We start from the raw sequence: 134,014 nt of genomic DNA, 5'->3' as shown, positions 1-134,014 counted from the left end.
GTGCGCACATTTGTAGGGATGAGCTGTAGGCTCACAGAAGCATTAGGTGCTTGTGGAGGCACTCCTGATTCCTTTCAGGTGAGTATTAAATCAAAGGAGACCTACTGGGGAGACAGCCCTTCGACTTCTACAACAGGAGGAGGACAATCAGCCTCCGAGGTCAGCTGGCCCTTTTGCCCTGTTAAAACATTCTGGCTTGAAACAAGCCCAGCTCGCATCGGCCTGTTAGCCAAGCACTAGTGTCCTGATACCGTGAGAAACACAGGTTCTTTTTTCTCCCCTCACTAGTTTCTTCCTCCTCAAGTGTTTGCTTATCTCTCGTTTGGCAGAAGACACAGTTATCAGTCCAGCTCATCGCCTCCTTCACCAACACCGGCACCACCGGCAAGGAGAGATTTCAGGCGACTTTTGCCCAGAGCCAGAGGGGTGATCCCGCAGCGCCTGGGGCCAGCGGCTGTGCGGAGGGGTGGGCTGAGCCCACCCGCAGCGCTGAGCCGCAGCGGGGCCGTCCTCCCACGCGGGGACTCGTGGCGAGGCTAAAGCCGCTCTTCATTAAAGCACACCCACCTCGTTCCTGCCACTGAGAGGCAATTGCGTCAAGAAGCACCGCGCTGCAGCAACACCCCGTGGGGAGATACGATGCCCTGGATCTGGGTCATCCCTCCCAGCCTTTGAGGGACATCCGTGCCGCGCTGGGATGTGGGAGCCTCCTAAAGCAGGTGTCGACATCTCTTCCCAGCAGCGCCTCTTCCAGCGGCTGCGAAACCCCGCCGACCCGAAGGTGCTCCCAGGGCTGCAGGTGCGGCGTGGGCATGGTTTATGGCCGCGCAGCGCTGAAGGAGGCGGCCTCCAAAGGGCGCTCGGCAGCGGAGCAGCCCGGAGGGAGGACGGGTCCTGCGGTGCACGGGTTTCCTTACGCTGGGCACCCTCGCCGTTCCCTCTGCCACGAGGGAGGAGAGCTGCACGAAGCCATCATCTCCCTACGGGGGTGTTGATGGGCTGAGATAATCTCCCCTCTAAACAGGAAAGAGGCACACGGCGTGGGTGTACCTGGGGAAGGATCCCGGAGCACGATAAACTGGTATTCACGGCTCAGCAGTCACGCCGCTGCGCTCCCAGGCGCGAGCACCCGTGTCTGCAGGCGGGCGGCAGACGCTCTCCTCTGTCTGCCGGGGGGCATGGGCAGGCGGGCGCTGGGTCACGTGCGGCTTCTTTTTTTATTTTGGCTGGTTTGGATGAGGATTAAACACAGGGGCATTATAGAAAGCTTCTGTCGTGCACGCCAGCGCAGTGGGCACGGAGGAACTGTCATCCTGTTCTGTCTATGAAGGGCTCAAATTCACGCACATCCCACCAACTACATCAGCCTTTCTGGGCTCCCGAGGAGATGAATTAAGGATTACGCTTTATGGGACCCTCCTCAGATGCTGTCAGCCACGAACATACCCGGGGGCATGCATCACCCTCTGCTCCCAGCCAGCGCTGGCGACGGTGGGGTTCTGGCACGGCCGCATCTCATCGCCCCGCTCCGCAGCCCCGGGAGAGCAGGCTCCGTCCTCCGTCTGGGCAGCATCCTCTGGGGTGCGATTCCTTGTCTTCTCCCAGCAAAGAGAGCAAGCGTCCTCTGGAAATGATGCATTTCGGTGCCGTAGTTTTATGGCCCTTATAATCAGCATGAAGCAAACACTGAGTTGGAGGAATAGGTAAATCATCGCGGACCAGAAAGAAGAATAAATCTTTGTAAAGCATTTTCACAGGAGGTTATTGAAACACTGAACAAACATAGCTGGAGAGACTTCTTAAGCTTCAAAATATTTCTGTGAAGTATGCAAAAAAAGATAAATATATGCTGGAGCTCTCTGTTCGTGTCTGGGGTGGGAAAGCGTAGCTTCTTGGCCGTGTATAGCAACCATAGCACCAGCAGTTAGGCACAGGAAGTTGAGAAGAATACCACAGACATTTTACGTGCGAAGAGATAAGTTAGCTAGTCTGAACATATTTTACCTGAGTAAGGGTGGGACTAGTCTATAGGGGTTATCATCTTTTTAGGGTGTAACAAGCTACAGCATTCCTTCTTTCTCTGGGATAAATGTCCCCAGTCCTCCCGTGGAAATTTCACCCAGGATGGAAAAGCCATTTATCGGGACATTGGCCCAAGGGAAAACCTTGCAACGCGCTGGGTGAGAGGGGGGGTGACAGACACGATGTCTGGCTGGGACCAAGAACCGCAGTGCCATTTGCATGCAATTTCTCATTCATTAATGCAACTCCAGGAGAGATGTCAGAGCTTTAATCACTCCGATTGATTGTGATTAGTAATGATTTGTTGCAGTGGTTTGCAGTGTATTTCCTTGTAATCCAGTTCAAGTATAAATCTGCCTTGGCAGTTTCTGGATAATTCAGATAGCCTGTAAGAATTGTTCCTGTGGGAGCAAAAATCTGGATATTGTATCACCAATTTCCATCATAAGATGCTTTTAAATACATCAAAACAATTGTTTTCACTCAGGTCTTCGAACTGAAGCGGGAAATGTCTCTTGCCCAGCTGCTGCAAAACTCTCGCCCCATTTTTTTGAAAGCCTATTGTGACAACAAAATTGCTACATAAGCTTTAAAGGAATGAGTGTCAACCAGCTTGTCATACCACAACATTCATAACACCTTCAGGGAGCAGAACAAACGGTTAAAAGGAAAGTTAGCTGACTCATTTCATGAGTAGCTGGTGTTAGCCGTAGCAGCTTGGAAGTTAACAGATAAAAATGTTATCACAGCCAGCAGCAATATAGCCCTAACGACGACAGACAGACTTATGTATAAAATAAGTCCAATTAACTGTCTTAAACATGGGCAATTTGGGTTTGTTATTAATATTCCAGTAGTGTACTGGAGACCGATTGACTGCTGCAGTATGCTTTAGAGGAAAAGTCTTGCATTTCCACATCTTCCACTGAAGAATAATTTTATTTAAAGACATACAGAGACTTCAAAGTGCTGCTCCTTTCGGGTAACTAGGCCAAATTTTGTATTCAGTCACACTGGTATAACTTGAGTTTACAGTAACTCCATTGACTTCATCAGCATAATTAACCACTGCAACAACTTACCCAGCGATGCTGTGGACTCTCCATTGCTGGAAATTATTCAGTCCCAAATGTTCAGTTATTTGCTTGTTTCTTCTGAAAAAAAAAGATGCTTTAGTTCAAATTAATAAGCCACCTGGCTTGTGCTGCACGTATTGGATTAGGGGGTTATGTTGCCTCACTTTGCCTTCATGATCCACAAGCGATGGGTCCTATTCACATGGGGGCTTCGGGAGCTCTGGGGTGGCGTGGACAGCCGTACCCCCCCACACAGAAAGAGCACCTTGGCACAGCATCGCCACCTCCACGTAGGACCGTTTTAATGGGGAGCGAAGCACATTCCTCCCCGAGACAAACCCTCCTCGGGGACCTTTGAACTGACTTAGCCCTAGATGTCCTGGACTCAAATCTTTATCTCCATTCCTGCAAAAAGCCAAAGCATGCAACCTGATACTCACAGTTCATTTGTCACCATCAAAAAAAACCCAGCATTCGAGTGTCTTCCTGTAAGTTTCTAGGCAATTATTCACCTACGTCACCTGGATTATCAGATACCACGAGTTATTTGTTGATTTGTTATGTTTGGCTTCTGTGCAGTAAAATCATGTGTCATCGTTTGTGGGGGTGAGCAGGTCTAGCAAACGGTTCAGAAAAGGGTAATATCTTTCCATAGCCCAATTAAAATCAGGGACTGCTGCTGCAAAGGCTGTCTGAGGGGAGCCGCAGAAACTATTCAAATTAGTAGCTGCTCTATCTGGCCTAATTATGAGAATTGGAGTGAGGAGAGGTGTGTTAACAGCAACACTTAATTCTTATTGTAGTTACTTGACAGCCGCTGCAGTCATTTACTCCTGGGCAGGGTCACGCTGCGGGGGCAGAGGAGGCACTGCTCATCCCACACGTCTCTGTTACACCAGACCGCAGCCAAGTACGGAGTTCATGCTCAAAATAGGGTAGGTTTGGAGCCGACAGCCCAAGGTAAATACTTGTGGAAGGCCCCAGGCCCCTCAGCTTCTCTGATTTAAGTATAGGGAGAGCAAAAACAGTAGGGGAAGCTTGCCACGGGATTTTAATTTCTTCCCATGTTTCACATTTTACGCTTGATTCTGCCTCCTCTTGCAGCAGTAACAACTCCTCCTGACTCGGGTACGTGACACCGGCAACCTCAGCCCACACGTGTCGGACGCGTGGGCTGCCGCCTCCGGTGCCCGTGACCGTCCCCGCGGGCGGCCGAGGCAAAGCCACGGCCACGACCCTGGGGCTGCTTCCAGACCCGCCGCCACCAGCGACCTTCCCCAGGACCAGCGTGCCCAGTCTGGCGCCCAGACCCATCCCTGGGTCTGGGTGGAAGGGCTGATTTTTCTTCTCCAAGAGGCTCTCACCCCCGCTCCAGGCATCACACAGACATGGGCACCTCGGCCAGCCTCCCCCTCGCCCGGCTGCCTGCCCCCTCCCGCAGCCCCAGCGCCCACCACCCTGGCACATGCCACCGGTGCTCGTCGGCAAGAAATTGTTTTAATTTTTTTATTTTTTATTTGGCAAGCATTAACCCAGACTCACCTCCATACCTCTGTACCGCTGTGCCCTTCCCCATCTTTTTAACTGCCACTCTCCGCTCTCGTTCAGGTGAGGTGTGTAGGAAATCTCAGCGCCCACCAAAGTGAGAATGGCAAAATTATGAAAAAAAAACCAAACCCAAACACCACAGGAATTTCACTCTTTTTTACCAGCTTAACGCCATTTTCTTTCCTAAGCAATGGCTTAAGTGACCTTCTCTGGCTGGGAAGAACTGGGACAAGTAAAAATAATAGTAATTAAATGTTAGAAATAACATCCAGCAACACCCCTGACACAACCACAGATGGGACAGATTTTTCTCTGGGTCATCTTCCCCGTTTGCCCTGCACGGTTACCGGACAACTCAGTAAATATTTTCTCTGCAAGTGGGGATGTCACACCGCAGACTGCTCACCTTGTGTGCCCATTTCAGGTTTCGGCAGACCCCAGTATGGTCATCGATGGGGATCCCCCTGCCCCGAGCCTCCCCTTTCTCCCTTTCCACATCCTCTTTTCTCCTCCTCCCAGCTACAAGGCAGTGGAAAGTAAATATACCTTCTCTTTCCCATCCTGGCCAGGAGAGGAGGGGAGCAGGTTTTTCCTTCCCCATTTCCCCGTGGTGGGAGGAGGGAGAAGATCTGATGAACAGGTCTCAGCGCTTTTCCCAGGGCTGCGCCAGAAGGAAAAACTGCAGCACTCACCCCTCGGCTCCAGCTGACAGCCCGAGGTGATGCTGCTGGGTCTCAAGGCAGTGGAGATCCTGGAGAGGAGCAGGGACAGCCCCTGTAGCCCCCTGACCGGGCACTAGCTCCAGCGTTGGCCTCCTCGGCCATGCCCAAGCCTGCTCCTGCTCCCAACGCAGCGCTTCGGCAGCTGAAGGAGAGCCGGGGACGGCTCAGGGAGGGATGCAGAATCACCCCCGCACCGCAGCATGGTTGATGGAAGCGGTAAGACGGGTGAAAGCTGTCTATTTCCTACACTGGCACCTGATTAAACGCCCATTTGGGGGACGTGCTGCAGAAGAAGACACACAGAGTAAGTTCTTGCCAACGGCCGCAGAGAACTGGGATCAAGCCCCGCGCAGCCCCTTCCAACCTCCAAATAATACCGCTGCCAAGACAGAAACCCAGGTTTCTTTTCAAATTTTGTGAAATCCAGGGCTTGAGGAGCCCTGTGCTGGTGGGCATGCAGCCGGGTATGCCGTGGCTTGGGGACCGGGGGGCTGCGGGTCAGGCATCAGCCCACCCAAGCCCACCTCACTTGCTGCCCGGTGCCGAACGGAAACACGTCCCTTCGAAAGCACAAGGCCCGCTCCCCTCCCCTCTTTGCTATCGTTTTTCCATGGAGAAAATGAACCACCACGCAACCCAGCGCAGATGAGGCTTTGGAAAGGTGGCCATTCCCAGCCCCGTGGTTCACAGCGGCAAAACGTTGGGGTTGGGTGTTTTAGCTACAGTTTTGGTCAGTCCCATTATCATCACACTGCAGAAGAACCGCCTCGGGTGGCTGTTAGGCTCAAACCAAACCTACATGTTATACGGTACGCACGTACCGGGGGAGTTGATGCAGGCTGGAAGAAGGCTCATCCCCTCCAACATCTCTCCTTGGCAGACGCACAGCCACGAAGTCTCCTCCAGCAGGAACCCGACAGCGGGGGGGCCCCAGCCTCACATCCCAAACGAGGGTACCGGGTCTCATCTCGCGTGGGGATCGATGCTGGGAGCAATAACGTTAATGGCAAAGCTCCCGTGGATGTCAATGCACAGGGTCAGGCCTCCACGGCTTCTCTAAGTGAGCGACAACCAGCAGCATCGGGCTCGGGGGAAGCAGGAGGGGCACGGCAGGCACTTGGAAAGACCGCCGAGCCTGATTCACCAAATCTGTAAAAATTAGGAGATAGGGAAAGGAGCCTTAGCGCCATTTTTCACACTTGCAAACGCCCCTCAGGTGAGGGTCTTTCCTCTGTGGAGGGGGAGGATAGAAGCTGAGCAGCCCCTGCAGCGAGGAAGCTTGCCAGTCGCTCCTAAAACATCTGCAGAAGGCGCTGACAAAGGAGCAGGAGATGGTTCAGGTCTGGGAGAGGAGGAAGTGGAAAATTAACAGCGGGTGGGATGGCTGGCGTCTGCGGAGTGCCGCGAAGCTCCTCTCCTCCCGGCTGCATCCCGGCGGGACCCACGGCAGCCCCACCAGCCGTGGGGGTGCCTTGAGTGGCTTTAGGCAGCCTTCATCCCTCTCCGCCGCTCTGGTCAGTAAATCAGGCGGCTTGCAATGACAGAGGAACCAATTTGACTGCAGCCCTGCATTGAGGCAAGCAACCTTTCACGCACCTGGCAGCTGCTTCTGATCTTGGAGCAATTGGAAAGTCGAATTTACACCCCCACGATACCAGCACAGTCTGGGCCTGGATATTGTCGCTCAGCATCGCTGCCAGTCTGGTATAGCACTGCCACACTCAGGCCTGTGTACCTTGTGACTGTCCTAAAACAACCCTTTTAAAAAAATTGCAGTATTAAGTTGCTGTCAGGAGAGATGGGGGAAAAAAATAACTTCCAATAATTTTATTAGAGCAATGTTTCCCAGGGTTTTAAACTCAATGATCACAGGGCCTTTTTGAGTAAAACACAGCTGCTGATCACATTGAGAGCAACACTGCTGAAAACGTTCATTTTCAGCTTAGAAGTGGGCTAAACTCAAAGTGTTCCTTATATTTTATTTTCCCCCTTTTGCTTTTATTTCCGCCCTTTTTGTCTTATAGCTTTGTGGGTTTATAAATCCAGCTTTATAAAATCCAGTTTTATATAACAATTTTGCATTTGCTGCCATGTTACGGCTATCATATCTTTTTTATATATGTATATAATGGAATAAACCCTGGTCTGAGGGACTGGGAGGTTTTTAGGCGCAGCTGTTGGTATGTGCCTCCAGTTCCATTTTCCCCTCGGTAAGCACTAAGCAAACATCCCCTCACCAGGGAGGCTTAGGATGAGTTCACAGTAAAGCCTTCTTATATCCAAAATGGCAATTTGCTTGAGCAATCCCATTGATTTCAGGGGGTAATCGCTAACCTGAGGAACAAGCTCACAGCATTGCCCTTAAATCCAGGCGGCTGTTTTGTTTGCACCTTCTCCCTTATCCAATGTGGCTGTAGTGTGCTGAGCATCAGGATTCATTCTATTTAAAAATCAGCTCTAAAGATAAGATTAACCCTTATCTTTGAAAACTGCCCAGCTTTGCAGAGCATCCCCTGTGCCGGGCAGCCCAGGAGCACATCCCAGCCGCTGGCGCGCACCAGTGGCAAGCGTGCGGGCAGAGTCTGGCCCTGGAACAGGCAAAACCCCTTTGCCAGCAGAAAACCCAGAGTAACCCTCCAGCGTGGCCGCCGGTCAAGTGGAGCCCAGCGGCTGCCGTGGGGCGGAGGGCAGGAAAACACGAGTGCCTCCCTGGGAACCCCCTGACGCTGGAAAGCCGTCTCGGCTGTCCGCAGGGTGAGCTGGTACAGAACGCACCGAGGGGAGAAAGAGTTTGCACCCCTGGCTCGAGCCGATCTGCACAATCGCCTCCACAATGCGAACGCTGGGGAGCGGCTGGGAGCCTCTCAGGCAAATTTAGGTGGGCAAATGCTTGCCCGTAAGGAAAACGGGGCGCTGCTTTTCCTTCCCGGCGGCGAGGCAGGCCTGGGAACGGGGCTGAGCACCGCATCGGTCTCGATCTCCCTCCCTGCCTCCCCACTTCCCCAGTGAAATCTGAAACGTGGCTATTTCTGCCACCGCTGACAAATACCGTCACCTTTCGCTCCCTCCCCTCCCTCGTGGGTGACAGGGTGCAGCGTCAAGGACCATAAATGAATCATCGCTCGGCGGCTCCTGTGGCTTTCGAGCCCAGCGGTGGGAGCGGGGCCACCCACGCCAGCCCAGCGCTGCGGGGGGACCGCAGCCCCAGGTGCAAGGAGAGGCCGTGGGGGGGTCTGCATGGCGTTGGGCTTTTGTTGGGAAGATGGGAATAAACACCAGGGGCTGCGAGGGAGAAGAGAGGGAAGCTGGCTCTGAAACATCCCCAGAGCAGCTGGCCGCGCCGCCTCTGCTCCTCGCCGCGGCCGCAGCAGCCGGGAGCTGGCAGCCCAGGGGAACCGCCGCTGGACCGGCGGTGCCCAGGGCAGGGCAGACCCAGGAGAGGCTGGGCAACACAGGGGCACGGAGAAGCCCAGCCTGGCTGGGGAAGCTTCGTCCCGCACGGGGACGGACCTAAGCTTGGGTCAGCATCTCCACCATCACTGCCCACTGCCAGCGCTTCAGAGAATCTTCTTCCGTGGAAAAACGCCTCTGTTGCTGACATCCACCTGAACTCGCCTCCACAGGCATTAAGAAGTTTCTCTGACAGGCAGGGACTGCTATGCAAAAGAGCTAAAAGGTGAAGGGGAACTCTCCTGGGTTGGACGCTATGTCCTGGTTTCTTTGCAGGGTCACAGCTCGTTGCTCAACGTTGCAAGACCACTTTTTGTATGTAAAGAAACAAAGCAAGCTTTGGATACCACATGCCAGCAGTTAAGCTTCTCCAGGACATTACTTGACCCATTCGCCCTCAGATCCTTCCTGCCACCCAGGCTGGCCCTTCTAGTTTTGATTCAGGCTTCCAGCTTTTCTTTGAGTAAAAAATAGAGCGCTTTATTGCACAAGTGCAATATCGCATATTACACATATGCAACTCGTCCCCGAGGGGGCAAAGGCACCTTGATATGAGCAGAGCGTTGCCCTTTTGTGCCAGGAGCTCTGCTCCCATTTCGGGGTGTCACTCACACCCCTCCCTGGACGCCAGCGCTCGCCATGTCACTCCTCCAGGGCGACACATTCCAGAGCACAATCAAACCTATTGTGCAGCTCTGAAACAGTTTTTGCTTTAATCAGCCGGGGGAACAGCGCAAAGATTTTATATCTGATCCAATAAATCTACACTGACATCTTGTGGAGATCATGAGACCAGAATGCCGCAGCCACTCGGCAGGGTGGGATTTACGCCCTCCCCGTGTCCTGCTCGACACCCTCGCAGCGGCAGCCGGACCTCCCAAAGCACCCGCAGGGGTGTCCGCGGTGAAAACCAGGCCCTGCAATCCCAGAAGTCATCGTTCTCTGTCCACAAACATCATTTTGCTAAGCAATCCTCACAAACCCCACTAAAATGAGACTATTTACTTTTAAATCCTCACTGAAAGTAATACCATGCCCCCTCTTGCATAAATGCTGCGATGCTTCAGGCTTCCCATCAAAGCACAAGCTTCTGATGAGGAGCTATTTTCATGCTGGAATTTTATTATCTCTGTAAGCACTGGAAGAAAATGGACCCGTGTACCACTCCAGCACTCCTTTAATGCTCCTCTTCATCTAAAAATACATGGCTTAAGCAAAAACTGCCTGCAGTTTGGGAACATGCACAAGATTTTCCTCCCCATTCACACTATTCATTTCAGCTCCTCTGCCGGGTCCAAAGGATTAATTTAAGCCACTACCATCTTTCTTCCAGCACTTGGGTAAGTGTTCAAGGAGTACAAACCCGTTAGGCACAGGCCACATCAACGCCGCGGCATAATTGCTTGGTAGGGGTTAACACCAAGAGCTGAAATCCCAGCACAGATAATCTTGCAGCCAAACCATACAATCATTCCTCCAGCTGCTTCCTAACACCACGCTGAGGAGCAAACACTCAGGCTTGCTCCATAGCGGGGGGAAAAAGTGCTTCATCAAGTCTGATTGCTAGCAAACCATTCATATCAAATGGGTCTGAGAAGACCAGAGACAAAGTCTGGGCTGGTGTACAACCCAAGGGGCTGGCATTATTCACGCCTCACTGAGACCCCCTGCATTAACACAATAAATTATTCAACCCTTCATAAGGTATTCACCCTACTCACTCCTAGCCTTCCCTTTGGGCAGGGGACCATCCCGGAGATGTTTGGGGTTTTTTCAGCCAAATTTCTGACCTGTCTGTTTTGGGGGAGACACAGAGCTGGGTTCAAACCAGGTTGTAAGCGAGTGCTTTGGATTTAACTTAACTTTGATAATCAGTTCGACCACTGGCAGGGCAGGGCAAGAAGGGCCCTTGGGAAGCAGAAATAAAGAAGTTAAAGGGACAGAGACAGGCAGGTAATAAGTGTTATGCCTTGAACTTCTCCATTACACCTTTACAAACCGTATGGGCCCCTTCATTCCCCACTTTCTTCCCTCGCTCTGCCAACCCAGAGTCGCTGCCCTCTGCCAGGTCTTCTGCCCACACCAGTGCCTCTGTCTCCTCCGAGATGGCCAGAGACTCTCTGGTAGCACCAGATGGGTGGAAAACGGAGACTATCCGAGTGTGATGGAAAGGGGGGGAAAGGAGCTTGGACTTCTTCACAGTGTAGCAGCCAACCTGGGGAAGCCACGACCATCATTTACAGTGCTATCAACAGCTGCCACCATTGCCAACAGCGAGTCCCTATGCCTTTGCATGCGACTTTGCAGTAGCTCAGCCATCTCCACTCAACAAGACATTCTCCTTCTGCTACATACCCCTTGTAGCCCCCCCCAGAGGAAAAACCATCATCTAAAAATCGCACAGGGACAATGTTCCCCACAATTACGGCTCCAGGTCAGTCTGCTCCATCTTCTTGCTCTCCTCAGGGCAGCATCAAGTGCCCCAGCCCCCCCAAAGCCAGACAACTTTCCAAGGTGGGTGCCATGGAAGTGTAGCATTAGCAGCACGTTAACAAGACCTCAGCCTCATGCATAAATAAGGAAATGTAAGACTGCAGAACATAAACACTATTTTGCCTTGGACAGATCCTAATGCTGAGTCCATTAAGTTACACATAATGCCACCTAACCAGTTACAAAAGGGGGAAAACTAACCATCTTAAGAAAAGCCCAAACAACTCCAGTGTAGGAATCGCTAGCTGCAGCACTGGCTCCACTCTGAACAACAGCAGACAGCTTTTATCCTTTGGGCTGCAAAGAGAAGGGGTGATTTTTATGTTTCTAAGTGACTAATCTGTAAGCAATGCTTTAAATTCCTGCAAGCCTACTCCTTTGGGACTACCAAGAAGTGTACACCCCAAAAAACCCACACACATAAAAGCACAGCTACTTGGGCTCTCTTAATGTGCCTTGAGCAGTCCCAGTAAGCATCTGCACGTATGTGCAGCTAGGTCTGATTATTCAAATCCTGTTGCCTAGTATTAACTCTCAAATCTATATTTAAGCACCTAAGTAGGAATTACTACAGCTTTCCAAAGATCCTAAGCACCAAGAGCTCTTGTTAAGAGCTTGTCGAAGTACTGACCTCCTAGTGAATCTGTTTAAATGATAACATTCACCTCGCTCACAGTGCTGTGAAACTCAGTACTTTCATACACAGCTAATGCTTCTGAACCTCTCAGAGTTAAGACCCAAGCTTGTCAGTGTCCTGTCTTTCATATCAAAATACAGGTTAGATGCAAATACATGGAGGAGCTATTTCTAAAAGCCCACAGTGAATTCAAAGTCTGTACCTTGTTTTAAAAAAGGCTTGAAATACAGCAGAACGCAGGTTGTGCATCACAGTTTGGCAGAAATTTGGGAAGAACGATATTTTTGAAGTAAAACGTATCTGGGCATTGAACAGAAAATCAAAACTATCCTAGTACTAAATGGAGATACATTGATGTAATTCTCTCTCTCTCTCCATTCCAAAGCCAAGAAGCCTCTGAAAATTTCTGCAGAATTTGAACCTTGCTGTTCTCACAGCTAGAAAGTCAAAAAGCTGCTTTTCCTTTCCACAGCCCAAGCCTGGCCCTTTGCCAGACAGGCAAACTCACATCCTGCAGATGATCAGAACACAGCAACAATATTTCAACTCACAGAAAAAGGCCAACTCTTTATTTTTAATTTGCTTTCTTGTAATTCTGATTTAAAAATCAGTTTGCATATGAAGCCAGTGTTTTACCTTCATTCCGTAACTTCCTCCTTCCTGCCTGAGTTCCAAGGAAATGTGAGAAAGACAGGAGCATATTTATAGGGCCAATAGCTGCTAAGTGGTTGGAGAGAACAAGGAAGAACACGATATGTGAGGCTGGAAATGCTCTGGAAAGTTAAGCAACGAGGCGTTAATGCAGGATTCTGAATGACCAAGTGAGTAATTCTGGATGAAAATTTAACAAAAGATAACTGAAGTAAAATACACTGCAGCTGCTTAATAGATATGAAGGACCATACACATTTAATTAGAACAAAGGATGATCTAGAAAATATGAAGTTACTTCACCAACATAGAGGACTAGACAGAAAACAGCAGTGGCATCATGCGACAGCAATCTGTAGGCAACAATTCTCCTTGCGGCAAGGTCAAGTCCTCTTTCTAGCCCTGCAGAGGAGATAAGGCCTCGGCTCCAAACATGGTAGTAATGGTAAAACTGCTTGCTCTAATGAAACAGAACTTCATGGATTATTTGACAACCAGACCCATTTTTAAAAAACAAATACTGACGGGAAGTTGGTCAAAAGCTTCAGGATGGACATATCGATGGTAGGAGAGACTTCCTGTATTATTTTATACAACTGACCAGTATTATGCTGTGCATACATCTCAGGAATACAATAGCCTTTCATTGAGCAGATGAACTAACAAGCATTCAATCCAAATGACTTGGTCACTACCAAAAATTTTTAAATCAACCACTAAAGATAATTAGTGAAAGGAGAATAGAAAGGATTAATACCATGCAAATACCAGTGTATTTAATGAAATAGCAAGATGAACTGTTGCTATCTCAGTAACAGCTTTTCAAAATTAGAGCTGTATCAGGAATTTTTAAAAATGAAAGCATTGCAAGTTTTCCAGAACAGGAAAGATGATCAAACCTGTCAAGATACACACCAAGTGTGAAGGGTCTAGGAAGTGGAATTAGACCTAATATTATGTATGGTCAAAAGATTAGTTTCAAATTTTAAAGACAACAATTTTGATAAACTAAATTTTAAATGCATATTCTACAAAAGCTGTACTTTGCAGTTCCTTCTTTTGTTGTCAAAAATTATCTTACATATACATGGACTTACACACCTGAGGTACAGCCTTTCAGTTTATTATTTAAAATACAACCTTCAGGTCACATGATTACTATGCACTGACAGTATTTCCATTATAAGAAATCATCAATTTTGACTTAATGATTCTTCGTTTCAAGGTTAAGCACTTTCCCAAGTCTCAAATCTCTTGAAGAAATTCCTTCTTTTCCTCAAAATACTTCTGAAACCACTCAATATGTTCAATCTTCTGTTTAACACTGAGGTATGGGTTTTTCGAAAGCCCGCAGATGACTAGTTCCATGAAGTGGCGAATAGGTCCTTGCTTGGGAAAGTCTTCGAGGTGTTTCTCCAGAAAGATATGTTCATGAAATTCAGCATCATCCTCCATCCCTAACAGATAGGACAAAAAAATGACAAAGTTATCATAGCATAACAGCAAATGTAACAAAGTAAAAAGATATAGTTTGCAAATAATCTTAAATTAGTAAAATTAATGGTTCTGTGCCTTTTAATTCTTTTGCACAGTTAAGCCAACCACACAGAAGTGGAAGAAACTGCAGAATTTCAAGAGATTAATTTCTCCCTCCACACAAAAAATGTCAGCATATATCATCATACCATATCACCTCCATTTTGTGCTCTCATTTATAAGAATATCTAATATTCAAATCAACTTTCTAGCTGGTAATCTCACTGAAAGCTGATGCCAGGCTGGGAGTGGTGGAAATAATTTAAAAAAAATAAATCAATCTTCTTGCTAAAAACCTGTTTGTTCAACACATGAAAATTTTGATTCATCATGGGTACCACCTTTTAGACTGGGGACACTTTCTTAATAAATTCTATAAGAAAACACTGATTGCCTAAATTCTGCAGAGGATTAAAGAATACAAGCTAGTCTTGAACAAATGATGCACCCTCATAAAGTACCTAATATTGAACAGCTAACACACACTTGCATGTTCATTCCAAGTCATGGTTTTAACACCCTATTGCTATCAAATGGACACAGATTTCTAACACTTTCTGAATCTGTGAGTGTATGCCAATGTAAAAATTTTGTGTATCTCACCAGCTGCTACTCCTAAGTAGTAACCAGTGCAAAAGATGGCACATTCAAAAGCATCCAGAGGAACACAGGACAAGGGATTATTGTAGATCTCTAATCAAGCACAGCTCAGATCCTATGGTAAATTTTTGTTCTCTGTCCTGTGGATTTCCTTTGCTGTTGTTCATACTATGATGCTAGCATACACAAGGCAAAGACTTAGAACACAAATTCCAACATAACAGAAAAAAGGCTGCTTTCACAGTTCCCAATTCTGAGATTAAAAACTGGGATTTGCAACTGAAAGATTTTTCTTCAGTTAGGGATACATGAAAATTTTTATTTGATCCCAATTTGCTATTGATTTGTAAATGACATTTGCACCTTTAAATAAAAATCTGTTATTAGAAAAAAAATATTTCATATGAACATTTCCAGATGACAAAAACGGGAAGTCTACACCACAGACGTTAAGTGTACATGTTTTTCTATACTACCTAGGATATGATATATTATTTGACAACATTAAATCAGGAGTATTAAAATTGAGGTAATTAAGCCATGTCAGTCCTAGGCTTCCTCCTGTGTTCTACAGTTTCAGAAGAAATGATTCACATCTCTGGGATGGAGAAGTCTCTCAGTTTATATTTGTTAAGTTTGCATTCTTTCTTTCCTGTTTTAAACTTTAGGTACTGCAATATCTGAAGGAGCTGGGAAATACCTCTGTTTTCCCACAGATTTTTCCCAGAAATATGTGAGTGTATCAATACCAGCTACATGCCACATTTATCTCCCTTGTCCTTGAAAAGGAAAGCATGTTTCCTTCTTCAGAAGCTCTCTTCTTTTTCCTTTATGTTAAAAGGAAAAAAAAAAAAAAAAAAAAAGTATGTCAGCTTTAAAAGGTGTATTTCTGCTGTGCTTGGAAACCTATGTCCACCTACAGAAGCACAGAGATGACCCTTTTACCATGCCACCCACACTGACTTTCCCCCACCAAGGGAAGGTGGAATCTCACTGCACCTGGATGCTGCTGGTTGCTTTCACAAGCTAACATTCTTTCCAGAATTCCATGCTTTCACTGGTCACAAAAATTCAAGAGAACTAAACCAACAAACCCACTACTGAAAGAGTCTGAGTAACGCTGACAGTAAAAATCAGCCTTCTGGATGCTCTTCTTTTGGGGACGGACCCAGGGTATCAGGAGAGATTCCGTCTAATTAATAGTTTCACCAATTTTCATCTCTTACCCAAAATAAATTAAACCATTTTTAGTCTCACAAAAATGCAGGTCAGAAGGAAATATTACATCATGTACTTTGATATCCCATTTGTCAAAGACATGATACATGGTTTGGGGATGAAGTGGCAAGTCCAAACATTTCGGTTAGACCACATATTTCAGTCCTCAAAAAAGTAAGGTGTGCATCACAAAAAGAGACCACAATTGCCCAAAGCATCAGAGGCTGAGACCTCTGGTGGGAACTGATTAGATGAGATATGTTCGCAGGACTCCCTCCACCCCCAGCAAGCCGTAACTCCTGCTGCATGGGAAGAACAAGCCTGTCCCTCAGCCTCTCTTGCACAGTCCTCAGAAACCTAATTTGGAAGACATGCACTGAGGGAGTCTAAAGCAGAGGATTATCTTTAACAACCTCAAAGCAAGAAGTCACCCACTCTTAATATCCTATTTCCAATTCCCTACGTACTACAAAACAGAAAGTCTGGGGAATTTCTCTAGCTAAAACACTAACCCTTCCAAGACATGATCAACCTTGCCTTAAAGATGACATCTCAAATGCAGATATCCATCCTTATAGGGAGTGTTGCTGACATGCTATGAAGATGACCAAGTATCCTGATCTAGTGAAAGATGTCCCTGCCCATGGCAGGGGCTTTGGACTAGATGATCTTTAAAGGTCCCTTCCAACACAAACAATTCTATGATTCTAGGATTTTTAGAATGAGATAAATCATGCTCTGACAGTAGATCACTAGAATAGACCCAGAATTAGTAAAGCAAGCCCCCCTAAAATGCTTGTGTAATATTTGCCACCTCACTTGGCAAACTGATCCAATGCTTCTCTGCTGGAACAGCATCTCAGCAAACCAGCCAGAACAGGACTTGGTGAACTTTTGCCTACAGAAGCCATCAGGGGCAACTGAGGCATTAATTTCCCAAGACTTCCATTAAGCCTATCATTTCTGCCATAAGAATCTCTGGCCCACCAGAAGCATTTGCTCCTCAGAATGAGGTGCTAAAGCAAAGTAGCACCAATAATCTGCACTGTCCTTTTTAACAAATGCACTCAGGATCTGAGTCATCAAGGCACAAATGCACAGAAATAATTTTTAAAAGGGGCAGAAATCAACATTTTTCCCAACTTTTTGCCATAGCAAGTCACAGAGCAGAACTAAAGCTACTAGAAGCAGAAGAGGCAAGCAGAAAGGAGGAGGAGTGAGAACAATGTTACGCAAGCTATACTAATGGTTTGCTAATCTGGTAAAAATTAATCAGAGGTCAGAGAGATGGAGAGAAAAAAAGGTAGTTTTCTGACTAACAGTGATTTCAACCGCATCAGATAAGGGAAAGGACATGCAGGCAGGAGCAGACAACAGGGGAGCAGCAGGGCGGGGAAAGACTGCTACTGGTCACTGCAGCAAGCCAGTACGCCTAGCCACATCTTCAGGTGTTCGTACCAACGCCAGAGAAGTTTTTAAAATCATGACCTTGCCCTGATGCCTCAAAGCGCAGCACAGTGCCTTGGTAAAGCACCCCAACGAGAACACCGGAGATGCTCGGGAGCCAAGAAAAACAGTTATAAGCTGTCTTCTTTCTTTTTTACATTTCATTTAAAGCTTTAAAGGCTTTCAGAATGCTAAAAGTTGAGTATATGTGCTTCCTTGATAGAAAATTTGATTACACTTGTGTTTTTAAAGCCATGTGCTTGTGGCATAAAAGAAAAATCTTGATATAGAACGAGCTGAGGTAACGTCCTCCTATTGAGGGAGATGACTGTTACAAAACTGCAAAATTAACAGCAGGAAGGGGCATCTTTCTTTTGCAGAGCCACTGAAATTACAGTATGTTGATATAATTGGAGTGAGGTTCTCAAGCTTTTAACTGTGCTTTGGCGTACCTGATCTGATTAACAGCCTGTGGCTGGCAGTTTGATAGGACAGAATTTACTGACTTGATTATTTCAACCTGAGAGGTGATAGATTTTGCAACACTCCACTGGAATTTTCCACATGACTAGTCTTTGTGGACAAATCAATAAAGATTCTTGTTCAAGTATATGTAAAGACTCTTTGTCCGTTCACCACCCCATCCCAGACAGCACGGTTCCGGCCGCATTGCTGCAACAGAAAAACCATTGGCCGCTAAAGACGCCTGGTCCACTTACGGCCCCAGACAGCAGGGTTCCAGCCACATTACAACAACAGAAAAACCATTGGCCACAGTGGTTTTAAGCTTGCAAAAACATGACTAGAGTATACTCGGATTTCTACATGATGGAACAGATCAATTCTGGGAGCAGTGATTAAATTCTGTGAAGAAACTGCCAAAATAGGATAAGAATAAACATTAAGAAACAATGAACCACATTATGCAATTTGCAACACAGTATAGGACAGATTTTCAAAGACTCCCAGCTTCAGATACTAACCTGTTTTGCTTTCAGTGACTGAATCATTCTAAAGTAGTTCTGTTTGATGTCTTTAAAGTTTTTCAAAAAAACCCAAAAAACCAAAAAAACCCAACCCACAGCCAACCTCTCCCTGAAGTTATGAAGTCCCCTTTCCTAAAGCATACACTTGCTTTGTGTAGTTGTTCTTCCCTTCCTTAACATTCGCTCTCTCTCTGCTGGCTTAACTTCACACAGAGGTTTTCTTTTTTTTTTTTTTTTTTTTTTTTTACTTTAAATGGTAATAAAAGTAAATACCATGCATAAAGATGTCTAGTTAAGATAGATGCCCAGAGTGAGTGAATATTGTGACTGTTTATTCTTATGAAACAGATAGAACAAAGGGAGCAAACAACTGTTTAACACTCGGCCGGCGCAGATATGGAACTAGCAGATAGCTGACTGCGATCTGGCTAGCCACTTTGTCTGAGAGCCACAGCAAAGAACAGAATCAGCGTTATAACACACACGTAGCAGTTTTAAGATCCCCCATCCTCTGCTAGAAGCTTCTTTAAAGAAGCTGCATAGTAAAAGGTATTATGTAATAGACTTGAATGGCCTTTTGGTGTTGAAAGCATCAGGGCTGAGAGAGAGAGAGAGGGAGGGAGGGAGGGAGGGAGTTCTCCCCTTTTTGGCAGCAGCCAGTCCTCAGATCAGCCAAACCACCTGCAGGACTTCACCTGAAGAGTGCCAGAATGAGTTCATCTGAAGCATCTCTGATTTGGGACAGTTGGAAAGTTGTATTTGTTTACTATCAAATGCATGACTCATAGCTGAAACACTGTGTTAAAACAGTCAAAGGTCATAACATGCTCTAATTCTCAAAAAAGATAAATATAGACAGATAATAAATGTTAACAGTGCACGTACCAGCTTCATTGTCAATTGGGAACTCCCACAGTATTCCTTCTTTTGTCCACTGGATCATCTCTTCAAAACCGTTTCGAGGAGGTTGTGCAGTTATTGCTGCAATCTCCTTTGCAAATTCCAGATCCCAAATTGTTGGTGAAGATACTAAAAAAGAAATTTTGTAAAGATCTGTCAGCATCCCAAAGACTTCTCACTAGCTAAACCAAAGTCCTTTAACATTAACCTTTACAGAGACTAATACTTTCAGCTGTGCAAATTTTTCTACCTTAGATGCCAGCATCACCTTTCTCAAATGAGAAATCTCTGTCAAAATGGAAGTCCATTAAATTCTCAAATGTCTGGTGAAAACGTATTCTGAACTCCTAGGGGACAATTTATTTTTAAGCCTTTCACACAGAGCAGGTATTTCATTTTTCCACAATCTTTTTTTCCTTTTTGTCTTTCACAAATTGTACATATGACAAACTCGGAACTTCACTGATGCACTCTGCTAAAGGAATCTTGCCTACTACAGGAGTTTTCAGGTACTTCACAACTATACTCTCCTTCAGGGAGACAACTCAATCTACAAATGATGGCAACTCCTTCCTCAACACTCATAAGCGTCCCAGTTTTTTGTCTCTTGGGCTTGAAAAATCCTGATTTCCTATTCTTCTCCCAAAGTCAAACAGTGCCTTTAGGGATGCATCTTCCCTAATACATGTAATTATTACTTTTATTTTTTTAATCAAAGTGTACTCAGATGGCAGCAGAGTTATTCTTAAGGAGTTCCTGCCCCTCCACCCAGGAGAACTGGTCATGAGCCCAGACTGAACCGCATCGCTGAAGTGAAGGGAACAAGCTGTTACCACAGGACAGGGAGGAACCGCTGGGAGTGCCTTGGGCTGCTGTCTCATGAGCTGGCCCGAGTCGTGCTCCCCTTTGTTTTCTTGTCTCCCTCTGTTATCAATTCACCCTAAGCTCCTTGGAACAGAGACCTTGATGGGAATTCAAAGGATCCATTTGAAGTGGATCCTGGCCAATCAGCTATTATTTTACTACTCCTAAGTTTAAGTATTTGAAACTAAGATGTAATTTCATCTTTGGCTCAGTGGCTTAAAATTCAACTAGATTTAAAAAAAAATATCTCCCCCCTCCTTTAAGAAAAAACAAGATGAGAGGGAAAACAGTATTTTTATGTACTGAAAAGTGTTTTCATTTTTTGTGTTAAATCAGAAAATACTTTTTCAGATTATTTCTTACTTAGCAGGGAAATTTCCAGAACTATTATTCCCTAGCTGCCTACTTTGATTTGAGGGCTGGAGGCAGGAATAAAATACAGATAAAAGACAACATGAGAAACCATACCAGAATGAAAATACGGTCCACAGCTTAAAGAATACCTTCTAATAACGCACTACTAATAAATCTTCTAACAGAAGAGAGCAGAAACTCATTATTTCAAGCTTGCAGTAAAGGTGACAAACATTGTATTTTCACCTCTGTGAAACAGAAAATAATACGGGTATTTTATGTTAACAGCTACTGCTATTTTATATTAAAAGTTATGAATAATTTTTTCAGGATGCCGATTTACTTTACAGTTAACATTCAGGTTTTCAAAATAAATATTCAATACATAACACAGAACTTGCTTTTCTGTCCTGTATAAACAATATTTTAACTCATAATCTCCACTAATATGAGCCAAGAAAGTGAAAGCAAATGAATCAAGGTATCAAGTATCACCACACTGGTATTTCCTGAGATTAACACAAAAAAATTTTTTGTCATCAGGCTTAGCCAGTAAGCCAAGTAATAAGCTTCCTGGCTTAGAATATACTGTAGATTTCCTCAAGGCTACCTGGAATCAAACAAGGAAACACCACATAAAAAGCTGAAAGAAGCTTACTTCTTAATATCTACTTACAAATCCAATAAAATCCACCTGCTCTCTTACACAGTTTGTGCACATTCCAATTTTGTGTTTAAAAAAAAAAAGCGCCTATCTCAACTTTTTATCTCAGGTGACTACTATGTGCCATTGCGTCTGTACTGTGTGCATGCAAAAAAGAAAGGTTAAATTCTCACCATTTTACAGGAGTAAATTTGATTCAGCTCAAATGCCAGTTACCTGATCATATTTGTCAAGATAACTAAAAACAAACGCTGCATCATTCATTATGTTTTTATATGTAAAATGGAGCAATTTTAAGGAAATTAGCAGTCTTAAAAAACAGCAAATTGAATTCCATTCTAATAAGCAACTTTCATAGTCCGCCACAGAGGTGGCTGCATTCAGAAAGCTCACAGCTGCTTGAAAATATGCAAATACTACTGACATTTCACTAAAGACATTAAGTAAACAAATTAATTTCTCCCTGCAGTTTCAAGTGTTAAAAAAGGAGAAAACTACTCAGCTAGAATCTGGCAAAAACTAACAGTCCTACTCTCAAAACGGAAACAAATATGTATCATTCTCTAAGATATCAGAGAAGAATACCATTTCTTCCGCAGCTGCTGGCTTTATATATAGTTCTAAGTCACCACACTGGAATAAAATCTTTTTTCCAAAGGGCCTCAGAATAGCTTAGGGAAATCGGCGTATTAAAGATCAGTGCTAACAAGGCACAGTTTCATTGTTCAGAAAGAAAAGGGAGGGAGGGAGTTCTTTACATGACTTGCCCATGTTCACACAGTCTTAGCCAAAACTCAGCCTGCAGTAAAGCTAAGTTTTCATGCGTGAAAGCTCTCCCCCTCATATGTGGCATTACGACTGTTCCTGCAGAGCTGTGCCATTCAGTGAATATGAAGGTGGGTCACACCTGTTTTGCCATTGGTTTTTGTTTTTATCTTACATGAGTCTTGGCATGTGTATTTGGTGAATAAGGAACTGACTGGATGGTCACATCCAGAGAGTACCGTTCAACAGCTCAATGTCTGGCTGGAGATCAGTGACAAGTGGTGTCCCTCAGGGGTCCGTACTGGGACCAGTACTGTTTAGTATCTTCATCAATGACACAGACAGTGGGATCAAGTGCACCCTCAACAAATTTGCAGATGACACCAAGCTGAATGGTGCGGCTGACACGCCTGAGGGACAGGATGCCATTCAGAGGGACCCAGACAAGCTTGAGAAGTGGGTCCATGAGGTTCAACAAGGCCAAGTGCAAGGTCCTGCATCTGGGTCGGGGCAACCCCCAGTATCAATACCGGCTGGGGGATGAAGGGGTGGAGAGCAGCCCTGCTGAGAAGGACTTGGGGGTACCGGAGGATGAAAAGCCGGGTGCGAGCTGGCAACGTGCGCTCACAGCCCAGAAAGCCGACCGTGTCCTGGGCTGCATCCCCAGCAGCGTGGGCAGCAGGTCGAGGGAGGGGATTCTGCCCCTCTGCTCCCATCGGGTGAGAGCCCACCTGCGGTCCTGTGTCCAGCTCTGGGGTCCTCAGCATGGGACAGACATGGACCTGTTGGAGCGGGTCCGGAGGAGGGACACAAAAACAATCAGAGGGCTGGAACACCTCTCCTGTGAGGAAAGGCTGAGAGAGTTGGGGTTGTTCAGCCTGGAGAAGAGAAGGCTCCAGGGAGACCTTACTGCAGCCTTTCAGTACTTAAAGGGGGCTTATAAGAAATGAGCACAGACTTTTTAGTAGGGCCTGTTGCAATAGGACAAGGGGTAACAGTCTTAAACTGAAAGAGGGTAGATATACATTAGATATAAGGAAGAAATTCTTCACTGTGAGGGTGGTGAGGCACTGGCACAGGCTGCCCAGAGAGGCTGTGGCTGCCCCATCCCTGGCAGTGTTCAAGGCCAGGTTGGATGGGGCTCTGAGCAACCTGGTCTAGTGGAAGGTGTCCCTGCCTGTGGCAGGGGGGTTGGAACCACATGATCTTTAAGGTCCCTTCCAACCCGAACCATTCTGTGATTCTAAACATATATGAAGAGCTTCACAGTAGGTAAACAAGGCGTTGTTTGTCAGCCACTTACAGGATCTTTCAAGCTACATATACAACACCAAACAAGAGAAGGCTGAAAAGCAATCAAATGTGTGGTCTTGGTTTTTTTCCTACCCTGCTTATGCTTAGCCACCTGCAGAGCATGCTGGTTTCCCTGGGATCACAGCCTTGTGTTCCTTTGCCATAAAATGAATGCAGCAAGTTTGCAGCTTGACCACATCAGCTACTGGAGCCCACATACCCATTCCCCAGGCTGGTCTTACACTCACAGAAGAAAGACTGGCCTTAATGACAAAAAGCCAGTTTTACCCTTCAAGTTCGGTAACAGAATGTCCTGATTAGTACAGAAAACATTAATCTCTTACACTGCATTTAAGTTTTGCTTACTAAAAATCAGACTTACATTAAAGTATTCTTTTTTTTTTTTTAGGTCTGAAAGCAGGAAGTTAACAGGTCATAAGTCTCCTTCAGAACAGTGAATCTCTTGATATTCTAAAAATTCAGAACTTGGCTTCACTGGGTTTTTCATTATTGAATTTCCACCAACCTGTTTTCAGTGCATTTTCTGTTTCTGGAGAAGCCTTAGTGAATATATTAAGCCTCCCTCCTACTTTGAGACTTCTATAAACAAAAAAGAAAAACGATATTTAGCATTTCACAACACTTCACAACCTTGCCAGATAACAAATTTAAAAGCACAAAATATTCTCATGAACTAACAGATCTCTGGAGAACAAGAAAAAAAAAAGAGAAAAAAAAAAAAAAGAGATAGTGACTCTTACTAAATCCCCAGGCTTTTAACCAGAGAAAGCGTTTATGACTTTTTTTATTCATCTGTAACAGCTTCCCAAAACATTTCCGTGTGAGAGAATGAGCATAAATCAAACATTATATTTGCAGTCATTTTTTACTGGAATATTTAGGAATCCGAACAAAGCTAAACAGTATCAAACCACAGTACTCAAGCAATTTTACAAAGTTGCAACTAAAAAGCAAACCTGGTGATTTGGGTTTTTTCCCCTGTAAAAAATATTGCATAATTCAGGAAGAGAAAAGGCAACAGCTAAATCAAACAATTCCTGTTTTATGACATAAATAGCCTTTTTGGAAGATTACACAGCCACCTTCTCTGCCATATGGCAAACACTCAAAAGTATATCTGTATAATATATCTTAAATAGCATCACCCTGATTGTCTCTCTTCTGAATATAAAAATATTTCACTCTGACCATCTATTTTTAATCATATTTATCTTTAGCATAAGCCTATACTAAAAAAAAAATTTAAAAAATCCAAGGGTCCAACAAGTACTCAAATTTTCTTAAAAATGGAAACAAAGAAAAGCCAATGCCCTTACTGTAGAACACACTGAACTTTAGAACAAATGATTCTCTTAATCATACAATCTTCCAGGTTTCCACTGAAATTCGAACAGTTCTTACTTTATGTTACTCCATATTCACTGTTACCCTGGCAATACTTGCCCTTCCTGACCTTAAAATTTCACCTCTCTGCATTTACTGCAGATTTCTGATGGCCACAACTACTTCTGCAAACCTGCTCTTGTCATATTATATTTTACTGATGTAACTACCCTGCATCTATTTCAGCACAGAGCAATCTAATTACAAAGCCTTAAAAGAATGTTGATTTAGAATTATATTTTCCTATCTGTGTGCAACTCCCAATAACATTGGCCAAAGATACAAGCATGACTTGGAAGAACTTTTATTTTAAAATGACTAGTTCAAATTACTATAAGGCAACATCACTCGTTTCGTAGAAATCTACTAACTCGATTTAAACTTAGATATTCTTCCTAACCCATTCTTTTTATATTATCAGTAGATAAGTACACCTGTTAGGTTTTCAGGGATGCAGGAGAAAACTTAGGACTGAAACTGGAGACAGTTTGCTCATTACAAGGATTTTAAACACTATTTTAAGATACTGTTCCTGAAGTTATATACCAAGTCCAGTTTTATCACACAAAGAGGGCAAGACCGCTTCTCAGACATCATCAATTTAATAAATGTTCTCAAACATAAGTGAAATTCACTTTACTTTGCAGTATGTTAATAAATGAAAAGTTTAGCAAAGATATAAAATAATATACACTGTATGAGAACGTAATAGCTCAGGTTTTCAGTTTATACTTCTAGATCATATTATTTCTGTTCTTTCAAACTTCAAAAAACTTTTAATCCAACACCTTAAAAAAAGTATGTCTCACGGTCAGTTAAGAATCATACTGTAATAACAAAATTACTTTCATGTGACTACCAACTCTGATACTTATCCCCAGATTAAAAACATCTATAGAGCTATTCAGCAGCTGATAATGAAGTCAGTTCCCTCGCTCCTCAAACCAGCAGCTTATAGCTGAATGAAAACCCCAGGACTGAAGCATCTAAGTCGGGAGGGCTTGGTCAAGAACCTTGTTCCAATTCTCCCCTTCAACTTCCATTACAAGAAGCCACTCTTGCACTTTCTACAAGTTTTGCATCAGGAAAAGAAAACACTGCCTGCTGGCCTTAAAACATTGAAGAGGCCCAAGAGATACTTCCCTAACACACCGTAACAGTTCAGTATTTCAAGAACAAGGAAGTTACTCAGAAACATTTCAGCAAGCAGGTTAAGTTCTTCTAATGACTGGCTATAAGCCACTTCTCTGAGGTTTTTGAGCCATGTAGATAATGCAATACATATATATATGTGTCCCAATTTGTTCCTTATGGGAAGACACAATTCTCTGTCTACGACATACCGAAATAGATGTCTCGGCCAATGAGGGGAGAATATTGTACATCTACTCACCCATAATTTTATGCCTTTTTTTTTTTTCTCAGTTATCCAAACTCTGCCTTCAGCATTATCTATCTAAACACAAATGACTCCCTCAACTTCCAGCCCCTAACCCCAAGAAAAAGGGATTAATTTGCAGAATAAATTAATGATTAGAGAAGTTAATCTTACTAAAACCAGAACTACTAGAGAAAGAATATACTGAGAAGGAATGCAACGATGAGCTGCCATGGGAAAATCGAAAGACTGCAGGCAAGCAAGCATAGCTTACAGGAGTAAAACAAAAACTCATGAAGAAACAGACTGGCCACATAAACCAGCAGCAGGATAAATTTAAGGAGTACCCTGAAATCATCACGTAAATTATAAAGTTCATTTCATAAACAATTATAAAGTCACAGACGATAGAGAAATCAATTACAGAATGACTTATCAGTTGCAACAAGGTGGTAAAAATAAAAAAACAACTTTAAAATCTCTTTAAGACCCCAACAGAATGGATGAAACTTTTCTAAACATAGAATATTTATCAAAGTTTTCTATTAGATCAAAGTAAGCCTTCAAAGCCTCCATTTCCCAGAAAGTTAAGAAAGTGATATAAAATTGTGTTATGCATAAACAAAAATAATTTAAACTAGTTAAAACAAACACAATTACATTTCAGCACCAACTATTTTTAGTTACCTTTTTAATATTAAAAAAGTGCATGTTATTTGATTAGCTGGGTAACATTAACTAGTGTGTTCTCACAGAAGTTTATTTCAATGCTAATTGTACTTTTCTTGAAAAATACTCAAGTAATTTCTTTAAGCTCTGAAGTATCACGGTAACATGAACATGTACAACTAAATCTAAAATATTATCCATTAGTAATTGACTGCACACTTCTTCTATTGGAAGGAAACACAACAAAAATACCTTCTGGAGTCAAAAGACTGAGGTGACAATCTTCCAGGCTTGAGTTTTTGACCATCCTCATCCAAATCCAAGAAAATGCGATTGGATATCCTCACACCTCTCTGAGCTGGGGACTGCCTTTTAACTGCCATTTCTGAAATGACGTTGCTGAAATTAAAAACATGAATGTAAAAACTCAATAAATCAACAAAGCAAGGAAGTTTGTCATATGTATCAACCAGCAACTCTACTCTCAATTGGTTTTGTAAGCCTCCATGAGACAGAATTATACATTCCTCACAGAATACACCCATTGTTAAGTCATCAAACATTCAACTCTTACTTTTTAAACCACCTCAGTTGTTGCATTCTATATAGATTAAAAGTGCTATTTTAGCCTACTAAACCTACGGCGAATGCTTTCTTTGAAATTATTTAGTTTCTAACTAAAAGAAAAACTTCATGTATCTGCACACTAATATTCACAGTGTGTGCTAGGTATGTTTTCCATGAGTAAATAAGGAATTTCTCTGGATACAAGGAATACGCTGAAAAAGGGACGTAAAAATCACCAGGTTTTTGGACAGGAACCAACACTGCCCAGGGACAGAGCTGTGCTGCTGCAGACCAAAAGGAAGCTTGCCTTCACACATGAGCTGACATGGGTCAATCATGCCACCCTAATAAGTAGGTCACCTTTCCTGATCCACTGCAATCTGTTGCATTGCATAATCATATTACAGCATTAACAGACCACATCTTCCTTTGTAATTCTGTAGTCAAAATCATACGTGAAGAGCAAACCCTCTGATCTCTTCCGGCACCATACGCAGCTCATTCTGAACACAATGGGCAAAACACACCATCTTTCTGCCTCCACCGATCAGACCCCTTAACCGGTAAGTCTGCTGGTTGGTAAAGACCAAGTTGGTAATTCTTCCTCACAGCTACCCTCTCCACCCAACTGCTTCCAGTAACACAGTCATCCAAAATTGCAGTGCTCAATTTTTAAGACATAAATATGGTCTCAAAAAAATAAAAATAGGCCAAGCCAAAAATACTGCATATCCATTTTATGGAAATCTGAATGAAATTCAAACTATGTTTTTGGCAGTTTAAGTCAAAAGAGATTTTACTGACAAGAAAGAAATACTTCTGGAAAATAGTAAAAGCTAATTGCCACAGTAACACAGTAGGATTTCTCTTCGGTCTTAGATGTGGTTTCAAATGGCAGAACAAGAATACCATAGCTCTTCAAGCACCTACTCTGAAAGAAAGGCATCTGAAAACAAGTTTGGAATGTTTTTTCCTTTAAGATTAAAATGAAATTAATCTCAGATTAGCTGCATATCTCACACTAGAAATTACTCTGTGAAGTGCCTACTGGCATTAGCGAGCTGGTGTTGGGCCAGAGGCTTGCCATGCTTCTGGGGGTCCAGGGGACGCAATTCCTAAGGTCAGCCACGCACAGCCCAGCCCAACTGTTTGACTCAGCTGCGACCTAAAAGGCTGGAGTGTTCTCATGCTTCAAGGGGAGCAGGCTTGCTCAGAGAAGCTCTCCTCACAGCTGACCTTGATTTATTTGTGGTTTTGCACAGTAGGTCTGGATAGACTATGCTACCAAGCTATCAGAACATGCAGTCAATGGTATTGTATTTCTCACTGGGAAGTCCTAACGTCACCCCATCATTGGTATATGAACATTTCTGGCAGCGACATTCATCACTCCATCATTAAAAGTGCCCCTGTATTAACTAAAAATAAAACTAGATGGAAGATGTTTTTAATGCCTTTTGTAATGAAAACCATAAGATTACCAAGTCATACTCCAACCCCAGTGTACCTACAGTGGTTAGATACTACACAGTATTACCTCATGCCCCAACTCGAGGTTAAAAACCTAAGTTCCTAGATACTCCTGCCTTCCAGAGAAGGGAAGAGGTAGAGCTTTTGTAACAACCACAGATTCTCTCTCCTTCCTGATTACCAACCAATAATTATAATACTAAAAATGGAGCCCCAAGGAGCTTTGGATATATGTTAGCCTAAACTCTGAATTACTTTTCTTCTTCTTCGCCCAAAACAGGAGCTGGAATTTCAACTTGCAGTGCTGCAGATTTTATTTTGGTATAGTGCTGTTGTAATTTCCACTGAGTGAAACTTCATCGCACGCTGAGAAAAATAAATTCCTGTATCATTAATATTTTCCCCTCCTAGCGAACACACTGTCCTCATGCTGTCTACAAAACAAGGCGATGAGACAACTGCATCCAACAGTGACCTCTGGAGGCCATGCCACAATCCTGGGAAAAAAAAGTACGAACCAAAAGATCCGGACAACGTACTATTTATTTCATACCCTCATAAATCTCAATAGCAGTATCCCAGGTTTCTGCAGCTGAGCATTATACGGCTCTACTGCTTGTGGAGGTATCTCATTTTTAAATAGTTTTAAATAACAGAGGACCATATATTGGGTTTTAAAATGTGTCAGTATATGGAATGCAAAACCTTTATGGAAAAAAATGAAAAGTTAAATTGCCCGTATTCTCTTGCTGCCAAATAAAAATCAACAGAAAATAATCATGTATGAGTAACAGTAATTGCTTTCTAATATATTAAAAGCATTTTAGTGCCTTCTGCTGGACTTTCTAAAAATCAACAGTTTTAACACTGATCAGGAAGCTGATAGTACCAAATTCATCTCAGGGTCTAACTGTGAAAGGTTACTATTAACCAAGTTTTCAGTCATGAAAATCAGCAGGAGTTGCTGATCTTTCTAGAAAACTCATCCATTGATAGAGTTTCAAACTCTTACCTAACTATTAAGGAAGAAAACGGAACTTTCCAGCATATAATTAAAAAAATTAACATATATTCCCAGGTGGAAGCAAGCTAGTTCACAGAGCTGCCTCAGGGTGTAGAACTTGCCAACTCAAAGCAGAGCATGCCAGCCATGACATTCCTCACCAACCAAAAAGGCTGGTTTCAGTTGAGGAAAATGCATTTTTCTACCCATAATGATTCATCCACAAGCATGTTATAAAATATTGTAATAGCACATCTTAACCCATCAATCAACTATATAGAGGCACTATAAAAGCTGAAGTCCCTGCAGCTATAGATTTCTGAAAAATTTAAACTCTCTTTCAAGAGAAAAAAGCCTTTTTGCTTAGACTACAACTTCCTTGGACACTTTTTTTCTTCCACAGCAGCTACAGCTGGGTAAGTGCTTCAGGGAAAGTGCAACGGGTGGTGAGGACAGTGAGCCCTCAATGCCAGTAGGCAGACCAACCACTTCTAGAGAAGAGTACGTATGCCTTAAGGAATAGATGCAGGTGCATATGAGGTTAGCCACTGCACGCATTAGCTCAGTCAGTATCAGTACAGTCCTCCAACATCTTATCAGGTACTGAAGTAGGTTCTAATTACGTTTAAGCTGGCCACCCACAGCCGATGCCATTATCAAGATGTTTGTGTACTCTGCTCTTCTGAAAAACACAGTGAGAGAGATGGAACAACCTCACTGGTAATTAATAGTTTAATGAACATATGCTTTATACAAAATAGTCCTTATTTATTCTCCTTACATTTGGAAGTGTCCCTTAAGTTTTTGGTAATACTGCACACAAAAAACAAACAAACTAAAAAGCAGAACCACATTGATTTTACAGAAAACAGCCAGACCTCTAACATTTAAAGCTACTCATTTTGGCTACAAGAGCCTGTGGAGAGATAAGCTTCTGTCAAGTTCTTGAGATCCCTTATATTCAGGCTGAAAGGACATTATGAAAACAGAGCACACAGCCTTTGGAGATGCTTGCATGTACTACCTAAAGCCATACTTCCTCCTGAAATAACACAGACTTCACACGTTTAGATGGAATTTCATTCTGCTCTCCACAACCACCATTAGCACTCTTGGTAGAGAATCACAAATACAGGCTAAAAGGGAAACTTGCACAGTCTCTCCCTTTTCCCTTCACAACCTTTGAAGAACACGTGTTTTATTTAACAGTTATTCATCAAGCATTGTATATCCCAGTCTCTTCACAACTGCCTAACATAACTTATTTGCAAGCATCTATCACATTCTTCCTTAGTTTTCACTCACTTAAGGCAGACATCAGCCGCAAACATCATTAGCCGTTAGCTTGTTGGCTGCTCTGTTTGCAGTACATTGATAAACATACAAAGCAGATCCTTTACTGATCCCTAGAGCAACCTACAAATAACAATACATGGGTCAAACTCAAATCCTGGTTTGGGACAGATTCATTTTCACAGAATAAATTAAAACTAAGATAAGCAGCCTGCAGTTCACACGGCAAACAGCCATAAAGAAAGGTTTCACATTCCTGTTTTGCTGAAGCTCAAATTTTCTGTTTAGTTCAGCATTTCACCTGGATTTAATGCCTTATTTTCTGAGTAGTTATCTGAATACCAGCTAAAAAAAAAAAAAAAAGAAAAATCTGTCTTTAGTCATCATCCAAAAGAGCAGTATGCACAACTGTTTCAGTTTCCAAACAAATGTTTCTCATCTGTTTGAAAGCCACACTGGAAACAGAGCTAAGCCAAGAGATGAGTTTCTTGGATTGACTGGAAAGTTTTGAAAGGAAGGGTGGGGCTATAAATAGAGTTGCTGTAGTTCAGTTCTGCAGAGCTGTCATGAAAATTCACCAGTCCAGACGGAACGTCTGAAACTTCTACAAATCCATCCATTGTGTGAGAATTTCGGAAGCTTGAGGAAAAAAAAAAAAACAAAACAAAAAACAAACAACCCATAAACCTGTTATTTTGCTAGCCTGTCCAAGCAAGTAATGATCCTGGGCAGGAAAACAATTCCATTTCTGCAAAACCATTTTAGAATGAGGATGGCAAAATTTAGGGTGTTTGGTATAACTAGACCAATGATGTTCCCAATATTCATTAATTCCAAGGATAGCCTGTCCAAATGTAACTTTTAGAGCCATCTTTCCAATACAGAACCCAGTCACCTTCAAGATGACATTGCAAAATCAGGATTTCAAACATTATTGAGAATAACATTCAATAAACAGACCGTATGTTAATAGTTCTCCCTTTTTTCTGTTTATCTGTGGTTTCTTCGTGTCTTCTTAGTTGTGCAAGTAGTTCTGATTCTGTCTGTTTCTTGTTGAGTGGTAGGGAAGACGCAACTGCAGAAGCAGCCTCAACCAGTTCTGGATTTAAAGGCCTGCCTCTGTAAGAGACACAACAGATATGGAAACAGAAAAAAATAAAAGCCTTAATATATTTAAATTGTCATTTCTGTACTGTCATTTTAGGTCTTAACTCAAAAGTTAGTTACATGTTACCCCAAATGGGGGTGGCCCAGGGGACAGCCAGGTTTGCCCTATGTTGCACTAATCATCAACTACCAAATGACACTGACAAGCTCTTGTTCTCAAAGCTGGGAAAATGGCATCCCTACACCACTCCACAGCCCATCGGACGTGAAGCTTGAAGACCACAGGCAGCATAGGCCTGTGGGGTTATAAGCATGATATAACACATTGTGGAGGGGAGCCACTTGCAAGACTTGACAACCATGACGCCATTCTTAAGACATGTTTTTCCTTCTTCCTCAGTTTTATTTTATCTGAACAGTATTTCCCCCCTCTCGTTAAAATAACTTTCCACAAGGAGATGCTAGTGCTACCTTTCAAAAGTCTCAGTGCAGAAAAAGGTAGCATATTGTAGAAAGCATACACCTTTTGTCCAGATTCTCCCCTGTGATTTACTGCAATCTACATCTGTACAGCACATTCCCTTACAAGATTCTTTTCCATACTTGGAAATGGCAGTTGATGCTTTATTTTTGTCCTAGATAATGAAAAAAACAATTTTAAAAAAGGAGAAAACAGGCTGAGAAAAGTTTGTTATACTTTACCTCTGGATCTCTTCTGTAGTTCTCTGAAGCACAGTACCTTCACCATCTGGGCCTTCCAGCTTGTTTGTGGCTTGCTTTTTGGTCTCACGTGTTTTCAACTGTTGGAGTTTCTTCCTGTAGCTCACTTCTACATTCATATTACCAATAATGTCTAACAACTTCTGCTTTGGTGTTTCTGCTGTACCCTCCTGCCTCTTTGATGCCACTTCAGTGGTGCTGTCTTTGGAAGCAGTAGATTCATCTTTCTCAGTAGAAAGCACGCTGCTTGTGCTGAAGAGTTTCTGTGTTTTGCTAGAGGACACACACAGTTTAAAAAAATAAATAAAAAACAGAAGTTACAAAGAGGGTACAAGGCTGAATTTTGTAAGCCTACAAAAAAACCCCATCAGTTACAACTGTCCAGACCTAACTGAGTGCAAACTGAGTATGTTAAGTACATGTCAAACATGTACCTTTTGACTTTTGAGAAGGGCTAGGGCACTATTTAAAACTCTTGATTATTTATGGTTTCTTCATCACAAAAATCAAGTAAACAACTTTATCTCCTCTACAAATAAACTGTGTTTAATCTATGAACTTAAAACTTTTAAAGTATCTCTGCATTAGGTAACAGACTGAGAGTTTGAGTCTATTGGTACCAGATACTTAAAGTCATTAGTACTATAGAAAACTCACAGAAACTCTTAAAATGAGGCAACCAAGAGATCACTCCTAGCCACCTGAAAAAAGATTGTACACACTCATTTAGCTTCACATTGTTTCACACTTGCAGCTCTACTACCGATCCCATTCCCCTACCCTATGCCCTGCAACATAGCAGCCAAGCATTTCTGCAGCCATAAGGGAAAAAGGATCCTGCTCCAAGATAAGCCAGTAACAAATAAAAAGTTATTTTAGTTATTTTTCCCTCTGGAACAGCTCCTCTACCTACTTTACCACATCACTGCAAAGAAGCTAAAACTGGCACAGTGCAGGCAAGGATATGAAGCCAGGGACAGCAGGGAGCAGCTCAGGATATTGCTACCACACAGACACAACTGCATTCTCTGGAAAAACCACCACAAAACTCAAAGAACTGTAATCTTTAACATTCTAAAATGAAATGTTTAAAACTTTAAATTCACAACTACTTTTCTTGTTTAAAAATCACCTTCAAGTTACTAAAATAAAGAAAAAACCTTACAATTAGGTATTTATTTTGATTCAAAATAAAACACTTAAATAGATCTTAAAACACTTCTGCAAATCTGAAGGAATTTTGACACGCCTCCCCCCCCCCCCCCCCTTTGGCTAAAAAAGAAAAATCTGCTAGCATCAGGAGGCACCACATTATCATTTCAGTCACTCCGCACTTAGCAAAATGTCATCATTAAGCCCTAAATTTCAGTGTTGAGAAGCAACAGGAAAATTTAAGGAACGCTTCAGAACCACAATATTGAGAAGACGGTAGAAGTCGCGCTGTTTTACACTGAGCTGTTCTCCACAGATGATCTTCAAAGACACGTTTTTCATTAATTCAGGCCGCATGCTCCTTAGAACTACTCATCCATTCAGAAATCTTTGCTTGCAGAGCCAGAAAAACACAGCAGGGCTGCAAGCCTTAAACATTTAAAGTCAGCAGTACGCTGCAGTTTGCATTACGGTATTTCCCCCACCGTCAGGTTTGTCTTCTGCTCGGAAGCCTAGCCTTACAAAGCAAGCAGAGCTCCAAAAAAAACCCAAGCTGCTTTGCACGTGGGGCTATCAGAGCATCAGAGCTTGTTCAACAATCCCGAGGAGGTTCGAAATAAAAAAAAAAAAACAAAAAAAAACAAAAAAAACCCCCATAAATACGCAACTGACTTTTCATGAAAAGCAGTCAAAACCTTTAATAACCCCCCCCGAACTTCCTAGCGCCACGTTCCGCCCGGGTCTGGGCAGGTCCCGCTGCTGGCAAAGCTTCGCCCCGGCCTCACCGGCCCGTCCCCCGTCCCGCTCCACAGCGGGACAGACGGACTCGGGCACCGGCCCGGCCCGGCCCGGGCGCCCCCGTTTAACGCCAAGGCCGCCGGCGGCCACTCGCTCCGGGGACGCAGGCCGCGGCGGCCCGGCCCGGCCCGCTGCGACCAGCAGCGGCAGCAGCGGCCTTTCCCGGGGCGCTGGGCAAACCCCGTCCCCTCAGAGGGCGCGGGCCGCCCTCCGCTCACCGCCCGGCAAAGCCCCCGCCGCCGCCGGCCGCCCTCTCCCCCAGGGGAAGGGCCTCGGAGGGGGGGGGGGGGGGGGGGGGAAGCGACGGTACCTGCGAGTCCTCCCCTCCAGCCGCGCTACCCCCACCGCTGCCTCCCAGCCGCTCGCCGGTCCGGCGAGGAGCCCCCCGGCGAGGCGACGGCAGCCCCCGGCCGCGCCGCCCCAGCCACGGACGCGGACGCGGCTCCACATCGTGCCCGCGGCGCGGCGGCCCGTGTCCTGCGGCGGCCCGTGTCCCGGCGCCGTCCGTCCCTTTCCCGGCGCTGCCGGCTGGGAACAGGAGCCGCGCACCAGCGTTCCGCGCACCAGCGTTCCGCCCGGTCCTCCCCCAAAAACCGCCCCCAAAACCGCCCCGATTCCAGCCAAACCGTTTCCCGACGGGTTGTCCCTCGGCGCCAGGAGTTGCAGGCACGCCAACCAAGTCTTGGGATGGCCCTCGCGAAGCAGCTGGCGGTTGGGGAAGACCTGGTACCCACAAGGGCCTCCGCTGGGGCCACAAAGCGCTTGCCTCTAAGGATTTGGTGGAGGAAACAAAAACACCTGGGTTTGTTAAGTTCACACGTCTAGAAAGATGGTTCTCGTTATTTCCATCGCTGAATACTCACTAAATCGGCTCTGCGTTAGGGACACCAGTCCTGCTTCTCTGGGAGGATGGCTCATAATATTTCTGGATATTTAAGAGATTCAACAGATTTGAGTTCCCAGAAGTGTCTTTGCTTAGACTCTTGTCTGCAGTACAGATGAGGACAACATGAAACATCCAGCAGCACCCAGAACTGTGCTATCAGGGTATCTGAACAGCAAAGGTACCCCTCCAAAGGGCAGATGAGCTTGTATTTCAGAGCATAAGTTGCTTTCAGAAACGTAAAAGTAACTTCCTTTATAGCCAGCCCATTCAATCTGTCCCGCCTAAATCCTTTGAGGGCAAGCTTGAAGTTGAGCTCCAAACAAATTGCCCATTTGGACCTCCACACGAGCATGGTGGAGGAGCAAAAAGTACAGTTTGGCTTCGTAGACACGGGTGCAGGTAGCAGAAATAGCCATGTGGTGGCAATACGCTCACTGTAGTGCTGCATTCACAGCTATAAAATCTCCCGGGCAAGATTTCAAGCACTCTCACCATCTCCATCTTTTGTACAGGGTTCAAACAAGCAGATCAGGCCTGGTGGTCTGCCCGAGAACGTGGTTATGAAGCAGCAGCCTGAAATACTCAAGGCCTGATGTTTCAGCAGGTAGCACGTGGTTTAAGGGAGTATTAGTCACAAGCTTCATGGCATTAGAGGTTAGATGTTTTTCACCAGCTGGATCTTCCAACAGCTCTGCAGTCCTGCTAAAAAAGAAGTCAGCACACAGGTCAAAATTCTTTCCAACTAAATAGTAATGTCTAAGTATTTCAGGTCATTTGAGATGCACAACTAACTCACAATCACTAACTGGTTACCACAGACTCTGCAATTATTTCTACATTAAAGCAATAATGTCATTTACAGTTCGATGTATTTCTAAAAGCATTTGTAACCTAGCCTGCTCTTCCTTAACAATTGCCATATTTTGAAGAATAGCCCCAAATCACTTAAAAGGACTGTTTCAAGAAAATAACCATATGGAAAAATCATAACCTACAATTAATCAAAAGTGATGGGAAAAAATGTACATTTAACTTTCTGGTATTTGCGTTGCTTCTTCCTTGCTTTGGGCTTTGAAAGTAGGAGCCATCAGTTTTAATTGGGGGAAAATACCATGGATCTAAGCTGAAATATGTAGGTCTGCATGTCTCAATCCATGCATCTCAGCAGGGATTGCACGTGTACAGTGCTTCCCAGAAACACTGCCTGGTCTGGCAGAGTATCTGGAGTATTACTGATCACCGATACATGTTATAGCTACTGCTCACCTTTCCGCAGGCTGTACAGTGTCCTACTGCTTTCAGCTGTCCTACTGCTTCTGATAGGCCTTATTTCAAGCACTTCAGTTAACTGCTAATAAAAAAAAAAAAAAAGTTTTGTGCGGTTTCAGCTGAGGAAAGTGGTATTAGCACTCATCACAGTGGTTCAAGCCACTGTATCCCATTTCATATTCCCGAGAACCTAGGAGCACAAAAGTGACGCCTCAGCTTAGGAGAAGTCTCTTGCTGATCTGCAGCAAATGGCTTATGAATGTCTGTCCACGTCCAGTTTAATGTGCTACGGGTCACTGTCATTCATGCACTAGCAAAGCTAGAGGTTTTAGCAGCCGTCAGAACAGGAAGACCTTTTTTATTTGTATCTCCACAATTATTTAGCTATTCAATCCAACTAAAGAGGCAGAAGAAAATCCTTTTTAGTTTAGTCAGCATCCAAGATGCCAGGTATATCTTTGTAAGTTTAGACAGAAGACTGTAGACTGCTGTATTTTAAGTGTAAGGTAGCTCCAGACTGGTATGGCTTAGTCCTCTGACACGTACGTTAAACTTAATTTTATATTTTGGGAAAAGGGGAATAGTCATTTTTGTTTTATGTAACTGTCATTCAGTCATATGGTACAAAATAAGAATGACATTTAAACCATTTGCCAAATACTGCAAAGGAGCAGGAGGCAAAAGGCCCCTCGGTCAGGCCGCGGCTGCCAGGTGGACGGGTGCTCCCCGTGGCTCCCCTCTCCGTAAGCTGCCGTTACTTCAGGGTACTGAATTCCTAAATAAATCCTTTTTTAAAAGGATTTTTAAAATCCTTTAAAAACCCCACCCGCCCAACCAGAACACAAAGATGCTGCGGTCCTAACCCACAAACTCAGTTCGACCCTGCCCAGTAAGCCCAGCGCTCCCGATTTTTGGGGGAGGTAAAAAAGCGCTGTTCCACCCCAGCGAGGCCCAGGCAGGGCCTGCCAGCCGCCTGGGCCGGGGCTCCGCCGCCCGGCCGCAGCCTTGGGGCAGGGGACCCCAAAAACCCGGCCCCGACCCCCCGCCGGCCGTTTCCCCGCCCGCCCGGAACCGCCGCTCAGCCGCCGGGGGCACCGCAGGCCGCCCGGCCCGGCCCGGCCCGGCCCGCCCACCGCCTCCCCGGCCCGCGTCTTCCCCGGGGCCGCGGCGGGGGCCGCGCCGCCTCCCTCGGCCGCCTATATAGGGGCGGCGGCGGCGGTAGTGGCGGGACGGTCCGGTCCGGTCCGGGTGCTGTGGTGAGCGGTGGTGCGGGGGCAGCGGCCTCGGTCTCTCCGCGGCGGGGGGTCCCCGGGCGGGAACCGGGCCTGGCGGGCGGGCCCGGGGTTGCGCCGCGGCCCCTGGGGAAGCTGCGGGCCGGGGCCGGGGTGAGGCGGCCTCCGGCCCCCGCAGGCCTCTGCCATCTCCCCGCGCCGCAGGCTGGGGCTTTCCCGCTGGAAACGGGCGGGTGCGGGGGGAGCCTTCCCCGGCCAAGGAGAGCTGCTCCCCCCCTGCCCCGCAGGCGGCGGTCCGGGCGGTGAAGAGCCGGTCTCCGCACCGGCCGCGGTCCCCGCCGTGACCTTGGGCGGCGGAGCCGGGGCCTTGCCTTGGCGGGCGGCCGCGGGGAGCGGTGCTGCCTGCGGGGTTTGGCTGCTTCGCGTTCGGAGACCGGCGCCGCAGCAGGGAACGGCGTGTGGGGCTCGGGGGGGGGCACGACTCTGCCGGAGCTCTTACGCCGGCGGATGCTTCTGTGTTGCCAGGTTGGAGGCTTGGATTCGCTTTGGGAGGAACGGAGCGGTTGTCGCCTCGCTGTATCTACCAGCCGGTTTTCATCTGCTCGCGTTACGACAAGTAGGAAGGAAAAAAGGAGGGAAGGTACGTACGTATGGAATACCGGGGTAGTTTTGACTAAGGCTGAAATCTTTGGAAAGTGGCAACGTGCCCCTGTAGATCAGGAAACTAAACTTCGTCGGTGCTTAAAGCTCCCATATTTTTATAGGCATCTCTTTTTTTATTTCTGCTGCCGAGCTTTCAGTGGGTATCTGTGGGTGATTTGGCATGTGCCCCCTTTGGGGACTGGCACAAGTTGATATGCACTCAGCATGATGCAAGCAGCACGTGTTTTACTGAATGCGGGCAATTGTTGCTCTCTGGTAATTCCCTTCATTCACAGGCTGTCTCGCTGATCTGTTGTTCTTTTCTTCCTCTAAATGAGAAGCAAAACTGCAGAGTGCTATGTGAACGCTAACAAGGTATACGGGATAATGAAGTGTAACTTGGTCTTGCAGCCTCTGCTTTGAAATAACACCTAACATACTATGGTTCAAATGAGACGGTTCAGCTCTCTAACCACAATTCAGAAATAGCATGTATTAGTGCCATTTATTACAAGAGTAGTGACTTTTTGGTTTTTAAACCCATTACATACAGATTCGTGCAACACATCTTAAACAGACTGGACATGCAAAGTTACTGAGTGACAGTATTTGGCCTACTGTTTTTTTGGTTTTTAAGCTTTGGGAATAATAAATCTGCTTAGAGACCAGCTTTCTTTAAAGCCTTGCTTGTATGCAAGTGTCTGTGCTTGTAATGTAAAAGTTGCACGAAGGATGTGGTTCATGCAGTGTGTTTTTTTATTATTCTTTCAATGTAGCCTACTGGAAATTACACTTCCCGTTCATATTACTCCAAAACATATTTGGGGAGGCAACAGGCTTCAAAAGAAGCATTACAGTAGGTAGAAGAGTGAAAAACATTCTGTTCACTGATGTGCTGTGCTTGAAGCCAGGCTTGAAAGTCAATGAGGGGCTGATTCATGTGTGTTATATGTGTGTGTTTTAAGACTCGTGCAACTTTTTTGACAGCACTGCTGGCCAAGTCTCTCGCTCAGCAACATAGTTCTGAAACAGTGGGAGCACTTTGGCTCAGTGATTTTACTCCAGATAAGCAAGCTTGTTTTAACTAGTCGCCCAGTGAAAGTACCTTGCTGCAAACTCGAGAACTGAATTAATTTGAATGTTTTATTTGAAAGTGTTGCCTTTGTATTTCTGCTTTCCAGCTGCCTTCCTGAGAGATGAGGTGTAATTCTTATTCATAATATGCTGGGGTGTGGGGGACTTGCACTGGGAACATGACAGCCAGACAGTTCTAGATGTTCATATTCATTCCCTTTCTACTCATCTTCTGAGAGCTACGTAGAAATACCTAATGTGCCTGTATCATCATGAATACAGTTTTCTTAGCTGTTGTTCACCATGAGGAGAGCAATTCTCTGTTTTGCTTTATAGGTGGGGAGCTGAGACAGAGTGGGGGGAAATATTCCTGCCAGCTACCCTTAGACATCTGATGGAGGCTATGCTTCTATAATCAGTAGAAAGGTAATGCTCAGCACTGGTCCCTGGAGGTACTCTTTGCTTTCGTTGGAGAGATCCAGGGAGACTAGAAGCTGGAAAGCCCAAGTACTCTGAAGCTAGGCAGTGATACTCCAGAGGACTTGCCTAATGTGGCAAAGCCAGTCAGTCAAAATATGCTACGTCTCAGTCCTGGGGATGAGCATTTTCTGTCTCTCAATGGTTTAAAACAAGCTAAATGGAAGAGTGGAAGTGAAAGCATTTGCATGATGCTTTTGCCTGTCGAAGTTATTGTTGTAAATCATGTATTCTTCATCTGTCTCTTCCCTCAGGAGACAAATATCTTGACACCTGCCAGGAAACAGGAGACTTCACTCTGAAGGAACTGATAAACAGGTGTGAAGCATGAGGATCAACTCAGCTATTCAGGCTGCTATTGACCTCACAGCAGGAGCTGCAGGTAATGCTGGAGAGAACTTAATTGCACAAAACTTTTGAGGGACAGTTTTAATAGCTTTGACAAATGTAAGAGCAGTTTCCTGTTGCTATAAAAAGCCTTGCCTTCTGTGTTTTAAGGATATGGAGGTGAAGCAGCTGACCTCAGCCAGCGTGGTAACTGCATCACTATTGTTCGTTCCTGGCAAAACCCCTGTCACACAGTGAAGGTGTAACCCTTATTTCAGACTAATGATTTTCTAGAAGGAGGTTTAAGTTTCAGTGTTAGTTCTCATGCTTACATGAGTTCAAGAATCAGTCACAAGCCGAGTTTTGGAATGAACTCAAACAGTGTGTGACTGATTGAGGTGCTGCTTTTGTCACAGGAACCCTCTCTAATGTAAATGGGCAAGAGGCTATCGGAAGGGTTATTGGCTCAGACAACATCCCAGTGTGAATCTTTAAAAGCTGGGAAGCTTAGTAGTAGGACTGATGATGATGAACTCGGTTAACTAACTTCCACATTGGTCTAGTCTGTGCTATAAAGTTTTGCTGGACCAGTTGTGACAGTCACAAATGTAGAAACAATTGCTTGGTCTCGGTGACATTACCATGTTGGTCGTGTCCGTGGCTGAGGGATGAATTGGTTTAACTCCACTAGGGAAAAAAGGGTCTTTTTGATGTTTCGAAGCTGACTGTGTTTAGACAAATCTTTCCTTCCACCTTTTCTGTGTAATGTACTGTTGTAACCAGTTTAAACAATTTAATGTTTTTCTTCCCATGCAATAACTATTACAGTCAGTCCTTTTATGATGGTGTTAATGCTGCAAATATGACAGTATTAATGGTGTTACATGCATTCAAGGGTAGTTATTTGAGGTCATTTGTCGGAGTGGAGTTAACCTTACTGCAGTGAGAAGGCAAGTAGTGACAGATAACATGAGTCCCATGTAGCACCTTTGTAAAGCATTTCATCTGCCACCACATTTTGCCCAGTGAATACCTGCTTTGTTAGCCTTTGCAAAATATGTTATTGACTAGACAACACCCTCTTTCCCTGCAAGGGAAGAGGAGTGTTTCTGCTCTTATTCCTTTGCTGCCTTAGAAAAAATAAGTTCATTAGTCTGTTTATTGTCCTTGGGTTTTGGGTCCTCAGTAAAGAATAGCTGTTATCTGCTCTGTTTCCCAAAGTAGCAACTTAATATCTGTGCAGTTCTTCATGGTTTTGTGGGTGATACCAGGTGCTTATATGGGAGGTGTGAATGCTTTCCTTCCAGGTACTTCAGCTCAGGAGTGCTGCTGTTAACATCCAGGGCAGTGGAGCACTCTGGCTTAGGAAGTTGTCTTTCTGGGTTGAAGCCTGGTCTCTCTCATCTTAGCTACTACAAGAGCTGGAAACTAACATTAGCTTAGAAATCCATTGCTTAGTGATGCTGTTCCATGCCTGCATTCAGGCTAAAAGGGCATGCACTTGAGGTTTGCCTGCTTTTTGGCAGTAGAGCTTAGAGGATCTTGGAGCTAATTATGCTCTTTTTTTATCTGGTACAGTTCTCCTTCAGTTAAGATGAAGGAATTCAGACCTTTTTCAACATGACCTCACTAATCCTAAATCATTGTTCTCATTTTTTTTAATTTGCTACTGCTGTTGTGATGGATAGTTTTACTGTTCCTCTAGTATTTATTTCCCATATTCTTTCCACATACTTGCTTCGTATTGCCTATGTTCATTGGTAGTGCTTGTTTCTGAGTTAACATGTGTCTCTGCACTCTTTAGAAAGTGTATTTAACTAGGCAAACAGCTAGTTCCTCCAGCAAATGTGTAACCTAGTTTTACCTTCCTCCCCAGATACACTCTTGACTAGCTGATAAGTAATGACATATTGGGCAAGTAAATTCTGAACAGGAATAAATAAGTCATTTAGCTGCCTGTGGGTCAGTCCTTTGCTGAGGATCTGAGCAACCTCTAATCACTTCTTTGACTAAGTAGGACTCTTTTCCTCAGTGTTCCCATGTTATTATTAGGACCACATTTGTCTAAATGCTCAAGTAGTGCTGACTTTCTGGTTTGTTTTGGGTTTTTTTACTCTTTACTGCTGGCTGGAAGAACTACTTTTTTTTCTTTAATATTTTGGATATTAACTGGGGCTCTTGGTCTTTACCTTGAGGCTTACAAAGTTCGTTGCTGTAGTTTACTGGGCTTCTTGTGCCACCTCCAATGACAGTGTAAGGAGAGTTTTTTCTCTTTTTGGAACAGCCATTCACAGTCAACTTCCCATTTTTCAGCTTTGCATTGCCAAGAGCATTCGTGGTTTTCCTGGGCTTCTTCCAACAGCCATTATCTTACTGCATGTGGATGTTTTAGGTTTACCTTTACACAGGAACCTAGCATTTGTCCTGTAGATTAATATCTACCTGACTTGCCTGCAAGTAGCATTGGCTGACCCTTTCCAGCTCTGCTCTTCATCTGGGGCTTACATGGACGTTACTGGTCTGAGCCAGCTACTTTCCTTGATTATCCCTCCCAGAGCAAGAAGCTCTTCATGCTTCCTTGCATGATTTGCTCTGAAGCTTTTAATGATGCATCTGGTTGAGAATGAGGTTTTATGGCAGGTAGATCTTGAGTTCCTCTTAAAGGCCTGAAGTACCTCTTTGCAGAGGAGCAATGACAATATAACAGAAGTGTGTTTGCAAAGAGTAAAATCAATTGAAAATAACCCTGGTTAAACAAACACTTGCTTCTTCTTCTCCCCACTTAGAAGAAAAATAAATAATCTTAGTTGGATTCACATGTTTGTTTCTATTTCAGTTTCCTTATCTGCATTTACAGATAATTATTTCTGTTTTGTAGCTGAAAAAGCATCTTGTTAATTTGCCCTCTTTAAGGTATATGCATGTCAGCTGTGCTTGGGTTAAAGATCAGCTTCTGTTTTAGGATGGTGGTTCTCTTGCTAAAAAAGCAAACCCATAAAGCCTATATAAGGTACACCTATCATATGCTTCCTGTTAGGTATTGGCTTCTAATAGATTGCTGTCAGTGTCCACTGGCATTTCTTACTGAACGAGTGTAACATTAGCTCTTTCTGCAGACTACTGAATTGAGTTAGAGCTTGTGGAAGAACTGCACTGTGAGCAAAGTGGTTATTGATGACACTGATGGAAATATCTCACAAGTTTTCAGGGCATTGACCTTGCAGTTCAGTTTGAAAAAGATAAGATGTTATGTAACTTTGCCCTTTTGTCCTTTTTCAGCTTATACTGGACACTTTCTTCCAGTATGTGGGAATAAGTGTACATAAGTATTACCTGGAGTTTTAAAGTAAAGGGCTTGAGTCTTTGGTTATCATTTTATAATGCATCATCAGTTTTAGCACTCTCAGCAGTGTTCCTCTTGTCCTGGAGGAATCTTTGTCTCACTTGATTACAAATCTTTCAGGTTTTTGTTATTATTGGAATGTAAAATCAGATGACTTATGAACTACTGTGTTAATGAGCAATGGAAAATGTTGCTTAACTCATTAACACAAGTGGCTTGATTGCAGAACAATACCTCTAATTCAGTACCCGTTTATGTAAGTGAACTGATTCATTTTGATGCTTGCTTTTAGTAAGGTAAAAGAATGTTTAATGAGAATCAAGCTGTTACTGCTCTTGTGCCTGTTTTTTTGTTTGGGTGGGTTTTTTCCCTTCCTTCGGGAAACTAAATTCACCACTGACAATTGATGCCATTGTGCTAAAATCAGTGTGCTTGTCTTTCCTTGCAGAGATTTAATTCATCTTTGCTTTCTGCATGATTTTCCTGATAGTGCTGTTTGTGTACAAGTGTTCAGTTGTGATAACCTTCAGCCACCCTTTTAACTTCCCCTGCTTGCTTAGGTGGGACTGCGTGCGTGGTGACTGGCCAGCCCTTTGACACCGCAAAGGTGAAGATGCAGACATTCCCCGACATGTACAGAGGAATTGTTGACTGTTTTGTGAAAACCTATAAGCAAGTGGGGTTTCGAGGCTTCTACAAGGGAACCACACCAGCACTTGTAGCCAACATCGCGGAGAACTCCGTTCTATTCATGTGCTATGGATTTTGCCAACAAATTGTGAGAAGAATTGTTGGAGTAGACAGGAAAACAAAGCTCAGGTTAGTAATAGAAATCTGTTTCATATTTAAAAATAACTAAATAAAACAATCCTGCAACTGCTGCTTGCAAATACTGTATTGTCAGGGTGCAGCTGATGTCCCAGGCCCTGCTCTGCCAGTATGTAGTGTAGTAAGTTTTGGAATATAGACCTTTGTGCTAGGAAATGGTGTCTAACTACAACAGAGCCATTTACTTGTCACTGCAGCTGGCTGGCTTAGATAATCAGAACTTAGCTAGAATATTCAAGACCTGGTATGTTTTTACCAAAGGAACTGAGCATTGCAACACCTGAAAGTTAGTATTCCCTTGATCTCTAGGTGATTCTGACTTTGCAGGGGAGGTAGTGGCTCTTCTTACAAGGATGCATACTAAGGGGAAGGACACTTTTTTTAATACTGCCTTGCTTTTAAAAAAATTATTTATGAGTTTCAAAAGCTTGAATGTAATGGTAGTTAGACCAAAGGTCTAATTTTGCACAGTGTGTTGTCTACAGCACTGGCAGTAAGTGGTTGCCTAAGGAATGAAAAAGAAGAGAGGGAAGTGTCTAATACTTCCTCTGAGTCCTGTGCCAGGCTGTGTTCTCAGTTGTTGATCCTGATGTGATCCAGTCAGTGACCTTGGATCTCTTTTGAAGCACTTGTCCAGTCTCCTCTCAAATTCTTTTAAGTTCCTTGCGTCTGCAGTATGCTTTAGCAGGGAGTTCTGCAGGTGATAGTCATTAATTCTGTAACTGGAAGAGGCAGTTGATCCTTAGCCATGGTCTACATGCTATATGGGATTTTGCAGACCTCTGTCCGTTGCTTCATGCCCCTCTTCCCCACCTGAGTCTTTTCCTAGATGGAAGGATCCCAGCTCTCCTAGTCAGTGAGCACTCCAAAACTGTTCCTTTAGCTGTCCTTGCTGTCTTTCCCTGAAACTCTTGTAATTCTAATGTGTCTGGGGTTTTAGCTTATGAGACCAGAGCTGTGCAGAGTATTCAGGGCGTGATCAAGTCATGGATTTATGCACTGGCATAATGATCGTAATCTCTTTCTAGCTAGGATGGCTTTTCTCCAGGTGCATCACTTGAGCTGTCAGTGGTCCAGCAGTCTCAGTGTGCCTTACCATTACGCATTTCTCAAGGTATGTCTTCTGTGCAGCACTGAGAGTAGCTGCACCTTCTCCATCCTTCTGCTGCCCCGTAGTGTATAAAAGACTTCTCATAACTGTCCTAACTCCATTCAAAGAGTGATGCAAGGTTAATGACATTCAGCTTTTATTAATAGCTCTGTTCTGCCTCTGTTGCCTCTGTTTGCAAATGGAAGTAGCTGGGGAGGCCATGATTCTGCATTTGAGATCTCTGGCATGGCATGGGTAGCTACCTGAGTGCAAGGCAAGTATCTAAAAGTGGCATTAAGTGGGGTGTTCTCCTGTCACATGTTAAGATGTGCTGTATCTTAAGACTGAGGCCTGCTGTGAGGGAGTATGAAGTGATGAAGAAACAAATTATATTAATTGCTCTCTACTTGTATTCTCTTTCACTGTCTTCTGGCAGTTGAGACAGAACTGTTTTCACCTTTTTTATTGCTTTCTTAGATCAGGGGGTTTCTGCTTGCTTAGCTTACAGACCCCTTATCTTTTCCTACCCACTAAAATGTAGGAGGGAGGCCTACCAACAGCATGCTTTGCTTCTTAACCATCTTTTGCGATCTTTCTGGGAGGCAGACCACAAACTTGCAGAAGTCCTAGGATCATCTCCTCAAGTGACTGAGACAGCATGTTTATGGTGTATGTAGGGGAGGTAGCACAGGAAACTTTCAAATAGTGTATATATATATAGGTGTACTACTACAAATCTTTGGAGTAGGATACAGAATGGGAATGCAATTTGAGTATGTAGCAATAGCATGTGCCTCTGACATCTGACCCTTCTTTCCTTGGTCAGGTAATGGTGTTTTTCAGACCCAGGATGGCTGTTTAATACTTTGTTGATTGAATAGCAAATAGTGTGACTGCATGGCTCTGCTAGGACAAAACACTAAAGGATTTAAGTTAACTTAAAAGATTTCTCCCTTGGTGCTGCTCTCTTGATCTCTTAATCTGGATCATTGTGGGGGCATCTTACGAGGTGCATGTATGAGAGAATTGTATTGACATGGTCTGCAGTGGTGCCCTGAGTACATGTAGTCTGTCCAAGATGTCTCCACTCATTCTTATTGTGGAAGAGTCAAGAAGTCTTTGTAGTGTGCTGTAGGGGAGGGAAGAAACCCTGATGAGGGTAACCTCCAGGCATGACAAGTAAAGAACTATAATTACCTTCATTGCCTCTGCTGTTTAAAAACTGTCATACCATCTTAGCCTGAAGAAGAAAATGCATCAAGTCACAAACTGAGGTGAACCTCACCATTTTTCTTACCCATATGTAGGCAATTGCTTCTCACTTTTTCATTATTTCATGATGCTTGAGATTTCTCAAAGCCAGCTATAATAGTTTGGTTTTGTTTTAAGTTACCTTTTCAGTCATACCTTTTAAATGGCTTAGGAATAAGCTTGCCTAGTGTGCCTGTGTTTAGGGATACTCTGGTCAGTGTGTGAAGCCTTGCAAAACTGTTACAAGGACAGTTACAAAACAACACTTTTTCTAGTTAAAAGAGTACATGCCACTGATGCATGCGTCAAAAAGAAAACAAATGGCGAGAGAAATGCTAAATTCTATTTATCTTTTAACATCCATTTAGTTCAACCAAACTGATTTCATTCCATGCTAAAGTCTAAACTAGACAACCAAATTGAAAGAGAGGTGCTAAATTCCATTTGTCTTTAAATGCCCATTTAGTCTAACCAAACTGATTTTGTTCTGTGCCAAAGTCTAAACTGAGAGAACTATTATCCTTGTTCACCTCCGTTTGACTTTCTCATTACGTGACTAGTCATCTTCAGCAGGTTATTTTCTTTGAAAAAACAAGATAAATGCCTTTTATAGAAGCAGCAGCAGTGTTAAGAGTAGAAAGATTCTTGCTCCTGTGATGTGTGATCAAAACTCTGCCATCCGGAAAAAATACTGAATTAGGTATTTTGAGTTGAGAGGGAACTTGAACAGAATTCAAGGCTTATCACTTCTGCAATGAGGTTTCCTATATTAAAGACCAAAGCCTAAATAGCAGGTCTAGTTGAATTTTTGTATGTAGAATTAAACATCAACATGCAAAAGTAGATAAGATCTGAATTATGGCTAAATCTAGTCCTTTATGTACGTGTGTCAGAATTCTTTTCGTCTGATAGCATCTGTTTTTTTTTTTCTTTTGAAGGAGGAAGGATCCTGTGCACTCCTTAGTGCATAGTTAGGAATCACCTCTTCCATGTTTTCTTATCCTAATTCTTTAACGTGTAACCTTATTACCTTGCTCTAGCTCATAGCTTAATGACTGCAGGGCTCAGCCACATACTGTATTTTTAACTCTGCCTTGCTCTGTCTTGAGCTTTAGTGGGTTGCAATTCAGATCCCTGTTAATGCCAAGCTGTGTGCTTCAAGATGGTTGTGCAATCAGTGTTGCCATTTCTTTCTTGCTGCATATTATTCAGTTGCTGCTCTGCAGGCAGTTACTGATTTCTTCCACTTTGACAGTTCTTGTCACTGCCATATCTGAATATGTCAAAAGCTTTGCTTCATGTCACAACTTTAGTTCCATGATGCTTCTGTAAGGTGAAAAGTTAATCTCTGATACTGTAGCTGTATAAAACTGCTGGGCACAGGGCAAACATCTCCCTTGTATGGAAAGAATTTCTGTGTAGCTGCGAGGTCAGTTTTGGCTGTGCTGACTCCCCAGGTTCTGAAAGAAGAGAGAAGCTCAGCTTGTTCTGTGCTATGGCGCAGCTCCTGTCCAACATACCAGTGTCTGTAGGAGCCTGTTTAAAGTGTATCATAAAGCAGTATGGTCCTGGAGTTACCAGCCTTTTGAGGCCTGGCAGTTTAGCAGCCCAGACTTTGCAATATGTGTAAAAATCACTGCAAAGTAAGCCCCAGTTTTGGAATACTGTGAGTCAGTGCAGGTTATGGTGCTGTCTTGTTCAGTGGTGGGGTTTATGTTTGCACTATCTCTGATTCACATGGTTGTGTTCATGGCAACACATCTGTAGAAAGATTATAGTGGTCCATTGTGCCTTGCTTTCAGATTTCTAACATCTTCCACTGAAAACCTGTATTAATATTGATGAGGTGAATTTGAAAACATTGACATCTGTATGAGGTGATTATTGCTTCTGTTCTCTTTGAGGAAGTAACTAGTACCCCAAAGTTGCCCAGTAAAACAAGTGTATGGAAATCTTTATAAAAGCCAAGAAGGGGAAGGTTTGATAGTGTTTATTCTGCTGCAGTCACTAAAGTATAGCAAAAAGGATAAAGGTTGCAACATATCTTAATTGGGTGTCAAAAGCATGTATTTGAGTTGTATATGAAGATGGAATGAGCTAGGTTTTTCATCTCCCTAGTTCAAGTAACTGCCCTTTTCCCTTGAGACTCTTTCCCCTTTTCCCCAAGACTGTGCGTCAGTGTTTCTTGATATTTAGAGTAGGGGTTCAGGAAGCTGATTGCTGGTGCAGTGGCTCCACTGCGCTGATAGTCAGTGCCCAAATACCTTCTGCAGTTTCTCTCTTGCAGTGATCTGCAGAATGCTGCTGCAGGCTCCTTCGCCTCTGCCTTTGCCACCCTTGTCCTCTGTCCCACAGAGCTGGTGAAGTGCCGGCTGCAGGCCATGCATGAAATGCAGTTGTCAGGAAAGATAATCCAGGGACATAAGTAAGTATATACCCTGCCCAGAATCTCTGAAACCCTTTTATATGTATTTATTATTTTTAATTCTCTATTGGCTCAGTGTCACATTTGTAGTGCACTGTTAACCGGAGAGGAGTTGTGGCTGGGAGGGTCGCAGTCTGGAAGTCTTTATGGTACTGGTAAAGCTGGATGCCAGTGAAGGGCTCCCAGCAGGATCTTGTTCTAAGTCTTACTTGAATTCTGTTGTCTACACAATGGGTCTAACCCTTAATTGTTGCTGCAGTTGCCTACTGTTCTGTAACCTTCTCATTATCTGGCTATTAAGCATCACTAACTGGATCAACCTCTCTCTCAGTACAGTTTGGTCAGTAGTGAAGGGTGTTATTCAAAAGGATGGTCCCCTTGGATTTTACCGTGGCCTGTCAAGCACTCTGCTGCGGGAAGTCCCAGGCTATTTCTTCTTCTTTGGAGGGTATGAACTGAGCCGGACATTCTTTGCCTCTGGGAGATCAAAAGATGAATTAGGTATGGTGCCTCTTTTCCCAGGTGGATTTTAGCATGCTGTCATGGGGGACATAAAGGGAGGTGGTGGGGATTTTTTCCCTGAACATACACTAATGATGCACAGCAGTTGTAAAATACATGTAAAATGAAGGAAACTGGACATACTAAATATGGAGGTCTACATTTTGTGTACTTATAGTAATGAATTATTGAAGTGACCACTTTCCAATGGAGCAGGATGTATTAAAAAAGGAAAATAAATAGTGAGCTTACACTAATACTACTAAACTACTTAAATATCTGACCCTACAGTGTAACACAATTATTTCATTTCAGCAGCTGTTCAGAGTGATTTTTTTGAAGTCTTTAGCTGTATTCTCTTGAACAGTGTGTTCAAGTGTATGCTGACCATTTGATGTAATTACAATGATAGTAAGAGAACACTGAGATTGAAAATTAGACATGAAAAAATGAGATGGCCAGAATAAAGATTGCTTGTCTCTTGCTGAAAGACTGAATGGTAATACTTTGTCTTGGTGGGAGTTAGGATTTTAGCTGCATGCATTCTGGTCTCTGTTGCAAAATATTTCTAAACATCTTATTTGAAACACAAAATCAGGTTACATCGTGAAAAATGACTGATCACAAAGTAATTTCACTGTACCAAATAAATCTCTATATAGGTGATTCATGACACTATGTGATGTTACTCTAAGCCATTTCACAATTAGCCTTAGAAAGTGATTACAAGTGTGAAAGGGGTGGAGTTAATTTAGTTAATACACCCAAACCAGCATTCCAAGTTATGCTTTTTTAGCATGGCCAATAATCTAACGGGCTAAGAGGCACTCCTTATAACCTTTGAGCTTCTGGTTAGACTTGTAACTTACCAGTGGCTTAGAACTAATTTACAGGTTTGTGGGAGAGCAGAAACTGCTCTTTTGTCATAAGCAGGTTCCTCTGTGTTCTCCTTGACTTCTGTAGATTAAGTAATGTGATACTTACGTTGGTTAATATTTTGTGGTGTGTATAAAAGCTTATTTCTTAACTTTAGGTCCCATTCCTTTGCTACTAAGTGGAGGTTTTGGAGGCAGCTGTCTGTGGATTGCTGTGTATCCTGTGGACTGTGTCAAATCTAGAATTCAGGTTCTTTCAATGGCTGGAAAACAGGCAGGCTTTATGGGAACATTTGTAACTGTTGTGAGAACTGAAGGTGAGTATGCAGTTTATCAGATGAATCTGTAGGGCTGCAGATTGAAATCTATACCCTCCAATACCAGAAAGTGCTTAAGAAATCTAGTCCACTGATAATGTGTTAGAGACAGACAATAACTGTTTCTAACAAATATTGATGCTTCATGTAGTTTGGAAAGCTTTGAATCTAGAAACTGAGGCATGGCAGATGCAGTAGGTCTCTTGGTTCAGGAGACAATTTACTTTAACAAAAGCTCAGTATGCACTAAAAGCAGATAATGGAATGAGTTCCACTACCCATGAACAAACCTATACATGGAAATTGAAGGAACTGGTTGAGTCAAGTACAGAATTTTTCTTTACCTCTAGAAGTTAATATATGGCTGACTGAGGGCTGTTTGATAAATCAATCTTATCTAGCCTGGCAACTTGGGGCATCTACCTCAGTGTTTTACCTCTGGAAAAGGCCTGCACCAGGCACTTCAGAAGGTGGTGTAAGAATGTACATGGCAGCAGATGGGAATCCTGGCCCTGTTGCTAGGGGAGATACTCACCGGAGCTGGAGTCTGACTTGGGGCACAGCTCCAACAGGGTTCTGCTGTTCTTTCTGTCCTCTGGGCTGCTGTGTATCCTCAGGTGACCAAGGCAGCCTTGTGAAGACCCTGTCATACCTGAGATAAGCTTCTACCATAAGCACTTAAATGGCTAAACTTGTGTTAGAACTCTAGATACTCCTCCTCTATGGATATCCAGCAACACTGTGGTTAGCAGCTACACCAGTGAATTCAGCTCTGTGTGTGTGTGCGCCCCTCTAAACAGAAGCATTTTACTTCAGTATCCTTTGAAGGTAAAAGCACAGTGATTGATGCAGATAGGCTGTTTAATAAATTGCTGACTGGCTCTGATTTCATTTCCAGGTGTACTTGCCTTGTATTCTGGACTAAAACCAACTATGATCCGTGCATTCCTGGCCAATGGGGCGCTGTTCCTTGCCTATGAGTATAGCCGGAAACTTATGATGAAACAAATGGATTCTTACTGATACCTTCTAGCAGCTGGAGAAGAAAAGGTTGTTTAAGGATCATTTAAATAAATGATCAAAAACCTGTAGATCACATCATGGTCTGAGCAGGGCTAAATCAGTGACCTAATTTTAGGAACTTGACTCCAGTTTAGGATTTATAATCTTTTTAAATTCAGGTGATTTCATAGTACATGCTGCTTGAACTGGACCAGCAGAACTATCTCCATCTGGCAGATTCTGCACTGGTGGGTACATTGCATGTCATAAATGTATTTTCCTGACCTGTAATGGTGCTAAAAAGACTTCTCTTGAACTGTGGGGTTTAATGTAACATGCAGCAGTAGGCTGTGACTTAAGGCAAAGCACTGTTAAAATCTGTGCTGTGGTGGTGGACTTTCCCAGTTGTTGCTGGCAAGTGCCTGATTCAAAGTAACAGCAGTCCTGTCTAATCTTGCTGAAATGGCTGACACACACATCCCTCAGCTAGACCCCTGCCCTGCTTCAGCTCCCTTCTGTTCTGTGACTTGCCAAGGTCATGGCAGTTGGTGTCTGACTTGTATACCCTGTCCCAGTGAATGAGGCCTTATAAAAGTAGGAACCGTTCACCCTCTACCTTGTACTGGTATGTCTTAGAGCCTGAGATATGCCTGTGTTTGAGAAAAACATATAGTTACTGGGTTTGAGTCCATGCAGAACTTTATTTTCTGAATCCTTTCAAGAAGTGTTAGAATATGCTAAGCACCACTGAATTAAGCACTTAACATAAGGGAGGCTGCTGGCTCTGGGCATGGAACTGTAACTTTGTGCAGGCTTCTGTCTGGGTCACATTGACATGAATGAGTCTATGTGCTTGAAGGAGAGGAAGCAGAAGAGGAGCAGAAAGCCAGAACTGAGTTCTTAAAGACAACTCACACCATGGTCTCCATGGTGTAGCACACACTTACTTGGGCTGGAGTCCTGCCACTTGCTGCATCTCTTCAGCTGAGTGGAAAAAGCTGGTATGACTGGGTAGTTTGTATCACCTTCAGGCCTGGAGGGCATGCCTGCTTGGTCATGTTACTTGATTAAACATACAGTTCATTAGTGTTAATCAAAATGATGCAATAATACCTATTTCTAGATGCCACTTCCATTCTTGAAGTAGGCTGTTCTTTATACAAGCATGCTCTGCCTTGTAAGAAGCAGCTACTGCCTATCCTGGGAGAAAGCAAAGCAGGTCTCAGAGCCACACAGTTGGTGACTCAGGCTTGGAATTGCACAGAGGGATGTTGCCTGTGTGCTGTAAGTGACAACCCACCCTTGTGGAAGGCACAGACAGCTGTTTGACCCACCAAGTTCATCAGAGCTACATAGAGATCAGCAACCACAGTTCACCAGTGACTGCCAACAGTCACAGCTGGAACATCTTGGTTTTGCAGGTTATAGCTTCCCTTTCAGATCCCGGAAAAAGCTTTAGGCCTAGATGAAAGCATCTCAGTACCTACTGCCTCTTGCAGTGAGGCCAGGGTGCACTCCAGTGCCCTGTTACAGCCTCTTTGATGAGAGGTGGGTGCTGCAGTTCCACAAATGCTTTTTGCTTCCCCAGCCTTCACATGCAGCAGGAACTGTTCATCTCCCTTTCATACACCCATGAGATAAGGCAGTTAAAGCAGGGCATGGCTGAAGAATCTTCAGTATCTGTTGCACCTTTTTTACCTTGATGGACTGGTACACTAGGGGCAGTAATACTGTGCATCATCAGTATTTTAAAAGGAATTTATACCAAATGTTTAGATCATTCAGGTAAGAGGGTGGAGCTTTAGGAGGTGTTAGACTTGCCCTTCTTTTCAAAATTGTCTAGCCAAGAGAAATAGTATATTTGTACATGTTTCTAATAGTTATGAAAAGGTGAGGACTGACTCCACATCAGTGGAATACTTCAATCTATTTCTTAGATTTGTCTTTGCTTTCATTTTTTAAAGCTCATGGTTGCAGTTTTTAATACAAAAGTTGAAGCTTCAAGAGAAGCAGGATATTTAGAACTGAACCTACAGCAAGAAGCTGGTGACTAAGATAGACATGCATTTTGAAAGTTTAACATCAACTTCTGAAGGAAGCAGTAATTTTTCCATGCACAGCTGCTTAAGCTGTAGACATGTATCAGTTGTTCAGCTAAGAACTTCATAATGCTGGTATAGGAATTCATGGGAATAAAGTTTGATTTGATTAACTGAGTGCCTGGCTATTATTTATGCAAGAACACTTAACAAGCTTGTCTAGCTGAGAGCAAAGATAGATAGGTTGAATTCAGTGTCACCACCCCTCCAGAATTAAAGGATAAAGATTTCTACAATCAATGAAGGTATAAAGCCTTCAGAACTGAAGCAAAGTACCAGCTGTAACAAGGTGCTGTGAAACAACTGGACATTTCACATAATCTACTATGGAAAATAAATCCCATAGTACAGGCCTTGGCCTGGTGCTTTGTTAGTACCAAAGTCAGTTCTAATATTAAGGTTCAACTCAATGTCCAAGTTTCTAGACTGTTGATTATCCTGATTGATACACACTAAGGGGGAGTCCCCAACAGGTCACCTAAATTGCACATCTGTAAGTGATGAGTATCCACTACACTGAAGGCAGAGGTGGTCAGTGCTGCAGGGAATTCAGGAACTATTGTTACCATCAGAGCAGCAGTGCTTGGATCTCTTAAGAGAAATGTATCTATCTCATACAGCTGGTTTGTTACTCATTCCTGCTTATCCAATAGTTTTTACTTGACTATATGCTTCAGCTAGAAAAATCTGACTCCTGCTGCTACAGCCTTCACTGCTGTTACAGAAGATTAGCTTACTTCATAAGCAGGAGGAAGGTTCACCTCAACAGCCCTACAAGCTACTAGTAAGGGCAGCAATACCAATTGCGCAAGATAAGCCAAAAGGAACTTAGTCATCAGCCACCTCTAGCTGCAATGAGATAGCATCCTCTTCCAGCTCCTGGTACATGCAGTGCAGACACACAGGCCATAGCTGCCTTCTTGCTCCATCACCCTCTAGTGCTGCAGCCTTGGTCTCACTCCTGTCCAAGTGGGTACCTCCTCCTCCTCCTTTCCTCAGGCCAGAGACACAGGGGCTGCATTAACTTTGCCAGCTCCCCTCAACCTTGAGGGGCAGTTTGCCAAGTCTGTGTGCAATAACACAAGCAGCCTCTGAAACAACACTACAGTTTGGGTAGCAGCACACCCTTGCAGCAGAGGCTAGGCTGCAATAGCAGGCTCTGGAGCCAATAAATTCGACAGTTCTGACCTTCTGCTCATACCTCTCACATCTGTCAGAACACCACATCCAATTCTGTGTTCCCCAGTACAAGAAAGGCAGTGACATATCAAAGCAAGCCAAGCAGAGGACAATGAGGGCAGATGGTGGAGAGAACTGTAGCAAAGCTGAGGAGAGAACTTAGTGCTGCCTGCTGTTTCCTTGTTCATGGGAGGGGACAGAGCCAGGCCCTTCGAGAGACATACAGAGGCAGGACGAGAGTCAACAGCCACAATTCAGAACACAGGAAATTCCAGCCAGGAAGGAAGAGCAGTTGTAAGGTTAAGGCTTGTGTGAAATCCCTATCCTTGGAGATCTACAGATCTGAACTAGGTTGTGTGAGCCTGCTCTACCTGGGCGCATTTTGCACAGGATTTTGGACTACACAACCTCCGCTACTTCCACGCAGTAGCCAAGTGACACAGGCTCACTCTATCGTGTAGCTAAAACTGCAAACAATTGGTGGAACACTTTTTTTGTCATTGAAGACAGGTTTCAACCTCCACACTTGAAGTACAGTGCTGACAGAAGCAGCTTCCAACTCTGTGGGAGTTTTCAACAGCCCAGTTCCTAAATACCAAGTAATTACACAGCAACAGCAAAACTCAAGTCCACACATGTACTTCATAGTATGCCACTACCCCCAAGTAAGCACCTGGAAAGTATGAGATCTCTCTGCCTACTCTGTTAGCTAGTTATTAGCTATGGAAAGCTATGTCAGTCCCCTTCTGCTCTTAGTGCCCATCAATAAAAAGACTAAAGAAGCAACAGAACCAAGCAGCTAACCTCAACACATTTCCCATCAAGGAAGGCTTGAACAGTCTCCACAGAAGAGCCATACTGCTGAGAACAGCTGGAAGCAGGATTAGCATTGTCTGTGCATTACAGGTCTTGGCCTTGCTTAAGAGGGGTCAGTGAGCATGTGCAGCATTAGCTCAAAGGAGCAAGTGCACAGATCAAACCCATCACATGCAGGTACTAAGGCAAGCCTAGCTAACTGATCCCAGGCAGTTAGCATGCTCATGAGCGGATGTGCCATCTCAGCCCTCTGCAGGGAGGAACAGTGCCACAAAAGCACCTGTGCAGTCTGCAGCCCCCACAGTCAGCTCCCAGGCCAGGTGTTGCTCAGAACCCTACATCATGGATTTCTGATGAACAGTGGTTCAATACCAAGACTTCTACTCAAGAAGGATTAGTCTGCTTGCACCAGATTACTATTCCTCCCTCCAAATTCCTGTGTTCTACTGACCTGTGGAAAACCCTGATGCTGAGTGAAGAGGTGTCAGATTTTTCCAGCAGTGTCCTGCAGACTGCTGGTCTCCACTCACCCTCAGGTTAATGCTCTTGCTTAAAGACAGACAATTGTCTTAGATTAATAAAGTAGGGATTACCTGTATGTAGAGACATCTAAGCTCCAAAGGATCCAACAACTCAGTAACATGATATGACAGTCAGCTGACGCTAAGTAACTCTTCAGAGTATTATTGCTCTGCACAACAGAACTTCATGTAAGTTTATTTGAGAAGTATCTACACAGAAATACATTAAGTACATCAAAATGAGACTGCTTCACTTTATACTGAAGCAGCAAGATATTCTCCAGGAAAATAGATTAATTTTACATATTTCCCTTCTTTCAGCTTTGCCTTATGGTTCAGTAAAGTTCACCTCCACAGCAAATGTCTCACTATAGACTTTCCATGTTTTAGACTTGTGAGGGTTATCCAGCTCATTCCTGGGAAGGTAGAGTCTGAAAGACAAAATTTGGTAGTGTATCTTACAGCCTAAGACATGCTTTTACTTTCAGCTAGCCAAGAGAACTTCAGGCTCAGCCCTGCAATATTAAATATAGCCCCAGATCTTGAATTCAGACAGACATCAGCCATGCCTGCACAGGGCTTTGGAACTGACATAATCTGAGAAACACACACAATCAACCTGGTGGGTTTGTGAGTTGTTTTTTTGTTGGGTTTTTTTGGTTTGTTTTTTTCCCACCCAGAGCCCTACAATGCAAGACTGTTAGAGTAAAATTAGTGTTACCTTCAGCTCAAGACCTCCTGATGGTTATGCAAGTGACAGGAACTTAATAACTGACCTTCCTAATACCAGGGATTTGATTCAGTACTCAGTCAAGCTCATTAGGCATGTTGTCCACTTCTAATGCTTACCAAATTCATGTCTAGTTATCACTTAACAGCACCTGCACATCAGCTATGGTTGAATTAGAGATACAGAGAAAGAAGCACTGCCTTAGCAGCTGTTTCACTTCTGATTAGACCTAGTCCACCTGAGGTCTACCAGAATTCTCTGGGCAGAAGTGGAGATAGTCTCCACTAAACCATGTTTAAGAGAAGGTATGGTGGGTCATCCTCTCTAGCCCTGCAGGAAACAAAGCACTTGGGCAAAACTTTTGAGATGTATACCTGCTGTCTGACAGCCCTGCAGCAGTGCCATTTCTCCTGCCACTGGTTTGGTCTAACTAGATGTCTGCACCTAGACTGCAAGGTGCATTGCTGGCTCAGCATATTAAATTTAGAGTTATGAACAATAGACTCACAGCTATCTCTCCACATGCTCTAATGGGATCAATTAAAAATTGTTTCCTTACAATTATTGTTCTCTCCATGACTGGAATAGGATCTCATATATCAAGTTCACTGTTCTCCTGTCTAAATCTGTCAAGTTTGGTAGACAGAAGAGACAGATCTCATGTCTCTGCATTTCTCCATCACTCCCCTAGTGAGACAGACAAGCCCAACTTTTGCTGGCTGGAGCTCTACTGGGAGTTCTAGTTTCAACAAGAACTAACCACAGTAATTTCTGATTTTAACAAAAGCATGAGTAGCAGTAAGTTTGAGCCTTTCTTTGGGATCCCAAACATTGGCACCTCTAACTCTGGTCTTAATATTTGCCTGCTAAGCCACTGAACAAGTTCCAGCCTCTCAGTCAGCCATGCTATAGAGGATGACAGAGTTGCCTTAGGTTTAAATAGTTAGCATTACCTTTTTAAATTTGAGTTCATTAACAATACCTAGAGTGCCAAGGAAAGAGTCCAATGGATTAACTTGATTAAGATAAAGAGCTTACATACTTTAAAACACTTGGCACAGTGCAAGCAGGTGTGTGCCAACTGCCTGCTCACAAGTTACAGTTGAGAGTCAGAGACAAGTACCCACACAGAAGCTAAGACAGGCTTGATCAGCAAGCTATGTCAGCTTTCAGTACTATGTTTGTGAACTTTCAGCTCTGTTCAGACACTTGAAGTTAGGATCTGAAGGCAGTCACTATGATCACTTACCTGTTATTTTCAATAAAGGAAGTGTTGAACCAGAAGAAGAATGGGCAGTCATCATAGCCTTTGGGGAGAACCTAAAGACAAAGGCCTTGTTTAAGGACTCCATTTGACAGCATGACTCAATTTTTGCAGAGGAAGAGTACCCACCTGTCCCCAGTAGTTTGGTTTACAAAGCTACAGTGTCAGTCAGTACACTTGAAAAGCCCAATATCACACCCAGATCACTATTTTCACTGAAGTTATTTCAGGACTAGGTCACTCAATACTAGGTCACATTAAGTAAGAGACCCATGTTAGAAGCAGCAGCTACTCAACTCAGATGTTTTAGTTGTACTGTGTGAACAGCTAGATGCCTCCCCTGCCTGCACAGAGTGATGTAGTAATGTTTGCTGCATCACTCACTGCACAGGGGTGGAATAACAGCTGCTATAGTGGGGCCACCCCACACAGCAGGAGTCACTGGGGAGGAAAACAGATTCTGCCCCACAAAGCACAGCCAGCCCAGCTGCAGTTTGCACTGCAGCCTCTCCTCACACTCAAGTGAAGGTCTTCATGCCGTTGTACTTACGGAATGTGATTCAAATCTGACTTTCACATCACCACTTATAACAGGGCTGTCTTCCAAGCCAATGACTACAGAGTCACTTTCAGAATCAAAGAAGAGCTGGATAACAGAATAAAGTATTACTTTTATGAAAAGTTACTGCAGAGAGACAAGGGACCAATTCATGACAATACCTAGCTACTCATTCATGGTATACAAATACAATAGCAGTGCTAGAATAATAGCCAACGATTTAAGCTGCTCAGGTCAGAGTGAGCTATTGCATTTAATTGATTTCTAGGGAAATCTTTCACTATTTTACCACTACTTTTCCCGTGATTTAGCAAAGCTTAGCTTCTTCATTCTCTCAGAATTTACAGCATCCATTTATTTAGACAGTTTTATGTCCAGTATTCAACTTTTATAGGAAGACAGTTTTGACCTGTAAGTCAGCTTTCAGCTTCTGTGACTCAACTGACACAATTTCATAGTACTCTCACCTTGCAGTTTCTTTGACTGGCACATACACATTCTAGTACAACTTGCTTCCTCACAATTATCTGCACCTTCATATCAGTTCCATTGCCTTTCCCAACTCCTAGGAAGAAAGGGTTGCATTATACCATAGTACATACATTAGCTGGAAAACCAAGTGCAATCCTGTTCTCTCCAGAATGCCTTGCTATAGTCTTTAGAGAACTCAAATCCTAAAGGTAGCTCAAGAATCAGAGGTTGAAAGCTGTACTTTGAAGTACCAGTGAATCCTACTAGTGGAGCAGGAACAGAGTAATGTAGAGTCTAGTTCCACTGACTGAACAAGAACAGCAGTTTGAAGTCCCCTTGAACAAGTCATGCTGAACTTCCAGCCTTTTATCAAAATTACCAGTGTATATGTACAGAAACAGGTGTTCTTTAATGAGAAACATTAGTGGATCCAGCTTGACATGTGAAGTTAATCTCACTTGAAAAGTGATTCCCTTCCCAAAACAGAGCAGGTTGCATGTGAGACACCATTTGACCAGACACCCAGGAAGTGACAGAACACATGGGGCAATTGCACTCCAAAATGCTCTTCATCATATTTTAACTGTGTCATTTGAATTCTCAAATCCCAGTAAGACTACATTCCTATCATGGGTTTAGCAAGAGAGACAGTAGAGATCAGCCGCCTGTACTAGGAAACCATTACCAGAGGAATGCCCAAATTCAAGAGTTCTTACCATGTATGGAGTGGATTTTGAGGTTTTTTATTTTGAGTTGCCTCTCTGGTGGGAGTTTCAACTTATACTTGTTTTTCAGGATCTCATAATACCCAACATACCTACTCTGTAATGCAAAAAACCCAGACACATTATACGGTTTCTGTACCCCACACAGACTAATTCTAGGCAGAAGTAGGATTAAATAGATCTTCTCTGCCAAGTTCTTAGCTCTAAGTCCAAATCTAAGAAGAAAGTAACCATTTGTTCTCCTTACCCTCCCAAGTTCAAACAATCCTCTAGGCAAACTCAACATCTACATTTTTAAGCAGTATTCAAACTTCATGTTCTGAGAAGAATTCCATACTTTTGAGTTCAGCAAGAAGTGAGCAGCTTTTAAATTGCAGCTTTTTAACAGGCAGAATGTTTAAATATACAAGATACTTCCATTTTTACAGATGCACATTCTGAAGGACAGCTGTACTTCCATTCTATTTTATACCAGCAACTAAAGTACCTCTGCCACCAGCTTCATCTCACACCTCTGAATCTCACCATACACAGTGAATCAAAGTGAGCAAAGCCCCAGACTGTGGTCTGAGGCAGGAACTTGTTTAGTGTTTCCTTGTGAATGCAGTCTCTAGAGGATGCATTCCTCCACCCAGACACAGCAGTGCCATGGCCCTCCCCAGGCCAGGCTGCAGGCTTCAGTACATCCTTGATAAACAGCCCAACTGTCTTATAGGGTCATGCTCCTGTGAGGGTGGGCAAACACTGCAGCAGGTTGCCCAGAGAGGTTGTGAAGTCTCCATCTGTGGAGATATTCTAGACCTGACTGCACACAGCCCTAGGCAGCCTGCTCTAGCTCACCCTGCCAGTGGGGTTGGACTGAAAGCTCTCCTAATCTCAACAATTCTGTTATCTTAGATACCATAATTCAGATTTGATTATAACAGAGGAAGGCTTAAGGAATATGCTTGGACAAAGTGGAAGGGGGTGGACGATGCAGTGCAAGCCTACCAGCTGATAGTCTTCCAACACTTAAAGAGTACAGAAATTTCAGGAGTTAAGCATTGGTAGGAACCTACATCTCTGAAACAAGGCAGGGGAGGTGGGGTAGCATAAGCACTCACAAGGCCAGTATTGGTTTGGCTACTGTTGCTGGACCTGCTCAAGCTTACCTGGGAAGGAGTTTCAACTCCTTGAAACTTGGTACTTGTGCTTCTATCAGTTCTTCTCTCCCCAAAGTATTCCAAACTTTCCTATGCAGGAAAAAAGTTTCAAGGGTTAAGATACATTCATTCCACCATCATTCCCCTTCCTGAGAAGGGGATAGTAAACTGGAATTACACCAGTCAATTCTAATAAGAGAATGCAAGTGAAGATATGCAATAGTTGTTTTGGTACCTTCTAACAGGAGGCTTTTAATTAGAATAAGAAAGTACTAATTAGGAAGTCTGATACATTAAGTCTGTCATCCATGAAAGAGTGTTTATAAAGCTCATTCAATGAGGAGAGCAATGTGCTTTAAGCAATTGCTTTAGAATCATCTATATTCAAGCAGTCTGTGGCAGACCAAGCTGAACATTAGTTCAGATCTTCACAAACCAAAGTCAGAGTAAAACAAGGGATTAAATGAATATACACTCTGGCCAGACTACCTTGACTTGGGCTTTCTGCAACCCAGCTCTCCAGACTGATATGCTAGACCTGGAATACTAGAGCAGCACATGCATCTGTCCTGGCCAGGACTTGCTGATCTTTCTCCCTTTCCCTAAAAGGGCTTCTTGCTGTAATGCCGGCAGTCAAGACAATTCTTGATCCCTCACACTACTTGGAGGAAGGTTGAAGAAAAAATTGCACTTAAATAGTGACACTGTCTTTAGTATAGCATGCTCAGAAGCCATCTACAGTTAAGAAAGTTGTTGCTCAAGATCCTATCCTAGGTCTATTATGCCTCAAAAAAACCCCAAAAAGTGCTTCAAAGTTGGTATCCTGTTAAATTCTATTTTCCCAGTTCTTCCTCATCAAGAATAGTCTTCATCAGAAAGGAGTTTACATAGTAGCAAGATTTGCAAGAACTTTTTTGTAAAACAGGTTGTTCACAGTATCCTTTTTCCAGTATAGACTTTTTGCAGAGTATTAGTGCATTTCACCAATTAGGTAGGTTCTAAAGGGGCATTTTGAATACTAGAAGAATCAAATAAAGAAACACCATGTTTTTTTACCTTTGCACTCTCAAACTGGTCACTGTCTATAAGCCAGGTACAGACCATTGTTCCAGTCCTGCCTGTATTAGAAGAGACAGGTTGAACTACAGGAGTTAAGGTGTTTGGGTTTATTTTTGTGAAGATGAAGTTATAACTTTTGAAATAGAAGACATAACAGGAGGTAAGTGACACTAGAGTAGTTAAGTGCCTGTATTTCTGGGAAGAATGAGTTAAAGACAAGATACTGCAGTTTAACATGTTCCTTGAAAGCAGTCCCCACATGTCTTTGTAGTATTCCTAGAGATACTTAGGAAGCTGGCCACTATCTGCATACTCTATTTAGCAGAGGATACAGTCAAGTACACACTACTAGATTAGGTTATAGACTCGCACTTGCCCATAATCTAAGCCTCAAGACTTCTCTGCTCCAACTTTTCCCCTCCAACCCTACTAAGATGACATCAAGACTGCTAGCACAAAAACTCAAATATAGTCTCAGTTTTGAATTTAAGATCCAAGAGGTTCAGTCACCCCTCCCTACACTTGTTCTTCAAGCTAGTTTTGGCCTGCAGGTAGTTTCAGTGTTCATTCTGCAAAACCTTTTAAGCTATGGTTCCAAGCAGGGGAAAGAGCCACCTTTGTGTTAAGTAACCACCTGGTTTAAGCCAAGTATTTGCAGCAGTAACAGCAGGCAGCTAAAGATGTGACAGATGTTTGCAAGGAAATTTGGCTTATTTGCACAGTTATTATGCACTTCCAACAGCTCCCACACTACTACAGGTTGTGGATAGCACCCATAGGTCAGCTCACATGCAGTAGCTTTGACTAGCCTGTCCCCATAAGACTACATTGCACTCTATCGCATAATACCTTGTGTATCTCAGTTTAAGACCCAGCTGTACCTACAACATTCCAGCCTCCACTGCAAGAAATTAAAAAGCTTGAGGTATATTACAGTGCAGGATATTCAGTGTGGGTGACTGGCTGCCAGGGAGCCAAAGCAGCAGTTTAACACTTTTGACAGTAGCAGTTTTAATACCTCCCTATCCCCAGCCTCCCCTGGGGGACTGCTGTCCCAGCAGTCAGGACAGCTGGCAGTTACTGAAGACCATTTTAATCTAAGATGACATTGGTTCTTAAGAGATCAAATCTGGGCTACTGAGAAATGGGGTTGTGTAATATTAAACACACAGCACTATACTGTTGCTAATCATCTCGCTGTCTGCAGAATTTGTCAAGTTACACTCTAAACCCATCTCATGCTATGACTTAAGGCCATACTAACATTAAAGAAGGCATGATAAGAATAGCGTGATTTGTAGCATACACAGACTACACAAGAAGTCCTACCTTTGCCTCCTTTACAGTGAATTGCTATGATGTTCTTTTCATCTTGACTCATCCATTCACGGACACTGGCAGTGAATTTCAGCATGTCCCTAGATAAGAGGGAAGTTAGTGGATCAAAGCAAATGCCCACATAGAACTATCATGATGTATGTATTTCTTGACAAGACTCACTGTAGCGCTGGGACATTGTGGTCATCAATAAAGATCCTTTCCACCCTGTAGTGGAAGTACTTGGGGTCATAGCCTTTTTCACCTACAAGGAAAGATCTGGAATTATGCCAGTAAAGGGAATAGACTTGCAACAAAGAAAGTGGCTTGTGACACACAACCGCTGGTCTGAGTATATACTAGTTTTTAAAGTACAGTAGTAAAAATAGACAGATCAAAGTAGAAAAACTATGAGGTAATTTGGCTAAAACCATGCTTGCTTAGCTTCTAGTTTCACACTTCTCACTTTTAAGTGAGAATTCACCTCCAGGCCCAGATGGCCATTCCTTTCCATACAGGTTATTTAGGGATCTGAAAGTTAACGTTCTGATGTACTGTCAGGGTCAGCCACAGCAACGTGCACCTACAAAGTGGTAAGGAGCTGCTAATACCACACTCCTCATCTGTGACCCCTCATCTATTCCTCCACTAGCTAGAGGACAGTTACTTTTTCAGGACTTCAGTATCAATGCTTCTGTATCATACCTTGTCTGCTTCCAGCTCTGATGCTCTACTATGAAAGCAGAAGCCACAGGACAGTTATTCCTAAAGTGTTTTTCATTGTTTTAGGCATTTCTAAACAGAATAGATTTTAACTATTCATTCACATCTCTTCTCAGCCTTGATTAGAAAAAAACTCCAACATCACCCCAAGTTTTAGCCCAGGTTTAGTTTTCCACTTCTTTAGTAAGAGTTTTGGAACATTGAAGCAATTGTTCAGCATGAGCAAGGGAGTCTAAACTGCAAGGCATCCAAGTATCTTCTTTGCAAGCTTTGGTACATTAGATGCTCAAAGTCAATAGCCACATTCAGGACAGAAGGCAGTCAGAGACAGCTGTGCACTTTTGACAGACTAAATTCTTGGAGATCTGGTATTGCCACCAGCATACCTTGAAGACATGTTTTTCTGTTTAGCAGTATTTCAATACAGTCACCAGCTAAACATACTTACTGCAGAGATTGTAGACTTTATAGTGGTCTGCATGTTTGGTGTCCAAAAATCTTGCAACTTCCTAAGGCAATAACAAGATGCAAGTTCAGAGTAGTTGGTGCTCTACTCCTCATTTCCACTACCACCTCATCCCCCACCCCCAAGCAGGGTCAGTGACTGCTGTTCATCAACAGCCCTGGGACAGCAAGCCTTCCCAGGCCAATAGCTCGGGTTCTTGTCTGGAATAAAAGTACTACTGCAGCTATCTTCCCTGCCCTACATATGTTTCCACAATATCAGGCAGCATAGCTCTAAAGGGCATTAATGCAGACCTTTTAAACATCTTTATTTAGATGAATATACAGTTCTCGCTTGTACTATTACTGCTCTGGGACAGAACTGACTTGGTTCTCTGAAGCATTCCCAAGAAACAGGAGCATCAGAGCACCAGTTTGTGCACAGTGCCAGATACATGCCACTAGGCTTAGCTAAGAGACTACAACACAAGTGGTGCAGCACAGTGGAGACCACCATTTAGTCATTCCAACCAGCCAAGACAGTAGGACTAGGACTGACCTGACAATCTAGTCCACAGGCAAATTAGTGGGAGCTTAGAAGTGAAACAGCATTCAGAAATACTGAACCTGATAAATGACAAATTTTTACCTCAATTGGGTTCCTATAGAAAGACTGCTTCCCAGAAGATGGAAATGACATTGCAATAATGCGATCTGTGGAAAAGAGAGCAATCAGAAATAACAGGGGGAACCCTCCCCACATGTAGGAACTATGTGATTGAGAGCAATATCACTATGAAACAGCTTATTTCTACCCTAATTATAAGAACCACCTACCCATTTCTGAGAGCTTTTCTTCTGCATTTAGTATAGCTAGAGTAGGAGAATAAAGCTTCCTGAAGCATCAGCTACCATTAAGTGTCAGTCTCTACAGAATCACAGGCAAAAAAACTATGAGTTAGTCCATAGTGTCTCAGCTCTGGCTCCCTAGGCCTCAGGAGAATTTCCATCATAACATACAGAATGTACAACCTCTCCCCCAGAAGGCTAATCCTTGAGAACAAGTGTCAGAGTCAGGAATCCATATTTCAAAATGCCACAGAAAATGAGTAGGCCTGCTTTGAGTTCACACTTAAGTTTCATTAGTCTAAAACATTGCCTGTATTTCATGTCAAGCACTTAACTAAATAACTAGTGTTAGCAGGATGTAACATGCAGCAAAGTATCATTTGCTTCTACACACCAGTAACATAAGTGAGATCCAGATCAAAGCCATCTTTCATATAACGCCTTTTGTTTTCAGAGACCTGCCAAAAGAAGTGTAGAGTTAGTCTTCCAAAGGAATGCCAAAGATCAACAAGAGTTGCCTGTTACTAGGCAAAACCAACCATCTAGACTCTGAACTTCAGTCATGAGTAGCAGAGCCTCATTTTGCTATAGCAAAGTTCACAGCATTAGCCAAGAATAACATTTATTGTGTTAGCTTTTAGGTAGAAGCTCCATACAGAAATTTTACCCTGAAGTATCAAAGTTTATTCTAGTGGAAAGAACACTGCAGATTCTTTGCAGACTGCAGCATAATCTGTCGTTGCTGTTTGAGTGGCTGGGGGCTGAGGGAAGGAATTAGTTAAGGACAGCATAACCAAGACTGCTTATTCCTGAGCAAGAGGACATACTTGAAGCTTCGAGTACCACTTTAGTGCCCCTGATGAAAAAAAAGCAGCATTTACAATGGATAGGGCTTCAACAGCTAGGTTGTTTTGCTTTCACCTGGAATAAGCACCAGAAGCATTAAAATTCCTATCCTCCCCCATGTGAGGGAAAGCAGCCTATGTACCACACAAACTAGAAATTATCAATTGAGACACATGGTGGTGTTGCAATCACTTTGACATGCTGGCCTTCCAGGTCAAGTTACTGCTTACTTGAGCAAAGTTAAGAATTATTAGCTATACTGAAGTTGGAGGCAAAACTCCAGTACCCTGTCAGGGACACCAAACAGACATGCTGCTTAGGCAATATTACCAGTTGCAGACCAACAGGCTGTGGGCAGTCTTGCTACTCACTATTGATGGTAGCCTGGAGAGAGAGCTGGAAACGGTAATAGTAGCCTAGATATATTAAGAGGCCAACTTACCATTCTCCTGGTCACCACTTCAAGTTGCTTCTTCTGTGAAGCCAGGCGAAATATTCTTATTAAGATGATAATTCTCAGAACTCGGAGGAGAGTCACCATTCTAGATGAGAGTCAGATTCACCATGAAAGAAAATGAACACAATTAAACTTAGATGCAAAGCTTAAAGGTATTTAAAAGCTGTTTCAGAGACAGTTTAAAGCTTTGTTTCATATACTAAACTAGGACTTTTCAGGCTGATTTTGGAGAAAGAATACTATGCTTGAAGAATACCATGGTTTTATTGAGTTTTTTTTTTCCAGAAGTACATGTTCTGAACAGCTAATGGAACTAGGAAACCCGCTACTTGCTCAAACAGACTTTCACAGGCCCAGCAAGCAACAACACTACCTATGTTATTAACCCCAAATTCTTGTTCCTTGAAGCTTGTTCTCAAGTATACATTTAAGTGCAAGTAGCCACCTGAAAAATAGCTGAAAAGAGAAGTTAGACAGGCTATATACATCATGCCTTGATTAAGAAACCTGAGAACAGATCAGTATAAACCCTGTGTTTAATCATTCAGCAACTTGAGCAGATGATTTGGTTTGAGGAACTTTGAACTGCTGTTGAACTTTGAAGCAGGCAAGATGCTTATGTGAGTGGTTCTACTGGAACAACTGAACAGGGGCAGCTGCTTTTACATACCCTTAGGGACTAGGGCAAACTAACAATCATTCCTTAAGGACATATGTGAGCATATACTTTTAAGGAGCACATGCACATATTTCAGGTCCTGATACACTTAAGTAAAAAACTTGGTGAATACCTATAGTAAGGGGATACCTACAGTAAGGGGGACAAACATTATGGAAACATTAACCCGTGACCTGCAGTTGAAGCCAGTCTGCTCTCCACTGATGTAGAGCTTAAAGTCATCTGTGGACTGCCACCAAAATTTCACTTGTCACATATACACTCTCATCCACAAAAAAGCTGCTCAGATTCTAATTATTCTGAGATTTATCAGGTGCTTTAAGACTGCCATCTGCTTCTTGAGGAAGGTCTATGACAAAAGAAAAGTGATAAACCCCAGGTAAGCTACTGGGAATTATTTGGATTGTGCAGACACTACTGGAATGTTAGGCAGGAAGACCATCTCATCTCAAGATCTGGGATTTGGCCAAGTCTGAGGTATCATCTAGTACCAGGTAGTATAATTTTGGTCAGAAGTGGACTGAAGCACCCTTAACAAGAAAAGCCTTACAGAGGGCCTTAAGGATTGCATGGGTGAGATGGTAGGTCCCAGGTGAGTACCTTCTGAGAGCATCAGTGTGAACTCCTTTTTATGTGACCCAAAAGCCTATTCTAAATCCCCATCAACTTCAGCAAGTCAGAATACAAGGCACTTGCACACACCAATCTACAACAAGATGGGTCAGTGCAGGATCAGGCCTACTACTAACATAGCCTAGGAAAGATAGCAGTGCAGATTACCCTGTCACAGTGCCATTTCTCCTACCTGTAACTGGATGCTGCCATAAGATGAAAGCGGCTTTAGAAAAATGTGGCCAGAGAGATGGGAAGTAATTATTAAAGTCCATTTAATGTTTAAAAAGACCTAGAAGGAAACAGCCTTTTATGATTCTGAGGCTGCAAAAGCTATTCCTTTGGTAGTTCTACCTTTTGAAACCTGAGTTTAGCTGGCATTTGAAGAGATGACTAATAATTCCAGATGTTTGTCCAACTCTGGATTCTTCAATAACTAGACTTTGAGTTGGTAATTTCTAGAAGAACGTTTACCCCCTTGTGCCCAGTAGCCAGTTGAATTGTGAGGGTGATTTTTTTTTATTTTTTTTTTAAAAAGAGCTCAACTTCTTTCCCTGGCTGATGCAAGCAAGTTTCACTAATTCGAACCTACTGCAGATAAAATAATCTTAGTTGTAGTTCTGTCTCCATCAAGAATGGATTCCTCTCACAGGTTATCATCTGATCAAGCTACAGAAATCAGATGGAAATATGACTTTAATTTATGCACATGAACAGCATGTTTCCCCTCTCCAAGGCATGGCTGAAAAATCCAACACATGTTACCATGAGGCTTTTGGGACAGCAAGGTGGAGGAAACAAGACAATGTGGCAGCTCTTTCTATTTCAAGATCCATTAGACAGAGATCCTCCCTCAGTTGTCTGTTCCATTTGCTATTATAATCCAACTCTTCTTTCTAACCTTCAGACTCTCCTCTCTATCAGGGCTGCTGCACACTTTCTGCCCCAAAAATGCCTGAGTTACAGCATTTGATGGCCTCACTATTCACTTTTAATTACCCCAAGTGATATGTTTAGATCATATCTGCCTTCAAGACGGGGACAGTCTATAGCATAACTGTAGACCAAAGTTAGGTGTCTCTATCCTTCATTAGTCTGTACCATGAAATACTATCACTGCCATATTCATGATCTAGTATGCACACATCTAGCTTAGAGGTGCCCAAGAAAATTCTTGAAAGACTATCAAGAAAAGACATCACATTTAACAGCTGCCATACCATTCTTACCTTGGTATCTGATCTGCTGCAGCAAGGTCTGAGAAGGAGTACGTCATGTTAATTAACAGAGTGCCCACCACTATGAATGCATCCAAAATATTCAGTTTGGACTGGAAATAGTTCTTGAAGCTGAAACAAAGGAGAGTTTTAGACAGATGTCCATAGGGATAGCAAAGACTGAAATACATCTTCAGGAGAAGAATCACCTATACAGAGCTACTGCTAGAGACAAGCTCTCCTGAAGTAGTTCTTAACACTAAGGACTGAAGTCTCACTAAGAAAGTAATCCTACACCTGGCCTACACAGGTAAGTCACAGCAAAGCTGATGCAGTTTCCAAGTGCTCACTTTACAGATTATTCTATAAAAGGGTAACAGCCAATAAAAGTTGTGGCCATTGTCTATGACCAGGAAATTAGCCTACAGGGCATCCATGTTCATAGTCCAAGCCCCAAGTATTACTTCCTTACTAGCTTGAGGACTTGCCACACTGACTTAATTTTTGTCAGTGTCTTACTTACCCTTCAACAAACACCCTCAGGAGAACATCGATGAGAAAGAAGAGTGCTATTGCCAGGGAAACACCTTCAAGGATCTCTCTAACACCCTTCTTCTCACTGATAGCCAGATCCACAATCACAACTATAATATCCACGATGATAAGTACAACTCCAAATACTCTGTCAAAAGAAAAATACAAGTCAACTTGAGACATAGGAATGACTTGCTGACATTGACTGAAGAGCACAAGCCCAGATTTGTTTTCAGCTGTTCCAGCAAGAGTGTGTTCTCTTACGTACAGATTGAGGCCTGCTTGTATAAGCAGCTGAAGGATTCAAATTACATTTTCTAAGTGATCTGCACAGAATATGTCATCCATGTGGAACCATATATCTACCTCAGACTCAGCTGTAGTTATTAACCTATAATTCCACTGGTACCTAGAAGTGGTACAAACCTGAATGCTTTAAGGCACACAAGTGTCAGTGTTGTCTTTCAGCTTACTCACCTTCCTTCCCACTCACAACTTGGTGTAGCCCCTTAAAAATAACTGTCTTTAATGGCTTACCTTGCTCCAGCACCTAGACTACATACAACTGACCAACTAGTTGTTCAAAAGCTGCCACAGCCTGGAGTAAGCCATTAAAGAGCTTTTATCCAAGTCAACAGCATTTACAGTTCTGACTTTCAGGTCTCCTTGGACAATGTAGTCATATCTGTTTAAGACTTCTTTCCCAATCAAAGTACTTTTCTCACGTCACCCTTTCTGGGGGTGATAGGCGATTCAGTACTTTCCAGACAGAGCAGGCTGGAGTCACTGCTGTTCAAGGAATTCTCCAAGTTATCACACCAGAAATGAGGACCATTTCTACCCTGCCCATATCATTACAAGCATGACCTTTTACCTGAATCCAAATGACATCACAAATGGGGAAATTCTTCTCCTAATTGCACTGCAAGAGAAGAGAACTGGCATCAAGACAAGTGACATTTTGTTACTGGTATTAGCCACAAGAGCACTGTTGCATTCTTTTGGTTTTAGAATTCTGTATAGTAGCAATTTCTTAAAGAGGAGATTATTTGGTTGCGTTCATGAAGTATATAGGTTAAGACAGTACTTGAAAGCAATGCTTTGATCACTCGTTAGAAAAAACGTTCGCCAGCTACAGACCCTAGAAGTACAGCAGTATGTACTTATGCACAACACTATTCAGTGTTACAATTCCAGTGACACTAGAAGTTTGGCTAAATGCCCAGTTATAAGCTTTAAGAAGCAGTCTTATATAATAGCTATTGGTCAATAGGGAAATTAAAGCATAAACATCTCTTAAGGTATCTTGTTCAAGATACTAGACTATTGTATCAGAAGATTTATTTTTTTTTCCAGGCCTGGAAAAAACTGCACTTGTTAATAGCTCCACTACTGCTTCTGTGCTCTTGGAATAGATGAAGAAAAATCCCTTTTCTGCCTTTAAAAGGAAAAATTGGTTTGGCTTTCAGATTGAAGACTCAAGTGCCTTTTAAGAAAATGAGTTACTGAAGCTAAGTTCTTCCAATTGTGAGAGTTATCTCCAGCCCTAGCAGGGTTCCAGCTCCAGTTACAGAAGATTATTGTTGCCTCTTTGGTATGCTTTAAGCCTTCTGGTTTAAAGCTAGTTACACAAAGGCCTATCTCACTAGTTGAAAGTCTCTTTAGGCTACACCAAGAACTAAGGTAGAAGCAATTATCTGCAAGCCCCAAGTTCTGACAGTCTGAAAAAACAGACTGCCAGTCTGTTAAGTAATCTTGGGATTACTTAACTACTGTAAGCACCGAGTCTTTTCTTAGACACTTGAAAGAAAACACCTTCTCCAAGTATATCACTAACAATAGGACCTAACAAAAGCTCCGAGATACTGACAAAAAGTACTGGTAGATTCCTTTTGTATTGTTCACATACCTACCCCATCTTTCCTGTTATATACAGTTACTACACTCCCCCTCCCCACCACCATTAGAGATACCACTGTTACAGGAAGTCTTTGTCAGCTCAATAATGCATACTGCACCCCACAGTGATCCTGTCTGAGCTACTTGTTTCCTCTAGGGTAACTTGAGCATTGCATTTCACTTGGTGCATATCCTTAACACCTCAATAACTCAGTTTAAGACAAAGCTAGATATCTTTGAAGTGATTAGGAAGCCTACTGAATTAACCTACACTTCTTATTAGGCTCATACTTCAAACTAAGAAGCAAGGTCTAACCAGCAAACACCTGCATCCCTAAACGGGAAGGAGATACTTAGATTGTAGAACCCATTTTTCCCATGGAAGTCAAGGATGTAATAACAGGTCTTGTCTTGAAGACAGCCTAGCATATAGGAGGTTCTCCTTGCATTTGAGTGTCTAACATCTAAGGAAACACTGCAATAATTACACTAACAGTTTGTTGGTCTGTGTCTTTGCCCAGTCAATCCTTCAATGCAAATTTAGTAGGCACACCAAGACTTCAGCTTCCACGGTCTAAGGACAAATACCTTTATTAGGTGCACTAAAGACTGAAATGTATGCACACCACTCCAATTTGGCCTGCCAACATCTTCAATCAGTTGAAGAGAACATGGCATATTTGTTCACATACTTAGCTGAAAGCCTTCATGAAATGCATTTGTAAATGCCAACTTCTAAATTCTAGAAAGACATGTTGTCACATAGAAGAACTGAGATAACAGGCTTAATCTTTCTGTTCTTGAGCTGCAGGAACAGAGACACAAATGTATTCACTTGTCACTGACTTGACTAAGTACGCTAGCAGAGTTAGTAATCTGGTGACAAGAGCTAAACACTGTTAGAAAATAACCATTTCAAGAATGAAGTTAATCACTAGCAAGTTCAGACAATTTAGTCTTGATGAGGGCATGATGCTTATCATTTGCCCCAGATACTCATTCACCTCATTTTCTCACCAGCATTTGTTCTTCTGTGCTCTCCCAAACTCACTGTTTTGGGAAAGTTTAATCAATGCTGTTTGCATACACATTCTCCATAATATGATGGACTTCTAACCTGAGAACAAGCTACACTTTATGTCTCTAGAGATGAAAGAAGCTTCCTGAACTTACTTGTCTTTATTATGTGCTAGAACAAATGTCAATATAAAGTGATTTACTGGGCTTATCTCTACTTCAGCAGGCCATCTGCCTTCTTATTTTGGCCCAACAGTTTCCACCTTTGGGGGTGAGGAAGGCATTTAGTGTAACATTAGCTTACTTGAAACAGCTGTCTGGTTCATTATCCTCATCACAACCATCATCAATCTTTACTGTGGGCTCTTCTGCTGTTGGAGAGCTGGCAAAGGAATAACACAAGTCACATACTGATACAGATGTCAACTTTATACATTGCTACCCTTCATTGTCCCAGAGAAAAGAATATTAACTGTCAGCTGAGCAGCGAGCAGCAGCCTGGGCCAGAGCACAGGCACAGTACCAGAGGAAGAAAGACTTCACATACACTGGCAGAGCAGAACCCCTTGGCTTGTAGTGACCTAGTTCCCATTAGCAACCCATCTCTCAGAAGTTTCTCTTTTGGGGGAGAAAGGGAACAGATGTGTTCAACAATCAGATAAAGAGCTTTGAAGCAGGGCATCCAAGAGTCTGCTGAGGACTTAACAGTCCAGTCCAGACTCTGGAAGTGCTGGAAACATGCATATGCAAAATTGCTTCAGAGAGTCCAAGTGACATTAAAGCTATTACAGTAAACTACTTGTTCAGAGAATTAATGTTTTCACCAGGAAAAGCCACAGCACAGAGATGTTTTTGTGCAGAGCAGGATACCAGACCGGAAACTGGAAGACCAGAGCAGCAGCAGCTGAGTTAGTGCTAGAACAGCATTTTTTGGGGGTAGTGGCTGCTTGCCATAACTTCCTTAAAAGGGTGTCTTTAGATCAAGTTTTTGTTCAGCCACCTGAGAAGCTCTGAAGGCCACATGATGACTTCAGAGAACATAAAGGATAACAACCAAAGCCAGGGGTTTAATTCAGCCTTCTCCACAGAAATACTGTGCTGCATAATAGCACAGCCACTGTGTTGCTGTGGGTCTGCCTCTGGCATCATTACTTCTTGGGCAGGAGCAACTACATATGCATATTCAATATTGATGTTTCCATACTGTTCTGAGGCAATTTAGCATGTTTGAAGCATTAGTGTAGCAACTCAGAGGATCCAAGTATTCTTCACCCTCCACAACAGACCCATGCGCCAGCACTGCTTCTGCAGTGTGGGCTAACCCCCTTTTAAGCAACAAGTTAAATAATGCATTTCCTACAGTGTCAGCAACAACCAGTACTGATGGTTCACCACCTGCGCTCAGTATCAGGCTGAAGAGAGCAATGATTTCCCCTCCTGCAACAATTTTGTTACTTAAAGCTAATTTTCCAGCTCCAGTATCTCCAGACACCCGTATCTGCAACTTTGTTCCCAGAACTGAAGCAAAGCTCTAGTGATGTATGGCCATTCAACTTTGATTTGCAGCTATTCTTATGGGATATTCACTTGGGAGTTTCCACTTAATGTACAGCTGAAATGGTTCACTCATTAAAGCAGGCTGCTGCTGCTACAGCAGTTTTGCTGCTGGCCACTTGCTTATACTTGTGGACACATGAAGGATACCAAATGCCACCTTCTTATCCTCTACTGTGATTAAAATAAGCCAAAATAAGAATGAGCAACAGTTGTGTTTTGGGTTAGGAAGCCAATCTTTAACACAAAAAGAAAACAGAAGTCAAGTCTGAGTACATTATTTCCACTGTGCTCCCACACAAAAATTCAGTTCTAGATAATGCTTTCCTCAGAGGGAGTTTTGTTTTCCTCTACATCTACTTGTTGTCCAAGCTGGAACAAGCTCTCTGCCACAGCTACTACATCTAGTCTTTGACTACTGGAGTAGAAGAGAAGAAAATGAGGACAGTCTAGAAGAACCTATTTCCTCCCCACACACTCTGAACTTCAGACTTGAGGCTTTTAAGGAGAGCAGAGCAAGAGCATCTTCTTCTACAGGAGAGCTTGACAGTGTTTCTGGAGGCTAGAAGAGAGCTGGCTTTACTGCCACGAGCTTATTATACCGGAGCTGGGTGCTCTGTACTTATCAGCTAGTTCTTAACTACTTGTAAGAAGCCAATCACAACAGCATATTTCTCTCAGAGATATCATACCTCTGAGACAACAGCATTTTAAGGGGGGGAATACAAAGACTGTACGCTGTGTTAAGCTTCAAGCACTCCATCGTTATTCTCTTTGTTAGATTTAAAGCACTAAGACACTCTAGACAGGGCACTGACTCACACAGCATACTTCAACCCCAGACCCGTACCCTGGTGCGGTTCGTTCCGCTCACCTGGACACTCCTGTCAGCTCTGCCCCTTGTTCATACTTCACAGTTGTCATTTTGCCTGGTGTGGCTCTGCTGGTCTTAAGAGAAGCACGTCGAGTTAAAGAGGTATCAGTACGAGAAACGGCAAATACCAGCATCCTACAGCAGCAGCCTCACACGATACCAGCAGACGTTTTCGACTAGTGTCCCCCCCCCCAGCTGACAAAGCACAATCTTCACCTACGAGGCTAACGAGAGCCGGCGCGATGAGGGTTTTTTCGCCCACGCCTGCCGTGCCACAGCGACAATCCCCTCGAAGCAGCACCTTCCTTCCCCTGCTCCAAAGCCAGGAAGCGCAGCCGAGCCCCAGCCGGCCCCTCCGGGCGGGACGCGGCCCCAGCGAGCCCGGGCTGCGGACCCCGGCGAGCGGCTCCGCGGGGAGCGGCTCCACGGGCCGCGGCCACACGCCGGCTCCTCCGCCCCCTCCCACCACACGCAGCCTGCGGCCCCGACCCCCCGGGCAGCCCTCTCCCCTCTCCCGCCGCCGCCCTCACCTCAGCGCGGCCGCCCACCCCCGGCGCTCCGCGGCCTCGGCGGAAAGCGGCGTTAAACTTCCTGAGGGCCGCTCTCCTCCCGCCTTCCCTCACCCCGCCCCGGCCCGGCCCGCAGAGACCCACTCACCCGCCCAGGCGAGGCCGAGCCGCGGAGCACGAACGCGCCTCAGCTGCCCCGGCCCCGGGGCCGCGGCTAAATGAGCCGGCGGCGCCGCACGGCTGCACCTGGGCCGCGGCCGGGCCGGGCCCGCTGCCATGGCGACGGCCCCGCCGCCGCTCCCGGCACCTCGCCGTCAGCAGCGGGCGGGCCGGGCGCCTCGGGGGGACCGCCCGCCCTCTGCCGAGCCCCGGGCCGCGGAAACTGTCTGTAAACGCGCTCCCCGCGGCACGGCGGGGTCCGGGGGGTCCGGGGGGGAGAGGCGGCCCGCGGGCTGCCGGGCGGACGGGCCCCGCGGGCGGCGGCGGCCGCTGCCTCCCCGCAGCGCGGGGTTTGTGCGGGACCGCGGAGCGCTGACCGACGCGGAGAACGAACTGTTCCTTGGTGACTGTCTCCCCGCAACTGCACGTACCACGGACCGGTGTTTGTCAAGGATTACGCCTGTCGGAGGCTGGTGCTTGGGAGCGGTGAGCGAGAAGGAGCCGCGGGCAATCACAAAACTTAATTAAATGTTCGATGAATTGACGGTCTTGTTGAGAAGAGAGGCCTTGCTTGAATAGATAGGGCCGGAAAAGATAAGAACTCCTGCCTTTGCTCTCGTCCTTGTAGATGACTTGGCTTCAACTGGCCATATGGTTTTACACCACTAATGAAAACTTAGATAATAAGAGCACTAACAAGCACTGAGGTATCAAAACATGTAAAGGGCCATGCTGCGCAGAATCACCTGAGGAGGGTCAGGTAGCGGACAAGAGAGGAAGACTATGGAAGACCACCAGAGGACCCCTGGAGACCACCAGAGACCTTCAATGCGCCTGCGCGAAGGACACTTGCATATGCTGATAGTTTCCCGGAAAACTAATGAATATGTATAACATTTCTCGGAAACCTAGCGAATATGTGCGTGGAACATGTACCTAACCTGCACGATGAGGCCCGACACGAAACGTGGAGCGATCCGCCGTGCACCCAGCGCTGCCAATAAAGAATACCTACTTAATGGTTAATCAAGCCGTGGCGTTAATTTGAGTCAGTCGCTTTCTTTGCAGAGCCGGAGGCTGCGGGGCGGAGCGCGGCGTGTCCCCCCCCTGCCCTGCGGAGTCCCCACGCGTTCCCCGCCGCGGGTGGAGGAGGAGCGGCCCCTGAGCCCCGGCCGGCGCCGGGCTGCGGGGGTTTCTGCGGGGCGGTCGGCAGCAGAGGGAGCTCGAAGGCAGCGTTTGGCGGCTGCTGCCGGGGCTGCGGCAGCTCGGCCGAGGGTGGATGCGGGGAGCTGGTGGCAGGAGCTCCCCGGTGCCCCTGGCCCCAAGGAGACAGAATCTGCGAGGAGAGTGCTGAGGAGGGGGAGCATTTCTGGGCAGCAGGCGGCGTGGAGGGTCTCCCTTTCAAGTCCGTCATGTTTATAAATACATGGGTAAGCAGCTAGTATGGACAGCGGTAGCAAGCAACGAGCTAAATATGTCTGGTGTATCCCCGTAATTACATATTTGAGAAGCAGCTAAACGTGGATGGGAGCTAAGCTGGATGATGAGATGAAACAGTCGGTTAATTTGCTCTTGGTTCTGAAAAAAAAGTTTACACGTGCAGGCTTGCTCCCGTGGACCATGTGGGTATCCTGTGAGTTACGCTCAGCAGGAGCTTATGACTGTGGAGCACCTTCACGGGGAGGACCACATCGGAGAAGAGTGAAGAAATACAGAAGTCCGGTTTGCCCTGTCCTGGGCTCTGAAAGCACCGAGGTGTGAAGGCAGTTTGGGTACTGAAGTCAACTTTCCACAGAACGACCTGTAACAACCAGTCAAAGGAGGGTCTGGAGGTGGGAGGCTTCCAGTTTGGCACTCAGACTGAATGAATGCCAGGGCCGTAAATGAACCAGCTTGCTAGAGGCTGCAGATGCACTTAAAAAGGAAAAAATGGTCCTTCCCATTTTTCATCAAATAGGTGGATGCCGCATTGCCAGTGATAACACTAACTGTTCCTTTCAATGTTGCTAATCTTGCAGCAGTGGTGATGCCGTAGATTTGCCAGCTCTCACGCGTCATCATGAGTTTCCTGGTGGTTGATCTATTTTCTTAAAACCCTAACTCCTGGACTCAGATGAATAAAATAAAACCACCATCTTTCTTTTTTATTAATAAAATTAGATTTCTAGCTCTCAGCTGGTGGAGAAACGTGTGGGAACAAGATCCAAGGGTCATAAAGCTAAAAGTAAAAAGGAAGCATTGAAAATATTCTGGTTTTTTTGAATTCAAGACTCGTAAATCATTTTCATTATATTTTGCTGGTTAACTCATCATGCTGACATTTTAAAACCCTTCAGAATCCAGTTCTGATCCCTTGATGATTATTCATCAGGGTAGAATAGCAGAATTGTCAACAAAATGCAGAAAAGATCGAAATGTTCAGTAAATAATCCAGTTACGTACTGGGTAGAGAGCAGGATGAAGTATGCATATCTCAGAGGGGTGATGACATACTTTACATTCCAAAAATAACAGAGAGGGTGGTAAACAGAATCTCTTAACTTGGCAGGTTTTAAAATCGGTAGGTATGGCTCATTTATATCTGATACTCTTAAGAGAGATGGCCAAGAAAAATAATTTCATTTTTGTTAAGTCTTGGGATAGCAGAAATATGGAGATATGTGGGGGAAAAAAAATCAATCCTCTGCCAATATTAAAAGCAGGTAGATCAGATGACCTGACGGTGATAGATCTGTCAGCTTGGCTTTGCTCCCAGGCGAAATGAGAGCAGAGTAGACAGAGGTTTCAACTAATAAAATATTAAAGAAGCTTAGTGATAATAATAATTAATGCCAATCAACATGGGTTTAGGGAAAATAATTCCTGTCACACTAATTTATGTTTCTAAAACAAGATTGCAAGTTTTACTGATAGAAGTATTTTGTTGCTTCTGTAAGCAACTGTCTGGCTGGAAAATCACTGTGATTAAAAAGGTAGAAGAATATAAACTCAATCTGGTTCACATTGGTGAAAACCCAGCACACTAGTCTTAAAATAACTAAAAGGGGAACCATCCTTAAGAAATTCCTTTCCAGAGAGGTTCTGCAGGGATTGGGTGTTGGCTTACGCTGTTCAATGTTGTGGTGTGGTGTTTTGTTCTAAACCATGCCCCAGATAAACTCCCTGGTGATGAAGTTCGCAGCTGACACAGAGGTTGGAAAAGTGGTCAGATAGAAGAAGAACGGCTGCCTAGCACTGAGTAAATTGTAACATCTGGTAAGTTCAGATGAGCGAGCAACATGCTTTTCCATACATCCGCTGTCAATCTCAGAAAAAAGGACTTCAGGACGGTGCTTTTCAGCCCTTGATACCTGAAGGACCACACAACATCTTTAAAAGAAATCCTTGGTCTACTTATAGTCCCACTAGCTGTCACTGCAGGGCACCTGCCACCTGCATGGCGTATGAGTGTACATGTCCAAAAGCTTGCAAGCATTTCTGGACTAACTTCTCATGTGCTGCGATTCACAATCATCCTGACTGCAGGGAATAATGCCATGGCAGGTCAGACTTGGAGCGTCAGTGACTGTATTATGAAAACAGGGAACTGAAAAATCCTGCGGTAGTGGTAGGGAGTAGCCAGCCACAGGTGACTGTGGCATGTGGCTCTGTGGCAAAAGGAATAGCAAGATCCTTGGATCCACAAAGAGGAAAGATGTTGGCTTGGAAATACTGCTTGAGCTCTTTACTTGGCTCCTGTGTACTCTCAGGTCTCCAGTCCTGGTAACCACAACTCCAGAAGAAAGAGGGAAGAGCCGTGATCTGGGTAGAAGGCTGTGCAGTGCACCTCATCACACCTGGGTCGAGTAGCTCAAAGCTGTCTGTCCTCTGAAGGAAAAGATAAGGAGTGACTTAATCACTGTCAGTCAGGGCTGGATCTGGAAAAAAGTCTAGGTGCCCAAAAAGGGGTATAAGGAGACTTAAAGCTTCAAAACTGAGATCTAGAAGGGTACTTGTTCAGCAGCTGCCTAACCCTAGAGGCAATTAAATTGGTTGGGCATCTCTCTGTTGGGCTGCAGAGACCCCCCCAGAACCTGCCGTTCTGCTCCTGTGCATGCCCCAGACTGTCCTGGACACGTAACTCTGCCGCTTGCCCCTGCCTAGGGGGGATCAGGATCCCAAATCTAGGCAGAGGAGTATTGCAGTGCCTGGAGCCCCCGCAACAAGCCCAGTGAGACCAGCTCCACCACACCCTGCCGCGCACCACCCACAGCTCTTCTCACCTCTGCGTAGCTCCGCATTAACCAACCCCGAATGAAATCACCCCAGGAGCAGAACTTGTTCTTGCCCTTCCTCCCTCCCCGTGCCAGCCCGGTGCCCTACCCACCAGTGCTCTTCCCTCGGGATGTGCTCATGCCGCGGCGCCCAGCCTTGCCCAGGACGAGCTCTGTACAACCCCTCACTCCGCGACCCCGCTGGCTTTCCCCCGGCATGTACGCCTGCAGCCGAAGTAGCTAACGGGGGTTTGGGTTCCCGGCCAGGGCCAGGCACACAGCTCGTGTGTACTTGGACTTGGCCTTAAGACGTTTGGCAGCAGAGGGCTCTTCCCCTTTGCAGAGTAAGGCATCAGGAGATTAAAAGGCTGCAGGATGAGACTTGGCAGATTCAGACTCGGGGCAAAAACCAATAATAATTAACGATGTGGGTGATTAAGCAGTGGAAAAGCATGCTATGGTCTGTGGCTGGTTCTTCAGCACTGAATATTTTACACCAAAATGTCTTTTTCTCAAAGAGATGCTCCAGTGATTTAGGTCAGGGGAGTTCTCTGACCTGAGGTAGGTAGAAGATCACACAGATAATCCACATACTCCCTCTGGCCTTGTGACTAATTCCCTTTGGTACAGCTATTCCTGATCTAAGTGAGATTGCTCGGACCGGTGCTTGCCCTCAGGAACTTACAAACTAATTACGTTTGTTGTGTCAACCCATTAGATACTCATAGGCTGCATGCAGACTCATTAGTTAGACTGAATTATGTCTTTGCTCTTTGAAGGTTATCAAAACATTCAGATCTAGCATATTTCATGGTCTGCCACCATTACTCCTTCTCTGTACGCAGATTTCTGTGGTTACTCCTTGCTAACAAACCACAGACTTTTAATGCGCATACGCTGGTTTCGGTTATTTCGTAGATTGAAACTGTGGTGGCTGATGTCATCCCGATCTTTCAAATTTATCTTACTTTTGATGAAGCACTTTATTGTTAGACTTAAACAAAAAAATAAATATTTGTTTCAGATCTCACACATTAGCTTTGTTTTAAACCTGGCAGCCCAGATTCCTGCAGAAGTTGTGTAGTAGCTCAGACGCGGAGAGCCTGCAGGGCCCTGGTACCTCCCCACCTGCAGCGCCTGCGGAGGAGCCTGCTCCGTGGTCTCTCCCAGCGAGCAGGGCCTTCATGGAAGGCGGGACGTGATAGGGAAGTATAAAAATCATGGCAAATGCATGAAGCACCTGGATTCGGTGCAAATGAGCTGTTTTGGCTGGAGCTGGCTCTGGACTACTCCGAATTTTCCTAGGGCACAGGTAGGCAGTCAGACTCCTGCTGCGAAAACCTCAGGTCTCCGCACCTCCTCTGGAGCCTGAAGCAGTGCGCCTCGCTTCTTCCCTTCCCCCTTTAAGAACAGACGAGCGGCGGGGAACTTGTCTTGGGAGAGTGTGGAGATGCCACCACGGTCTTCCAGCTGCAGTGACGTTCCCTGGGGCCCCGCGGGGGTGAAGGTCTGTCAGGTGTCATCTTCATGTCTTCATCCCGAGCCGTTCTTTCGGGGGGAGCCCAGCACCCCCTGACTGCAGCAGTACCAAGAGCCGCCCCAGAGCCGCTCTCTTCACTCACGTTTATCCACCGCTTTGCATTCCTCCTGTGCATTTAATGTGTGAATAATAGTTTTTTATGACTGTTATTCAGCACCTACATACTTTTGCTGGAAGGAGGAGGAGAGCAGGGTGGGGAGGTTTTTAGTTAATGCAACTGTTATTATTTGCTGACAAGATCACTGAGTATCTTAAGAAGAGGGAATTTGATCTCCTTCCAAGTAACTAAACAGGAATTTGTACTGCAGAATATGTGTGAAGCACGTGTATTCCAGGAAAAAAAAAAGAAGACCATTTACAGTTATGTTGCCTAGGGACTTCAACATCTGTGAGGAAACAACATCAGTGATCACACCGTGTCCACGTTCCTTACGCTGACTTGATTACTTTAGCTCTGGGCCAGTGGAGCAGTACATGAAAATACCCTCCCGCGAGACCCACCTCACATGAGCTCAGCCTCATGGCAACCCCTCTCTCGTGCTTCAGATATTCCTAAAGCTTCATCTAGCCTGGGAAAATAAGCTCATCGTGAAGCAGGTGTGCCAGAAACACGTTCCAGCTGACCGGGTTTTTCACACGCGGGCATCGGTGAGGCTAACGCTGGTGGAGTCGTCGAGAGAGCAGGAGAGCGCTCCCGAGGTCTTGGCTCTGGGAGGCGTTTGGGGGTCCCTGCAGGAGGGTTGGAGTTTGAGTCCTGCTCCTGCGAAGCTGCAGTCGCGGAGCGCACAGGCGTGGGTCCCACCGGGACGGCAGCTCCACCGCTCCCTCCCGCACCGGGACCGGCGGGACCCGCGGACGCGGGCCCCCATGCTCCCTGGCCGTACGGTCCTGCGGGGAGCGGCGGGGGCTGGCCGTGATGCCCAACCGTGACTCCGACGCTGCCGGCACAGACCCGGGCCCGTCGTCAATCCCACCGGGACCGGGAGGTGCTCACGGGCTCAGGAGGATGCTGGCCATCTGGGCAAGAGCATAAACCGGTGCGCAGCGTCTCAAGCGATGGCTGGCTGGCTCCTGCTGAGGAAGCGATACGGCTGTGGCTGGAAGCCCCCGGGGATGGCGTGCAGCCCCCCGTGCTCAGGTGCGCGGTACCCAAGCACCCTGCTGTCGGCTGCAGCTGCTGACCAGAGGGATGGAAGAAAGGGCCGAGTACCCGCTGAGGAGGAGAGGAGACGTTTCACTCCTCTAATCTCACAGCTGCCAAAACCAGCCTAAAACTGGGAGTAGAGAACAAGTGAGAAGCCAAGCGCTGTTTACATAATCCTTTGGCAGCAAAATGGGTCAGGGTTCTTGCGGGAGAAGAGGAATGCAGGTTTTACGAAATAAACAGCATCGCGGCACTTGGTGATAGCTGCACAGTCCTGCTTTCCTGGAGAGTAACACAGAAGTTTACTATAGGCTTATGTGCCTTGTCTTTTTGTTCCCCATGGAACATTCCTGCTGTTTTCTTTAAAATAACCTGTAATTCCTTGGCCATAATGCAAAGGGAGGCAACCATCTGTTTGTTTGTTGTGTTTTTTTTCCTCTCTTCCACAAATGTCCTTGTTTGTGTTAACTAGCAAATCTAATCATCCAGCTCAGAGGAGAGTTACACAACTGCAAACCTCCTGAGATTTCAGTGAAACAGCAAATCTTGCTTAATACCCCCGTGCTCGCTTCTTGCTTCAGATTTGCAGCTCCTTTGGCGTTACAGCTGTGCTGTGCTTTCACATATAAACCAGATTAAACAGCAAAAGGAATGTTGAATGGAAAAGCTGTGTTATTTCCACCTTGTAGGACTTACTGAAATGAGCCTGGCAGTATTAAACATGAGATAAAACTCCCACAGGGAGCATTAGTCTGAGTGATTCACATAAACACTTAAAGAAGTCAGTCTTGGTTGAGCTTCCTAGTCTCGTAAGGTGGGCAGTGGTACGCAACCAGCAGAGCCCCTCTCGTTTGGAGAGCACCACTGACAGAAACCTAACTGTCCTTTATCCTCACTGGGAAGCAGCAGGATGAGTACTGGGTAACAACAGATAACCCGGGGTCTGGGTAACTCTTTCACATGAGGAACTGCGAGTGTCTTTTCTGTGGAACTGCCTAGTGCTGTGAAACATCTGCGCCCTTGATGTGGGCCATCTGGAAAGGAAAAGCCCATCAACCTCTAGAAATGCAGCCAGGTTTATGATCACTTTATTTTGCAGTTGGCTTTTAAGGGAGATAATCTCACCAGGAGGAGCTCTGAAGGAAAGGCGAGTTACAGGTATGTGCGTTTCATACGTATTGATAAAGGCGTAGATGAAGTTGCTTTCTTTCCCTCTGGTCTGCACTGTCTGCCTTTCAGCAGCCGTTGCTCAAATCCATCCCTCCTGTTACTTAGCTTTTTGCCTCCACCCACACGCACCGCATGGGGCCTAATTCTGACCTCAGAGCCGGTGCTGCAGCCACCGGCACAGCTGCAGGGCAGCGCGGATGAAGAGCACCCTCTGTCACGGGCTGGGGGTCCCCTGCTGTCATACCGAACTCTTCTCTCCGTGAGCTGAAAAGATGCTGCGTGCTGGGGCACCCACCTGCGCGACATCTTTTATGGTTGACTTCCACAGGGCGCTTATTCCCTTGGCTTGCTTCGGCTTGGCAGACAGCTCCCCTCTCACAGAGGCTTTACCGGCTCTGGAAGCAGCAGCCCGAGCATCAGCCGCTGCGGGGATGCTAATAGAGCAGAGCCATAGCTGAAACAAAGCACGTCGCTCAGAGCGTAGAGCTGGGTAGCCAAGTTTCTGCAGCACTTCCAGATGTGAAGCGGGGGAGTAAGTTTTAGCCTATTTTTCAGACTTTTAAAATTCTTTCTGATTTTTTTTTTTTTTAAAGCACCATGAAGGCACACTGTGAACAGTTTGTACTGTTCACTCGCCTTCAGCTGCATGTTCCCAGTGGCAGTCGCTTAGCATTTTTTTCTAGCTGAGACTCTCTGACTGAAGCCCCTTCTGTGCGCTGGGGCAGGTCAACAGCAGAGATCTCTTCCACTGAAATCCAAGCAAAAACTATCCCATGCCCACTCTGTCCTACGTGTGACTTCTGCCCTCAGCCTCCAAGGTAATCCCACCCTGACAGACTGCTCTGCGGACCAAGGAAGGGCAATGCCTACGCTCACTCAACCAGGAGGCAAAATTCCTCTTACCTTTGGGGAGTTTGGGCTGAATAAGGACTGCGTGATTTTGGCCAACCAGTTTGGCGAGGAGTGCTCCAAGGAGGTGTTACTGCCGAGTTAACTTCCCATCTGCGTGGGCACTCGGGAGAACGGGCAGAGGCTGCTGGAGAGTCACGCTGGATGTTTATTTCTCCCGGGAAGCAGGAGCTTGGACCTAAGCCTTGATCCCCCCATCAGCACGCTGCACTGGTGCCTCAGCTTCTCCCTAACGTGCATCTTTTCCCCGATTTTGTCCTGCCTGTAGTTTCAAGCAACCTCCTTAACAAGTCCTGCAGCATAGAAACATAGAATCACGGAATGGTTCGGGTTGGAAAGGACCTTTAAAGGTCATCTAGTTCCAACCCCCCTGCCATGGGCAGGGACACCTTCCACTAGACCAGGTTGCTCAGAGCCCCATCCAACCTGGCCTTGAACACTGCCAGGGATGGGGCAGCCACAGCCTCTCTGGGCAGCCTGTGCCAGTGCCTCACCACCCTCACAGTGAAGAATTTCTTCCTTATGTCTAGTCTAAATCTACCCTCTTTTAGTTTAAAACCATTAGCCCTTGTCCTGTCACTACATGCCCTTGTAAAAGGTCTGTGCTCATCTTTCTTATAAGCCCCCTTTAAGTACTGAAAGTCTGCAATCAGGCCTCCCTGGAGCCTTCTCTTCTCCAGGCTGAACAACCCCAACTTTGTCAGCATTTTCTGGGGAATTAAACATGATTGTGAGGGGGATTAAGTTGTGAGAGGAACTGAAGAAACCTCCAGTGCAGCCTGTCAATGCTTCTTTTCAGGTGATAAGAAATGAGTGTAACGATGCCCTGGCTGCTACTGCTCCTTCTCCTGGTCAGCTTCGGCTCACCTGCACCCAGGTTTTCGGTGCGTATCTTTTAGCTCATGTCTGTACCACCTCTCAATGGTTTCTCATTCCCAGTCACGTAGAGGGAGGTGCTCCCCACAAGAGGGAAGCAAGCCTGCAAGAGCAGAGCAAAAGAGCATCTGCCTGCAGCTAAAGGAAGGTCACTCTTGTTGTCCTGATAATACAGGGTTTTCGCGGTGTTAGGGGCTGTGCAGCTCTCTGGGTGGCTGGACTGATGTTGGCAAGAAATAAAAACAACAACAACAACAACAGCCCTTTAAAAAAAAGGGCCAGTGAAGAAATACTCCACTCCATTCCCTCAGGGAAAACTGCCTTCATTTATTCGTTGCAATTTAAAAAAACAGGAGGGGAAGAGGAGGTAGGCATAGTCTGAGGCAATCTGTACTCTTCTGATGAGCAAATTTCTCTTGGGCCTTCCCAGCGAGGTGCAGAGCTTGGCAAGGAGAGTTTGGTGAGCTTGGGTCTGCCTGCAGCAGGTCCCTGTGTGCCTCCAGCCTGGAAATCCTCCTCTGTGGAGGAAAACCAAGGGGCCCAAGAGAAGGAAGAGGCAGCTGGGAGGCCACGTTTGAGCAGACTCGGCAGTCTGCGGTCATGGGCAACTGCTTGTTTTGTGCGTGCCTAGAGCTGGTCCTGACCTGGTATCATGCAAGCCAGCTTGCTCAGAGTGAAAATAGGCAATGATTCTTATTGCACGGGTTTGCTTGGTTGTCTGGGAAGAGATTTTGCTCTGGTTTTTTATGTTTTTAATGGAGTAACACCAGCCACAGACTAGATTGTTGCTGAAAATATTTATCCCAGCCCGTGTGGGTCAGATTCTGGTCTGGGTTATGGTCATGCAGCTCTGAAGTAATACCACTGTAGGCTCACTACTTTCAGCTGATGTACACCAAATATCAGCTCTTTTATCTTCCAGTTTTACAAGAAGATGTTTTTGGAACCTCACCGGTTTGGCCTGGCTGCAGTGCAAGAGATGAGTTTTCCCCCTCTTATTACCCTGAGCAGTTTCATAGTCTGCATACACTCCCTCTGAGTTCATTAAATGGGAGTCGAGACAAATTACTTTTGTCCAAAGTAATTCTTTGCGTATCTGATCATATTCTGGGATGCTCTGAGCAGTGGCAAGGTCATTGTAGAAAACCCTCTTCCACTGGGTTCAACTCAACAGCCCATGCTGGGCAAGATTTGTGTATCTTAGGAAGAGACCACCATTGAATCGTCGATCCGCAGAGGCAGTGTGGCATGTTAGGGTCAAGAGGAGACCGATACTCCTTCTCTCTCTGCCTCTCTGTTCTTACCACTGACTGAAGCATGAGGGGTTTTATTTTCTCCACAGGAAAAAGATATCTGCCTCCTAGACAACAATGAATTAAGACAAAGGTTGAAACAGCTTCAAGACTTGTTTTACTTATATGAACTGCAACTGAAGGACATCCTGGAGAACACTTACCACAGAACAAAAAGCGGGCTGTTCGCAGGCAACAGGAGCGTGCAGCATGAGATGCTTTTACCCACAACCAGTGGAAATCTGATAGTTTATGACCAAGGTACAGTTTGCAGTAGTGTGTGTGGAAATTCCAGCTTGCCACATGGTTTATTTCTCCCTGCAGCATCCCATGTGTCACACTTTATTTCTGCTAAAAGCTTTAGAATTTTAAAACTGGATTGTGTTTTAAAATGCAGTCAGATCCATGGGAAGGAGAAGGGCAGACTGGTGGTCCTGGTACAAGAAGACATCCCCTGGGGCCAGAGTCAGCTGGGGCAGCTTTAGGCAGCTACTGCCCAGGTAGAACGCAGACACCCGCAGCGGGGCTTCTCGCCTGGGATGCTCGTGCAGAGAGGAACAGGCACCTCTTGGATGTTTCCCACCAGACCGACTTTAGACTTAATCTGCTTTAGGAAGAGACAGGTCTGGCTCTTGAAGAGCCCATTTCCCCTGGGTGACTTACGGGAGCCCAGAGTCCCTGGCTCAGCTGCGGGCACTGAAACCTGTTTGGAGGAGCCCAGCCTCCCTGTTCCTCGGCTCCTCCATCACTTCTGCGGCTCCGTAGCAGGCGTGCATACTCTGTTCCTTGGTGTCACTTTGAGAACATGGTCATACCTGGAATCGTGGCCTGGGGCTGAGATTTTATCCTTCGTGGACATTACACTGAAAGTGTGAAGCACTGAAGTCCTGAAAGGCACTCTCCTGATACAGCCCTGGTAGAGCTGGTCACAGGAGCTTAGCCTCTTATTTTAGAAATTTTGGGCCCCGATCCAGTCTGAAGTACAGCTGAGCTTACCTTCCACATGGAAATTAGCTTCCCTGCAAATGATCTTGCTGACAGAGCCGGTCCTGGTCCTGCATCGCTCCCATGCTATAGCCCCAGCCTGAGCCGCAGCCGTCCCGTATCTCACCAAAGATTTGGGAGTGACTCCCTCAGCGGGCAGGGCTGCAAAGGCTCTCAAGCCTTGCTGCTCTTTGGCAGGCCCAGCAGTTTGCAAAACAACATTGCTACTACCTTACTGAACCATTTGCTTTGGCTTTGGAGGGCTTGCAGGGCTAGGGGCGGGCTGGCCAAGTGTCCTTGTCCCGTACGGACCCAGCGCTGTCTCCTCTTGGCTGCACGTGCCCCTTCGCTTTCCCTCCGCCCTGTTTAACAAACCAAACCCGTTCTGCCTAGATTGCTCTGCAGTGTATAATCGGAAAAAGACCCAAACCGGCTACTATCGGATCAGGCCCAGAGCAGACCGAGAGCCCTTCCTGGCATTCTGTGACATGTCTGACGGCGGCGGGTGGACGGTCATTCAGCGGCGGAGTAACGGCAAGGAGAATTTCAACAGGTGGGTGCCTCGTGGCTGCAGCAGCAGGACTTGCAGTCGGGCCTCCAGCTCCCACCCCCCATCCCGCTGCTTGGCAAAACCCAACATTTCAGAAGCAGGGTATGCGAGACGATACCTAGCGATGGTAACTCTTTGCATTAGGACAATCTGGTGGTACATATTGGTTGCAGGAGGCCATTTTCAAAGTGGAACTATAACGCCTTTTCCATGGCTCCTCTGCATTTGAGTGAGCGTGTATGTGTGTGCATATTTGTTTTATCATTACTGGAGCCTGCCGAAGGCTCCAAGTTGTCAGGTACCTGCTGCCAGCGCATAGACCGAGACCTGTTAAACCTATTATCTGTTCTCATATCAGGAATCATGTTCAGCATGGTGTAATATTTATTTCCTTATTCTGATCATTGACAAAGATGCCAAACCACTGGTCCAGATTGTCCTTTGTCTATGCAAAATCCCAGAGAGATGACTTTCACCCGGAAATCTCCAGGAGGAGACGTGCTCTAGTAGCACAGTAAAGAAGAAACGTCCCCATGCAGATCAGTTCACTAACACAGCACACACAATTTCAGGGCACGTCTAGTGTCTCTTACAGGGAGTGCAGTCCATTGCAAAGCTAGCTCAGCTGGCTCCAAGCTGGCTTGCCCAGAGAGTGGTAGCTATCTAGCCATGGTAGTTCAGCTCTCAGCACAGGTGTTTGAAAAACATCCTGAAGAGGAGCACTGACTAGTACGTAGGTCAGGCAGAATTAATATCCCTAATAACAACATGAGAGAGGGAATAAACACGGGGTTAGTAAAACTGGAAATGATGATCGACAGGAGGTATATGTGAATATGAAAGGTAACACATAAATAACAGAGAAGATTTTAAGAGAAAGAAATGATGAGAAGAAAGTAACAGCAGGAGATCTCTCAGAAAGATGAAGCCAGAGAATGCTGATGAAAAGTAAGTATACATCTTTGAAGGACAAGATGCCACATCCAAACAGTGATCCTGCAAAAAAGCAGAGCTGAGTGTGGCCAATGAATCAAAAATAGATTTAAACTGAACAGGAGCACAAAGAAAACCCAGATATTTTCCTTGTAACTTCATCTGGAAGCTTTTGTTTGCAGCTTCTATTCAGTTTCTGATTCTTTGCCATACCACATCATACATCCAAGATTGCAGCATATTTTAGACTGCAACATTAATTCCCAGCCAGGAGTGCATTTGAGTTATGACTTGCTGAAGAACAATATCCGATGCTTTGCTGAAGACCAATATGACAGCTGCTGCTTTCCCTTTCCATCTGACAACCTCATTCTGCGAGCACCGCATCTGGCGGTTTGAAGGTTTGATCCCAACATATCTGTGTGCACAGGTTTAAGAGGAGAAGCAGCAAGCTGTGAGTTGTGTTTACTTCTAAGGCAGAGTGACAAATCTCAGCTCAGCTTGCAACGAATCAGATACTTTTACAAAACAGTGTCTAGAGATACAGATGAAGTTTCACTTGTTACCATAGCCAAGTGTCACAAACTGCCTAATTCCCTCACATGCTGAAACTGGTATTTGTATCTCACTGCAGGAAATGGGATGATTACAAACTGGGATTTGGGAAATTTCAGGGCAAGAACGATGAGTACTGGCTGGGCAACGACCACATCTATGACCTGCTCACTAGAGGTGCAAGTATTTTCCCTCCACATATTTCTTTCCAAGTTGCATGAGATAGTTCATCTAACAGGACACCACTTTGTGTTTAGGAGAGAGCTCATTAAAGATTGACCTGATGGACTGGCAGGGGGAAAGACGTTATGCAGTCTATGAAAATTTCCAGCTTGCAAATGAGCAGGTAAGAAATGGAGAGAGTGGCGATTTGCTTGTTGTTTCTGTGAGGGTGGGGCATCTGCATATGCAGCATCAGACTTCAGTTATCAGGGTTGTAATTACAGCTCTGCACAACTCACCTGCTCTGGTTCCCTGGGATTCCTGGTTTGACGAAAACAGCCCTGGGAGCAGGGACGTAAGCCTGGGACGACTTCTCACAACCGCTGAGCACCCGAGCCAGCGGGTGACAGCATCATGCGTGCTTGCTCTCTCGCTAACTGTGCTGCTGCACAGAGGGCAGCTCTCTGCCGCAGGGCACAGGGATTCCCACGTGCATTTGCCTCCGGCCTCATGGTTAAAGTCTTCCGTCAGGGAGGGTATATGGGTTTGAACTTCTGCAAGGAAACTGAACCCTGTTCTCCTACTTCCTAGGAGTGTGCTTCAGGCTGTCACATAAAAGGCAATCACCAGAACAAACCCTATCTACTTTGTTTTAAATGAAAACAGTGAACTCTAATCAAAGCTTTGAAAGAGCAGTTTTAAGTTTCTATCTTGAAGAGAGGTACCTGTAGCACTACGCTTAGTGCTACAGACACAGAAAGCCCAGAGGCAGACACATCCCTGTATTTTCATGTTTGCTTTCTAGCTTTAGACAGCGTCCTGCTCAATGCAGGCACCGTTCTTTGCAGGCTTGCCGTTCTGAACACCACACCTAAGTAGCCCAGAGTACCCAAGGACACGAGGTCCATTGCATGGACCAGTCCTAGTCCCAACTCCATCACCACTCCAGAAATGTATGCATTATGTTCAGTTTGCAATTAGAGTTTTCTTATTAAAACTTTAAAAGGCTTCATTTTAATACCTTACTGCTATTTTTCACAAGCAAAAGTGGAATATGATGACAGGAAAAAGCCCACACCACAAAAGTAATCATCCATCTCATATCAAATGTCTCTTAGATCTGTTAGCAGTGCACAATGAGCTATTCTTCTAAGTATTCCTACCAGGACCAGATCATTTAGCTAGAAATCAGATGGCTTCTAGTTCTTGGAAGAGCAAAATTCCAAAGGAGTTATTCCAGCTGAACAACTGATCAGTTTATGAAGGCAACTACTCGGCACAGTTTTCTGCCAAGTTGTTCCTGATGAGCTAGGAAGAGCCTTCCAGCTTGTTGTATAGTGTATCAAACGGTTATTGAAAGACAATAAAGCCTGAAGCCCTTTGTAGCAGCAGCAGCAGTAATTAGCAATCCCTTCTGGAAGTTTAAATCCCGTATTGATCTACACTAGGATCCTGAAAGCATGGGGCCTAAAGTCACCCTTAATGTCAACAGTCATGCCTTTGACAGTGGATACAACGGCCAGAGCAAATTTGATCTCAAAAATGGAAGGAAGGGCAGAAAGAGCTGATATCAAAGACATGTTTCACATATTCTTGCAGGACAATTACAGGTTATGGTTCGGCACCTATTCTGGTAATGCTGGCGACGCTCTGTCTGGTGGGAGCAATTTTGAAGATCAGTGGTCAGCCTCTCACAGGGGGATGCAGTTCACCACATCTGACAAGGATCACGATCGATTCCTGGCAGGCAACTGTGCATCAGAGAACAAGGGCGGTTGGTGGTTTAACAGGTATGGAAACCAGCCGATTCCTCTCGGATGCATAGGGTGTGGGTGGCTGTACAGCCGAGAGGACGTGCCTGCCTTACAGCAGCTGGAGGTTGCTGTGTGCACTTGCCACCTCGCACAGCCAAATCTAAGATGCTCACACCTACAGATCCTCAAAGGAAAGCAATCTGCTTCTTTCATTATGAAGCAAAGCGGGTAAGTTCCATTCATTTTAACAAAATGGGTCAGAATAAATAAACGCATAGAGGGGAATGACCTGGAAGGAAACGAGCCCAATTAAAATTCCTTAAAGTGCTTTGGGTTATATCCCAGGAAAGAAAACGATTGTAGCCACTGCAAGGTGAAGGGTGTACAAAGGACATTCCTCTATTGTGGAGCGTGTCTAGGGGGTGAGGTACCCCTTAACAGCCCTGACGGTTTGTTTGTAGTTGGGCATACCCCACACATCAGCAGAACTCACGTTCACCAGCCCTGGCAGCACAGACACACTGCTCTCGGTTTTTCTCTGCTTTAGTGCAGGGTGAGCCTCTCCTTTGACCAGGCCCTCATCACATACAAATTGAAATCAGCGAAGCTACAAAAATACACTTCAAGAGTGGGATTTACCTTGACTAAAAGACACCTGCATTTTTAGGTGTGAATACGTAGCTGCCTACACTTGAGCAAGAGCCTACCAAATGGCACTACGCCCCTCTGTTTAGGCAACTGAATCGTGTCCTTAGTTAATAAGCTTGAAGGAGTCAACAGGTTGAATTATCTGACCAGTGTAGGTATCTACTTTAGGATGACCCACATACTTCTCTGGGTTCCATTAAATGCATTAACAGGTCTCCATAGGCTACTGTAGGACTTTCAATAAGCGGTTCCGTACAGACAGATGTATCTAGGTGTCCGATCTGTCAATGAATCCCGCCCTGGTATTTCTAAATGTATGTTGTGTGAAAACTGTACTTCACTGTAATGATGCAATGTCTTCCCACGCTAAACCTCATCTCCTTTTCTCCCTCTCCTACGTCGTTACGAGGTGCCATGCTGTAAACCTCAATGGATGGTACTACAGAACAGGAAGGTACAATGGATCCCATGACAATGGCATAGTGTGGTCCACGTGGCATGGGATGTGGTACTCGCTAAAATACTCGGCCATGAAAATCAGGCCTCCGTTCTTTGTTGACAGAGAGAGCGGAGACGGTGAGAACAGTCAGGGCAGCTGAAACCTGCTGCTTTGGAAAGAAAGAAATTACAGGCTGAAAAGAATTGTGTAAGTTAATAGCCAGCCCTCTGCTGCTGCCAGTCGCCAAACCTGCGCTGTGATAACTGGAGCTGCACCTGTTTCTGCTAGCTGAAGCTAACATTGCGAGTTGTTTGAGCACAGCCAGCCAACAATTTAATGGAAAACATATGGATCTCCGTCATGGAATAACCAGAGTTTTCTTTTTCAGCAATTTTCAGGACTTCAGTGGAGAGTGTTTATGAAAAGCTCTTGGGACCTTGAATGATCAAGCATGTTCTTTTAGCTATCTGTACTCTTCAAGTGCTAATTCTTTCTCACCTTGATTTTAACTGTCAGTGCTTCAGTTACAAGAATGTAATAGAAACAACAAGGTGATGGGGAATTGGACTTCATCTGGCATGCCTTCGTTAGTGCTTTGTTCTGGATCAGGAGAATGTTTTTAAGCAACTCTGCCTGTGGTCCCAAACTGCCGCACTTCAGTTGCAGACCACTCCTGGAGTGTGTAAAACCAAACCAGTGGATGGAGGTGTTCCAGCCGCTAATGTGTATCCAGACTAAGGCTACGTCAGAGCAAACCCCCACAACACGGACAGTGTGGACAGTGGGTTTCATTGCCAACAGCTTCCCGCTGCAGATCCACTTCTATAGCACACCACGACACATTAATGCAGACAAAGACAACGCTGATGACCAGACTTAAGCCCCAGATTAAAATTAGGCATATTTTACCAAATTTAAGATGAGCACAGATATTCTTAGGAGTTCTTAAAATGCAGTCGTGATTCATGTGTAAGTTCTCGTGTAACTGACCAGGTGACTTTGAGTTACTGAAGGGGAATCAGAAAGTGGGAAGTAACTGACCCACAAGGCACACTGCTTTCATTGTCTCATCGGAGAGCAACACAAATGACTGAAAGAAATGGAATACTGAAAATTTATTTTCCACGAGTTGTTCATAACAAGTTAAAAATGAACAGTAATATCAGCTTGATGCAAATCATTTAACTACCCTGTTGTAGAATGAGCCTATTTTTTTTCTGAATTACAATAATTTTTTTAAACTGGTAGTTCTTTTCCATTTACTTGCTTTTAGATCCATACATATTGTAATTTGCATTATATATCCATAAAGGGTGAAATAAAACCATCTGAGTAGGACTTAACACTTTGTATCTGGTTTTCAACAGTAGGAACTTGAACAGAAATTTGGATTAAAATCTTGAGAAAGCTCGTAATACGAGAAATACATTCTTTTGGTGTTGGCTCTGGTGCTTTTGCACCCGCTGTCCAGGGTAGTTGAGAGGATCGGCAAGGTAAGTTTAATTTCCATGCCTCACGCGGTCCTGGAGACAATGCAGAGACATGTGAGCGTTCAATGTAAAACTTGGTTTGGTCCCTCTGCTCTGTCAACAGGTAAACCCCATCCTCAATTCTTCCTAGCCATCCCAGGGATTGCAAACGTGAACACCGGAGCGCAGTGGGCCAGCACTCCAGGGAGCCGTGCTCCAAGACTGCACCGCTGCCTCCGGCCAAGCCTTGGCATGTACCCACGTGGAACGAAACTCGCACCTGCATCTCTGAAATGAGGTTGCCCTTGTGAAGAAGGGGCTGTGAACAGCCAGCACTATTTCCTTTCTGATCACTACTTCTGTATTCTACCATGGTAAAATCTTAGTGCAAGGTTGTAACTGCATGTTGGGAACATAAGGAACCACTTTGCGCATGTGTTAACCATGTGGCCACTGACACAGTGCTGAGGGCAGCAAGGACGATTTTCGTCTAGGCAGAAGACACAGAGAAATGTGAGTGAAATAAATTAATGCCTTCTGGCAGATGATGCTTAATCCCATTCTTCAGGAGAGGCTAGGGAAGCAGGGTAAAGATTACAGACCGGTGATGCTCAACTCTGCATGCTGGAAATCAACTACAGCACCAAAGGGACAGCATTAGTGGTTTGAGAGTTCACTGAGCAGCCCGATAACCCATCTGACAATGGAATATCAATCTGGAGATAAAGTCAACAGGGCTTAGTCAGACAACTGCTACCTAGTCCAGTTCCCCAGTGAGTGATGTAAAGTCCAGAGTACGGAGCCCGTTTCCCCCTGTGCCAATACGGAGAGGCAGGCATTATAGTTGGCCTGCTTTCAGCCAGCATCAATACGTTACGGTGCTTTTTTCTCTCTCCGAGGGAGAAAAATGGGGCCAAGATCTGACAAGCTGGGAGGGAAGGGGTCTGCCTTGCTGTCTTGGATGTAGGATGTACCTAAGCACATCTAATGCATTACAGCAGCTGTTCTGAACGCAGCCCAACGCTGAGACGAGGTTGCAGGAAGCAGCATCTGGCGTAGAGCAAGGCTGCCCGCCTCCTCTGCCCTCCTGCGAGGCAGGGAACCTCCTCGGAGATGCACGGGTCACGGGGCTTTGTGCAGGACCCTACAACTCCCACAGCAAGCCCAGGAATTGTTTCAGAGCCCTCTTTATCTTAATAAACAGGGTAAAATGCCACTAGCTGAGTATTTATTTGATCTGAGGGCTATTGCCAAGCTCAAGTCACTCCCGCTGAAGGTTAGGGGAATGCTTGCTAAATGTTGCTGTGCTGCACATTTCATCTCCTGTGTCCCCAGGATCTCCCGTGCTGAGAGGCTCATGAAGCTGTAAATAGATTTTGTAGCCCTGTAGCTCCAACACTGACAGATCACGGCTTCAGGGTGAATGTGCTTCATATGGTGGAGTTTACTCTAGCACAGGGCTGTTAAGTAACCTGAGCAGCAATTGCTTCAGAGGTCTGATTTCCAGCTCATTTAAGTCAATTTAAAGACTTGTTACATTTGGTTAGCTTTGGATCACTTTTCAAGTGTGGACATGTTCTCAAATGCTTTAAACAGCACTTCAAGCTGACAGCTTATGGGAACGCGTAGCTGGTACTAACACCACGCTGGGCTGAAGGGCTGAACGTCGACAACGCGGCGTGCTGGCCCAGCTCCTGGGAAACAGGGAGTTCACATCGCCCTGCAAGTCGGATCTGGCACTCCAGCAGCAGCTGCAAAACGTTACCCATCAAAAATGCCATTCAAACGGTGGGGTATGACTCTGGCGGCCAAATGCTGAGCGTCTGGCTCGTCCCGGTCTGTCACTGCAAGCCCTCCCACTGTGTGCCTGTCAAGTAACCTCTGCACGCTTTGGACGCTTCAGTGGGGTGCCGTCGGTAACTGCCTAACGCACAGCGATGCTGCTCTTCCTTTAAAATTGCTGTTGGTTTGGAGAATAAAGAAAGTGTGGGATAGGAAAATCTATCTTTCTGCTCAGAAAGCCAGTTTTGAGAAACAGAGCAGCCCAGTGCCAGAGAAGTGAGCACATGCTGATTTTCCCTTCACACCCACAAAGCGGGTTAAAGGGCAAGTAGGGTTGGGCTCCTTATGGGAGAGTTGTTTTAAGACTGACAGTCCTCTGCCTGAACCCACCTTCTCTCACTCCATCCTCCACGGGCAGCATCTCTCTTTTCTTGTTTTTGCCCAATAGCATTCCCCCGGTCTTTACAAACTGCCTGAAGAGACGGTTATCCTAACAAATGGCAAGCAAAGTCTCTGAGTCATTCTCGCTGGCCCGAGCTCTGTCTCTGTTGTTAACTGGGGTTTCAGCCCAGCTATGAAAACTTGCAGCAGTGTGTGCTCGTCAATTTTTTATCTCTGGTTTTAAAGCACAACAAAACAAACCCCAACAATGTAACTTTTGTACTTCACCATAAGATTCTCTGGGAATCACCAGATGTTGTCAGGCCATTTTAATTTTTGTTTGCAAAACAGGTATTCATCAAATAAATTTGTTGTTCACTGGTTTTGTTCATAATTTATTTTGAGCTTGCTGTAGTTGTATTATTGTCAATTTATTTACATTAAAAAAAGGTTTAATAAAGGTAAAGATGATTATGGAAAGATGGGTGATTCAACAGTTCTCTCCCTGCCTTTTATAGGTGCTTAAATGCTGCAGTAACATTTCTGTGAAGACTAAAATTTAATCATCCACTTTCATTGCCCTCCTAGTAGCATGCCCCTTTCTACTCATTTCCTGCAAATATTTGTATGTTACTGTTTTCTCGGTATAAATATTGGCAGAAAGAAAATATCAGACTCTTGAATGGTGAAAAATGCCCCCTCAATTTTAAATTCACTCCAAGTATTCAGCATCAATTGTTTGCACTTTCACGCAACCAGCTAAAAGAAACACCACCATATGACTTATTTGAGCAACTACGACGAATCAACACAGTTGAGAAATGACTACCAGAAAAACGATGAAAACCACTCACAACTTGAGGTTTGTGTTTTCTAAATGGGAAATGACTCACTAATTAGGACAGATGGTCAAGGATACTGGACAATGGATGCTTTAGGACACCATAATCTACTAGCACGCGGTCCACAAGGTGGGAAAGGCTCGATCAGTGGCATTCATCATGTATGATGCACGAAATGTCACTGCTTTATGCAATAAAATCTATTGGCTATTCCAGTGTCACGCCTTCGCTAACAAGTGCTTTCCCAGAGTATTTTGTGTGTATTGTACACACATGCATACAAAAAAAAAGATATGGAAGCACTTTCCAGTGATTAGAAAGGAACGTGTTCCCACGAGCCAGACTTGGGGCATGATTCCCTCCTGCTCCGTGCGGAGGTAACGCAATTCCTGCTGCTCCTTCCACCAGAAGCCAACAGATCCTGCAGATCCGCTCCCGCGCACGCCCCTCCTGCTGGGCTGCAATATGTCACTCAGATCACCAGCTTCTCAATGCTTAAAGTACTTGTTTCATCCTCTTCATTTGAGCCAAAATAGCCAGGGAGGTCGATCATCTGCTGCTCTGCCTCCGTTAAGCCAAAAGTAGTATTATCATAAAAGGCAAACTCAGGGTCCAAGGGGAAGCTCTGGCACTTGTCCCTTCGGTACTGGGCAGGGCTTACACTTAAGCCTCTCTGGGAATTATCTTTGCTAGTTGAGCCCGTTTCTTTCCGCCATGCACCTCTGGGGTTGGGTGAAGGGCCCCTCTTACTTCGGCTGGGCTCATGCTTATCAGCTGCCTTCTCCTGACCGGCAGGCTGGCGGTCAGAGCTCGGGTCCAGCTTCTTCACTGGGGGACCTGCCCTGTGGTGGCACTTTGCACCATAGCCCTGCGGTTCACACCCCGGCCCAGCGCTGTGGGGCTGATCCAGCTTGTCACAAGGTGGATTAGTGTTTCTCGATTTTGGCCGCGTCCTGTCCTCCAAACCCTGGTCCCACGTTCTGGTCCTGGAGTTGTAGAGAGGAGTCTGTCGCGGGGTGAGGGTGGACATGCTTCTCTCTCTGAAAGGCCTGGCCTTTTTAGTTTCATGGAAACTGGCTGTTCTTCTGAACTGTGGGTTTCTGTGACAGCCCCTCTCGGACAAGTCCTGGTGCTTGAAATGAGCTCTTCTTACCAAGGTTTGGGTAGGGCTCATTGCAGGGTTGGCCTGTGAGAATGGAAAATCCAGCCTAGGGTGAGAGCTTTCCCCTGGGAATTTGGGCTGACTGGTTGGCTGGTCCACAAATGGTGATTTGATCCTAAATTTGTTTGCTGCTGCCTCCTCTTGGTTTTCTGTGCTCAGGGGAAGCATAGTGGTGGCACCAAGAACCGTGTCCGTGAGGGGATTCTGAGAGACATGGTACACCTTGGTGGTCTCAGTAAGGCCTTTCTTCTTCATCTCTTTCAGCTGCTGCTGTGCCAGGCGGTAGCTGAAAATTGGAGGGATTATTTTTTGGGCATTTGGCTGGAAGTTCTCACTTCCAGAGGCATCGTCTTCTTGGGCAAACTGGAGGCTTCGCCTGTAGGTCAGAGGAATGTTAACGGGGGCATCCCCTCCTTCGGCGAAGCTGTCCCGCTGCTTGTTTCCTTGGCAAATGTTCTCTTCATCAGAGTTTTTGCGGAAGCCAGGGGAATGGACAGAGTTTCGGCGGACGGCAGTGCTGCACTTCTGAGTTCTGCAGAGCTTCCTCCAGAGGGTGATGAGAACCGTGGCAAAGATGATGAACAAGCATAAGGAGATACCTGTGATGGTGACTATATTATTTGCTTTCTGGTCCTCTCCTGGCTGGACAGAAGGTGGGGTGGGAGGCTTGATCACTGTAACAAAGAGCACAGACGTCTGTCAGAGTTGCACTGTCAACAGCATTTTAGGATGCATACTTCACTACAAAATAAAAATAACCAATTAATACAGTACAGGAAGTTAAAATTTGCTCATTGTAGATGACTTGCTACTGATGACTTCAAACTGGCAGGAACAGATCTATGTACTTTAAACCAAGGCTCCCACAGACCTTTTAAATGTAATCAGTACTTTTGCCTGCTCTGCCATTTCCATCAGGCACTCCTAAATACATGTAAAACCGGATAAGAATATTTGCCCTCCTTTATGAAATACATTAAGATCCCCTGGTGAAAACTGCCATAAAAGGGGTAAAAATAACCCAATCCAGGCTAGTACTTCAGGTATCACTTTAAAATTATTTTTAGGATAGCTTAAGTGGGTGTGAAAATTGCAGTGAGTTTGAAGAGCAGAGAGGCAGCAACTAGCAGGGGCATTGTAACTTTTCTAAGCAGTCCTCTGAGTGTGCTTCTTCCACCACTGCCTGGTGTTGCAGCCCCAAAGGACAAAACCTCCCCTCCACAGCAGGCTCCTAACTGAGAGGAAGGCCATTGTTCTGGTGCCCCTGGCATTCTGGTATTGACACTTCTGTCATGGACTGGAGATGCGCCTTCAAACGGGGAAGAATACCCTGCAAACCTGTAATGTGAACATCTTAGAGCTTGCCACAGCCCTATTTAAACCTCTCACCTGCACACTCCACCACACTACAGACAGTTGAAGCAATGACAAATTAATATTCTTTTGTTGGACGAGGTCTCCAGCATTTCAGTGGCAACCCTGAGCAGAAAACAGCATGGTGGATGGATGAATTGGTTCAGTAGCTAATTTTAGTGTTAGAAAGTGCCCATTTCCCAACTTCTTGTGGCCAAATATCAGCTTCATAAGGCCACGAAAATGCTGTTGGAAGACAAGGCTGCTCAGCTGTGGTTGACAAGAGCTGACCACGAAGCTGTGAGCTCGAACTGAACCACTTAACAACCTTCTCCCAGTCTCTAGTTTTATCCAGAACCCAGAGCCTTCCATTGGGATGATGGACAGTCAAGTCCAACCTGCCAGGTGCTCCTGCCTGCACCACAGTGATGATCCAGCCATAGAAAATGCATCTGCAGAATAACAAGAAGCAGACACCATGTACTTCCCATAATCCAGAACACTCATTCAACAGCGAGCTGGTAGCACAGCTATTAGGTGTGCAGAACACACAAATGCACTTATGAACACAGGCCAGAAGGTCTCATGCTGCTACGATAACAGACATGCAGGGTGCTGGGTGGGCAGGAGACCCATTTCTTTGACTCAGGGCTACCTGACAGCCCCAAGACCTTTGAAAAATCCTGCCTTGGGATTAACCTTGATCTTCATGTCACTCTGAGACATCAGCATAAAGAACGAGACCACTGCCTGCTCAGTCTCTTTTGGAGGATCCCTAAAACTTGCATTCATTCAGCCCAATGCCATCATGCCTGGAGCACGAAGCACTGTCATTCCAGGGGCCTGAGCGGGAAGTGACCCCAGGGGAGAAGGCAGGACCAGCATTTGCTCTGTTCAGTACCACCACAGCAGAGCAAGTCATTCGCTGCTCATCTCTCAGTCTCACAGCTATTTTCTAAAGACTCCATTTTCTATCTGTAATGCACACTGTGCTATATCATTTGGAGTAGAAAGCTAACAGCTAGCGAACAGTGAGGTTTGAAACAAGACTTAAGTCAATTAAGTTTGCTTCTCTCCACCTCATCTACCTCTGCCCCTAGACTGCGTGCTGGTTTTGTTTATTCAGCCATTTGCTCCACCTGCTGGACTAATGACTGCAAACATAGTTATGCTCAAAAAAAGCTTTCCTGCTTCAGAAAGGAGCGGACAGTTGAGGGGTGGGGGGAATGACACTCCCAGCCTGAGATCAGACAGCAGAGGAACACTGTAAGACCACAGCATCGTGTCACCTCTCGAGCAACCTAAGATTCAATGAGCTGACATCATGTAGGCAATTCTGTAGAGGAAGCTGCCTGACGTGGGAGCAGAAGGATTAGAAACCATGGGCAGGAGAGAAGTGAGGTAGTTCCTCCAGATGATCCCACGGCAATGGGTGCAGATGCAGGCTTCCTGTGCATCTGGGTTTTCTGTACATAAACCCTCTTTATTAACCCAGAGACCCCGCTGGAATTTCAGGATTGTCCAGACCTGCTGAGCACTGTCAGTAACGCCAACCAGACTGCCATGGGCATGTCTACTGTGCACCGCAGGACCGCTGACCTCTCTGGAAACCATCATAAGCCTTATACAGTTGCAAACCTGCGTGGAAAGAGTGCCACCTCTGAGAAGCACCAGAGAGGCCTGTCACTTCTGTGCGTGTAAAGCAAGGTGCACAACCAAATCACGCGTCCAGCACATGCTCCGTGCACACAGACCCTGCTCCGGGGAGCTCTGTGCTCCGGGACTGCTCCCTGAGCTCCAGAGGAGTGGGGTCAAACAGGCAGGCAAGGAGCCAAGCCAAGCACTGTGCTTATGGAAATACCCCTCCAGCAGGTAACAGGAGGCACGGAATAGCACAGCTCAGCGTCAGCTTTAGAAAAACACCAACTACCTCACTGCATTTCGCTGGTGGCATCACTGCCCCCAGCAGTCTGACAGAGTTTGGCATAAAGAAGACAACTAGCCCCAGAGCTGGGCATTAGCTTTAAGCTGGGCCCCTAACCAGCTGACTTGTTCCTCTCTGCTTACGGTCACAGCTTTCTGAAATAAGCAAACCCGCAAGGCCCACATTTTCCAGTCATTAAAAACATCAGACACCTTAACAACAAGCTCTTAAAACTGCCCTGGTGCTGCACAAACACTGACAATATGCAATACCTGACTTGATAAAATGTAATTTTTAGTATTTTTCCTTTACCCGACCTTTTTGTTCAATACCAACCCATTTCTTACAGTGCTTCACAATACATTTCAGTCCTGCCTGTATACTTCTGGGGCATTCTTTCAACAAATGCCTCGAAGCTGGTTCAAGCCAACACCTCCATCAAAAAAGGAGTCCTCTTCCTGCTCCAGCTACACATTCTCCCCCTCTGCTGCCCTTCCCTCTTCAGTGGCACAAGCATTGCAGTGGCCATGTGATAAACAACTTCCCCACATCCCCAAACTGTCTATTTTTTAGCTGGCTCCATTCCAGTTCTCCACACTCCACTTTTGCCAGCACAAGCAAGTGCATGGAAGTACCCAAAGCAAGGGATAAGGCATTGCTCACTTTGTAATAGCTTAAATTATCTCTTAAATTACAGCCTGAGCGCCTAGGAGCCTGCACAGTCCCTGGGCACCTTCCCATCCCCACTCCTGCCCCCTGTGGCACCTGTGGGGCATGAAGGGATTGGAGCTTGTAGATCAGTCAGTTTCTGAGCAGATGGACCTCTGGGGCACCTTGGCATTAGCACCCTCCTTTTCAGCTGGGAGTTTGCAAGAAGCAAAAGTTTTGCATAGACTGAGCACCAGCACCCCATTAAAAGGGGCCACTTCTCCTTCCCCTCATGTTGGCTGCAAGCATGCAACTATGGTGCTGGCACAGCCTCATCCAGCCTCACCGGGGGCCATGCGGCTGCTGTAACCCCCCCTCTTGCCTTACAGCAGGCTCAGGTCTCTTGTATCCACACCCACTTGCCACCCACCAGCACCAGCCAGCCTGCCCTGTCACTGGCCAACTGCAGTGGCAGGCTGGAGCAGGGTGAGACCTGGCACTGCCACCAAAAAAACCTCCCAGAATGGGGACCCCACGCTGCAGGTCCCAGCTGGAATCAGCCCTCTTTTAATAGGTTTTCACCTTTTAATAGGTTTCTACTGCCTGGAGTCTTTGGCCTTCGGTACCAAACATGTTCTGCTAGCCCCAAGATCTCTCCTTCAGCCCTTCTCCACTCCCTGGCCATGCTGGAGATTTTAAACCCCTTCCATGGCACCCACAGCATTCAGAAATCTTCTTCTTATGCCTTGGAGCCCTATCTCCAGCTGTCCCACAAATGCATGTAGGCTCCCACCCTACTCCATCAACCACAGGAATGTGAAACCCCCTCCAAAATCAATACGACGGAAGGAGAGATCGGATGCTTCCATTTTACAAAGCCCTTCTAATAACAAGCCCTTTGCTTTTGCCAGGACAGACAGTCAACCACAGGGAAGAGGACAGCAGAACTACATACACAAACACTCCTCCAGTGAACACAAGGAAGTCTCCCTCGGTAATCCAGCGCAGCCTGGTTTTGCCGGCAAGGAGGTGAGGCACTCTCGGAAGCGCTCCCGGACGCCGTCTCCGCAGGTGACGCTGCAGGGGCTCCAGGGCTGCCACGGGCTCCACGTTTCTGCAAATACACAAGCTCACAGCAATGAGGAATGTGTCTGCCTCCTTACCTTTAAAGACACAGCCATTTGTCTTCTCTTATTTAAGAAAAATAGCAATAAATAACCAAACAATGCAAACGGCAACACCACAAGAGCAAGCAGCATCCAGGGACCTGCTCCTGTTCCCATCAGAGTCTGGGGCAAGGCTCCCACTTTTTCTTTTCCCTTTTCCACTCCAGTGCCAGCCAGCAACACAGCAGTCAGTCGACTGGCAGGCAGGTTCTGCTTGGAACAACAGCAAATGGAAATTAATCCACAAATCTCTGGAATGGGTAAGTAATTTATATATTCATCCAATTCCTGCCTGACAAATAGTGCTTTTACAGCAGGATAGCTTCATTTACTTAAGTGTAGTTACTCCTGATTTATATGATTGTGAAAGGAGGATAAGCCTACAAGGCCTAATGAAACAGCAATATTGGTTTTTCTCTTTATTATCTTCTCAGCACACAAACGTGTTATTGAATCATTCCTTTGACAGCTTACAGGTCCCTATTATTTTATCGCTTATGGTCAGGCAATTAACTCAAGATGAAATTTGCAGGTTCATTTATTTATTTTAAGTGGAGGCAGACTCAGGTTCTAATACTACCTCAAACATTATCATTTTTTAATGTGTAATGAAATCACTCTTTTGCTTTGACAACATCCTCATCCGGTGTTCAACACTCAAACTTTACAGCAGCAAGAACCCAGAGAGAGAAGGAGACCGTTCCTGCCCATATCTGACAGTTGTGACACTGAAAGCAGGACCACAACTTTAAATTCCAAACTAACGCACGAGTCCAGGTGCAATCTTAAAGGAGAAGACCCCTGAGGACCCTCCTATGGGTCAGTTGACTTGGTGGCCTGGTTTTGGAACCTGCCAGAAAGAAAAACAATAGACCACTTAACTCCATTTCACCACTCACAGATAAAGTGGAAAATCGGCTAAATAAAAAGTAATTAGGTTTGTTAAAGTTTGCTCCTTTAAATAACTTATGGTGTTGCTACTGCCAACACAGGTCATGATCTTTAATTCCATTACACAGTTGCTTTGCTGCTAGCATGCCCCTAGGCTCCTGAACAGTGACCAAGTTACGATGTCAAAGGACTTGACAGTGTTGTATGGCTGGAAATGGCTTTATGATTTCATGTTATATCAGTTGTTGAATTGTTCATAGTGTGTTATTATTTTTAAAAGTCTCTAAAAAAAATAAATACGGTTGTGTTTTAATAAACATGAAATTTTAACTGCTTTGGGGCTTGTCCTACAAATTTTGTAAGCACACCAGTAAGAATAACGTTAATGTGAGCAGCGTAATAGAACCAGCAGGGCTGCTCTCCTGCAAGCAGGTACTCACCTGCATTACAGGATGGGGCCCAGAAGTTTTGAGCTTACACTTGTGCGGTCAGCCAAGGCTGTAAAGCGTGTATGGACACATACTCACACACATCTGTGTGCATGCATGTTCGCGTACGTCTGCCTCGCCTAATGCAGAGTAGAGATGGGCATGGCGAGACACTCCCGTGGTGCTGCGGCGGTAAGCCCACGCAAGACCAAGTGACCTCCCTGGCTGTTAGCCACTGAATTGCGATATCTGTGATCCCAGGCTGTCTTCACTTTGTGCTCTTTGTGCACCTCTCTGTTTTCACCCCTCTGTCTCTGGAGCTGCAGAGCTCCTACAGCAGGGGAGAGGGGCCCAGAGGCAGGCTGAGCTTTCGCACTCCTCCTCCAGTTTGCAGCCGTGCCAGTTCCCAGTGAAGTGCAAAATGGAGCAAGACTGGATGGTGTGTTGTGTCAGGAGGAAAAGGAGTCAGAGGATGCCAAGGAGGGGGGAACTGAGGAAGTTTGTTGCGGTAATGAGTCCCTCAAAGGTACAGACCCTGGACAGCTGCAAAATCACATCAGCGGGCCAGCAGATCTATTAGTGAGGGCAGCAAGAAAAAAATGGCCATAATCAGTAGTCAGTCAAGGGCTCATTGATCTCTCCTCCAAAAGACTTCATGGTATCACAGTATTTGGGGAACTCATGACACTTTTCTTCGTATCAGTATCACGAAAGACTCCAGCAGTGTTCCTCATCATTGGCAGAGGGAGGCAGACTAGCTGGAGAAGCACCTACCTCCTTGTAGACTACTTTATGTGAGCAGCTTGGTGAGTCCCTGCCGTAATTTCCATTGTGTGAGCTAGCTCATTTCCCTCTCTCCACATTCCCTGCTCATTTAAACTTCTGTTAATTACAGTCAGATACAGAGCCAGACCCAGAAAGGTTCTGGTTGCCTCCAGTGCTAACACTGGTGATAGTGGAGAGTGCTCAGCAGCCTCCGCATTGACGTCTGTGGGCTTCAGTGTACAAGCATTTAGGATTTCTAACTTTGACATCAAACCTATGATGCGCCCATTGCTCCGGGGCACTTTTCACTGACTTTGGCTTCAGCTGAGGGCACAGAGTTCCTTAGCAAACACTTGGCATCCATAGCTCTGGGGCTAAGAATATGCACCTTAAGCAGCAGGAGAGCATGAAATGCTCCAGCTCCCATGAAAGACGGGAGATTTAAACTCCTGCAACTTGCTCTGCAACCTTCTGCAATTACCAGAATGTAAAAGAAAATGAAGCACAGTTTATTCTCCCCCAAGGAAATGAAATGATTAACCTCCATGTAAGACAAACAGATCCAAAGCACCAGGGGAAAAACCAGAAGGCATGCACTGCAAACTAACTCTAATAAGTGTGAATTTTTTCACGTACAATTGAGGAATCAATTATCAACGTGAAGACATCTAACTGATGAGTTAGTTTGAAATAGCTGACAGTTGGCAGATCTGCCAACATGAAAGATAAATGCAATTAACTGTGTTAATTGTTGCTCTGCATAAATATCTCCCCTCAAATTTCTGCATTCATAAGACTTTGAGAAGGCAGTGCTATCCAACAGCGCAGTCAGCGAGGGATGCTCAGCATCATCCTTCCAGCCTGATGCACATGATAGACCTAAGCACTTCAACAAGACCAGTGATACCGGACAAAATCACTCATTATTTACAGGCTCATGTAAACACCTACCCTAGCCTGGGGGATTGCAGTTGAGATCAGTTTTTAGGTCCTGAGACTGGGTGTACACACATTGTACCGGTGTTTGGACAAGACCTGGGAAAACACCCTTCTCACCTGTTCCGAGTTTCTCTATTTCCATGGAAATGAAGCCTGGATGCACTGAAATGGTGGCATGCTCCAACAGGTTACTAATTTGGACAATGAAAAGACTAGGTTCTCTTTAAAGGAAAAAACCCTAGACTCCACCTGGGCAAATTACAGTCTTTTCCCCACAAACAGGCATCTTCAAGAATTGCAGCGGCATGGCCTAAAAATTTTTTTTTCAGAAGGTAAGCGCTATCCCAGTAAGTCTGTAACATCTGAGTTGTTCCTAAAATGCTGGGAGTGTGGAGATGAAGCATTCACTGACACAGGAGAAGAGGATGGGGCACAAACCAGCCCTACCATACACGGATACCCTGCATCTGCCTGTTTCTAAATAAATGCAAGCCAGGTACAGATTCAGGCAACAGAGCAAATTGGTTCCCAGATTTTCCTACAGATAGGCAGGTCTGATTCATACAGTCTTATTCAGGGAGCAAAAACTTGATGGAAGTTGTATATCCCTGCCTGATGCCCAGATACTCTGCTCACTCCTCCCAGAAGTCTCACTGCTAGGGACACTTAAATCCCAGATGAGCAAAGCACAGGATAAAGCGTTGAAAAGAATCAACCTGCAATGTGCCTGTTGCTGGGTAAGATGATCTAACAGAGTTTCCTACATCAGACATTCAAATAATCCGGTCAAACACAGGGGAAAAAAATAGCTGCATGACTCTCTAGAAAGTCACCTGTGTGAAACAGTTAACACCCCACTGAGATGAATGAAGTGACTCACATCTCACTGTTATTTTTTTATAAGTTCTCCAGTTGGAGTCTACAGAAAGCTGCACAAGTGCTGCCTCACATTTAACAGACATATTCCCCATCTTTAATAGATATATTCACAGTCTTAGATAGCACAAGCTTTTTTGTGACACTCTGATGGCCTGGGTGGGAAGACCTGCTGCCCCAGCCCACTGAGGGCCACCAGGAACCTTCTCCTTCCTGCTCCAGACACAAGCCAGGTTCCTGTTCCACAGGCTGTACTAAACCTGGCCGGGCTGAGGAGTAAAAAGCAGGATTGACAAAGGGTCAGGAATATAATTGATGTCTAATCTATGGAAAATGGGTGTGGCAAAATAATCTTCTTTTATCTCATCCTCTGTCATTTGGATGAAGATAACTTTAATGATTTAGGAGCTTTGATCTTTTACATGACAGTATCTCTGCTTCATAATAATAGAGCATATGCTAAATGAAGTAAGAACTGGCTGAGTGACAGATTTGATATGCAATTGTCAACAGAAAACCATCACCGAGTGGGAATGCATTTGGAGAGATTCCAAAGGGATTAGTATAAGGCTCAGTGCTGTACAATGCTTGCCTAGTTGACACAAAAATAAATATAAAACCATTACTGAGAAAATATGTCACTCCTGTGATGACATAAGTAGATACTGCAGCTGTATGGAGCAATGTGGGGTACTTGCTAAGTTAGGATAACCGAAGCAAAGTAGATCATAAATCAGCAGAATGCTAAATGTAGGAAAAAGGAATACAAATTGTACCTGCAGGATGGTAGGCTGCATACTGAAAGGTCATACACAAATACAGCTCAAGAGGAGTTTTCTGTGTAAAAGTTATGGCAAAATTAGCTGATGCAATTAGTGCAATGAAAGCAGAGGTAGGGGTAAGGAGAGTGCTACTGCTCAAGCAGCACCAGTGAGGAGGATGTCTGAACGCAGCACCCAAAGCTGGCACCCCTGGCATCAAACAAAAAGGAGCATTTAAAATAATGGAAATGGAGCCAAAGAGAGCCAGAAAATTAATCAAATCCTGAAGAAAAGGCCTTCCAATTAAAGACTCAATCTCTTCAGTTTATTAAACAGAACACTGAGATAATCTGGAAGGACTGAGATGATCTGGATGTGCAAACACCTTCGCGGGGGAAAGACAGTGGATAGGGAACAGCTGTCTCCTCTAGCAGAGAGCAGCAGAGTAAGAGCCAGTCACTAGAGGATGAAGCTAGATGAGCTTTAGTCATGAAACACATAGAGTTTCCCTTCTTTAAAAAAAAAAATAAATAAATCAAAGCACAGTATTGATTGAAATTACCAGAAAGGTCTCTGTTTTGTGGTGCCTTCAACAAAAGACTGGATAACTCTCTGGAGGATAGCAGCAGTCAACTGCAAAGACTAGCTGTGGGGCTCGACACCGGGGTAACTGGATGAAAAGTGATGGCCCCTGCAGCACAGAAGCCCAGACTAGAGGATTCATCACCTCTCCTTGCCTTAAACCGTGTGAGTTCAGGAAGTCCAAAGCAGAAAAGAAGCGACTGGAGGAGAGGCGCCTGCTGTGCAGCAGCCGCACATTTTACACCAACAGCTATTGGGGGTCCGGGTCCACGCACGCCGTCTCATGGTGCCCTGCAGTGGGGCCAGAGGGCTCGGGAGAGGGCTCTCCGAAGCAGTCGGGAGGCGGATGGCCATCGCAGGCAGCGCAGGTTCGCTCTGCCTGTCGTGGCTTCGGGCTGATGCACCCCTCCCAGAGCACCCCGCTCCTTTCAAACGCTGCCTGTGGGCTTTGAAGTCTTGCAGATACAGGCACAAAGTCAGATGTGCTGCAGTCTAATTAATTTCAGGTTGACATTTTATTTACGGCTACATGGTGTGGTTTCGCTTTCACCGGCTTTGTAGATTTGACACTTCTAACTTGGCAGCTATTGACTTCACTCCGTTCTGCACAGGCATAGCCTGATTCTTTCGACTGCGCTTGTAAGGACGGTGCTATCGGGGAACCCAAGGAAACAAAGCAGATTGCAGGGAGTCATTGCTTAAGGTGGATCTCATCAATTAAAAGAGTCAAATATTGAGCACAAAAATATATCTATGTCATATCCTAGGTATTCATCTGTCAGGGTAGTTATCTAGATCATATCACTGTAACATACCACCCAAGCACAAAAGAATTAGAATTCTCTCTTCCTTTTTCCTTGAGAATTATCTCCATTAAGAAAATAATATGCTTTCATTTTTAGATAGACTTTCTTATGCCAAAGGAAGAGAGAGAGTGCCAACAGAGAATGCAGATGGGAAGTTAAGATGAAGAGAAGAACTACGTACTGAGTTTGGCATGTGGTGAAAACAGAGGTCATTTTTAGTACAGAGTGTTAATTAAACAGCTAACAGTTTTAGATTTATGAAATAGTACAAAGTAAGACCACGCAATACTAGGAACCTAATTAAGGTAGGCTGTGTCTGGACTGTGTGCTCTGGAGCATGTCCTACACTCCCGGTCACCTGATGAGCCCACTCAGATACCTGCCCATGAAGTGCAAAGACCCCCTTTTGGCTCAAGTTCCTGCACTTCCTTTTCAGGGAGACCAGGGAAGGGAGGTGTAGAAAATGGTGTACTTCTCAAACCTTTCAACCCAAACTCTTTGAAGTGTGCAGATGGGAAAGACTAATTCACTACCTATGGACACAAGCCTGCTCCAAATGAGAATATGCACTTTTCCATTCCAGGGTGTAGGCAACACAGCCTAACCCAACGCAACCCAGCTCCCATCCCCTTGTGCACAGACAGTCCATCCCACACTGTGGTTGCCTGCCACAAATGAGGGATGAGAAGGACATTTAGCTCCTCTGCTTCCTTTGCCATGCTGCTGTTATTTGTAGCCTCTGCCAAACCATGGACTGCCACCTCTGAAGCTACAGCTGCATAAGATGTATAGATATAAATAGAACGTATAGATATTCCTTAAACAGGGCTGGGGAATGGGCTCGAGTTCTGTCTTGTGGTCAGACTCAACTGCGATCACTCCTTAACCATGATCATTCATACTCCTGGACATGGTTTTGGCTTCTGCCAATCAGCATTCTCCCAGACCATGCCTGGTCATGGCCCAAGGGACTACATGGACCACAGACTGTCCCTAGTTTGCAGTTTGTATGGGAGGAAAAGTTTAGCTATACAAATGTGACCCATGATCTGCCAGGTGGCCTCATGGGTCAGAAAATGCACCCTGGTCTGTTTTAAGCAGCAGAGACATGTCTTGAAAGGCTACTTGAAAAACCTGCAAGCTGTCCAAGTGACACAAAGCGTCTTTCACTATGGCCAAATCCTGATTCATCGCACCAAAATTTGTGTATGTAACAGGTAGGACTCCAAACTCTACAGCAAATGGGCTACAGAAAAAGACACCCAGGTGAGGATTCAGCCCATGTATCTTCTATATCCATGAATCACCCTTGTGAGATGCCTGTCTCTCTTGACTAAAAAGCTAGACAACTACTTAATGTTGAATCCTTGGCTTTGTGATACTTAGACGTAGGCAAGGCTAATCCTACCTTTATTGTTTCCAATGGGCCAGATCTACTGCCGTAGCTTCTTACCTCATTGAGAGGGACAAGTTTCACTTTTACCCGGACTAGATAGATACATCATTGAGAATGCCCCAAACGGTTTCAATTAGTACTTAGTGTGAGCTTAGTGCAGTTTTAAGCCACCACAGTGGCATTTGTTACCAAATGTCCTTGTGTATGCCTCTACATAACACTCTACTCCATCTTGTTCCCATCTGCATATGACATTACAACTATTTTGTCTCGTGTAGGAGACCCAAAAATAGCTATTCAACAGGGGAAGCCACAATCATTACCCATGTTGGCTGGGAAGAGTGCTGATTTTAGCTAAAAGAGGACAAACATCAGTACAAACCCATATTCCTTTGGATCATCACACACTCCTTAACTCTTGTCGGGAAATGGCTTCGGTTTGAGAAATTAAAGAGGTCAAAGCAGTATTTGTTCTTCCCCACATCAAACAAAGTGCAGTTAAATTCTGTCCTGTTGTCTCCTGGGTGAAGGGTGTTTTCATACAGCCAAGTTGTTCTTTGACTAGGATGCTTGAGAGCCTCTTTATAGACGACAATTTTTCCACTGATAGAAGTACACGGTGGAGAGACTACGAAGACCTGAACCAAAGTTTTGCATGTTGCTTCTGGTGCCACAACCAGTCTGTATCCAAATTTGTGGAGGAGATCTATGGGTCCTATGGAAGCAATGATGGAATGGGTTTCTAACGATTTCAGTAACACAGTGATGTATGTTTCTTGACCAACGGACGGGCAGTCAAACTCTACCCACTGGGACCTAGACAGTGGAATTCCTTTGCTAGTTCTAATGCCCAAAGTCTCATCAGAGCTTACTCTTCCGAACTCATAAAGGGTGCTGGTGAATATCACATCCAATGAAACCACTGTCTCGTTCACGGCACACAACTGCTCGTTTGTAAAAAGTCCAACCTGAAGGGAGCTCCCAAGCACCTCTGAACTCTTGTTCAAATCAAGGTGAAATACAGGCCATTCCACATGTAGGGTGGACATGCTTCTTCTGCTCCACTGGGCAGCACTGCTGTTATCGCTGGGAGAGACCATTCTGAACAAGAAGTCCCCAGCACTCTTGAAATGGACACACTCAAACTCTACCTTCCCCTGGGACTGATTTGCTGGAAGCTGTTTTCTTGCAATTATCTTGTTGGTGCTGGCATCCAGCAACAGGATGGACAGATGCTCTGCTGTCACATTACCACCACTATAGTACTGATATTCCACAGACACTGTGTCATTGCTGAAGGCTACATGACCTGGGTGCTCCAACAGGAGATTCTCCACTTCGCTGAGAACTGAAAGGAAAACAGTTTCACAACAGTATTAAGAACCCAAGAGACAACTGATTTTTTTATCGACCTTATGAAAGAAAAAAAAAGATTTATAAAGTGGATATTTAAGAAGCATTTCTCAAACTTTTCAAAGTGAATCAGGTCACAGAAAAAAAAAAGGTCCTAGCTATAGCAATTAGAGCTCACCACCTCTCATTTGTGCAGGGACTGGGTTTGGACCAGCTCAAAGTCCACTGCAGTAACATGTTCAGGAAGGTTAAAAACAGGGTTTAAAAAGGGGGAAAAAAACCCCAACCCACAACCCAAAAGATTCACAGAAAACTTCATTTATCAGGATAGATTCTCAAACTTCCCAACTTCTTTCACTTATAGATTCTTAAAGTCCACTTCACAGTGTTGTTCCACTTACTTGAGGAAATAAAAAAAAAAGGACAGTAGTTTCCTAATACAGAAACATGAAAAATGTCCCCCAAATTAAATAAAATAGGAAGTCTGCATGATGCTTTTTGAAGCCTCTTCTCTTGCTCTGTCTTATGAATCTTTCATTTTGCTCATTTGCATCGCAGAGACACTTGAGTGAAAGAGCTGAAAATAACAGTGATGGTGACTGCAGCACTTTTCTTGTCTCAGATGTGGTGCAACATGTCTAAATGACATCATTTCATTATAAATGGCGCAGTCTTTTTAAATGCATTTCTTGCATGACCATGTTTGTGCAAGTTGCCAAATTATCCTGAGACGTGCTGTAACTAGCGGGGATAGATGATATCTAAAGCAACGGATTGGGAAAATCACATTTCCCTTCTCAGCTCAGCTAGCTTTTCTGCGTTGCTTGAAACTTCCAGATTTCAGACACAGAAAGGTTATCTGAAAAATGGGAACTGCATACATCTGTTCCAGATACAGAATGCGCTGTGAGACATCTTTATTTAATTAATTGTCTGGGAAAAGGCTTCTGAGTCTTGGGTGGAAGGTGCTATGGAAGTGTAAAACTTCAGTTAAAGCAATCCTTTCATAAGTAGTATCAACTAACAATACTTTGACTTGTTAAATCTGTTACATATGTCTTAAGATTACCTCAAAGAAAGCTTTGCTGGAAAAACACTGCAACTGCCAAGGCAAGCACTCGGCAGTCAGGAGTAGCAGGACTCATCTCACATTAATATTAGACGCCTACCACTCTAAGCTTCAATTTGCGTTAGTCACCCTGAATTCGCTTTCTTGTCAGTAGGGAAAATTTTCAGGAAGAAATTCATCTGAGCAGCTATAGACATTTACATCAGGGTGAGGTGCAGTATGTGCTAGAAGAACCTATTACTCTCCACCAGCTGCAACATGTCCTCAAAATAACCAGCTCCAACCACATCCATAAAGTCCGAATGAAGGTGGCACACACAGCCTTACACGTATAAATCATGCATATACTCTTACATATATGTACTATAACTCAGTCTTTAACTTGCATTTCCACAAGACGCTGCTTCGTTTGGCAGAAGAATGGTGCTCGTTACCAGAGGGCTCTTTTGTTCTCATTCTTCCATGGGTGGTCCCATGTATTATTGACTGCACACCATCCAAAATCCATCCTGATAACACAGAATTAGTCATTTCCCCTATGGACTCTTCTATTGTGTTCTTATAGTACATTAGTGCATTAGAAACATTAATGAGTTTATCCTTCCAATATCCCTGAAAGACAAGAGAATGTTACTATTCTTGTTTAGTGTGTTAGGAAGCAAGGCACAGGCACAAAGGTGAAAACTGTCAAGCATCAACTAATTGTGGATGCCGTAAGAAACTCAGGACCCGATTCTAAATACAATGGTCCTTCAGACATCCAAAGCAGGATCCCATTGATCCCAGCTGTGGTGAGCACACGGCACCCCAGCAAATCCGATCTCGACTCGGACACTCAGAGAGTTGGAAACAGACCCTGAATGCCTGTGAAACATGGCACTCTATGAATTGCCCAGCAACACATTCTCCTTGCTCTTCATGTTTTGGTTCTGTCACCTGTGCCTGCCCACATTTTCCAGTCATGTTCCTACCATCACCTATGGTCAGTATCTCTTGGGTACTAACCTAACTCCCTTACCGTTACCATGGTTCTCCAAACTCCTGCCCTTGCCTCTCTGCCTTATAGCTCTTCTACCTTCCCCGGCTCCTTGGGCCTGCAATTAATTCCAGCAAGTTCCCACCTTTCCTGCTCACTGCCAGCATGACAGCAGAGAGCACAGGACAAGCAACTCTATTGCCCGATATTACGGATGTGGGGGAACTCTGCTGCCCTGGCCAGCAGCATGCACAGTATTGCCTGGGGCTGGCAAGAGGAGCCCGCAGGAGTTGGGGCACACTCGACCCTTCAGAGAACTTCATCACTAACTCATCTGCAAGGACGTAGATTTGGACCAAGTCTGGGCAAGTCTTCATAAGGACAGCAGAAAGCATGTCCCAGGCCAACATCAGCACTCTAACAAACATGAAGTTCCCACAGGTGTGGTAGAACTTCCCAGTGAAATGGTTGCGATTTGCTGAGATTTTGTTTCTTTGAACACGGGCAAAATGATGCATTTCTCTACAAAGGAATTGGCTAGATTCAACTTAGCTGAAACATTACAAGGGAAAAAGAAATCAGACCATGGCAAAAATCCAGCATGAAAAATTCCAACTTCAAGCTTCAAACTTAGAGCAAAAACATTAAAGTGATAATAATGAAAAGCATTGATGTTTGTACCTACTGCTCTACTGTCCTTGCTCTCTTTTACAACTGTCTTGACTCTCTTGCACTATTTTTTATTTGGAATGGCTCGGACGAGAAGAAGTAACACCACCGTGTATGTGTGTGGGAGGACTGGAGAGAGGCCAGGGGACTGCCATGTAGCTCCCATCAACCCTACTGCAGATCACTTGGGAAGCAAGGAAAGCGAGCATTACTGGAGGATGCTGTTACAGCATTGCACAGCTCTGACTGGTGCACCCCAGTTCACAGCACCCTTTCCCCCATCTTTCGTTAACAACACAAGAACTTTGCACTCAAGGACAGCCCACATAGCAGCTTTTTACGATGCTCCAAAAGGCGCCAGTCAGAAGTAGCCAGCTTCCACCGCAAGCTCCTTCAGCTGCCCTCCAGACTACTGCGCGCACATGACTGTGTCACATGCCAAAACTTGGTCCCAGTAGTTTGGACAGCCAGTCAGGGGCAGCTTTCAGTGCATTTGTATATTTTTGGTTGTTGCTACAATGGTCTGCCATTGAATGGAGCCTGGCTGTGGCGCCAACAACCTGCCAGGGAAGTCTTTGCAAGAACTCACTCTTAAAAAGATCAAAAGGAAAATCCTTGTTTTCACTGAAGAGTGAGAAGAACTATTTGAGGGTGTTATTCTGATATTTATTTATTTTTAATTGCGTTTAAGCCAACTTGGGTTGTGCTGTTGGCTTGTCAGCCACCAGTAGCACAGAGCTAAGAACAAACACATCAGAAAAAACGGTCAGAAGTGAGAATACTGTTTTGTTGTATGTTAGGGCTTTTTCTAGCATTACAGTAATTTTCCAGAGTATACTGGATCATTTAAAAATAGTCTTGGTCTGAAACAGAGAAGTATGAGTGAAATAGTTATCTAAAAACTATGTACACGTGTGATACTCAAAGGTGTGTATACACAGAACTGTTTGGAAGACATTTTCTGAACTACGGACTACCCTTTAACTGGAAATAAGGCAAAAGATGATGCACCTAAGGTTTGCAGCAGAGATATAGCTCTTTAGCTGCACTTTGTAATTACTTACTATGCCACGCTCTACAAAGTTCAGGAATAATAGCTTTTACCTCTGAGTCAACCAGTTGTGAATGCCTGCAGGACTGGCTCACTGAGAACCAGTGGATATTGCAGTCATTCAACCTCACTTCTTGGGTTAAGTGAATTTAATACTTAGCTTCACTGTGTTCCCCACTCAGTGCTGTGTTCCTAACTTAGCTAGTTAACTTTGTCTTATTAAAAGAAGAAATGGTACTAAAAAGCCATAGACAAGTGTCTCCACTTCTGCTGGAATTAAGTTCACTTAAAAGATGGCAATTCTAGGCTCTTTACACCTTCCAGTGGTCCCTTGTTCTAGAGCAGAGATGGACCAAGCACAGAGGCATGAGTAGCTGGGCATACTTAGTATTCAATCATTACCTATAATCAGATTTTTCTCACTCATACAAGGAGAGCAAACTGCATACATTTTTGGTCCATTTCTCTCCTTTGTAAGAAGACATCTTCAGCTGTTTGGTGTGTGAACTACCTGCTACCACAGTTCATTCCATAAGCAAGGACTAAACAATTCTTTTTCCATGCTATAGACGTTTCAGTAGTGCATGGCTTAATCCTTTAGCATGGTTTGACAATGTACTGCAGCTGTCAGAACAACACCTGCTTTTAAATTAGGAATGTAATTTTCGAAAACATATGTATTATTTAGGAATTAAGAGTCCCATTTTCAAAATTTCTAATTCACTGTGCAATAAGGAATTAATTCCCTTTGCAAATCTATTTCCTACTTAGCAAATTCTTGGAAAAGATAACACACCATGCATAGGATGCCTCTCAGCTTGTAGACATCTTACAGTCATCTAACCTCCTTCCCTGGCAGCTGATGGTGAGAAGGAGGTGCTTTTTCATTCCACGTATCTCAGATTGCAGATGAGTTGGAGCTGCTATCAATATGTGCTGATTTGTGCGTGGACTACCCAAAGGAGACTGACTGATTGCCTCTGACTAGCTGCCTAATTTTACATGACTAAAATTGAATGAGTATGAACACCATCCTTTGGCTTCTTATACGGTCAGAGGAAAGAACACCTCTGCTCTTCTCCAAAGTTCTCTCAGTGGCAGCTTAGGTCCATCAGATGGGGGCTCACTCAGTCATAGGAGGTTGCCTGTACTGTAGATGCTTACATCTCAGCCAACCATCATAGGTTCCCTTTATAGTTAATGGAGAGATACAGGTAGTTGTACGGTGGAATTCTGCCCGTCCTGGTACGGATACCTAAAATAGGTCTATCTTCCATGACGTTCATTAAATATTATGAAACACGAGTCTTACAAGATAGCAGAGTTCCAGTTACTGCTTCTAACACAGCCAGTCCCTGAGTGATGCCCACGGAAATCTGTTCATCTATCTTGTTTATTTCTCTGAGCAAATTTACAGCAGGAAAGGTTCCCGCCACTCTTATCTAAAGGGGCAGTTTATGCAAGTTGCATTTTCCACCTAAATATTGCATAAGATCTAGACTATATTCTGTGCACATCAGTGGTGGCTTCTGTGGCATCCGATTTCAACAGATCACCTGGCAACAGCACCATCCAAAACCACCCTGTGAATACACATCTCACAGTTTTCCCTTGATAGCTCTAATACTCACCATAGTCACAGAGCACTACTAACAACAGATTTGAAAAATCTTTCAACATCTGTTTCATTCTGACCAGTGAGATCCCAGGTCCTTTTACTCCTCATGTCCTTCTTCAGCCCCAAAGTGCAGGCACTTTTTTCCAAGAACACCTGAAAGTTAAAAAATTACAGCTGTGTTGACTTTGCTTCATAAAACACAAGAGGGAAGACATCCCACTAGTAAGCAAAAAAAATACACTGTTAATCAACACTTTTCTCCCATTTACTTCACAATTACTAATACTGTATCAATGGATCTGAATAAGCACAACTACAATTCGCAGTACAATAAGTTTTCCATCCTGAAATGTCAGCTCCTGAGCCAGAACAACAGACAGGTCACAACAATTTACCTTTGCACTGCAGAAACTGCTGCTGTGCATGTCTTACATTAAGATCAAGACTCACAATAGCAAAATAACAAGTATTTTATACAAAAATGTAACTGACCTCAGCACATATCGATATTGGAGATTTATTGCTGCTACGCAATTCGTATCACTTACTGTCAACTGCTCTCAAGCATGAAAGAAACTCAGTAGAAAACAACCATTTTGGTCCTCAAACTGCCCTGTTATTCAGGTCTAGTAATATATTTAGTTATCTTACTAGATTTATAAAAGATCTATAACTGCCTTTTATGTCATTCAGACTGATCAGATGGAGAGGGTGCTAATTTTCACTTTTTCCACCATTGTTTTTAAGTTTACATTCCCTGCAGCCTCAGTTAAGCCAACAAAAAATAGAGTTCCTTTTGGCAAGTTTCACAATTTTATGTCCATGTGCTTTAAACTAGTCTTTATGAGTCTTGTAACAATCACATAAAACAGGTTGGAAGCACACCGACAGCAGCAAAACCAACGGTTTGCTTCAGAAACAGAAGTAGGGGAGAATCCAAAAAGAGAAGGTCTAGCTCAAGGGAACCATTCTCAAAATGTAAGAATTGCTCTTTTGTATTGCACAGGAGCGCCAGCAAGTCAGTCTTACTGTGCTCACCGTCACGCAAACATGCAAGAAAGTTCTTGTTCCATAAAGTTTACAACCTAATTTTATGAGAGAAACCTGGCACTGGAGCAGGCAGAAGTTGGGAGCGAACAAACCGCAGAGCATAAAGGTAAAACGTAGGAACCAGGTACGGTGATGATCAGGTACGTCTTTAGGAATCACAAATGAGCTATTTCAACAATTAAATTGCTAGACTTGTTGAACTAAGAGACAGTAGACGTGTTACTTGAAAGCTTTTTAAACTCTTCTCTGTGCCAAGCGGCTGGAGAGAATAATTCTAAGAAACGACTAACAGCATGGCTTTGCTCAGTAAAAGCCCATTACAATAATAGCTGTACATATCTGAAGGGAATAATCATCATCCGGCCCACGAACTTGACAAGGCTCCAGAAAGAATTAGATAGGGACAGCGATACCACCACCACCCACAATTTCACTTGATACGCCATCAATTACAGGAAGACGAACCTTATGCCTCAAGACAGGGCCGGGCTGAGGGCGGCGGAGAGCCAGCCTGCCCGTAACTGCCCGCCGCTACCGGCAGCGGGCACGGCATCGCACCAGGGACGTCGTTCCTTTCCTACATCGTTACTGATTGTTAAACAAAATGAAGAATCAAAGTGGCCCAAGGAAGAAAAAGCAGGTTTCATTTAAAAAACCCAGTGACTGCGGTTGACGCCTTGGCCTCTAGCGTTAACAGCTGAAGGACAGCAGCAGAAGTTACGCAGTGTTGCTGTAAACTGCTCTGAAATACAGAGGGGAAAAAACACTTCGTGGGCCACAACCGTGATTGTGCTGGATGATCTAACGTGTCCTTTCCACTTCTAGCTTTCCTAGCCATGCATTTTTCAAACGGCTTTTACAAATACTTCTTTCAGAGAGTCACACACCGACAGGTGAAATTCAAATAATCCTAATCTCAGTCTAATGAGTGACAGACCGCAGGGAGGAAAGGAAGCTATGGAAGGGAGAATAAATCCTCGGGAAGAACGAAAAAAGCCTGTGTGGGAGAGCACTCTCGAGATAGTTGCCTTACATCTTAATTTGCACATCAGCCTGACCGAGGGAAAAGCAGCGTGGTTCACGAGACGGGGCGCCGGCGGGAGGCACGGGAGACCCGACTTCTGTTCCTGTTATCGCCAGGCACGCGATGTCGGCAAACTGCAGCACTGATCTGCTCCTCTCCTTCCCACCCCACCGCTCCCGCTCCTATTTGTAGTACAGACTTTTCAGGACAGAGACCCTTTCCAACCAAGCCCGCGGATGGAGCCCAGCGCCAGGGCCCTTGGGTGTTTCGGTAACGCCGATCATTCGTCAGACCAAAACCTCCTTCCCTCTCACCCTTCCCTCTACGTTATCTTGGCTCGCTTGGGAAAAGACTCCGGTGTGCAGCGCGGGCAACACCCAGGCTAGAACTGGAGTATTTGAAACGGTACCAAAACTAACTTCCAATTAGTGAGATCAGGTACCTCTGGAAGCCTAGCCCGGGGCTACTCCAGCCTCCGCAAGCCTCTGCCGTCGCTGCATGGCAGCGGGAGCCCTCCTGCCTCACACGCAGCCAGTTTAGGCTACTGGCTGCAACACAGCCCTACCTTTGAACAAGGCTCTGGTTAAACTGCCTCCGTGAGGACTCCCTGAGTTTTTGCACCTTTGCTAGCTCAGTTCTAACAGCAGCTTTGAATGCAAGAATTGCTGGCCCATTTCTGGTGTAGCATGGCCCCTCTCCTCCTCCCCTCTTTCCCCAGAGGTTTCTTCCTCTCCCCTCCTTCGGTTTTCCCTCCTTTCGCCTCACCTTGGTTTTGGACAAGCCTTACGCTGACCTCTAAGCTCGGTTCAGACTTCTCCCCTCTCCGCTCAGTCCTCCCTAAGCCAATTTCTTTCTAGCTTGCTTCTCACTTTCAGGTCTTCTTCAAAACTCGTCACAACCTCGCCCCCTCCCCCCCAACCCCCGCTCCGCTATTTTTCCACTTTTCATACTCGCATAAAATTTTGCTTTTCAAAGGCAGACAGTACATCTTAAATGGGTTCTACTCTATTCAGATCTTCTACCTCAAGTTCATTAACTTAATGAAAAATGATCGAACAGAGAAGGCTATCAGACTTTGAATAATTGGCTTTTTTAATTTATTACTCTTGTGGACAAGCACGGACTAAGGCTCTATTGTGTGAGACACAGCAGAAGCACAGCAATATAAAAAGATGCTTTCTTCTTCCAAGAGACGGTGTAATGGGCTGATTGGAAGTGGAAGACTTCCTCTCCAAAGGGGATTGGAAATGACAGATGAGGAGGCGATAAGCCATAAAGCGCCTTGGAAATGAAGACCAAGAGGCTTGTGTGTAACGCAAATGACACAGGAAAACTTCAAGTCCCTGCTCTGCAACAGTTTTCCTGTGCTACCTTGGTCACATCACTTAGTTTTCCTGTGTCATAGCTCTCCACTGGAAATAGTACCTCACTATCTGGTACAGGTATTACAAGAATAAATCCACCATGAACTGTGAGGCTTACAGGCACCACAGTGTCAGGAACCGTGTAAGAACCAAATATGAAATTTACAATTTTATTTACAGCATTTTTTTTTAAAAAAAGAAGTAATAGAACAGATTATATATATTGACTACTAGTCACATATATTAATCTATTCAAATAATGTCCCTATTTCTCTACATCATTAAAATCATAAAGTATTTTGTGATCATTTTGGTTTTACAAACAAACAAAAAAAACCCACCCCAAAACAACAACAAACAACAAGCCAACTGGATTTACGACTCCCAGTACTTTTTGCAGCAGCATCCAAGGCCACAGAGTAGACATGACATTTCACAAACCAGCCATCTCTTCCAAGTCCTGTCACCTGCTGATTTAGTACAGCTAACCAGTTACCAGCTTCGTCAGCTGCAACAGTAGAGCATTCAGCAGCTACTTCCCCTTCATAAGGGAGATGAGAAGCAAACGCGCCCTGCAGTTAAGAAAGGGCCGTCAGGAATTAATCAGCTACTCCATGACCAAGCACTGAGTTTACTGAGAACACAAACTCACAGCACCCGAGACCTCCGTGCTCTGCAGCCTCATTCACGTGAAGGAGAGTGCCACTGACGGATCCCGTATTTCGCCCCGGCCACGGGTACCCTCAGTCCTCCTCCTCTCTGCAAATCCCCCGCCAGAGCTGAGCCCTCCCCTGCCCTACCTCCATCCTCCTTCAGGAATGGGGAAAAGGCCCGTCCTCGCTCATCCCTCCTCCGAGCACAGCGCTGCTCCCTCCTTGTCCCCCAGGCCCCGCAGGTCCAGGTGAAGGTGGACCCAGCCACGGCACAGGACCCCCCCATGACTCGGGGCACGCCTGAGAGCAAGGTGGGAGAAGGGCCCAGGGAAGGAGTAAGCGGGGGGGTCAGGTTGAGGACTGATCCTCTCGGAGCCAGCCTGCCTGCCCCCTGAGCACTGCCCCAAGCAGCAGCACCTACCCCGGCCACCCCGGCGGAGCCAGCAACCAGCCCAGGTCTGGAGTGATGCTGTCAGAAAAATAAAGTTATTTATTGGAATTTAAAGCAAGCAAAATGTTGCCAGAATGAAAAGAAAAAAAAAAAACCAACAAAACAACAAACCCCAAACAAAAAACCCAGATGAAAAACATTTTCCTTAATAGCTCTCCATTAGTAAACATTTTTCAGTCATATTTGCAACCCGAAATTTGCACAATTCTGGTTATGCATGAGAGACTGACAGTAAAATAGGCTAGAGACGGAAAAGCCTGAAAGTCCCTAAATCCTCCCTACATTTTGCTTGAGGGACATCAAGCAGCACAAACAGCAAGAAGAAATGTGTATCTGCAACATTTCCGCAAATTTAAGATATTTTATCTGTATGGCAGGAAAGAGATTAATTATTTTCAACCAGCATTCGCTTATTGCAATGGGATTAGGCAGCTATTGAAGTGTTACCACCTGCTGGGAATTTCAGAACTTCCCATATAATCCTCCCCCTTTGACATTAAAGAGGGAGCACCTCAGGTATGCATCACATTTTATCAAAACCCATCACTGCTGACCAGTCAGAGTGGTCAGGGCCAAAAATACGCCGCTTTGCGGAAGATACTGAGTTTAGCAAGGAAAGCATATATGCGATGTCTGCCACAGCAGGGGGCTAGAGCTGACATCCTCAAAGGCATCTTTCATTCTTATTTACACATCAGACAATTTTACATTGTTATCAGATAATGGCTTTATTAAAATTATGCATCTAAATTCACTAGGCTGAAAGTGACAGCACCAGATTCTCTGTGTGCAAGAAAAAAAACACAAGAATTAGCTTGTAAAGCCTGTTTTCATCAACATTTGGGGTCTGATCTCACAAAATCCTGGGATTTCTCAGCTCCTTTTGATATCAACTCAGCAATTCAAGAGCTAGCTGGCCAGCAACATCCATCCTTCGAAACCCAAGGGCTACAGCAGACTGAATATATGGATGAGATGTACTTTGGAAAATGCATGGTGAAAATAAGTTTATTCAGCACAAGGAGATTTGGGAAGGCACCCACGCAATAATAAATAACGAATGCAAAGAATTAAATACGTCTGATCACCCCGTATGGCATGAGGGATGGAATGCAGTCATCCATTCTCTCCTTTCCCCTCTAGATTTTTTTTAAAAAAGACATACATGGTTCACCGTTTCTGGCACTCCCCTTTTAGCGGGGTTTATCTTCAAGATCATAGTATGGGGAATACGTATTGCGCAGCTGAAATAACGAGGAATACGTTCGAGCAGCAGGTCTGAAATACCCCGAAGTATCGGCATTAAAAAGAGGACGGGGAAGCTGCCGCCTGTGCTTTCCGCCGATTTTGCCGTATACCCGCAGGGTTTCGTCCGGTCCAGCGACCGACACAAAGCAGAAATCACCGACCGTGCTGAAGAAGCCACCGAAATTAACGCTACTTACCGCACACTCGGACCGACAACAACATTACTTTACGTGCCCGTGCTAGCTGCGCTCCGGGAGCGCCGAAACGGCGGGGCCGCCGGGCGGGACGGTCCCAGCCCCGGGGGCAGAGCCGACCCGCGGCGAACCCCGGGACCTGAGGCGGCGCCGGTATTTCGGGAAAATCCTCGGCAGCCAGCCGTCACGGCGCAGACGGCGCGGTCCGGCCCGCGCTCCCCTCAGGCGGCCGGCGGGCTCTTCCCCGGCCGGTGCCGCCGGGGCTCGGCGCCTCCAGCCGCCGCCGCCGCCGCCGCCGCCGCGGGGGAACCCGCCCGCGCCTCGGCGAGGCCCGGCGTCCCCCGGCCGCCGCGCTCACCTCCACGCCGCCGCAGGCGGGCGGCGGGACGGGGCTGAAGCGCGATCCTTCCCGCCGAGGTAGCACCTCCGGCGGAGGGCTCAATGGCGGCGCGGCTGTCAGGGCGGCTGTCAGCGGGGCGCGGGGCGGCGGCGGGCGCCGTGTGAGGGGAGCCCGCGCCCCTGGCGGCGAGGCGCTGCCCGGCCCCGCCCCGCCCGCGCCGCCCTCACACGCCCGCCCGCCCGCTCCCGCCCGCCATCCCGCCGCCGGGGTGTGGCGGCCGCTGTGGGAGAGGGGCCGCCGGGAGGGCGGGGGCGGCCGCGGCGGCCCGGCGAGGGAGCGAGGCGCCGCGTCCGTCCGCCGGGCTCGGCCCCGGGGAGGGCTCGGCCCCGCGGAGGGCTCGGTCCAGCGGAGGGCTCGGTCCCGGGGAGGGCTCGGTCCCGGGGAGGGCTCGGTCCCGCGGAGGGCTCGGCCCCGGGGAGGGCTCGGCCGTGCGCCGGCCTTCAACGGGTCACTTGGCGGCGCGGTGCAGTTCGCGCGGCCCCGGGGCGAACGGCCGCGGACTTGCCCTGCGGTGGTGAAGAAGCTGGAGAGCGGCGCGGGGAGTCGGGGCCACCCTCCGGGGGCAGGCCGGGCCTCGAAACCTGCCCCAGGTCCTTGCTTCTCCACCTCCGGCACCTCCCCGCCGGCTTCCCTCAGGAGGGAGTCCTGGCCCCGCCATCGGTCCGACGCTGCTGGGCGTCGGCGAAGGCATCCCGTCCAGGCACAAGCCTGCGTCTCGGAGCCGGCCACCGGTGTTGGTCACCGGCTTCGGAAGAAAGCAGCGGGCGGACCGGCGGCCGCTTCCCAGAGTCGACTTGCCGTTGCCGAAGAGCGGGCACCGAACGATCGCGTCAGCGGGGAAGAGCAGCCCTGGCTCCTCATCGTGCCCGCCTGCAGCCAAAGGTCCCGTACGCGCGGGCGTTTGTCGAGCCCAGCGTTCAGGGATGATATTCAGGGACTACTGTGGCAGGATGAACTATCCTCTTGTGGAGATGCTTCTCTGAAAGAAAAGTTTCTGTCTGTTTTTATGCAACAGACTCATCCGTTTGTCTCAAACCACAGCCAAATTTATTTCCCTGACACGGAGTTTGTGATTTAAATACAGACCTATGGATACCTACATGCCCGCAAAGCTACGAAGGGATTTCAAGGGGCGTTTAAATCACGTTACGTGTAAAGAATCTTCCTGCTTTCCCTAATTCATCTACAATAAGCACGGGCACGACATAAAGGCCGAGGAAGTAATTGTAAGCTTTTGGTGTCCAAAATTGAAAACAAACCAAAATGTTGCTCCTAGTTAACTTCCATCATCCTTACGATCAAGAAAATACAGCTTCCACACAACGCAAGTATCTCTGCCCCATGTGAACGCTGAGCCTGAGCAGCTGATGAGGGTTGCCACCCTCTCTACCCCTGCCATCCCCTGCCCTCCCGCTTTCCCTCTGATCAGCCTGCGCTAAAGCCCTTTTCCATACGCTAGCTGGGCATGGTTAACGCTTCACAGGCACGCTGCCATCTGGAGCACTGTCAAAAACCTTCAGGAAGGCAAGATAAACACTTGCTGAGGAACTCGGACTGTATTCTGGACAGCAAAAAGTGAAGTATTCATGTATCAGAAAGATTTTCCAGGCTCTTTTTTAGCATTTTAATTTGAACAATCCAAATTCCTAGTATTCTCCTGGTTTGTTTTAATACAGGTGTATACAGTTTTTTTTAAACTCGGCTGTCTTTCTGGTGCCTGTAAGACTTTGTTCAGTGTTTGGTGTTTCACAAGAGAAGGGGTACGCATGTGTGCCCAGTCTAATATGTGAAGGTCACTGCATTTTGCTGTCGGACACTTAGCACAGAAGATGCAGCTACACAATCTGTTCCATGTCTCGCGGTGATGTAGCTCAACCCTTCCTTTCAATATATGGAGGGGGCTTGTAGGAAAGACAGAGACTTTTTACGAGGGCCTGTAGTGACAGGACAAGGGGCAACGGTTTTAAACTGAAAGAGGGTAGATATACGTTAGATATAAGGAAGAAATTCTTCACTGTGAGGGTGGTGAGGCACTGGCACAGGCTGCCCAGAGAGGCTGTGGCTGCCCCATCCCTGGCAGTGTTCAAGGCCAGGTTGGATGGGGCTCTGAGCAAACTGGTCTAGTGGAAGGTGTCCCTGCCCGTGGCAGCGGGGTTGGAACTAGATGACCTTTAAAGGTCCCTTCCAACCCAAACCATTCTGTGACTCCTTTGAATGCCGAGGATCTTCCCATGCCTGGTCCTGGTCTGTGCAACTCATCTGGCAGCAAGGGTTCAGCTCCAGGCAGTGCCACTGCAGAGGGGCTACCGTGCACAGGTACACAGTCATGCCAGAAGCTTCTTTCGTGTTGGTCATGTAAGGTACCAGCTGACACAAGTGGATGCACCCTGGTGCTGGGTTTGGTTTGAATGAAACAGGTAATAAATCACATATGGTAATAAAGAGAATAATACCATAAGGAGATTACAGATGATGGGGAAGCTCAGAGGAGAGGAAGTGAGCAGCAAATGGCTCCCTGCTCCGGAAGGTCTGCTGGAGTCCCAGGACTGAAACTCTGGTCTCTCTTGCTGCCTACATTTAACATCTGAAAAATCTTATATCGGTGAGTGTTTTGCCAGGCTTTTTTCCTCTATGAACACAACTTCTTAAAATTTTAATCACTAAGAAAAAAAAGTCATCCCTCTATCGTAATGCAGAGGAGAAAGTAAAGAAATCCACACAGCAGGAAAGAGTCAGAACATGTGGCAAGATGTTTTACTCGTATCGCAGTATTTTGCACTTATTATAGTGCCTTTGATCCAATGGCCTTGGAGTATTTTATGAGTTTTGAGTGATCTTTGGTCTTTTTGTTTCCCATTCCTGATGAAAAAGGCTTTGTCTTCCTTTTTCTGCCAGAGTAAACTGATTTGCTGAGATTATGCTTAAATAGTAAAGCCAAAACCAAAACTAAGACTGCTGCTCAGGTCACTGTGCTCCCCTTCCGTGCCTTCTTTTAGACCCATCTCACCTTTGTGTCAACATTTCCAAAAGGGACAGAGTCCAAAAAATAGTGATTAAAAAACACAAGTCGCCCCTATGATTACATGATAGAAATTGTAAAGACCCCAGATAACAGGAGGATGAGCACAGGATAAATACACAGGCTACATTATTAAACCCTTTGAAGCACACTGGATTATGTTTGCACATAACACACCTGCTGTGATGCTAAGGACTAAGATCTGTCTTTGTTAACGTGCCGTCCAGATTTCATCAGGAACATATTTTTCATTAAAATACTTCAGCGGAGCTGGTCTCTGAGGCATCTGGCTAGCGGCGGATGAAATGCTGGGTTCCTTGCCATTAAAGTTGGTCTCCCTGGAGAGTGAGAAAACTAATAACAGAAGGGACAGGAGAAAGAGGGAGCAGATGAATACTCATTTAGCCCACAACCGTAATGTTGAGAACAAAATTAATTTAGACACTGAAGGATACAGACAGAGAGTGACCTTTAATTGCCGATCTGTAGCGCCGGCCACCGGTGTGATAAACAAGCAGGGAGTTTGTGGACGGATCCCTGCAGAGCGCAGACCCCAGTCAGCCGCTGTGCGGAGGTGGCCTGCGTGCCTGGAACGTTAAAGGCAGCCGTGACAGGAAGGTCAGGCAGGTAAAAGCATCTGGGCCTGTAAAAATGGGATTACCTGTTTTCCAGCTGCTGGCAGCTGTGCAGAAAACACTTGTACATGTAGCGATGGGCAGTGTCAGAGGCGGCGGGCAGCTGCCCCCTGCATAGCCAAGCCAGAGCAGCCACGCTGACTCCAGCCACGAGCTGAAACTGCTCTGCCCGCTTTTACCCGAACCAAAGTAAGGGTATTTATATGAAGATTGGCTGTGTTGGTGGTTTTCAGTGGGCATAAGGTGGTGTGTTGGTCTGTGGCTCTCTCCCCGCTGCCAGCACAGTTGGGTTGGGAAGAAAATGTCTTTTTTTCCCGTTGGCATAAAACCAAGATGATGTAGTAGCACATACTGTCTACAGACCACCAGGTGTGCAAGCAGAATGGCTGGCTACCGAATTCCCTCTCCGCTCTGCGTAGGGGGGAGAGATGCGACATTGTGTGTGATTTCTATCTGTGTAAAATATGCTAAAAGTCTCCTCTTGCTGATATTAAAATAACCTCAAGCTTCCTAATGGGAGCAGTAATAATATCCTGACTCGGAAGGAGAAGCGTGCAAGCAAGAGAAATCTCTGTTTGCTCTTATCTGCATTGGCAAAGAAGAATTAATTGTGAAACCCCCCAAAGTAGTCCTGGCTGGGATGCAAGCTAGTCATCTCTTATGGATGGACAAGGTAAGGGCCAAAACAGTAATATAAATATTTGGTGGTTTAGGCAGAAACTTCAGAAAGCTGGAAACAGGGAGAAACTGAAATGTGTCCTTTTAGAAATTATACCTCTGCATTGCTCAAGAAAATTTCTCAAGCTATCAAAAAAAAAAAAAAAAAGTTGTATTGGCTGAAGAAACTCCAGTCCTGACTGGACAACTGACAAGAATGCTAATAATTTAACTACAGAAGCCATTTAAATTAATAAAAATCAGTAGAAAAAAAAAGGTAAAATTGTCAGGCATTGGTAGAAATCAGAAGCATAAAACTGGTAAAGAACTTAAAAGAAGATGAGATCTGCAGCCAGCGACATCGAGTGATAAAAGATATTTCTGATTTTAATATATATTTGAAATAAAAGAATGGTAGCTATTCTACTGATCTACTGCTATGTGAAAAATTTTACATGTTAATTGGAATGCAAAAGAAACACAGATGTTCAATAAATATTTCTGTTCTCTTTTGGGGTGGAAAACAGATGATAGAGCCATATCCCAGAATGGTAACAAAATACTTTCTGCCCCAATGCAAGCCTGCGGATGTAAAATAAGAGCAGCTCCAGTTAAACAACTTAAAATCAGCAGCTCTGAATAAACTTTCATCCAAAAATTTGTAATATTATTTTTCCAATCAGTTAGTCTGGAGATGCTGTGGAGGTTTCAGACCACTGGATGAATGTTCGTGTGTGGTGTTTTATCGGTTTGGTTGCTCTGTAAAGTGAGAGCAGCCCTGGCTGATACAGAACTGTCAGCCTTACCCTGATTCCAGACACAGGGGTGGAAAAGCTGATAATAAAAAGGCACAGTACCATCACCAATGCCACTTGACAAAGGTTGGTGGAAAATGTCTTTTAGATAGTTACAAGTTTGGTGAGTAAAGGTAGCAATGTTATAATGTAATAATACTTTACATATCCATAGAACATTTGGTTTGGTAACCCTGACATTTCTGCCAAGGACACTTCTGCAAAATCAGCACAGCATGCATTAAAAGGATTAAATGTTGACTAATTGGTCTCCAAAATGTCACTTTAATGTGTCATCTTCATGCAGGACATATTTACCTAAAGATTTAAGTATGGATTAGGCTTTCGCAATTTAAAACTGCTATCAGAGACCTAAAAGAGGATGTAACATCATCGCTGCTCAAGTTTTCAGGTAACACACAAACTGGGACAAAGGCAAGTCCTGAAGACAGGTCACTACCACTGAGCAATCTCTGAGTAAGCTGGGCTTTAGACAATACGTATTTTAATATAGCTCCCATAAAATTACATATCTAGGAACAGAGACTGCAGGACATGCTTTACAGTATGTAGTATGTGCAGCTCCCTCCTGGGTACTCATACTTCACAAAGATCTGGAGATCATACTGAGTTGTTAGCTAATCTTGAGCTCCCACTGTCATATCAGTTAGTTTGTGCTGCTGCCCACAGCTTTTGAGCAGAGAAAGATGTCACCTTACAAGTTTTTGCCACTATCCCACCTGGAAGTATTATGACCAAGTGCAAGGAATATGACCTCGATCAAACTGCTATGAGGAAACACAAAACTTATAAGAAAATTGGGGAGAGAGTAGTTACCATTGATACCTTATCAAAATAAAGAGATGAACGAGTGAAATTCATCTGTTACTATGAGAAATAATCACACAACCATAGCACGAAGGTTCAGGCGCATAGTTTTCGTACTGTGCTTAGGAAAAGTCTAGCTTTGGATGCGCACCGGGAAACCAGGGTGCAGTGCACTTAGCCTAGTGCAGTTTTACAGGAGACTACCCTCAAACCCCGCTTTCTCTCTTTCTCAAGATACCCACGGGAATGAGAGTCCAGCAGAAGTGTGACATCTAAGTCATGTTCGCATCTGAGCTATGTGGATCGGTAGTGAACTGAGCACGAGCGTAGGTTCAAGCACACGTTCCACAGCATGGGTGTGGATCTATGTGTGACGGCTGGGAGTATAGAAACTGGGGAAACAAATTACCTCTGCAATTAGTACTTTTGCAATAGCTTTTCTTGGTCCAGTGCTGGTGTTCACAATTTAAGGTGGTTACTAGGTAACTACGGAAAACCTTGGGAAGAGCAGAAAATAGGACAATGTGGTGGGCAGAAGGACTCCAAATGATTTATCTGTAATCTTAGAGAGTTACATTCCAGGACACCCAGCATGAAGGGAACTCACCCTTAATAGAATGATAAAATCACAGAATGGTTTGGGTTTGAAGGGACCTTAAAGATCATCTAGTTCCAACTCCCCCGCCCTGAGCAGGGACACTTTCCACTTAGTAGAGGGCTTATTAAATGTAAGGTCCAGTGGCTAGAAGCCAAAGCTAAACAAACTCTGATTACGTAGACTGAAAACATTTTTACAACAGGTAATAGTCATTGGAATAATTTGCTGAGAGCTGCGGTGGGATTTCCTGGAAGTTGCAATCTCTTGTTGTTCCTAAAAGAGTTCTACTTCAAACACAAATCAAGTAAGGGAAGTCCTACAGCTTCTGTTACCCAAGAGGTCAAGCAAGATGGTCATAATAGTCTCTTCTGGCCTTGTAACCTATAAATAGATTAGAGTCCCAGTGGAAAAAAAAAATTATCCTTATCTTGGGCTTTCCCAAAACACTGTGGAAAAAACAACAGGAATGCAGAAAGATCAGAAACAGTCACTTTGTAACAGTTGTGCCTAGTTTGGTATTTCTACTGAAGAGACCAAAACATTTTGTGATCTTATTCCAGGATGCCTTTTAAGCTCTTCCTTCTTGCTGTCAGAGCTCAGCCATACCCAATACACCCATTTTCAGAGCTGTTAACTAGTCAACATTTGATAATTATAACAAAGGTTGGGTTTGAAGTCGGTGGGAGTTTTGCCATTCTCATTTAATGGGTGGATCAAACCAAAGTATCTTTGCAATTTAAGGACACACCTCAAGTTCTCCATCCGATGTGAAGTGAAACTCGGGGGAATTATGCCACACACACACAACTGCTGAGTCTGGCTGAAAGAACAGACGTTTCTTATATACCGTGTCAAATACTGTTATATTTAGGCAACATTTGAAAAGAATTCTACCTACACGAAGTGAATCATTAAATAGCCACAGCACAAATGACACAATATTCTGTGAAACTGTGCTGCCTTTATTGTTCTTTGCAAAAAGAGAGTACTTCACACAGCATGTATCCTTCTGCAATTTTTTTGGTTAAAAGAAAATAACAAGTCCTGTCTGGGAGTGTTCTGCATGTATGGAGCAAGGGACACAGGAGCACCAATTTCTTTGACTGCTGACTTCAAAAATACAGTGAAACAGCATTTAGGTTTTACCAGTCTCCTCCTTTACTTACTGCCTAAGATAATCATGATGAGAATTCATCATCAGCTAAGTGAAACCCTCCAAGTACATAAAATACTTTGAACAAAACAATGCAAAACATCTAAATAGCCTGAGCCTTATGCTCAGAGGAGGACTAGATTCACAGAAGTGCTGTGTACCAGTACCAGCACCAGCAGCACCAGCCCCTTTTACCTTGAACTTGCTGCCCACTGTTGCTGTGAGCACAGCAGAGCAGGGTTTAATGTGCTCTTTCATCAGTGGGAACTTGAAGTCATGGCATTCCCAGCCCAGTGGGAAAGCAGAGACCCAAGTTCCTACCTGGTCTTTGGTCTGGAGCAGGGATATGAAGCAGGGTGGTTTCTGTCAGGTCTACCTCTCATGAGTGTGTGCTAACCTGCATGCTATGGGGTTTCTGGAACTGAGGTTTCCTCAGTCCCTCCTGAAGTTTTTGTGTTTTGGTGGTTTTTTAATATTTGAATAATACTTCAATTCTAAAACCACAAAGAAAAACGACTCTCAGGCCTGCTGGCCAGGACAACTACCTGGGCCTCTGCTCCAAAAAGTATTTAAGTATTTCCTTAAAATAAAGATGAATGTTGCCAACAGACATGCCCAGAATATCCTCTTAGCACTAGCACTTGCAGCTCATTCCTGGGAGAACAAAATGATAGTTGAAGTCTTCCCAGCAGAAGATGACCTGGAGCTAGCGTCTTGCATTTCATGTGAATGCCTGAAGCTCTGAAAATTAGGATGAAATGGGAACTGCTGGAATAGGAGAAGTAACGCCAATTGTCAGATTTGTGAATCTAGCTCAAAAAAAACCCCCAACATTGCAGAGGGGGTTCCTCCCAAGGGAAACAATGATGTCATATCAAATCCACAAATTATTTTGAATCAGCCATTCCTGCCTTTTCAGGGTGTATTTTGAAAGAACTGTCCAGCTGCAAATGAGAACCTTCCAGGCTTGAGGAAGCAGGAACTTCTACTGTTGGCAACAGGTTCCCGCTATCCCTCACTACTGTCCTCATGAGTTCGGTGACTTGCACTAATTTTACAAGAAGCACAGTCAGGCCCTTTGGACAAACTGTAGAAGTCCTGTTAGAAGAAGAACTGAGCATCCAAGAGTTTAGCTAATCAATACACAGCTAGTAGTGATTATTAAAGATACACTTCCAAATACACATACATACATATATATATATATATCTTTCAGACAAAAAAAAAAAAAAGTTTGCACTTCAGAAATA

The 134,014-nt window shown here is 45.0% G+C and overlaps 5 protein-coding genes across 15 annotated transcripts; 2 read left to right on the top strand and 3 right to left on the bottom strand.

Moving 5' to 3' along the window:
- Window positions 1-13,706: 13,706 nt before the first annotated feature.
- Window positions 13,707-37,590, bottom strand: MRPS31 (mitochondrial ribosomal protein S31). 2 transcript variants are annotated; one of them, XM_075046322.1, is made up of 9 exons: window positions 36,939-37,590; window positions 35,650-36,374; window positions 35,413-35,554; window positions 32,819-33,109; window positions 31,970-32,128; window positions 26,929-27,075; window positions 23,752-23,825; window positions 19,271-19,414; window positions 13,707-14,056 (listed from the first exon to the last, which is right to left on the bottom strand). In XM_075046322.1, the coding sequence occupies exons 2-9, from the start codon at window positions 35,702-35,704 to the stop codon at window positions 13,845-13,847; spliced, it is 1,224 nt and encodes a 407-aa protein (XP_074902423.1). In that variant the 5' UTR covers window positions 35,705-36,374; window positions 36,939-37,590; the 3' UTR covers window positions 13,707-13,844. The 2 variants fall into 2 exon arrangements, with proteins under 2 accessions (XP_074902423.1, XP_074902424.1); XM_075046323.1 differs by lacking the exons at window positions 35,413-35,554; window positions 35,650-36,374; window positions 36,939-37,590 and adding an exon at window positions 35,097-35,319.
- Window positions 37,591-37,623: 33 nt separating this feature from the next.
- SLC25A15 (solute carrier family 25 member 15) lies at window positions 37,624-54,541 on the top strand. 2 transcript variants are annotated; one of them, XR_012652965.1, is made up of 10 exons: window positions 37,624-38,197; window positions 38,699-38,813; window positions 40,621-40,748; window positions 44,597-44,855; window positions 49,493-49,630; window positions 49,962-50,131; window positions 51,165-51,323; window positions 52,222-52,373; window positions 52,505-52,573; window positions 54,290-54,541. XR_012652965.1 is itself a non-coding variant. In XM_075046324.1 (9 exons), exons 3-8 carry the CDS (start codon window positions 40,694-40,696, stop codon window positions 52,344-52,346), a joined length of 906 nt encoding a protein of 301 aa, XP_074902425.1. In that variant the 5' UTR covers window positions 37,624-38,197; window positions 38,699-38,813; window positions 40,621-40,693; the 3' UTR covers window positions 52,347-52,373; window positions 52,505-54,541. The 2 variants fall into 2 exon arrangements, 1 of the variants encoding a protein (XP_074902425.1); XM_075046324.1 differs by having other exon boundaries at window positions 52,505-54,541.
- A 2,571-nt stretch (window positions 54,542-57,112) lies between these two features.
- LOC142039593 (phosphatidylinositol 3,4,5-trisphosphate 3-phosphatase TPTE2-like) lies at window positions 57,113-77,121 on the bottom strand. 4 transcript variants are annotated; one of them, XM_075046318.1, is made up of 19 exons: window positions 76,570-77,121; window positions 75,913-75,986; window positions 73,789-73,866; window positions 71,443-71,490; window positions 70,558-70,716; window positions 70,047-70,166; window positions 67,512-67,611; window positions 66,618-66,681; window positions 66,024-66,088; window positions 65,379-65,439; window positions 64,391-64,472; window positions 64,220-64,308; window positions 62,888-62,949; window positions 61,841-61,921; window positions 60,681-60,786; window positions 59,961-60,058; window positions 59,485-59,580; window positions 58,920-58,990; window positions 57,113-57,371 (listed from the first exon to the last, which is right to left on the bottom strand). In XM_075046318.1, exons 2-19 carry the CDS (start codon window positions 75,960-75,962, stop codon window positions 57,269-57,271), a joined length of 1,533 nt encoding a protein of 510 aa, XP_074902419.1. In that variant the 5' UTR covers window positions 75,963-75,986; window positions 76,570-77,121; the 3' UTR covers window positions 57,113-57,268. The 4 variants fall into 4 exon arrangements, with proteins under 4 accessions (XP_074902419.1, XP_074902422.1, XP_074902418.1 ...); XM_075046321.1 differs by having other exon boundaries at window positions 75,913-75,981; XM_075046317.1 differs by lacking the exon at window positions 76,570-77,121 and adding an exon at window positions 76,443-76,521.
- A 5,811-nt stretch (window positions 77,122-82,932) lies between these two features.
- Window positions 82,933-95,132, top strand: LOC142039592 (fibrinogen-like protein 1). 4 transcript variants are annotated; one of them, XM_075046313.1, is made up of 8 exons: window positions 82,934-84,675; window positions 86,396-86,480; window positions 87,815-88,025; window positions 89,142-89,301; window positions 90,866-90,963; window positions 91,044-91,132; window positions 92,548-92,930; window positions 93,760-95,132. In XM_075046313.1, the coding sequence occupies exons 2-8, from the start codon at window positions 86,406-86,408 to the stop codon at window positions 93,947-93,949; spliced, it is 1,206 nt and encodes a 401-aa protein (XP_074902414.1). In that variant the 5' UTR covers window positions 82,934-84,675; window positions 86,396-86,405; the 3' UTR covers window positions 93,950-95,132. The 4 variants fall into 4 exon arrangements, with proteins under 4 accessions (XP_074902417.1, XP_074902414.1, XP_074902415.1 ...); XM_075046315.1 differs by having other exon boundaries at window positions 82,943-84,675; window positions 92,548-92,738; XM_075046316.1 differs by lacking the exon at window positions 86,396-86,480 and having other exon boundaries at window positions 82,933-84,675.
- Window positions 95,114-125,080, bottom strand: THSD1 (thrombospondin type 1 domain containing 1). Of its 3 annotated transcripts, none has more exons than XM_075046311.1 (5): window positions 125,039-125,080; window positions 118,710-118,849; window positions 112,343-113,308; window positions 104,306-104,464; window positions 95,114-100,099 (listed from the first exon to the last, which is right to left on the bottom strand). In XM_075046311.1, exons 2-5 carry the CDS (start codon window positions 118,765-118,767, stop codon window positions 98,736-98,738), a joined length of 2,547 nt encoding a protein of 848 aa, XP_074902412.1. In that variant the 5' UTR covers window positions 118,768-118,849; window positions 125,039-125,080; the 3' UTR covers window positions 95,114-98,735. The 3 variants fall into 3 exon arrangements, with proteins under 3 accessions (XP_074902412.1, XP_074902411.1, XP_074902413.1); XM_075046310.1 differs by lacking the exon at window positions 125,039-125,080 and adding an exon at window positions 124,684-124,807; XM_075046312.1 differs by lacking the exon at window positions 125,039-125,080 and having other exon boundaries at window positions 118,710-118,956.
- Window positions 125,081-134,014: the final 8,934 nt, after the last annotated feature.

Source organism: Buteo buteo, chromosome 14, assembly GCF_964188355.1.
Source record: "Buteo buteo chromosome 14, bButBut1.hap1.1, whole genome shotgun sequence".
NCBI classification, from domain to species: domain Eukaryota; kingdom Metazoa; phylum Chordata; class Aves; order Accipitriformes; family Accipitridae; genus Buteo; species Buteo buteo.
The sequence above is the reverse complement of the archived record's forward strand: the minus strand, read 5'-3'. Positions and strand labels throughout refer to the sequence as shown.

Excerpts from the sequence above, each read along its gene's own strand:
- MRPS31 (XM_075046322.1), bottom strand. The coding sequence starts at position 35,704 with ATGAGCCATCCTCCCAGAGAAGCAGGACTGGTGTCCCTAACGCAGAGC. Across the intron at positions 35,555-35,649 it reads CCTAACGCAGAGCCGATTTA|AGGCAAGCGCTTTGTGGCCC; the intron begins GTGAGTATTCAG and ends CCAAATCCTTAG. Across the intron at positions 27,076-31,969 it reads GGGAGAACTATTAACATACG|CAACGTCATTTCAGAAATGG; the intron begins GTCTGTTTATTG and ends TTTTAATTTCAG.
- LOC142039593 (XM_075046318.1), bottom strand. The coding sequence starts at position 75,962 with ATGACAACTGTGAAGTATGAACAAGGGGCAGAGCTGACAGGAGTGTCC. Across the intron at positions 71,491-73,788 it reads GAACCAGACAGCTGTTTCAA|TGCAATTAGGAGAAGAATTT; the intron begins GTAAGCTAATGT and ends CTTCTCTTGCAG. Across the intron at positions 65,440-66,023 it reads TCTATAGGAACCCAATTGAG|GAAGTTGCAAGATTTTTGGA; the intron begins GTAAAAATTTGT and ends TTATTGCCTTAG.
- THSD1 (XM_075046311.1), bottom strand. The coding sequence starts at position 118,767 with ATGAAACAGATGTTGAAAGATTTTTCAAATCTGTTGTTAGTAGTGCTC. Across the intron at positions 113,309-118,709 it reads AGTAGTGCTCTGTGACTATG|TTCTCAGCGAAGTGGAGAAT; the intron begins GTGAGTATTAGA and ends TTTTCCTTTCAG. Across the intron at positions 104,465-112,342 it reads GATGATCCAAAGGAATATGG|AAACGTGGAGCCCGTGGCAG; the intron begins GTTTGTACTGAT and ends GTGTATTTGCAG.
- SLC25A15 (XM_075046324.1), top strand. The coding sequence starts at position 40,694 with ATGAGGATCAACTCAGCTATTCAGGCTGCTATTGACCTCACAGCAGGA. Across the intron at positions 40,749-44,596 it reads CCTCACAGCAGGAGCTGCAG|GTGGGACTGCGTGCGTGGTG; the intron begins GTAATGCTGGAG and ends CTGCTTGCTTAG. Across the intron at positions 44,856-49,492 it reads GACAGGAAAACAAAGCTCAG|TGATCTGCAGAATGCTGCTG; the intron begins GTTAGTAATAGA and ends TCTCTCTTGCAG.
- LOC142039592 (XM_075046313.1), top strand. The coding sequence starts at position 86,406 with ATGAGTGTAACGATGCCCTGGCTGCTACTGCTCCTTCTCCTGGTCAGC. Across the intron at positions 86,481-87,814 it reads CACCTGCACCCAGGTTTTCG|GAAAAAGATATCTGCCTCCT; the intron begins GTGCGTATCTTT and ends TTTTCTCCACAG. Across the intron at positions 91,133-92,547 it reads TCCAGCTTGCAAATGAGCAG|GACAATTACAGGTTATGGTT; the intron begins GTAAGAAATGGA and ends ATATTCTTGCAG.